The 134,049-nt window shown below is 37.3% G+C and overlaps 7 protein-coding genes and 1 pseudogene across 26 annotated transcripts in view; 5 read left to right on the top strand and 3 right to left on the bottom strand.

The window, feature by feature from the left end:
* The window catches only part of LOC103714865 (superoxide dismutase [Cu-Zn]-like), a 14,281-nt gene extending 2,630 nt beyond the window's left edge, over positions 1-11,651 (top strand). For 2 of the 5 annotated variants that reach the window (XM_008802300.4, XM_008802301.5), the window contains exons 7-8: positions 11,138-11,191; positions 11,346-11,651. In XM_008802300.4, coding sequence (XP_008800522.2) covers positions 11,138-11,191; positions 11,346-11,374 — 83 coding nt within the window. In that variant the 3' untranslated portion in view covers positions 11,375-11,651. Of the gene's footprint in view, positions 3,245-5,579; positions 10,935-11,137; positions 11,192-11,345 lie in introns of all 5 variants that reach the window. The other 3 variants (XR_016398322.1, XR_016398320.1, XR_016398321.1) reach the window with 3 other exon arrangements.
* A 728-nt stretch (positions 11,652-12,379) lies between these two features.
* Positions 12,380-46,634, bottom strand: DEG2 (DEGP protease 2). Of its 8 annotated transcripts, none has more exons than XR_015973171.2 (22): positions 46,464-46,634; positions 46,160-46,330; positions 44,382-44,435; positions 44,207-44,280; positions 41,428-41,491; positions 39,226-39,270; positions 25,666-25,773; positions 25,297-25,374; positions 24,146-24,212; positions 23,943-24,001; positions 22,131-22,230; positions 20,997-21,076; positions 19,142-19,198; positions 15,211-15,314; positions 14,746-14,833; positions 14,552-14,637; positions 14,410-14,434; positions 14,216-14,287; positions 14,061-14,128; positions 13,218-13,268; positions 13,065-13,125; positions 12,380-12,973 (listed from the first exon to the last, which is right to left on the bottom strand). XR_015973171.2 is itself a non-coding variant. In XM_008802303.6 (21 exons), the coding sequence occupies exons 1-21, from the start codon at positions 46,632-46,634 to the stop codon at positions 12,729-12,731; spliced, it is 1,860 nt and encodes a 619-aa protein (XP_008800525.3). In that variant the 3' UTR covers positions 12,380-12,728. The 8 variants fall into 8 exon arrangements, 4 of the variants coding, with proteins under 4 accessions (XP_008800525.3, XP_088566916.1, XP_026663407.3 ...); XR_015973169.2 differs by having other exon boundaries at positions 14,061-14,122; XR_015973170.2 differs by having other exon boundaries at positions 12,900-12,966; positions 14,061-14,122.
* Positions 46,635-46,675: 41 nt separating this feature from the next.
* Positions 46,676-49,240, top strand: LOC120112768 (polyubiquitin pseudogene; annotated as a pseudogene). Its single transcript, XR_005514429.3, has 2 exons — positions 46,676-47,096; positions 48,667-49,240. The product of XR_005514429.3 is annotated as a polyubiquitin pseudogene (transcript).
* A 1,586-nt stretch (positions 49,241-50,826) lies between these two features.
* LOC103714869 (plant/protein) lies at positions 50,827-55,464 on the top strand. The gene is made up of 2 exons (XM_008802304.6): positions 50,827-51,141; positions 54,887-55,464. Exons 1-2 carry the CDS (start codon positions 50,857-50,859, stop codon positions 55,154-55,156), a joined length of 555 nt encoding a protein of 184 aa, XP_008800526.3. The 5' UTR covers positions 50,827-50,856; the 3' UTR covers positions 55,157-55,464.
* A 17,765-nt stretch (positions 55,465-73,229) lies between these two features.
* LOC103696336 (uncharacterized) lies at positions 73,230-89,059 on the top strand. 8 transcript variants are annotated; one of them, XM_088710228.2, is made up of 5 exons: positions 73,239-73,713; positions 74,369-74,438; positions 74,527-74,588; positions 84,197-84,329; positions 85,087-89,059. In XM_088710228.2, exon 5 carries the CDS (start codon positions 85,369-85,371, stop codon positions 88,603-88,605), a length of 3,237 nt encoding a protein of 1,078 aa, XP_088566354.1. In that variant the 5' UTR covers positions 73,239-73,713; positions 74,369-74,438; positions 74,527-74,588; positions 84,197-84,329; positions 85,087-85,368; the 3' UTR covers positions 88,606-89,059. The 8 variants fall into 8 exon arrangements, 7 of the variants coding, with proteins under 7 accessions (XP_088566354.1, XP_026656651.1, XP_008776154.1 ...); XR_015972874.2 differs by lacking the exons at positions 84,197-84,329; positions 85,087-89,059 and adding an exon at positions 74,767-80,600 and having other exon boundaries at positions 73,230-73,713; XM_026800850.4 differs by lacking the exon at positions 84,197-84,329 and having other exon boundaries at positions 85,135-89,059.
* A 3,598-nt stretch (positions 89,060-92,657) lies between these two features.
* Positions 92,658-97,592, bottom strand: LOC103719702 (uncharacterized). Its single transcript, XM_088710230.2, is given in 3 exon segments — positions 92,658-92,935; positions 92,937-93,030; positions 97,127-97,592. Coding segments are annotated over 3 exon segments (297 nt in total). The 5' UTR covers positions 97,218-97,592; the 3' UTR covers positions 92,658-92,823.
* A 2,213-nt stretch (positions 97,593-99,805) lies between these two features.
* Positions 99,806-113,493, top strand: LOC103719701 (Pentatricopeptide repeat (PPR) superfamily protein). Its single transcript, XM_008809069.6, has 13 exons — positions 99,806-100,019; positions 100,119-100,260; positions 100,345-100,507; positions 100,668-100,733; positions 100,912-101,009; positions 101,524-101,641; positions 101,737-101,943; positions 105,296-105,372; positions 109,643-109,733; positions 112,144-112,209; positions 112,296-112,373; positions 112,746-112,847; positions 113,131-113,493. Exons 1-13 carry the CDS (start codon positions 99,995-99,997, stop codon positions 113,224-113,226), a joined length of 1,329 nt encoding a protein of 442 aa, XP_008807291.2. The 5' UTR covers positions 99,806-99,994; the 3' UTR covers positions 113,227-113,493.
* A 9,535-nt stretch (positions 113,494-123,028) lies between these two features.
* Positions 123,029-134,049, bottom strand: part of LOC103719700 (syntaxin-132-like) — a 13,859-nt gene continuing 2,838 nt past the window's right edge. Inside the window, exons 2-13 of the mRNA XM_008809067.6 lie at positions 131,928-132,038; positions 131,736-131,792; positions 130,135-130,183; positions 129,913-130,001; positions 129,056-129,129; positions 128,905-128,947; positions 125,621-125,681; positions 125,465-125,490; positions 125,295-125,372; positions 125,055-125,135; positions 123,508-123,573; positions 123,029-123,302 (exon numbers count right to left, since the gene is read on the bottom strand). Of these exons, the coding sequence (XP_008807289.2) occupies positions 123,138-123,302; positions 123,508-123,573; positions 125,055-125,135; positions 125,295-125,372; positions 125,465-125,490; positions 125,621-125,681; positions 128,905-128,947; positions 129,056-129,129; positions 129,913-130,001; positions 130,135-130,183; positions 131,736-131,792; positions 131,928-132,038 (900 nt within the window). The 3' untranslated portion in view covers positions 123,029-123,137. The remainder of the gene's footprint in view (positions 123,303-123,507; positions 123,574-125,054; positions 125,136-125,294; positions 125,373-125,464; positions 125,491-125,620; positions 125,682-128,904; positions 128,948-129,055; positions 129,130-129,912; positions 130,002-130,134; positions 130,184-131,735; positions 131,793-131,927; positions 132,039-134,049) is intronic.

The following is a 134,049-nucleotide window of genomic DNA, read 5'->3' as shown; positions in this document are numbered from 1 at the left end:
CAAGTTGAGAAGATACCTTAGATATCATTGTAAAGAATATTGATGTATGCATGAATAGTTTAGGTTGTTATGATGATGAAACTAATAAATTATAAACGTGAACAACTAAGAAAATGTTAAAATGCATATGATATCATTGATATCATTTAAGAGTTTATATATTGTTCAATTCTTTTAGGAAACTATAGCACATGACAATCTATATACATTGTTGTAAGTATGATTGTGTTGGATATGAATTGCAAATAATGTTACAAATGACGTGAAAATTAATTAATTTATATTTTTATGGAAACTAAGAAGACTTTTGTTTTATTTATAGTTCTACAGGTTCTGCAGCTAAAGATGATTGATCTCTAAAGTCTACGAAAGAGGATTGTAAAGCGTCTTAGAACCCTATTGGGCTTTGGCAATTGACACTTTTGCAGGGGAAACAAATCTTACAAATTTGAGCTTAAATCTTGAAATCCACTATTCAAGATGTCCAATCTTTTTTCTTTTTTGTGGGGGGTGGGTTGCAGAATATATGCATGCACGCTAACAAAAAAAAGTTCTTACAAGTTTCGAAAAAGATTACTTATTCCTGATTGCGGCCAAACACATAAATGCTTCTTGTTTTCTTAAAACTTGTAGAATCAAAGTCTAATAGTTATAAATTATTTTCCAGAAATCAAATATATTATTAAGTTGTTAGAAAAGAACACCTTGCACGTATATTCATAAGAAATGACTCTGCAGACCGGTGTCAGCTGAAACTCCATAACCAATGTTGGTTACGGATCATTTTGGGGAGAATCTGAAAAGCTTTGGTTTTGTTTTTAGGGTTTCAGCTGAAAGCTGCATTAGAAAGCATCTAATGGATTAGAAGCTGATTTTGGTTGAACTCTGTTACATTAAATATTGACAAGATATTTTAAAAAAGGGTTTTCTTACATACCATAGTTGAGAAAAAATAACTCATAATTCTTTAATAGTTATTATGGACTGGTTTCAGAATAAAGTAGGAATGCTACTTATGGTGCCGCCATCTATTGGGTGTGGCTTCACACCACAATCTATGGCATTTTCAATTATGGGTAGTATATTTTTTATATCTTTTTCCACATGCTTGTATTCCTGCTGTAAAAGAAACTAGTATTCTAGCATTCGTATGTGATCTCCTTTTCAAAGAGTTTGAAAACATGGCTTCGACCATTTGGGTCAAGGCTGAAAACCATAACTAACAGAATCAAAGTTGAGAGATGTTAAAAAACACTGACCTCCCTTTCTAACTCCGGAAGTGATAAGCATGGTAAATTAAAGTAGAGGATGTCATATTAAATATTCTCCATACTGTAGGCAACCTACCCTCATCCAACTGCCGAACCCCATCTGTCCAAGCCCCAAATAAGTAATCTCCAATCCTCCATAACTTTAAGTGGTTACCTATGTTTAAAGTCATGTAAGTAATTGTAAATAGTGGTGTTAAGATCCATATGCTTCTCGCCTCTTGTCGAGTTTGTATTGGATAAGTATCAGGTCCAGGTACCAAGTGGATACCATTATTTATTGAGCCAAACTCCCTTGAGTCCTTAAGATAATTCACTAATGACATAGCTTCAAAGTGCAATTAGTATAATGTATAAGAAATGCAAAATTTATAAAAGTATACATTATATATCTGGTAAGCTATCAGCTCCAGATTGAGTCAGGTTCTTAAGAATTAGCTCCATGCCCTAAATAATTGTATTATTGGGTCCAGTCTGGTCTGGTTCACATGGACATTTGCTAGACCTATACTCAGTTCAAAAAAGTTTTATGCATTAACTTTGGACCCATACTCGACCATAAATTTTTGAGTTTGGCTTGGATATTCTGGTTAGGTCTGTGTTCACGGGTCCAAGTGACTGCCTAACTGTAGAGCATTTATATTATTTCTTGGCGATTAAAAAGAGAGAGTTTACTCGCAGGATATTACCCTGACATGAAGAATTCTAGGCACTCTTCTACTTGTATTTCTATATCGCATGTATTTCTATATTGCATATATTGCTTGGGAATGCCATCTTCTAAGCGTTTCTAGATACTATATTTGGGAGATATATCACATTCTGAGAGGAGATAAACTTGGAGTGTTATGTTGGTTGGTACATTTTAATGTTTATTGACGTGAAATATCAGACTCCTACATATATACACTTAGGGCATGCCTGCTTGCTTGTAAGTGATAGAAGCATCTGAACTTGGGTTTTTAAATGAGTTCTGATCATGTTTGTTTCACAGTGCTGAACTCAAGTTCTGGCTAAGTCTGCTGTTTGGTTTGCAGGAAGTTGCTGCATAGGAAATGTAATTTGGAGACATCAAGATCATCACTAAAATATTATATAAGAATTATCACTTAAATATTGCTTAAATGACTAATTTGTAAGGAGTGAAAGTAGCATTAAGTGCTTTGCTCTGAGAAGTTGCTTTGCTTACCCCCACTCCACTCCCTCATTCTCCTCCCCAGTGCAAAGCCTATTTTAAGGTGAACTGGGAACTTTTCCAGAGTTCGGTTACAGGGAAGCAAACAGTTAGTGCCCACCTCCAACTGAACTCAAGTTAAGGCCCTGCTGTTTCTAGGAAACAAACATGTTCTTACTTGAATTACCTACATAGAGGAAGTAGAGAAAGGAAGATGCTGAAGACATTGGCAAGGCTATTCATATGAAATCCCTAGATTTAACACATCTTGAAAATCTTGGGATTGTAGGATCAATGATTTCATTGTTCCTCATATTATCTCTTCTCCTTGGCTGGTTCCCAACCTTTGTGGAGAGATTGCGTATGGTAACTAGCTTCTCATCCATACAGCTTCTTAAAAGGTTGTGAGCAGTGTCCATTAATTGAGGTTTTGAGATCAACTGAAAACTGAGTTACATATGTTGCTGATAGGTAGGATATTGTATGGACTATGGATTGTAGATAAGGGAATTCAAAGGTCTCCTTTCAAAGTACAGCAGGTGTGACACCCATAAAGGTTTTATTGAGAATGTTGTGAGCCCAATTTCCAAGGAAGTATTGATTTCTAAGAAGATTATGAGTGAAGAATTTTAGTTTGAAATTATAGGTGTTGATTCATGTAGGCGAATTTGTACTATTCATTAGTCTCATGCAAACTAGATGCCTATTAGCTGATTGGGGCAAGTTAAACCCAAGTTGCATTTATTAGCTGTGAATTCTTAGAAATTTTAAACTATTATCTTAATGCTCCATTGAGGATGATGTAATGTCCGGGCCCACAACCTACTAGGCCCAATAGAAAAATAGGCCCAGTTAAGGGTTGGGCCCAAATTTTACTGTAGCCAGTATAATGATTATTATAAAAAAAAAAAAAAATCATACTGTAGCCAGTACGAAGGGATAAGACCGACAGGGAAGGGTGACCCCCACCCCTGCTGGCAGCCGATGCCGGCGCACCGGAGACAGGGGGGACGGCGGCCATTCCCGGAGAGGGGAGGCATGGAACGGATGGGACCTCTCAGAGGGGGGGTCTCATCTTCTAAACCACTATTTAAGTCCCTGCCGGCAACCCTAAGTCGGAGGCCCCCAAGAACACTGAAAGAGAGAGAGTCGAAGCCCTGGAGCCTAAGGCGGAAGAGCCCTGAAGCTCCAAGAGGAAGGAGGGACTACGAGGGGGAGGAACGGCCCAACGGTAACCAGCAAAAATCCAGGTAAGTGGCCCTTAGGTTAAATAATAAAATTTTAGGAGTGGAGATACCCCTCTGTAGGGTATTCTCCCCTCTGTTTCACTGATGAAACAGAGGGGAGGAGACTGGCACAGAGAGAGAGAAGGAGACCGGCACGGGAGAGAAGAACAGGAGGAGGGCCGTGGGCCGGACCCACAGGCTGCGGGCCGGACCAACAGGCCGCGGGCCGGCCTGAGAACGGCCCAAGCCGAGCCCACGCCACCCGGGCCGAGCCCAGCCGGACTCGGCCTGCGGGTGACAGGCCCCGGCCGTGGCTGCCCTAGGGCTGAGGGGCAGCCAAGGGCCGCCGGGTCTGCCGTGCCGGCGACCAACGGGAAAAGAAACTGCTCCGAAGAAAGATATTGGGGTTCCCAATGCTTCTCCACGCCCAACGAGATGCGCCAACTGAATGGAAAAAGGAAAGGGACAAGGGCGGTCATTTTGGAAACCTTCTTTGTATGCTTCGCAAACCCGCTACACTCCGGGCTGGTAGATCTGGCCGGGGAGGGTTCGGTGAAGGTCGGAAGGAGGAGGAGGCGGCAGATCCGGCCGGAGGAGAAGAAGAAGGCCACAGATCTGGCCGGAAGAGAAGAAGGGGAGCCGGAGAAGAGGGCCGGAAGCATGGGCTTCGGTAGAGACAAAGAAGAGAAGAGGGAAAGAGAGGGAGTGACCGAGAGGGGGAAGGCCACAGATCTGGCCGGAGGAGAAGAAGGGGAGCCGGAGGGCCGGCCGGAGGTATGGTTTCGGTGGAGACGACGGAGAGAAAAGAGAGAGAGAGAGAGAGAGAGCGGCCGGATGAGGGAGAGGGGGTCGGAAAGGTGAAGAGGCGGAAGCCTCTGGAAGGGGGGAGAAAGAACCCAATAACGGGTTCGCGGGTCGGATCCGAATCCGAACCCGCAACCCGTTAAGCCCAAAGAAAAAAAAAAAGAAAAAAAAAAGAAAAAGAAAAAGAAAAAAAAAAGAGGGAAAGGGTTTAGCCAAATTTGACTAAACCCGAGCCCAAGCAAATTGGGCTAAGTCTGGACAAGCCAGACTATAAATTAAACCAAAATTAAACCCAATTAAGCTGGGAATTAAGCTTAGTGGCCAATCGGAAGGCCAATTAAGACTTATGAGCCCAGCCAAGACCCCAATACAGAGGAATTAGTCTTGGGCTAAATTTCAGGTAGAAAAGAAAATAATATATTGTTATTATGACAAAAATCCAGGTGACTTAGGACTCGTCACCAGGACGCAGGAGACCTAGGAGAAAGGCGAATCACTGTAAGTAACCTGTCCTAATCCTGTTATGGATCATATTATGTTATTAATGTTTCCTAAGCATTTATTTTAAGTATATATGTTTCATGCCTGATATGTTACAATGCATAAGTAACTTGCATGATCCCAGAAGCTATGGCTATGTATGCGACATGATGATACTGATATTTTAATCATGCATGTAAGTTTATAAAGTCTTAGTTAGCCAAGAGGCACTGTAACGGGCTCAAAGATGCTACTGATCGAATGCAACTGAGCTGGCCTTGCTAGTGGCCGAGAATAACTTCGCTGGCCTTGCTAGTGGCCGAGAATGACTAGCTGGCCCCGCCAGTGGCCGAATGGACTTCGTAGTAGCATCCGAGAGAAAAAGGACCACGGCATGCTGGGGGCACGGTTTCATATGCATATATTATGAAAATTGTTGTGATTTGCACTACTGCTTTGTTTAAATCGCATACTTATTATGCCATGATGATTATTAGATAAACATGCATGTCAGCTTCTCAAAACCCTGATTTACATGTTTAGTCTACTGGTTGATCCGGTAGGATTATGCAGGATTACTTACTGAGCCGTGTAGCTCATATCCGTTTATTTACTTTTTTCTTTCAGATCCTCACCACTGATAGCTGCCAGAGACACGTTAATTTGGTATTAGCGCTTCTTTCTTTTGGGGTAAAGCAAGTATATACTTTTGTGTATATAAACTACGTAGAAGCTCTGTATTTGGGTACTGACCAGCATGTTGTACTAGATGAATACACATGAAAAGATTTGGTTGGTTTGACTACCCTATTTCCCAGGTATGAGGCTGCGTGCTATTGTGGGCGGTAGTCGGCAATAGCACGGCCGTGTCACGGATCTGGATCCGGGGCGTGACATCTAGTGGTATCAGAGCAATAGGTTAACCATGAGTAAAAATTTTAAGCTTTAATAAGGAAATGGGTAGTTAAGTCTCATTTAGTGAGATTCCGCATAACCGGAAAGGAAAGAAAAGATTTTATTGGTCGCATCATCGGTCTGTCACAAAAATTGCTTGACACAAATATTTTGATAGGTGACAAGGAGCAACAAAAAGAAAGATGTTAGGGCTAATACAAAACCATTCTAGGGGCATGATTGTGACAGGTATGGTATCAGAATTTAAGATTTAAGACTACTAAGGATTTTGGTGTTTTGAATCAGAATGCTAGCAAGCCATGCCAAAATAAGAATAAATTATTTTGGAGATTTCTCGATGGAGTAATTTGTATTTTGGATTATGATTAAAGTATATTTTGACTGATATTAAGTGGAGTACTAGCCATGGAATATTAAAGTACATTGTGATTATTTATGTATCAGTATATAGGTGATATTGGAAGTTTAACTTGGTACTGGGTACTGTGGATGATACTTCTAGTTTGAAGTTAATTATTTTGATGGCAGGATAGGGTTTATTCATAAGTTGTTTCAGGCTTGGACAAGGAAAGATATTTTTAATATTCTTCGAGGATAAAATCTGTATGACAAATTATGCAGGCAACTATTATATAGAAAGAAAGTATATTTGAGAAATGAGATCTAAGAGTTTCCCCTTTGTTTACTTGGAATGTGAAATATTAGATCTTTGCAAATTATAATGCAAGATTAATATTTCGATTGGAAGTCATTTAGTAAATTCTGAGAATAATTTTCAATGTTGAAGAATATTTTAGGCTCAAATATTCTACATTGGATAAAGTGCAGTAGTTTGTGATCCTGTGATAAATCAATTAAACAAATATTAGTTGATGTTTTGATAAAAAAAAAAGAGAGAGAATGATGATGACATGGGGTCATTAGGAAATGCGAGTGGAATCAGCAATAGAATTGATACGGGAACATGCCCAATAGCACATGATGTTGCAGGAGTTTGTATTTAGTGATCATGTTTGTAAGATTTGAAATAAATTATTTTATCTCTAATAGAGGGGCAATTATTAAATGCTTTCATTTATCACTAAGAAGCAAGTCTAAATTGTTTTATGAGGAAGGTGAAAAAAAAAAATTATGGATGATAATTCCACATATCATCGTCTAGTGGAAAGAGTACAATAGAAGAAGATTTTTAAATAGAGATCTTACAATAAAAGTATACATCCTTTTCTTTTAACGGGGATGTGAGATCCAGAATCACCTTCTAGCAATGCTAAAGTAGGGCAGATTATTGTTCATGCAATTTAAAGATACCTAATATAAGATTGGGATAGTCACATACCACTGGTGGAATTTGCTTATAACAATAGCTACCATTCCAGTATCCAGATGGCCCCATACGAAGCTCTCTATGGGAGAAGATGCCGATCCCCCTTACACTGGGATGATGTCGGGGAGCGGAAAATGCTAGGACCTGAACTGGTCCAGCACACCAGAGACAAGGTACTACTAATTAAGCAAAGGCTTCAGGCTGCCCAGGATAGACAGAAAAGATGGGCTGACAGAGGAAGAAGGGCCTTGGAATTTTTGGAGGGGAACTTTGTCTTCCTAAAAATTTCACCATCAAAGGGTATTACCCGATTCGGAAGACACGGCAAATTAAGTCCTCGCTACATTGGCCCATTTGAGGTTCTTGCTAGAATAGGCAAAGTTGCCTACAAATTGGCCCTACCTTCAGAGCTATCAGGCGTACACAACGTCTTTCACGTCTCCTTGTTACGGAGGTACGTTCCGGATCCCAGCCATGTGGTGCCACCTGAGCCTCTGCAATTAAATAAAGATTTAACCTATGAGGAGGCTCCCCTGTGCATCATAGACAGAAAAGAGCAAATCCTCCGAAGGCGCACCATTCCCTACGTTAAAGTCCAGTGGACCAACCACACTGAAAGGGAAGCTACCTGGGAATTGGAGGAAGAGATGCGACAACGCTACCCTCAGCTCTTCGAGAACCAAGGTATGTTTAATTTCGAGGACGAAATTTATTTAAGGGGGGAAGAATGTAATGTCCGGGCCCACAACCTACTAGGCCCAATAGAAAAATAGGCCCAGTTAAGGGTTGGGCCCAAATTTTACTGTAGCCAGTATAATGATTATTATAAAAAAAAAAAAAATCATACTGTAGCCAGTACGAAGGGATAAGACCGACAGGGAAGGGTGACCCCCACCCCTGCTGGCAGCCGATGCCGGCGCACCGGAGACGGGGGACGGCGGCCATTCCCGGAGAGGGGAGGCATGGAACGGATGGGACCTCTCAGAGGGGGGGGGGGGTCTCATCTTCTAAACCACTATTTAAGTCCCTGCCGGCAACCCTAAGTCGGAGGCCCCCAAGAACACTGAAAGAGAGAGAGTCGAAGCCCTGGAGCCTAAGGCGGAAGAGCCCTGAAGCTCCAAGAGGAAGGAGGGACTACGAGGGGGAGGAACGGCCCAACGGTAACCAGCAAAAATCCAGGTAAGTGGCCCTTAGGTTAAATAATAAAATTTTAGGAGTGGAGATACCCCTCTGTAGGGTATTCTCCCCTCTGTTTCACTGATGAAACAGAGGGGAGGAGACTGGCACAGAGAGAGAGAAGGAGACCGGCACGGGAGAGAAGAACAGGAGGAGGGCCGTGGGCCGGACCCACAGGCTGCGGGCCGGACCAACAGGCCGCGGGCCGGCCTGAGAACGGCCCAAGCCGAGCCCACGCCACCCGGGCCGAGCCCAGCCGGACTCGGCCTGCGGGTGACAGGCCCCGGCCGTGGCTGCCCTAGGGCTGAGGGGCAGCCAAGGGCCGCCGGGTCTGCCGTGCCGGCGACCAACGCGGCCTCAAGGCCGCCAGCCTCAGCCGAGCCCCAGCCGAGCCCCACCTCTCCGCCGGCCGAGAGGTGGTGGCGAGACTCCCACAAAAAAAAAAAAAAAAAAAAAGAAGAAAACGGAAGAGGAAGAAGAACAAAGTAAAGAAAAAAAAAAGAGGGGGCACTTACCGCGGACCACGGCCTTACCTCGCCGTGGTCGGAGCCGGAGAAGTTCTCCCGGAGGAGATCGGCCTCGATCCCACCTCCCGGCTCTTCTCCTCTCCTCCGGCATCACTTCGAAGGAGAGGGAAAGGGCCGGCCTCCCACCGTCGCCGCCCCGAAGGGGAAGCACCACTCCGGGCTGGTAGATCTGGCCGGGGAGGGTTCGGTGAAGGTCGGAAGGAGGAGGAGGCGGCAGATCCGGCCGGAGGAGAAGAAGAAGGCCACAGATCTGGCCGGAGGAGAAGAAGGGGAGCCGGAGAAGAGGGCCGGAAGCATGGGCTTCGGTAGAGACAAAGAAGAGAAGAGGGAAAGAGAGGGAGTGACCGAGAGGGGGAAGGCCACAGATCTGGCCGGAGGAGAAGAAGGGGAGCCGGAGGGCCGGCCGGAGGTATGGTTTCGGTGGAGACGACGGAGAGAAAAGAGAGAGAGAGAGAGAGAGAGAGAGCGGCCGGATGAGGGAGAGGGGGTCGGGAAGGTGAAGAGGCGGAAGCCTCTGGAAGGGGGGAGAAAGAACCCAATAACGGGTTCGCGGGTCGGATCCGAATCCGAACCCGCAACCCGTTAAGCCCAAAGAAAAAAAAAAGAAAAAAAAAAAAGAAAAAGAAAAAGAAAAAAAAAAAAAAAAAGAGGGAAAGGGTTTAGCCAAATTTGACTAAACCCGAGCCCAAGCAAATTGGGCTAAGTCTGGACAAGCCAGACTATAAATTAAACCAAAATTAAACCCAATTAAGCTGGGAATTAAGCTTAGTGGCCAATCGGAAGGCCAATTAAGACTTATGAGCCCAGCCAAGACCCCAATACAGAGGAATTAGTCTTGGGCTAAATTTCAGGTAGAAAAGAAAATAATATATTGTTATTATGACAAAAATCCAGGTGACTTAGGACTCGTCACCAGGACGCAGGAGACCTAGGAGAAAGGCGAATCACTGTAAGTAACCTGTCCTAATCCTGTTATGGATCATATTATGTTATTAATGTTTCCTAAGCATTTATTTTAAGTATATATGTTTCATGCCTGATATGTTACAATGCATAAGTAACTTGCATGATCCCAGAAGCTATGGCTATGTATGCGACATGATGATACTGATATTTTAATCATGCATGTAAGTTTATAAAGTCTTAGTTAGCCAAGAGGCACTGTAACGGGCTCAAAGATGCTACTGATCGAATGCAACTGAGCTGGCCTTGCTAGTGGCCGAGAATAACTTCGCTGGCCTTGCTAGTGGCCGAGAATGACTAGCTGGCCCCGCCAGTGGCCGAATGGACTTCGTAGTAGCATCCGAGAGAAAAAGGACCACGGCATGCTGGGGGCACGGTTTCATATGCATATATTATGAAAATTGTTGTGATTTGCACTACTGCTTTGTTTAAATCGCATACTTATTATGCCATGATGATTATTAGATAAACATGCATGTCAGCTTCTCAAAACCCTGATTTACATGTTTAGTCTACTGGTTGATCCGGTAGGATTATGCAGGATTACTTACTGAGCCGTGTAGCTCATATCCGTTTATTTACTTTTTTCTTTCAGATCCTCACCACTGATAGCTGCCAGAGACACGTTAATTTGGTATTAGCGCTTCTTTCTTTTGGGGTAAAGCAAGTATATACTTTTGTGTATATAAACTACGTAGAAGCTCTGTATTTGGGTACTGACCAGCATGTTGTACTAGATGAATACACATGAAAAGATTTGGTTGGTTTGACTACCCTATTTCCCAGGTATGAGGCTGCGTGCTATTGTGGGCGGTAGTCGGCAATAGCACGGCCGTGTCACGGATCCGGATCCGGGGCGTGACAGATGAGCCTTGGTGCAATCGTAAGGTTACTCCATGATGACTTGAAGGTCACTAGTCGAAATGTGGAAACTGCCTCTCTATACTCAGGGATAAGGCTGCGTAGGTTTGACTCTTTCTAGATGCCCGCAATGGTGGGGGCCTCAAGCACTTGTCTTCCTCCGTTATTTTAATGCTCCACGGCCACAATCAGATATTGCAAGTATAATATCAAGTATGCCTTCATGTTTTTTATATTCATAGTTTAGTGTTCTTCATGTGCAAGTTGCATTCATTCTGCGCTCTCTCTCACACACGCACACGCGCACACATGCACACACACACTCATGCGTGCACTTATGCATTTATGCATCTTTCCCCCTTCCAAAAGCTCATGTGGGCAGATAAGGCTGAAACAATTTTCTTTTTCTACTTTAGGTGGACATGAGCTTAGCAAAAGCACTGGAAATGCTGGTGCAAGAGTTGCCTGTGGTGGGTTTTCTGGAACTATACATCTCACGCAATGAACTATTTCTCCTTGTTCTGTTCTCCTCAAATGGGAACATTGCTGCTATTCTGGGTTTATATATTGAATTGACCACCTTGCCTGTTTTAACTTACGGAGCCAGTTTCTGTTATTTTCCAGGCATCATTGGACTGCGAGGCCATTTGTGAAGATTACAGGGCCCGTGCACTGCAAACCAACGGCATGTTTCCTTTTCCATGTTCCTTGATGGGAAAACAATAGCGTAAGTCAAATAAGAAAACTTGTGGTTTTTCGGCCTGCATGCCGCAGCATTTATATGAGAAGAACATATATTTGTATGCCACATCTAAGGTTTAATCGTCAAATATATAAACAAAGAACTAAGTAAATATCAGTAGCAAATTATTTCCATTATTACAATACAAACTTCCTGAACTTCATCTAATACTCTCCAATTTGTTATAAGACATGGCCCTAACTGAAGTGAGAGTGCATTATCATGTGGATATTATCATATTACTGCCTTTCGTGTTTTCTTCAATGAGACCGCACCTGTTCATGCTTTCTCTCTTCCAGAATTTGAGTGCATTCATCATATGAGAATCCACCGTTGTGTTCGCACCCATCCATGCTCTCTCATGCAATATTTAGAGTGTGGGAATTGCTGTAATTGGTGCATCCAATGCAAATTCTGCCATCTATTCATCTTGTTGCAACAATCCATGTTTTGCACCGCCTTTGTGCCAGACATGGTAGTTGGCAACCAGGGAAGCACCATGCTTTCACCAAACCTTGTATGGTCTCACTTCAGTCCTTTCAGGAATTGTGTTCTGCAATTGAATGCGGAGGGCTTCTCCCCGTTTAGCATGTAGCTCAGCATCCATGCACAACAATTATCGACTGCCGATTGTAACCAAATTGTGTCTTATAAATGCAGGTAGAGGTTAAAAAACACACATACTCGAGGAAGAACATCAAACTGTTCAACTCTTGAATTAAATCGAAGCTATTTGGAGAGCATGTTATTGGTTATGATCTTAACACCAACCACAATTTTATCTCAAATTATAAAAAAATATTAAATTTCTAGATTGAATCACTAGTTCAGCCAGCAGCACTATAGACCTTTATTCCCTAATGCAACCCATATCTTGGCAGCCGTCTTTCCCACTAAAAAGTTGTGAAAACATACATTGGACAAACTATTTGCATTAATCACAAAATTCCTCAATGCATCATTGGAGTTTTTGTAATTACACAAATGCTAGTCATTGAAAAAGAAAAAGGAGAGATATCTCCACTTATGGGAGAGAAAAAGAAAAAGAATTTATCATTATGTTAATTTCAGCAACCAAAAATACAAAAGCTTAATGGAGTTAGCAGCAACCAATTCAGCATGTGCTTATGCGCTCAAAACTTTAGAAACAATGGAGGACGTCACAGAAAACATGAACAAGACACCTTTGATCAAATTGGTTCACCCTGTCAATGCAGGATGATGCTCGGGAGAACATCGTCATTAGCTTTGTAGGATCATTGAGTTCATGCCCATAAAAGACCATCAAATCCAATTTCCAAATTTGACACAGGGCTGTCCCCAATATCTTGAATTGGGACTTGGTTATCTTCTGAGAAGTCTATGTATGGCTCCAGCAAATCAGCTGATCGTTCACATGGAATTCCATAGTCCTTGAGAATACAGGGTGAGGCAGCAGCTGCAGCTTCTCTTTCCAAAACAGCAAGAAAATTGTCTTCAAATTCAAATACCAAGTACTTGTCTCTGCAAGCTACACAAGTGTCAAACAATGAGGATTAAGAATGTGAAAGGTGCAAAGATTAAAAGGAAACCTGTTACACATATCAGGTGTAGCCACTTACAGTCAACAAGATGAGCGAGATGCCGAATGTTCTTTATTGGTGTTCCATTGAACTTCAAAACCTGTGGCCATCATTAGTTCATTCATATCAGCATTGAATACACGATAATTCATCCATCGTAAAGCAATTAATGAAATTTGGGAAGAGCTGTACTTGTTGATTGCCCATATCTTCATATCCAATATTCACTTCATTTGCCAAGACCTAGAATATAGGAGGAAAGAAGAATATCTAAAAAACATGTAGTGGCCACTGGAATCAGAGAAATTTTTTTAAGCAAGTATAGAAAGAAGTATCATCTCTGCAAAAGAAGGCAGAATATTTCAGACTCTACTATCCTAGGTGATTATAAACACATCCACTTAGGTAAGGATGTTTAGATATAAGATACAGCATATTGCCAAAAAGAACATAATAAATGAATACATGCATACTGTGGCATGTCTAGATCCTATAGCCAGCACCAAGTGGCCTTTAAGCACATGATATGAATGGCCCACACATAGGAACATGGTAGTAACCTATCTTAGCCCTGCAAGATCCCACCTGTACATTTTGGCCCCACCCCACAGGTCAGTTATCACAGGGGCACAAGGGAGGGCACATAGTGGGGACCACAGAGGATCCACACACTACCAAGAAGGGACTCCCTAGTCTTCACTGTTCAATCAAAGCATCGTCTCATATACAAGGTAATCTGATTCAGATATTGGTTGAATAGGAATAATCCAGTACTCCTCAGGCCTCTTTGTGATCATGCTATGTAAGCAATTGAAGCTGGAGGCTGGAAGTGACAGTCATGTCCTCTCATTGCAGAAAATTAGGTTGGCTTAAGGTGCAGACCTGTTAGCAGGATGAGATACTATATTTTCCGTTTGTCGACTTTAACAGTCAAAAGACTTACCATTAAAAAAACAACAACAAAGAAACCTAACAATAAGATGCATTCTTTATTAAAATATACACATTAAGGTACCTTTGTTCTTGGGAAAATACCTGTAAACGAAAAAAAGCTGAGGCATCCTCCATGAATAATAACTTTTCTTGGTGGAGTAACTCTACAGCTTCCGTTCAGGTTTTCTTAGTTACTCTAATATCAACATATTACGCAATGACAGACTTTCATGAGAGAAAAAAAAGCATGAGCTAACCTGGGACAAAATTACAATCTCTTCTCCTTTGAACCTTGCTAAAGAGTAGCGTGCCTTAGCCAGTAATTTCAGCTGACCATGCGAAAACATCTCTAGTCATGTGACAGGTAGTAACAAAGGTGCTCAACCAAAATCTGAAGACACCAGAAGCATAAGAACATAAAATGAGAAACCAAATTTGCATTCTAACTTACCCCAATTGAATCTTCACACTCCTCACTGCAATATAAAGCAGAAATGCTAAGTAACTGATTCTTTGTTTTCCACGGTTTACAAACAGATCACCACATAAAAACAATTATAATAACTAAGGATTTTGGGAAATCTACGACTTACTCTATCAGTGGTTCAGAGAGTGGAGTGAACACGAGACCTGCAATTATCAGATAAGAAGGCTGCCCCCCTTCAATGTGATAAGGCACCTTACAAGAAGAAATTGTCAATTACGAGAATTCAAAAGGATTGCAAAACAACGAGAAAATGTCAATTAAAGTTAGTAGCTACAACAAAGTAAGGCTCTAGGTGCTTACCAGATGCACCCGTGGCCGCAAAACAGTCTTGACTTTCATGGAGGACCCTTCTCGGATGATTCCAAGCTCCGAGACATCACCAGAAAACCTGATGATCCAAAATATTATTATGTTCAAGAGCTTGAGCCACTGCCCGAACACATGATACAATGCTTACAATTTTTTAAATTAAAAAGCTCAGAAATACACATTATGGGAGACAGACATACAGAGCCTGACTGAAGTGTTTAAATCCCTCTAGAATATATTCTCAAAAATATTTATCTGTATTATAAATCAGTTAGCATTTTTTTCCCTGGCAAATCTAGTCATTCTGCTGCACCAGTTAGGAGAAACCATGAAGACTAATGGTACTTTGGACATGAAGGTGAAATGTATCAGAACAGCTAAACTGTATGTGCAAGTCTTGGGCTAATAGTTCTTACAAATTCCGAAATGACAGAGAAAAGTAGGTTGTGACTTTACTTTTGACTTATAAGGTAGCGAAAAGCAATACGTTCTGTGGATCGAAAAGGGACGGTTCCTTCACACCCTACGGAAACACCATCAAAGCTCACAATCACGTCACCCTGGAAATGCATAAAAATTTTAAAAGCGTTAAAAATTGAGATAACCATTACATCAAAAAAAATAAAAGAAAAACAAATATAAAAATTGAATTGAAGTGAAACATGAACAAGTACAGATTCTTGTCCTTTAATGCAGAAAAGAACAAAGACAACACCTTCATAAGGCTTATGATTTCAGTAGAGGCACTAATTACTTGAAACTTGATATGTGCTGTCCTACAATTATGTAGACATTTGCAGTGCAATGTAGAAAATAGAGCCAAAGAAAACATTTGATGGAGCCCAATGAAATTTAAACATTAGACCAAGGGCCTTTTGTTTTCTGTGGCACAAATTGTATTGGCTTTTATCAACTTTATAAGTGATAAAGAATCTACCAAGATTTGGTGCTATGATGTAAGAGGCAGAAAGGTCAATTATATTCTTTTATGGAGCTAGAGTATGGCAAGTCAGTAGCACAGTAGCAAGACATTCTCAGTTTCTATGCTGGTATCGTGATTTAAGAGCCTTCAGTCCAGTGCAAGAGTATCACCAGTGGCTGCCGAGTACATCTTCATTATCAGCAGATCAAACATCTGTTTTACTATAGTAGTCATGCAGAATAATAATCCTTATATCAGAACTGTAGCCTCGACGTTGCTAGGTCTTCTGTGGAGTTTCCAAAGACATTCAGAACTCTATCAAGGAAAATTTCTGTTAGATGGAAATGTATTTCCACAATTGTGTTGATCCTGAAGACGGAAGACCCTAATATCAGGATTCAGACATTGGTCACTATAATTACCCATGGATGGAGTAAATCCATCAACTAGTAGTCTATCAGCAAGTAAAGATCTACTTTTTCAGCAGTGATAAATGTATTTTTTGCTCAATAAATCATGCAAGAATATATACACAATAAAAAAGAAAAATTTGACGATTTGACAAATATAGGAAGCAAAAACAAGAGACTGATGGAAAGTGGTGCTTCCTCAAGGGTGTTCATTATCATAAAGCTTTCTTCTAACTAAATGAGTCTAGACAAGCTCCCAATTGTCGCAATCATTGTACCGCGTGTCGCGCTCAAAAGAAAAGGGAAGGCCAGAAGGTGAAGCAGGAGTCAGAAACACTGAAAATATTTCAGGTACAATGGCAATCCAACTCAACCAATTATGATCATTGAAACCACCATCTGGGAAAGTCATGGTATGCTGCACCATGCAACACGTCAACATTGCTTGTGGACCAAGTCAAATCGGAAGTTGCTGCTATGACCATCAAATGAGTCCTAGAACTGGTTGATATGATGCCATCAGCTTTTACACTGCAGGAGGTTGACCATGGAATCAGGATACGATTACATAAATCTAAAGAGTCAAGTGGGCTAACAAACTGGTTGGTTAACAGATAGAAGTACTATAGGAAGTTCGCAGTGTAAGCTTACTTTCCTCCTGACCTTACGATTCTACTTTAAGATAGAGATATGAGCATTTTATTGATGAAGAAGCTACCACCATCAAGGGAAAAACATAAAGGATTACATAAAATTTATAACAAATAGTCAGAGAGAGCTGATTGATTATAATATACAACATCTATAGTTCTATAATATTGTCAACAAGAATGATTTCTAGATGACTAATTTATGTTAGTCATTGCCTCTTGCAGGATCCAGCCAATGCAGAATGTTGGTTACCTGGACACTCATGTCCAGCTCCCAGAATCCATATTGGATATGTATCTGAATTAGATACAAATGTGTTTGGATACGTAACAATTACTTCAAGATCTAGCTTATAAAAATTGGTAGAAAGGTTTGCAAGCTCGGTACTGAAACCTATATCGGTACCATAGTAGTATGGTATCAGTATTGCCTGATATAGAAATTGATTGAGCTTACCAACACTCAGTATGGCTCCCATATCGAGTACTGGTACGATACTATATGCTCTGTACAGCGTGCTATGCACTGATACTTTGAACCTTGATTGATAGGCTTGGATAGTGTCCAGCTCCCATAATCCATATTGGATATGTATCTGAATTAGATACAAATGTGTTTGGATACTTAACAATTACTTCAAGATCTAGCTTATAAAAATTGGTAGAAAGGTTTGCAAGCTCGGTACTGAAACCTATATCGGTACCATAGTAGTATGGTATCAGTATTGCCTGATATAGAAATCGATTGAGCTTACCAACAGTCAGTATGGCTCCCATATCGAGTACTGGTACGATACTATATGCTCTGTACAGCGTGCTATGCACTGATACTTTGAACTTTGATTGATAGACTTGGATACTTGAAAGAGTTCAACGGTTATAATAATCTTACAACTGAACTTCTATTCTATTTAGAGACTGATAAATAATGTAGGTATTAAAATAACTTTGCAAAATGTCATTTATCTGAAATCCTTAAGCTAATTGATAGGTTTGGATGAGAAACACACATAACAAAGACCTTAACAAATACATTTGAATGTTTTGTTTTGTCCAATTTTCATATAAAAATATATAATATCATAATTTAGTTGAACTAATTATTTCTATATATCCCTGTATCTCTTTTTTTTTTCCGCTTACTATCTCGAATACTCGGACATGTCTCTGAATCTAATTCTTGTGTTTGTGTCTATGCAACACTAAAAGAGTTTTGACAATATTTGTAAAAATTTGAATGTCAATCAAGCATGACATAGTTTACGTTACAAATTCAAATTTGACAAGATTTAAATAAACTCATTACATTGTAACTATTTCAACAGACTGTATACTTCAAAATTAATGTAAAATCAATACCATATAGGTTAGCATCTCTTAACAAATTCTATTTGCATTATAGTTCAGAAATACTGTTTGAGTTATCTAAATTCCAAGCAGTAAAATTTCAAGTCATGTCATGTATTACTATTTCAACATTTAAGTGTGGCAAATAATTTGTCACCAATACAAGGTGGACACTACTTCATTAACGTTGACCAGAATTTCAAGTCATACTGCATTGAAATAAGGCAAAATAACATTATGTACAAATCATGTCTGGGACTCCAAAATGAAGGAAAAAACCTTAGCCTTAAACCAATAGCTTGGTTTCAATTAGGTTTAGCTAGAAGGGTTTTGCATATTTTTAAACTAGTTTAGATTTCCAGAATGAGTCAACAAAATAAACTGAGGCATTTCTTTGAAAATAAAAATAAAAAAATAACTTTTTCTTTAACTGCTTGCTTTGGAATAAGAGATCTTGACCGTGGACCTTCATGATAATTGTGGCCCATATAGAGCTCTTCTATATTCAGATAATTAAGAAAATAAGTAACTCTTTCATAGAATGTACCCCAGAACAACAAGAAGTAGATTCAATAATGAGGTGCACAGCTAACTGCCAAACCATGATATTATGTATCATGAGCTTTGAATGTTTGCTAATAAATTTAATCTTATGTTCATGGAAAAAAGTAGATACTAGAGTAATTCAGAATATATGGCCCTTGGTTTCTCATGCTTCCCACGCAAATATGGGATTTCCTCTCCAGTACTGAACATGGAGACATCTCTCCAGTTTTCCCATATATTTTTGCCATTTTAGGGTATTTACTAACTATTCAGACTCTCTTCATCTTCTCCTGCATTAAGGTATCAGTAGGAGCACTGCAATGATGCTGAAATAAAAAGCTCATGGTGTACCACGGAAAACGATAGCAGCAAATCCTAGTCATAAAGTAAAACAGAATTTGATTGCTTCCAGGCAACTGGAACTTTCCTCAATATAAGCACTCAAAAAACTTAGATACCACAGAGGAACCATAATAATCAAGATAACTTTTGCAGTAACAAGCTCCGGTTACCTCTTTTAGAACATTACCAGCTGCAGAAGTGGGTTCGACCCTCCGGACCAGTACACCCTACATGATGCAAGAACAAAAAAGAAATTAGAAAGCCAAACTAAGTTACAGCTTGGATGTAAAACAAGCAAAGGAAAAGACTGTCTACATATTTACATCAAATTCTGCAAGCTAATAATAAAATATCAAGATGAAAAGTACCATATTGCAAACACAAACACAACTTAGAAAATATTAATAATACAATAACAGCATTCATCTGGGAATTTGTATTTCTGTTACTTATCCCTTACATAGTCATTAAAGCTCACATTTTGAATAAGGCTTTCCATTACACAGGGTATGATGACTTCATCACATACAGATTTCATGAGAATCCAAGGAAAAACCTGAACAATACATATCTTGAAGTGACATAAAAGATGATGGCACATGTTTCTCTTAGGCCAAATAGTTTAACAATCAGAGCAAGCATGCATTATTTTTCCCCATCACAGTTGCTCTTCAAAATTGGAATTTAGCCCTTTCTTTTTGTGAAGGATCTAGACGAATTGAAGACTTGGTCAGACTTGCTAGATATTACTCTTTCTAGTTAAGACAACCCTAAATCTACTGGATATGGTCATCCCTGAGCTGTTTTATTCATGCTTCAGAACTTTCATCATTAAGGCAAGTTTCATGCTGGTCCCAAAGAATGTGATCAAACAAGTTTCAGACAAACATCTAACATATATGCACTTCATAGACATTTTTGAAATTTCCTGACCACCCAAGAATTTAGCAAAAATAAAAGAAGAAGAAAATTAAAAAAACTGTGAAATTCAGAATTGAAAAATGAAGTACTGAATGATATAATGTTTGCACAGTTGATACATAAAAATATCAGCATGACACATTTGCTGTAATGTGTCTTAATTTGCCTATGTACCTTGCAGTTTGTTCTTAAAGATTGATCTCGACCTAGCTTTTCCTCTTCCCATTTTGTCAGAACCTCTTTCACTCCATAGAGCAACCTTGGAGGGTAGATCCACTGCATAAGCTAAAATGCTTAACCAATTATGATTAAGTTATCCATTCTCACCACTGGTCAGCTAGGTTTTGCGGCATGCCCTTTTCATATCAAGAAACGCCTAAATGCTAGGATCGCAATATATTTAGTGTCTATATATGGCATATGTAGAAGCATCTTACAGATTGATTTGGACAAGTTTGCACTCTGGCCGCATTTGAATGAAAGGTGGGAACAGGTATCAGCTTTCCACTCTAGCCCATTCCCATGTTTGGTAACTTATTTGGACATCAGAATGCTAATCCCATTGGATGGCAGATTCCCATGAAAAGGGGCAAGACCAATGTATTAACCTGGACAGATCAACTGAATCAACCCGCCAGACCTGCAACCACACCAGATCAAACTCAAACCTGTAAATCCCACAAATCCATGCGACCCATTGAACAGGGTGGGTCAACCCCTTCCTGCCCTGGTAGCCCCCATTTTGACCCGTCTAGGCTGACCACTTTAAGGGTTCTAAAACAAAATATAATAATCTAATATTGTTTTACTATTTTACTCTTTAGGATTAAGATTTTTGATGTCATCCAAACTTGCCCTAAAGTTAATGCAATTGCAGCCTTTGCTGACCAACAACAGGACTGATCTAACAGCAGCTAAATCTTACTTCTGGGGCTTGTTTAGATATTAATATCTACTAAATTAGATGTCTCAAGACAAGAATATCAGAATATACTAAAATCATGTAAACAACGTTTACTAAACAAGTACGTCATAATACAAATATAAAGCGAGTTAAAAGTGTTTTGATATGCAAAATCTATGGTGGATGAGTTCCAAGCGCACCTCATTGGATGGTACTCTTAAGCATGCACGCAATGCAGGGTTCTCCAACTTCTGAAGTAAGACCCCAAGGCAAGGAAATCCTATATGTTATTGCACAAAATAGCACAGAAAGATCAGTTTACGTAAAATCTCATAACGAGGTAACATTTATCTTTCACGCTTACCACCCTTTCTGTTCTCTGTGCATGTGTGTATCTTATATAGAATAAGAGCAGTACATGGGTTTGCATATATCTAAAAGAGAGTTGGTCATTTGACGACATCACTACAATATCAGATATTAACTTACAAGACAGACATATATAGTTGCTTCAGAGCCTATTTCGGTCCTATGTAATTTCTTGATAAGATTCAATCTGTACTAAATAAAATTGATACAGATGAAACAAATATACCAATAGTAAGCACAAGCCAAGAATTCATATATATCACAGCAAAATTTAAACCAACCAATCCAGTTCGGTACACCCCGAACCATCCGGTTTTGCATGAACATATCCCAAGATATATATTAATAATTATGTTTATATTATATATATATATTTGTTTAGAAGATATAATCGGAGGACATGGATTGTTAGGTTCCATTCATATACCTGGTGGAATGTCGCATCTATGAACTAAGAAAATCATTCACTCATTAAAAAAAAAGGATTCCATATGAAATGAGGCATGGAAGGGAGCCACTACAATGAAGTTTCAGGAGTATGAGGTTGACAACCAGCAAAGCTAATGTTGGTTGGCATAACATTACAAGTTAAAGGTAGATTAAAATTTCCACAATAGTAAGTCAAAGTCATGATTTCAAGTCAAAAGCAATGTTATATTACGACAAGTCATAACTATTAAGCCATATGAGCAAGTATTGCCACCGTTTCGATTATTGGAATGATAAAATTCGCAAGTACTTCGAAGTGTTTGCCATACCTGGATTCAATTCCATCCATCTATTCTTTAAAGAGATGTCAAGATTTCAAATTCCTCAGATCTAAATATTAGAATAAAACTTATCTATAACTTCACATAGTTACCATACAAGGATCTTTTCCAGACATTCAAGTAGTTGCTATACAAGAAAACCGTTCAGACTATCTAGGCTTCGTAGAAATATGAAATTTCATGAGTTCAACTTACCAGTATACTTTCCATTTCTTTCATAGTCATTTAGAAAATGAGATACAACAGTAGTTGGAATCACATATCCAATATTTTCAGCTTCTTCAGATCTGAATACCTAAATGAAGTATCTTGTAAGAGACCAAAAAAACATGATGACAACAAAGCCAAAATGAATCATTTACAAACTATAAATTCCATCTCCAGCAATGAACATTTAGATTTCATATATAAAGTGGATTTATACAGAGAAAAGATGAAACTAAGTACAAGCATGAAAGAAGAAAAGATGAACAAAACTAGAAATAATAACGAAAAAAGGAGAAAAGAGCAATGCAGAAGAAACATAAATAAAAAGGGTATCCTAGTGTACAAGGCTCCCGCTATTGCAGGATCTAGGAGGGTCATATGTACACAGCCTTACCCCAATGTGTGGAGAGGTTGTTTCTGTATTTCTACCCCGTGACTCAGGTAATAATGAAGCAACCTTACCATTGCACCAAGGCATGCACTCAAAAATAAAGTACTTCATAGAAATACGAAAGTCCAAGATAGTAGAGCAGTGGAATGAAACACTCGGGCTGCATTTTGGATGTCAGATGCATTTAACCATGGAATGCTGTACCGGCCCGTACCGGCCGGTACGTACCGGTCCAGTCCTAGACCGGTACCGGAACCACAAAAAACCGGTATTTTCCGATTTTTTAGCCGTACCGGCCGGTACGTACCGGACCTTGCATTTAACCATTGGTAAACACTCCCAAATCAACTATCTATTGGATAGAATGATCCGTTGTTTGTTGACCCAACATGAATGCTTGAGTGGAGAAAATATGCTGTTTGGTTGAAAAGGTGGTGGTTAACAAGTTAAGTGACTTTTCTTACTTCCATGGACCAGAAGGTGAGGTAAAAAGGTTGTTGAGGGGTAAAACTAGGTGAGAATTGAGAGTGGAGGGAGCTTTCCCTTGGTTAGCTTTATTTAACCCTCCCCCATAAAAATAAGTTATCCAGGTTAGTCTTCTTTTATGGAGCATTGATCGATTAAAGATAACATGCCATTTTTGCCACTTGTTTGGCTGGCTAAACTGATAACTAGGTCGTAACCAGTCACTCAATTTAGCTCATTCTTCCATATGATCTACTGAGTAGGTGAGATTGTGGTTAAGTTGAACAACTATGTTACAAATCATTATGATGCCACATGATATGTGCAGTCACACAATTTAGCCCATTCTTCCATATGATCTACTGACACTGTTATGTAGAGGCACTGGCATGTAATGTACAAAATCACATTGCATCATATCATATATCAGAACTGTCATAGCGTACTTATAATATGTTTTCACACTTAAAAGCTGTCTGAAATAGATAAAATCATTTGAAATTAATGTTCATTTGCAAATTAAAAGATACAATATCGCAATGTCACTACTGAAAACTCAATCGAGACATTTTAGTAAAAGATATAACCCATGAGTTCTGGATGCAAGTACTTCCACCTCTTCAAGATCAAATGGAAATGTTCAGTTTGTAAAACTCGAACTCATTCTAACTGCAATTTCATAAAGGACCATCCCTGTTTATCTCACTCCATCTGAATTTTCATTCGTGAAGGCTTCTTGATCATTGATTGACCAACTTTTCCCCATCCTAAAATAACGATGGAACTAGCAAAAGATTCTACTTTCAGACATTGTTAATTAACAATTTAAAGTCCCTTCTTGTAGTTCATTTATCTGATAATTGCATACAGTTCAGGAACATAAAAAGTTTGATTATCACATAATCAGTCAATAGTGTAACATGATATAGTAGAAGATAATGTACCTGAAATGCTACACCAATACACTCCCCTCGGTCATTAAAAGCAGGACCACCACTATTACCTGCAACAATACAAACATTAATACTCCTCCCACACTACAAACAACAGAAATGACAAAAACAAAAATCACAAGTTGAACGGAGACCAACGATAGTGCTCCATAAACTATTAACTAACAACATATATTTCCGGATCTGACATTTACCAGGATTTATTGCTGCATCAATTTGAATGCCAAGCAGATCAGATGCTCCGTGAGCATATGAAGTAACCTGAGGTATTCAGAAGGAAAATGACCATAATTATTGTTATCAAGAATTTTAGATTTAGTAATGTACTCTAAAGTAATTGTTATTTGACCAAGATTTGCGTCCAAGTTGATTCTTAAAAAGTTGCATATCTAGCACCATGTTAATTTGCTCATGTAGCTAAACACAACAATATTAATAATCTATGTTAAATCACAAATGATCTCTCAGTACACCTGGTGGAGCTCACTGGAAAAAATTATTAGGATAATTACATTGTTATGCGATAATAATCCTTGGACTACCTGGTGTTTTGTTGCTTATGATAATCCATGGTGCAACATTTGGATACTTGTCATATATCTCCTTTCCTTTTTTCTGCTTTAAGTGTTATGGAATAGGTATCAAAGTTTCTGTCATGACACTCCAGACATGCTTATGAACGCAAGGACTGGAATTGGCATGGCAACTGACAAGCGTCATGACGAGGTGGCCCAATGACAAAGATTGATATGAAGTCTATAACTCATTGCACATGTTATGGATGAAATATGCACGACAAAACCTTTGTCGTGCCAGACCTTGGCCAAATGATAAAGGTCTAGTTGCTTGTAGCTTCATTTAAGGGTACTCCACATGCACTACCAGACATCAGCAGATATGAAAATGCACATGATCAGCAGTTTAAATGTTTCCATAGTTGTTCGTGGTTACCTTACTTCTTCCACCTGATCTTTCAAAAGAGATTTATAAACAACATCAGGACCTTCATGCCCTACCCAAAGTGTTTCTCACATCCATCACGCTATTTATGGACTTAAAGAGGCTCCTCATGATTGCTTTAGCAAATTTTGTACATTGTCGTAAGAATTACATAAATTTTAAAAAATAGGTTCTTTCATTACAATTATCCACAGATCAGCTACTGAACAATGATAAACAGGTCGATATAACATATGTATATGAAAATGAGGTTATGAGGGTATAAATCATTGAACAATATAATGGAAACTGAAATTCAGAAATCATGATATTCTATATGAAAGTACTGATGCACTCAATTAGGAAAAGAACAGGTCTTAAAAAGTCATGATGAATAAGATCAAACCTCAATTCGCGATACCACACCCTTTGTTACAGATATAGTATCTCCACCGAGAGGATAACCTACAACAGTTACTGAATCCTGCAAATTGCCAATTGTTACCTTAAAAAGTTAAAGACAAATCAACTTAATTAGCAGCTTATGGAAAAGAACATATAAAAACATTAATAATAATTGTATTGACATGTAACAGGATGCACCATGGTACTGACGATTCAACCCAGCAAATAACATTGTACAGACTAACAAAAGAAAAGGACATAAATCTTACTACATTTCACACCCAAAAAACATGCATCAGAGAGGTTTGAATTTCTGGCACACATTATCACATGCAGAAAGGGTCACTGGATATATTTTATTGCCTATTACCTGAAGGCATGGCAGACGTCCAAAACAAAGTGGTTCAGCTCCTCTCCAGAATTCCTCACTCTCCACTGAGAGTAATGCAATGTCGCATTCTATGCCTCTAGCTAAAACCTGTGAATCAGATCACTGAGGAGTTTTATTAGCCAATGTAACAGCCAGTTCTAAAAGCTTCGATATCCTTGAAATGACTTTTAAACATCACTAAAAAAGGTTGCACATGAAAAAATTACATAGCAATCTGCTATTAGCAACTGTAATTCTTTATATAGTGGTGCCACAAGGGCCTGAGAAAACGGAGTATGAGAACAAATACTTGTGCAAAGTTGCCATTAAACAAAAGTAAACCATCTTGTTTCACAAAAACGAATGAAACAATAAGCATATCATCAGTGAAATTCCAGTTGGTGAAGTCAATAAAAAATTGAACAAGCATACAGACATTAAGAGGAAAAAAAGACTCAGAATAGAACATAACATGTTTGGCTGCCTACAGTAAAACAGGGTTGGAAAATTATAAACAATGTAGAAATATAGCTGGAGAACAATGGTAAGATAACACCCAAAGAAGCTTTGGAAATATTCAACTTCATTTTAGTATGGGTCAACTTGAATCAGAAGTCTCTCAAGGTTAACAGACTGTCCTGCTGCACCTCCTTTAGAAACTAATAACAACTGTTTCCCAGGATAAAGCCAACTCTAGATTTTCCGATCAGTTTCTATTTTTCCTCATTTATCCTTCTCCTTCACAGTCTCCACCTCCCTCAAAAGGAACTAGTTGCTATATCAGTTCAATCACCAAGCATAAATTACTATTATGCTGATACTCATTTTTCTGCTCAAAGATTGTTGCCCAGATAGACAACCCAAGAGGGGGGGGTGAATTGGGTTTTAAAATAATTTTGCAATTAAAACGTTGTGGATGACTAATTAATGCTTTACCAAGATGATTAATTAATTGCTATGTGCTGTGAATGAAATGAGAGTAAAAGAAAGAGACACACAATCACAAACACAAGGCTTTTATAGTGGTTCGGAGCTAACCCTTGCTCCTACGTCCACTCCCCAAGTCTCACTTGGGAATTCACTATAACCCCTCGGATTACAGCTGGTTGTTTTACAAGCTCACAACCAAACTTGTTGTTTTACGAGCTCACAACGAACTCGGTCGGTTTTCCCTGGCTCACCGACTAGAACCACCCCGATTGTTTTTCCGGGATCACAATCGAACCCTTACACGTTGGTTTTACACTCGGCTCACCAACCAACCTCTACACCCTTGATTCAATCCCCCGATTGAACCAAGCAAAGATAATATGGAAAGAATAAGAAACAAACAGAAAAACTGAGCTTCTTAAAAAGCAGATTTGCTACAATATAAACTAGAGAGAAGTTAAGAGCCCTCAAACACTTTTGAGTTGGAGTAGAGTAGGGCTTCTTGAACTTTGAGTCTCCTCTGGAATGTCTGGTCGACTTGAATGCAGGAGGAGGCTTCTTTAAAAATGCTGGGAAGAGGAAGTTGGATGGAGTTAATGGCGCTCTTCCTTCTTTTCGTTGAAGACAAGTATGCAGAGAATGAATGCTTGATTTCTTTGAATGGAATGGTGCCTCTCTGCCTTGCTACAGTCCTCTGTGGCTATTTAAGCCATCCCCCACGGAAACTAGCCGTTAGACACCTTTTTCTGCCCGTTCTGCACACTCTGCACAACCTGACAATATGTCCGTTGGGGGTCGGAGTCGACTCGCGCGATCAGGAGTCGACTCGGCTGTAGCGGGAGTCGACTCATGCTTTTCTGGAGTCGACTCGGCAACTGTTCTGGATTTGAATTAAAGTGGCCTCTTGACTGGGAGTCGACTCGACTTGACCCGGAGTCGACTCGCCAACTTCTGGAGCTGACTTGGCATTTTCGGAGTCGGCTCATCCCATGAAGTCCACGAAACCAATTTTCAACCTGGCCCACTCGAGTCGACTCGACAATCCTGGGAGTCGACTCGGCGCTCAGAGCCCGAACTTCCGATCTTCTGTCTTTTGGCTCGTCCAGTCTTGGAGTCGACTCGGACTGTTCTGGAGTCGACTCGGCTCTCAGTTTCCGAAATATGGCCTTCTGCCTTTTTGGTGTAGCGCTGCCTTGGGGTCGACTCGAGCTGTCTGGGAGTCGACTCGGCTCTCAGAGACAATAATTCGGTCTTCTGTCTTTTTGGGGTCGCGCTGTCTCGGAGTCGACTCGCGCATTGCGGGAGTCGACTCGAATCTCAGAGTCCGAAAACTGCTCTCTGACTTTTGCCTTGTGAACCACTGAGAGTCGACTCTCGCTTTCTTTGGAGTCGACCTACCAACCATCGGAGTCGACTCGCGTTCCACAGGAGTCGACTCGAATCTCAGGGTCGAAATTCGCTCTCTGACTTTTCTGTCTGTAACTCTTTGGAGTCGACTCATACTACTCCGGAGTCGACTCGGTAAACATCGGAGTCGACTCGCGCACTTCAGGAGTCGACTCGTTGACAGGTTTTGAGTTGATGCTTTCTGCTCGTCTGTCTGTTCTCAGTCGGAGTCGACTCGTAATGATCCGGAGTCGACTCGAGCCCGTGCCAGTGATTCTGATACGCTTGGAGTCGACTCGTAATACTCCGGAGTCGACTCGAGTCTCAGACTTTGGTTCAAACTGACTTCTTAACTTATCCAAAATATTATGAACCAAGTCTAGAAACACTTTAGACAAGATTTTCACTGAAACACTCAATTGAATTCATTAGTAAACAAGAGATATACTCAGATGCTTTGAGCTCATCAAAATCAAATAGGGTTATGATCAATCACTCCACAATCTCCCCCTTTTTGATGATGACAAAACATTGAGTATATATAAAGTGAATTGCTCAATAAACAAGAAAATAAAATCCATAAATGAATTCAAGTGTCTGATTATTTAATTTATCCAAGCTTGAAAGGTGTGAAACAATAAATTTTGGAATTAAAGCTCCCCCTTTCATTTGGAATTATATAAGCCTTCATATCATGCAATCAATTGTTTGGCTTATATATATTTAATAATTTAGCTTTCTTAAAAATTCAGATTCTCCCCCTCAACATATGCATTCAACTTTGTTTTGATTCTCTGAATTTCCTTTTAATGCATTGAAGTTTTTGAACTGAAATTTTTGGTTTTTAGAGGGAAAATCTGTCAATTTGTTCTTGAGTAGGATTCAGCTAATCTCCGAATATCCCTTGAATAGATTCTGGAGATTACTCCATTAGGAGCCCCAACAGAGAGATAATGAGCCTCGAGGTACCAAATCCACTAAGAACAAATTATGTTTTAATTCTCATTTTGATTCCTTTTATGTTGATTCCTATCTATTAAGTATTTCTCCCCCTTTTTGTCATCATATCAAAAAGGAGGTAAGCAGAACAAACAATCACTTAGAGATCAAATTGCACACAATTGAAGAGAATATGTCTACTCATTGTATTGATATGTATGTAAATACATTTGAGAATACAATAAGTAAAGCAAAAAAAAAAAGGAATACATGTCAAAATAAAGCAAAAAGCAGCTAAGGTCTCCTCGAGGATGTGGCTCCTCCTCTCGAGGATGTGGCTCCTCCTCTCAATCTGTTCTGCTCCATGAGGAGGGTGACCGCATCTGTAACATGCCCGAGCTGAGAGATAATGGACGAAGTGGCCCTGCTATGTGTAGTGGAGAGCTCGGTCACCGACTTCTGAAGTGCGTCCAGCTTGTCGATGAGCACGTTCGACAAGCGCTCGGCCCCCTGAGTAGTGGTGCTCATGTCCTTCCGGATGTCATCGCGCATCTTCCGAGTGATGCCCGTGACCTCACTCATACTGGAGAATTGAGCCTGGATCAGGCTCCGGACGTTGTAAATCTCTTCCCGCACATGGGCCGTCATCTCAGTCACGGCTGTCAAGGAAGGGACCAACGCTGACGAAGGTGCAGGAGTGGGAGCAGGCACTGAACCCCGGAGCTCCCGAAGTAGATCATCTCGCAGATCTCGGACAATCTCCTGCCGCAACTCCCGGAGCTGCTCAGGAGCGATCCGGACCTCCATGACCTGAGGAGCTGAGGAGGAGGGTCCGGCTGAGGTGGTAGGAGCAGAAGTGGAGGGAAAGTCAGGATAATCTGAGTCTGGCTCAGGACTAGGGGAATGTCTGGTGGTATGTGTGGAGGTGGAAGACTTCCTAACCCAGGTCCCCTCTACCTTCCGAAATCCCATCCTGTGTAGGGTCCCCGGACGCATGCGATCTGTCCATCGCAATGCGCGAGAGGGTTCCCCCTCATGAATGGAAATCTCGGCCTCCCTAAACAAAAGGGTGAACATCATGCCGTAGGGGAGGGTGAGCCTAGGTTTATCTAGTGGCTCACATAGATATCTATAAATAAGTTTTGGAAAGTTGACTGGGGTGTCCTGGAGAATATAGAACATAAGGGCGAGGTCCCTCTCAGAAACAAAGTCGAAGCGCCCAGTCTTCGGGAAGAGGGACCTAGACAGGATGCTCAGGAGGATCCGCACCTCAACTGGAAGTGAGCTAGCGGATACCTCATCCAAGGGGGACTGGGGTGGATGCCCTAGAATGGCCGTAAGGGCCTCAGTCCTATCCTCAGGGTGTGCGGGTGCCACCCCAACTTGGAGAAGATGGAGGACCTGAGCAATGATATCCTCCGAAATGAATAATGGGACACCGGCTACCGTGCCCTCTATACCCCCATCGCCCCTGTGGACGGTACCGTAGAACTCCCTAACTAGTCCAGGGTATGTGGGGAGATCTAAGGTGAGGAAATACTCTAAGCCCTGGGCCCTAAGTCTCTCTCCTATCGTAAAGCCCTCCCGGGAGAGATAGTCGAAATCGACGTATCTCCCGGTGGAAACCGCCTTCCCGGCGCACGGCCTCGAGGGAACCGCCCTCGGCGGGGAACGAGCCGGAGGTTGTGGCCTCGCGGGATCGTTTCGAGCCTTGGAACGTCGCTCGGTGCCGGTTGCGGGTTGGGGCCTCTTCCGGCTTGGGACAACGGTTTTACGAGGCATGGTCGACCTAGAATGGAGTAAAACGCTAATGGACGGTGAAAGGTCGACGGGAAAAAGCTTAGGGACGGCCGGAGACGATCTAGGAGTCGGCTCTAGGGTTTTGAACAGTGGCGGCGGTGAAAATAAGTGTTTTCTAAACGATGGAGTTAGGGTTAAAAAGTCGGATCCCGACTGCGAGTCGACTCCTCTGAGTCGCGAGTCGACTCGACCTCGAGTCGACTCCAAAATAGGCGCGAGTCGACTCTCCTTATGTGCCTGTTAACCTCGAGTCGACTCCCGTCTGTATGCGAGTCGACTCCCCCTCTGCTGCCATCGATCTCGAGTCGACTCCCGCAAATGCGCGAGTCGACTCCCCCTTACGAGCCGACTCTGAAACTTGCTCGAGTCGTCTCGAACTCTGGCACGCACCTAAAAATCATGCTATGTTCGTGCCGAATGAGGGAAAATCACTAAATTATGATCTGATTTGATGATCATTGAAACGAAACTCTATATTAATCACAATCTAATCATCAAAATCAAATGAATCTAGTGGAAAATACCACTAGGATGGATCAATCACTCCTAATCCCCTCCTAAGCACACTAAATCTCTCTTCACTTAGGGGTTTTGTAAAAATGTCAGCTAATTGATCATCAGTACAAACAAATTGTAGTGTCATATCACCATTCAGTACATGATCTCTTATGAAGTGATGTCTTATCTCAATATGTTTAGTTCTTGAATGCTGAATTGGATTCTTAGTTAGATTAATGGCACTTGTATTATCACAATTAATGGGTATTTTATCTTGTTTAATGCCATAATCTTCTAATTGTTGTTTGATCCATAAGATTTGAGCACAACAACTCCCGGCTGCAACATATTCAGCTTCAGCAGTAGATAATGCAACCGAGTTTTGTTTCTTGCTAAACCATGAGATTAAGTTTTCTCCTAGAAATTGACAAGACCCGCTGGTACTTTTTCTATCAAGTTTACATCCAGCAAAGTCTGAATCTGTGTATCCTATTAATTTTAGGCTAGATTCTTTAGAATACCATAAACCTATATTCTTAGTTCCTATTAGGTATTTAAAGATTCTCTTAACTGCAATTAGATGTGATTCCTTAGGATTAGACTGATATCTAGCACACATGCAAACACTAAACATGATATCAGGTCTACTTGCAGTAAGATACAATAAAGATCCTATCATACCTCTATATAGTTTCTGATCTACAGATTTACCTGATTCATCTTGGTCTAATTTGCATGATGAGCTCATGGGGGTGCTGATTGACTTGTTCCCCTCCATATCAAGCTTTTTAAGCATCTCCTTGATATATTTGGCTTGATTGATGAAGATGCCTCCTTCAGACTGTTTGATTTGAAGCCCGAGGAAGTAGTTCAGCTCTCCCATCATGCTCATCTCAAATTCACTCTGCATCAAATCAGCAAATTCTTCGCAGAGGCGATTGTTAGTAGCACCGAAAATAATATCATCAACGTAAATCTGCACTAATAACATATCTTTGTTTTGCTTTTTCAGAAATAGTGTTGTATCTACATTATCCCTAGAGAACTCATGTTCTAATAGGAATTTGCTAAGCCTCTCATACCATGCTCTAGGTGCTTGTTTCAAACCATAAAGTGCTTTGTTCAATTTATATACATGATTAGGGTATTGATGATTTTCAAAACCAGGAGGTTGTTCTACATATACCTCCTCATTAATATACCCATTTAAAAATGCACTTTTTACATCCATTTGAAATAGTTTGAAGTCCTTAGAGCATGCATATGCTAATAATAATCTAATAGCCTCAAGTCTAGCTACAGGAGCAAAGGTTTCATCAAAATCTATACCTTCTTCTTGATTATAGCCCTTTGCTACTAGTCTAGCCTTATTCCTTATGACAATTCCATTTTCATCAAGTTTATTTTTATAAATCCATTTGGTACCTATACTTGGATATTCAGAAGGTCTTTCAACTAGATTCCATACTTTGTTTCTAGTAAATTGGTTTAATTCTTCTTGCATTGCATTTATCCAATTTACATCTTTTTCAGCTTCTTCTATGCGTTTAGGCTCAAAATGTGAAACGAAAGCTAGATGATTGTTTAAGTTCCTAAGGGATGCTCTAGTCCTAATAGGTTGAGACGGATCATCTACAATTAATTCCTTAGGATGCCCGTGAGCATACCTCCAAGCTTTAGTTAGCCCATGATCTACTATAGTCTCTTGGCTTGATGATGCATCTTCAATTAATTTTTGACTGTTATCTTGTAATGTCATCTCGTCAATCTTTTCTTCAAAAATTTTCGTATCATCATCAAAATTAACTCTCTTACTAGAAGAGATATCACTAGAATCATCGAAGACAACATGTATGGATTCTTCTATAACTAGGGTTCTTTTATTAAAGACTCTATATGCTTTACTAGTTGTAGAGTACCCTAAGAATATGCCCTCATCAGATTTAGAATCAAATTTTCCTAGATTATCTTTCCCATTATTATGAACAAAACACCTACATCCAAAGATATGAAAATAGTTTACCTTTGGTTTTCTGTTTTTCCAAAGTTCATAAGGTGTTTTCTTTATAATAGGTCTCAATAAAACTCTATTTAATATATGACAAGAAGTATTAATGGCTTCTCCCCAAAAGTACTTAGGGAGGTTACTTTCACATAACATAGTTCTAGCCATTTCCTCTAGAGTTCTGTTTTTCCTCTCCACAACTCCATTTTGTTGTGGTGTCCTAGGTGCAGAAAAATTGTGTGTTATCCCCTTTTTACTACAAAACTCATCAAATAAATGATTTTCGAATTCGGTACCATGGTCACTTCTAATAGCTATTACTGAAGTATCTCTAGCATTGGTTACTTCTTTATAAAATTTCTTGAAAACTGAAAAAGCTTGATCTTTATGAGCTAAGAACATGACCCAAGTGTATCTAGAATAATCATAGACCATATTTATTTCCACCTAGGCTTGTGGTTCTAGTTGGTCCGAATAGGTCCATGTGTAGTAGTTCTAGAGGTCTAGAGGTTGAGACACAATTTATAGATTTAAAGGAGTTCTTTGATTGTTTACCAAATTGACATGCTTCACATATTTTATTCTTTTCAAACTTTAATTTTGGCAAACCTATCACCGAATCTCTTTTAACTAGTTTAGATATTGTGTCCATGCTTGCATGACCTAACTTACGGTGCCATAACCAACTAGCATCATTGTCCTTAGTTTCATTAACAACTAAGCATGGGTTGTGTTTGGCAAGATCCTCAAGGTCTACAACATACACATTTCCACGTCTTATTCCTTTAAAAACTAAACTATTGTCATTTGGATTTGTTACGATGCATAGTGATGGTTTAAACATAACATCATAACCTTTATCACATAATTGACTAATGCTTAATAAATTATGCTTAAGACCGTCAACATATCTAACATTATCAATAAAAGTAGAAGGGATAATTTGTACTTTACCTATACCAATGATGTGACCTTGGTTGTTGTCTCCAAAAGTCACAGCACCTCCCTTCTTAGCTTCAAGGGTGAAGAATTGATCCTTGTCACCCGTCATGTGTCTTGAACAGCCACTATCCAAGTACCAGCAATTTTTGTTGACCTTGGCTGCAAGACACTCCTACACAAGCAGATCATATAATTTTAGGTACCCAAGTTTTCTTGGGTCCTTCATGGTTAGTCATGTTGGTTCCTTTTGGAACCCATACCCTTTTGATTTTTCTTTTAGTTTTCCCTTTCCTATAGTCACATACATTTGCTTTATGTCCTACAGTTCCACAACAAAAATAGGTTATTTTCTTAATTTTACTTTCTCCTGCTTTAACAAAGAAGTTACTAAGAAGTTTTTGCTTGTTTTTAGGTTTGTATCCTAGACCTGCTCTATTGAATACAGCTCGTTGACTATTAAGTATCATATTTAATTTTTCATAACTATATGTAAATTTTTCAACCAAGAGTTTGTATTTCTCAAGTTCTTTAGTTAGTGTCTGTTTTTCTGCTTTTAGATCATTTAGTTCTTTTGTGATACTCTCATTTATATATTTATAGTTTTTGGGTTCTAATGTTTCTTTGTTCAGCCTTTCATTTTCTTTAGTTAAGGTATTATTCTTTTGTATCAAGATTTGGTTGCTTGTTTTAAGTTCTGCATTTTCTTTGGTGATACAATCCTTATCCTTAACTAACTTATCGTATTTATGTAGGTAAGATTGATTAGCTATTTTTAGTTCTTTATTCTTAAGATTTATGGCCTTATATTCAATCATTAATTCATTAAATGCATCATACAATTCATCAAAGGTAAAATCGAGATGCGTGTTGGATGTTACCTCATTTTCATTGGCCATGAAACAGAAATTGGCCTTTTCTTCTTGTTCCTCATCCGATGATGAAGATGATGCGTCGGAGTCCGATAAGGTGGTGACAAGGGCTTTCTTCTTCTTGTACTTGCTGCCCTTCTTTAGTAAGGGACACTCAGCTCTGATGTGCCCCGGCTTCTTGCACTCATAACACCCAATCCCCTCATTTTCCCTTTCCTTATCTTTATCCTTGCGATAGGAATTTGAGGGGCCTCTCCTTTGATGATAGGACTTCTTGTGGTTGATGAATTTTCTGAACTTGCGCACAAGAAGAGCCTCATCATCATCTCCCTCATGATCTTCTTCTTCACTGCTGCTACTGCAAGACAAATCTTTGTTAGATGATGTAGATTTGAGAACTATTATCTTTTTCTTATGGGAGGACTCTTCTTCGCTGTGCTGCTTCATTGTTAGCTCGTGAGTCATTAGGGATCCAAGGAGCTCTTCAAGTGGAAGCTTGTTCAAGTCCTTAGCTTCTTGGATTGCCGTCACCTTGGCTTCCCATGACCTTGGTAGACAGCGAAGAATTTTCCTGACAAGATCACTGTTAGTATAGTTTTTGCCAAGGCTTTTTAGGCCATTGACAATGTCAGTAAACCTAGTAAACATGCTAGTGATTGTCTCATTAGAATCCATCTTAAATAGTTCATACTTATGAACTAATATATTTATTTTGGATTCTTTGACTTGATTCGTGCCCTCATGGGTCACTTCAAGTCTGTCCCAAATCTCCTTTGCAGAATTGCAAGTAGAGACTCCATTGAATTTATTCCTATCTAATGCACAGTAAAGCACATTCATTGCTTTAGAATTGAGTTGTGCCTTTCTCATGTCATGTTCATCCCAATCTTTTTCTAGTTTAGGTACAGTGACACCCTCTACATAGATGGATGGGATGTATGGTCCATTTACTACAATGGTCCACATCTCATAGTCTTGGGCTTGGATGAATATTCTCATCCTAGCCTTCCAATATGAGTAGTCGGATCCATTAAAGAATGGAGGTCTTTGGGTGGACTGACCCTCAATGTGGGAAGATCCAAATGGGGTTGTCATTTTGATCTTTTACTCTTAGGGTAGAAGAGTTTAGGCTCTGATACCACTTGTTGCCCAGATAGACAACCCAAGAGGGGGGGTGAATTGGGTTTTAAAATAATTTTGCAATTAAAACGTTGTGGATGACTAATTAATGCTTTACCAAGATGATTAATTAATTGCTATGTGCTGTGAATGAAATGAGAGTAAAAGAAAGAGACACACAATCACAAACACAAGGCTTTTATAGTGGTTCGGAGCTAACCCTTGCTCCCACGTCCACTCCCCAAGTCTCACTTGGGAATTCACTATAACCCCTCGGATTACAGCCGGTTGTTTTACAAGCTCACAACCAAACTTGTTGTTTTACGAGCTCACAACGAACTCGGTCGGTTTTCCCTGGCTCACCGACTAGAACCACCCCGATTGTTTTTCCGGGATCACAATCGAACCCTTACACGTTGGTTTTACACTCGGCTCACCAACCAACCTCTACACCCTTGATTCAATCCCCCGATTGAACCAAGCAAAGATAATATGGAAAGAATAAGAAACAAACAGAAAAACTGAGCTTCTTAAAAAGCAGATTTGCTACAATATAAACTAGAGAGAAGTTAAGAGCCCTCAAACACTTTTGAGTTGGAGTAGAGTAGGGCTTCTTGAACTTTGAGTCTCCTCTAGAATGTCTGGTCGACTTGAATGCAGGAGGAGGCTTCTTTAAAAATGCTGGGAAGAGGAAGTTGGATGGAGTTAATGGCGCTCTTCCTTCTTTTCGTTGAAGACAAGTATGCAGAGAATGAATGCTTGATTTCTTTGAATGGAATGGTGCCTCTCTGCCTTGCTACAGTCCTCTGTGGCTATTTAAGCCATCCCCCACGGAAACTAGCCGTTAGACACCTTTTTCTGCCCGTTCTGCACACTCTACACAACCTGACAATATGTCCGTTGGGGGTCGGAGTCGACTCGCGCGATCAGGAGTCGACTCGGCTGTAGTGGGAGTCGACTCATGCTTTTCTGGAGTCGACTCGGCAACTGTTCTGGATTTGAATTAAAGTGGCCTCTTCGACTGGGAGTCGACTCGACTTGACCCGGAGTCGACTCGCCAACTTCTGGAGCTGACTTGGCATTTTCGGAGTCGGCTCATCCCATGAAGTCCACGGAACCAATTTTCAACCTGGCCCACTCGAGTCGACTCGACAATCCTGGGAGTCGACTCGGCGCTCAGAGCCCGAACTCCCGATCTTCTGTCTTTTGGCTCGTCCAGTCTTGGAGTCGACTCGGACTGTTCTGGAGTCGACTCGGCTCTCAGTTTCCGAAACATGGCCTTCTGCCTTTTTGGTGTAGCGCTGCCTTGGGGTCGACTCGAGCTGTCTGGGAGTCGACTCGGCTCTCAGAGACAATAATTCGGTCTTCTGTCTTTTTGGGGTCGCGCTGTCTCGGAGTCGACTCGCGCATTGCGGGAGTCGACTCGAATCTCAGAGTCCGAAAACTGCTCTCTGACTTTTGCCTTGTGAACCACTGAAAGTCGACTCTCGCTTTCTTTGGAGTCGACCTACCAACCATCGGAGTCGACTCGCATTCCACAGGAGTCGACTCGAATCTCAGGGTCGAAATTCGCTCTGACTTTTCTGTCTGTAACTCCTTGGAGTCGACTCATACTACTCCGGAGTCGACTCGGTAAACATCGGAGTCGACTCGCGCACTTCAGGAGTCGACTCGCTGACAGGTTTTGAGTTGATGCTTTCTGCTCGTCTGTCTGTTCTCAGTCGGAGTCGACTCGTAATGATCCGGAGTCGACTCGAGCCCGTGCCAGTGATTCTGATACGCTTGGAGTCGACTCGTAATACTTCGGAGTCGACTCGAGTCTCAGACTTTGGTTCAAACTGACTTCTTAACTTATCCAAAATATTATGAACCAAGTCTAGAAACACTTTAGACAAGATTTTCACTGAAACACTCAATTGAATTCATTAGTAAACAAGAGATATACTCAGATGCTTTGAGCTCATCAAAATCAAATAGGGTTATGATCAATCACTCCACAAAGATATATGACAACTAATAGCATTTTTAAAAGAAAAATCAACATAAACACGTTCAACCTGTTTGCCAAGTTAATTGCTTGATCGAAGGTCCACCAATTTTACAAACCACTGTCATTTTATATTTTGCTGCATATTTGTTATAAATGTTTATAAATTATTGAGAACAGAATGAAATTAAAACCAAGTGAAATCCTGCTATTTTCTTCAGTTTAATGAAGGCACTTGACCATCTAATAAGCTGAATGTTCAAGTAATTTGTGGCTTATGTTCTGGATCAAAGTGTACCTTTGGTAACTTACTCAAGGAAAAGGTAGAGGATCAGAAACCAGCCTGAGTGTAAGTTTTGATACCCTTATTTAGAACCTACACCCCAGCATATCTGCGAGTACCTTGGGGTCAAGGCCTAGTGTTTGGAGTCCTTCCAAGTGCTAATGTTAGGTTTGACAACCTCTGGCCTATTGAGGAGATCTTAGTCCAGAAATGTTGCACAAAGGATAAGCTGATTCTCTGTACAGGAAGTTTATTACCTGTGAAAGCTTTTTCTTGGTTCTTTTGGGTTAGAAATAACTACCAGGCCTTTAAAGTTTAATGTTTAGCTACAAAGACCTTCAAGTGAGCATAAGATGACTTGCTCAATTTGTCAGGCTTCATGTTTTATTGACTTGATTATTCTTATGCTTTCTTCTTGTCTCTTCTTTCTTCCTTGGTACTACCTACACCAGACCTTCTCTCTTTTAAAGAGATTCTATGCTTTTCACCTGGCAATGAGTTTCATTAGAGTTCTTCAACAACACATAAGGGTTAAAAAAAAAGACCTTAATTTCCAATACCTTCATCATTGTTTTCTTGTAAGTTGGACTGGTAAAGAAGCAATGAACAGATAAATGGAAAGAGACATGAAATCCATCAAGATACCATATATTAATTGAGGAGAGCCACAAAGTAAGAATTGGAAAACCCATGGAGAAAAGTGTACAGGAGAACAAAAGGACACAATAAAATCACTATGAGCAACTAGTGAGGAAAACAGCAGAGATGTATAATATAAAAGTTTGCAAATACAAGAAAATACCTTAGCCACAAACTTGGTGTTATCTCCCCTTCTCTTCAATTTGACCTATTGCCATTAAACCAAAAAATTGAAAGGCAAATATAACTAACCACACATAATAACAATAGGAAAAAAAGAACATAATTTTTAAACAAAGAAAAAACACAAAAAAATGAAAAGACTCGACCTCTGAACAGAGTGATCATTTCCACAGCAAAAAATGGATAATTCAAATGGTGAAAAGATTAGTACAGAAAAGATGATGATTAAAAGGGAAATATTATTTAAGGGCTACCCTATAGAAAATTAGACCACACCACAACAAATATTGATTATTATAGCCAGGTTTGAAGTTTAAACTGGGAGCAATTATTTGTCAAACAAAAAGATTTCGCTTGGAACTAGTTGAAAACCAGGGTCGGTGGAATCATCCCGAACCGGACAGTTCCGACCGTCCCGAGCCGTACCGGTGTCTCACCGATACGGTTCCGGCAACGAAAACGGAACCCGTTGCCGGAGCCGAAGAAGGGAAGAGAGAGCTAGCGAGGGAGGGAGGGAGAGAGAGCGCGGGATGTCGGCGAAGGCCGGCCTCAGCCGCAGAAAGCGAAGTTGCGGCTGCTGCTCCTGTTTCGAACGAAACAGAGTCCAGCCGTGGCCTCGACTTCACTTAAAAATCGCAAAATTAAAACATGCCGACTTTACTTAAAAAACGCAATTTTTTTAAGGCCGCGGCCGGACCCTGTTTGTTCGAAACTAGGGCCGCGGCCACGGCTTCACTTCCCACGGCCGAGGCCGGCCTCCGCCGACCTCTGTTGGCCTTCGCCAACACCCTGTCTTCCACTACCCTCTTCCGACCCTTCCTTCCCCGCTCGCTTTCTCTCTTTTTCTCTCTACACGGTCCCTCTCTCGGTACAGGCCCAACACGGCCCATACCGAGTCGTCCCGCCGGAGAACCGGTATGGTGCCCAGTACTGATTCCTTAAACCTTGTTGAAAACTGACTCCCCTTTTAGGAGTTTGCCAATTTTAAATAAAATTTAATTATAAATAAATGAGAGATGGGATTTGTTTGCTCTTTCTTACTTCATTCTATGTATTTTTGAGTGGTTTTGACAGGTAAATTTGGTTTCAAACGCTTGGGTGTTGGCTTGGGAAAACTTAAGCTCAAAAATAGCTGAGATTATAGTATTGGCCTCAAATTTTGTCGGGCATCTCAATCCCATTTTTTTTTACCTTAGCATTCAAGAGTACCCAACAAACTACGTAGATCTCTCTCAGCCTGTTTTAAAAAAATCTTCAAACTTTAGGACAAATTGATATAAGATATTCATGAGAAGAAGGGCTTTACTTTCATGGAAACAACTTAGAGAATATGGGTCATGTGAATAGACATGCTCTCAAGGAACACTATTTAATTCCAAAATCCATCGTAAAAATCTACTAGCAAACTTTTCTGCGATATACTCTCATACCAAATTAAAAAAAAAAGGTCAAAAAAATGTATTTTTAATCTGACCATGCATAAACATGAACGATCATAGGGTATTTCATGAAATTTGTCTACCAAAATCTACAAAACTGGTACCAAGAATCATACCAACACGTTACAGGTTCAGTACGATACCTCTTTTTGTTAGCTGAATTCAAGAGGAACCTTTTTTTTGCCTTCTCTCTTGCTTGCATGTTATTTAGTTTATGCGTAGATCAGTGTAATTAGCCCATTTAGGTGGTTTGAGTCAGAACGATATGTATACATCTTGTACTAGACAGGCTTCCAACACTTTATTCTCACTCCTAAACATGCATTGCCCAAAATCGGCCAGTACAGGTCGATGTCATACGGTACACCCCCCCCCCCTCCCCCCAGTTTTTTAGCAGTATGGGAGGCTTCCACTTGGTTCAGACTAGTATGAATCGGTTTGACTTATAACACAAACTGAACCTTGATAATATACCAGTACCTTACTAGTACAATACGGTTGGTACAGGTCAGTATGGCAGACCTTGCATTATCCTTGCAACATCATCAAAACAAAAAAAAAAATTTATGTCATATTTATGTATATTTGTAAAAAGATGTATTTGAAAGCAAGAACCTTGCCTCATTTTTTTTTTGGTGGTGAGTTACAATTTTAGATGAACGATGTTAACCAAAGTTGTAATACTATAACAATCCTCATAAAATTTAATGTGTTTTCATTCATCAAACCATGTTAAGCTGTACCTGGGTATCATGTTCAACACAATGTGCATTTGTCAAAAGCTTCCCATCACCAATCATAAAAGCACTGCAAAATAAAGAAAGCATTAGATATGCATTTGCTTAAGTCAATAACATGTAAAGATTGATGATAGAGTATCGAAAAAGATGAAGAATATGTGCACATGTGAGAATGAGACAGTTCTTCCATGAATTGTACTCAATTTGTCAATCTCGACTAATTCTCTACTGTTACAGATACAAACTTCTCTACAAATTGTGATATATCACATAGGCAATGTTTGGTTGGCCTTTATATGGTTAAACCAAATTTATTGCAAGAGACGATGAGTTTCCAAGAACTAATTTTTAGTATAGCTTGTACAGTACAATGCACAAATTAGTTTTTGCATCCCTAGAAGATACCTTTCAATAAACTAGCACTGAGAACTCATTTACTCACCATATTAATTCTAGTCCATTTAAATGTTGTGCATGTCACAGCCATCATCTACTTCATCTTTAATGAAAGGCAACACCAAACAGTTGGCCAAACATCATTGGTAATCAAATACCCCATTAGAAAATGTCATGCACCACATCATCCAAAACATTTAATCATATCTAGTGTCACTCCAACTAGAAACTTGACTAAAAGAATAGAGTTGTAACTTCATAAAGATATGAGAAGAGAAGATATTGGGGAAACAAGGACATGGGTCTAATCACGATCTGTTGTGCCGGTACCAAGCACCGTACCAGTTGTCCGGCGGCACGAGTCGGTATGAGCCCGCGCCGTGTTGTGCCGGGCTTGTACCGACACAGCAAAGAAAGTAGGAGAGAGAGCGAACGGGAGAGAGGAAAGAGAGAGAGAGAGAGAGAGAGAAGGGGGAGAGAAGGAGGTCAGCGGATGGTGGCGAAGGCCGGCACCTAGGCAGAAGACGGAGGGCGCTGCTAGATCCCTATTTCGTTCGAAACAGAGGTCTGACTACTAAAACAATTTACCATTTTTAAGTGAAGTTGGCAAATTGTTTGCCGACTTTACTTAAATATCACCAAATTAAAAAAATAAAAAAAATAAAGTGAAGTCGACAATGGATTTGCCGACTTTAACTTAAAATCTACAAAAATAAAAGAGGCCCCCTCCGGGTCCCTGTTTCGAACGAATTAAGGGACCAGGGGCGGAGCCTCGCCTCCGCCTCCCGGGCCGGCCTCTCTTCCTTCCTCTCCCTCTCCCTCTCCCTCCCTCCCCTGCTCTCCCTCTCTCTCTCTCTCTTTTCCTCTTTTTTCTTCTTCTTCTCGCCCTTCGGCGATGGCGTCTCGGTTTGGTTGCCGGAACCATCCCGATCCCGCCGGTACAGCTCAGAACGCCCCGAACCGAGTAGTTCGGGATGGTTCCGTCAACCATGGGTCTAATAAGAAAAGGAGGGGATTGGGGAGATTAAGGAAGCAGCAAAACATGTGTTGACTTTCTTGATGGGATGGGAAGAGAAGAATGGGGAAGTTTAGAACCACGGCCACAAATAAGTTTATGTAGTAGTGGACTTGTATCTGATGGTCTCTTGGCTTCTCATCAAGCTCAATTTTTGATGAAAGCATGAGAATGAAAAGTTATGTAAATTTAAATTTATAGGGCCAAGGTTTCTCTTCGAGGCCGTAGAAAGAAGTGTTTTTTAAAAAATATAGAGTTCTCACATAAAGAATTTCATCACCATGCATCATTTCAGCCCATACTAAAGGCCTGCTTTGAGTTATTTGTGCAACTTCAGAGACTATCCAAAAAAGTTTGTCATGTTTAAGATGATTATTGTGATGATCAAATAAATAGAAAATGGCTGGGCTAGAAGCATTACTCAAATTATAAACTTAAGCTTCTTGGCAACTAGTAAACTCAGATTCTAGAAACATGAATTGATTCTCTAATCTAAATCTAGTATATAGCCTCCAAACCAGCCTAGGCTAATTATAATACAATACGAACTTAGCTTGTATGGCTCTACCAGAAGCACTATAGAGTTTAGACTTAATCATTGCATTCTCAGATCAAGTCGATCCAAGCCTACGAAAAAACAATCCGTTTATTTTCTAACCATTATATCTAACTAGCCCAACAAGCTTACTGACTCACTAATTTCAGGATATCTTGTCCAAAAGTTGCTTCAAGTTGCTCCATCTCCAAAATAAAAAGACCCAATTCTCCAGTCCCTTGCAACCTTAGCCAAAAAATACACCCAAAAATTCAAGCTGACATCAGTAATGACCATGATATTCACTTAGTTACTGTAATCAAGCAAATGGTGGAGTTTCCTACACCTCATATAAGGTACTTGATTTCTCTACCAATACGTAAAACAATCAAAAGAAAAGAAAGGAGGTAGGTTAAGCCTACAAAATCTGAGTTTTCTAACTCCAAGGAATGCAACTCAGACACCAACCCATGGAACATAACACTTAGGCCTATGCAGTCACCCAGCCTATGTCCAGCCAAAAATATTTTAAAAAATGAGAAGTTTTAACAGCAAATATTGACAATAAAGTGACCATCTTAAGTAAACCCCAAAGTTACGGGTATAGAAGCACGCTTTCAGTACCTAAGTTTTATCCATCGACCATAGTCGATTCCCAGTTTTTCTTTAGTCAGTTCTACAGTGGACTTCTGACATACGGCACAAGTAATAACCAAAGAATGAAACACTACTGAATAAAAAGAAAAAAAATGTCATGACAGGGATGGTAATTTATCTCTTTTGTATTAATCTTGTTGACCTTAAGTAATGCATCACATATAGTAATCGAAACTTGCCTTGCAGTACTTGTATATTGCCTTTGTTTTTGCCAAGGAAGTGAATAATCAGGTGCAGTATGCGTGCAGTAAACCTGGACAAAATGGATAATGTGTTTGGTGACTAAATTATATGCAACACATTTTATATTACCAATTAATCGCCTGGATCATTAGAATCCAGTCATGATCATACCTTCACAACAGCATTAAGAAAAGCTGCATCTTGAAGATTCCCAGTGTCGTCAAACTGATAAAAAAAATTATTTTTTAGTATCCATCCATCAAACCATCATCAAAAGCATGCTAAATATATGAGAGGGATATAGCAAGTAAAAAATCGAGGTTTTTATGAAATTTCTAATATTGATGAATCCAAATAATTCACCAAAAAGGATAAATCCTTGTACAACTACAAATGACCAGTCCACAAACTTATAACCATGGTTTGCCATACCGACCTGTGCCACTCGATATTAGATGTATCCATACTGTAGCGATAAGGTATCAATACAGTATCAAGGTTTGATATGGTGCAGGGGTAGAACCAATCAGGTGGAACCAACTTGTATCAGGTGGAACAAACTTGTACAGGTGGAACCAATCAGTTCCATCCAACCTGTACGGCCCAATTTCAGGCGATACATGGTTGGGCATCAGAAATAAGTCTCTCAATCCTATATCCATATAGGGAACGTACCAGGCATACCGTACCATCTGGTAAGGTACTTGTACAGCTTCCGGTACCGGTACAGCGAAGCTTAATTATGAAAATCCCAAAATATGATAAATCTTATTATTTTGGCATCATAAAAATCATCGTCACTATCCTAAGTTTATTTTTTGCTTTGGGTAGCCAAACTTGGTTAGAGATAGGCAGATTTAGCACATAAAAAATTAAACATGAAGTGAATAAAAATGAGTCATGAATAAATACCCTCTAGTTGGTAAACATGCTTGCATTTCCACTATTTTCTCCACAAGAAACATGCCAACATGGAAACTAGCAATGTCTAAAAAGTTTTGAGGACTATCATGTTGGTAGTTCAGTTATGTCCGACCCCATAAAACAGAAATCCAGTAGCCAAATCTTACATTAGAATGATGTGACCCTCAATTTAACCTATTTTCTAACCCAAAACACCCAATCAGACTCAGCTTACTGTACATGGTAATGTTTGACCTGGACACAACTCCAATTCTTTAGGCATTTAAAAATGCTCCAGAAGCCGGATGTCAACGACATTTTTTAACTATATGGAAAAATATTGACTCGAATTGTACTCTTTGTTGAATATTAGACATTTGTCTTACTATTTATTTTGAATCATCCTCTTTTAACTAGATGAAAAATGTAACTCTACAAAAGAAAGCCAGGCCTCTTCTATATGAAAAAAAGGGTCATTCCAAACCTTGTGACAGCTGTTACAAGTTTTGAATAAGTAAAAAAGGGACAATCCTGCTTTTAGTTTTCCATACAGACAAATAGTTCCATTTCTTTTTTATTGTTGAATATTTGGACAGAGTATATTAAAGGGAGGAATTTCTTCTCTCCAATTGGCAAAAAACCTAACTTGCCAGTCTCCGAGCTTAAGCTGATGCAACAAAAAGCAACCCTCTACAAGTGCCCTCAACATGGGACGAGTCTAGCCGTGATGGAAGAAGAATAGGTATTAATACATGTAATACATCCATCACCAATGCACAAAGAATAAACCAAAGAGCCTTATGGAAACATAGTCCTACGAAACTATAAAATATAAGTGATCATTTTCATCATAGAAGATGTTAATCAAGAAAAAAGAAACAAAATGTAGCCGTCCTTCCCTATGTCATAAATGTCTGGGAGAGTCTGATGCCCAAGACCCAGTTGAGTACATCAAATATTCAAAGCAAACACCACAAATTCATAAATGCGTGCTCGAAAAGCAATTGCAATTGCAGTTAGGGTTTGTTAGAGAGTGTAAATCATGCCTGCTGTTCCCTGAGATCAGACACCAGATCTTTGTCCTTCTTCTGCAATCCAGCGGACCCGAACACCATCGACTGGGACCAACCCGCCTCCCCTCTACTCCCATCCGGCGGAAGATACGCCCTCTCATCCTTTCCTCTTCCTGGAAACCTCTTCTGAGAAACCCCTTTAAACTACCCTCAAAAACAAGCACAATACCATCAAAAATCTAAAGAAAAATCAAACTTTCCGATAAAATATCGATCGTAAGACAACTAAAAATGACATGCAATCAAGAAAAAATTTATTTCGTCTTGTTTTGATTACCTCGTCTCCGTTTTTTCGCGCAGGAGGGCCTTTTCTGAGGGATTGCTTTCGGGAGCGCGGAGGTCGATGGGAGCAGGCGAAGATTGACCTCCGAGAGGAGCAAGAGGATTGGCAGGACAGAGAGGGAGAGGAGCAAGAAGGCGAGGCTAGAACTGCGGCCATGGCCGCCATTAGAGGAGGAGGAGGAGAGCGAGGGAATGAGGGAGGTTTAAGAAGAAGGGAATGTACCATCCTTTAGCTCACTCCTTATCCTCTCTGGCCCTAGTGAGAGGTCACGTGCAACGCACGTGATGCTCTAAGCTCCGAACCGGAACGGTCTATTACCGGCCCGGTCTAACCGGCTTCGACTCGGAAACTCCGTGCGGACCGTGCCGTGCTCGGACCGGGAAAGCTCGAAAACGGACATGTGGCACATGGTTGTCGATTAGATCCGACGGTCAGCAATTGAGAACGGACCTAAAAATGGACGCTGGTAGGAGGCCGTTCCCAATTTCTCGTCGCAGTTTCGAGTCCTCGGCTCTTTCGCTGTGGTTTTCTTCGAGAAGGCAAACGCGAAGCGATTCCAAGTCTTGCTTATTGTGTACATTTGAAGTTGTTCTATGCCCTAGCATGTCCAGATTGCTTATTCAATAGGTTTTTCCTTTGATTTTGTTAAAATTTTCTATAATTATGCTTTATTGTCCAAATTTAGCCCAAGTTTTTGCTTTTGGAATTTCCAAGTAATTAGCAATAGGATTGACATGAGATTCTTATTAATTTGTCAAATTTACTAAAATCTTTGTAGTTTTCTTTATTGTGGAGAAAGCTGTTCAACATTAGTAAACCTCTCAGATAAGGTTCTTGAAATGCCCAGGAAGTAGCAATAGGATTGAGCTCACGTCTTCAAATTTGTCCAATGAATTGACTTCCATAGACTTTTGTTGTCATACAGAAATCTGTTTAACATCAGTAGAGCTCACAGATGTGTGTAAATCATTAAATTTTACTGATTCCAGTGCATCTATATTTGAGTTCGGCAAATTTCAAAAGCATATATTTAAGAGATTGTCATAACTCTTTTAAGATGCATTTATGAGTACCCATTTTGAACGCATATGTGTAGAATGTAATAGAAACTACATAGAAATGGGAGCCAGTTGGTAAGTATTGGTCGTGCATATTCATGGAATTGGTAAGTACTCTATAGATTGCAATTGGTAAAAAGCTGTTATATTTGATGATTATAGAATGAATTTATGGAATCTTGGATCAATATGTAGGATGGAATGAAAGTGCTCTAGGTAATGATAACAGATCAATTTATTGGTTTATAAGGAATCACAGCAAAAACCTGCGCACATTGACATTTCCCCCTTCTGAGGGATAATATTTTACTATATCACAATTTTCATAAGTTAGATAATACAAGGATCCTTCCCCATCTTTTACTTCTCAAGATCCCTTCATCTTATCAACATTTGGCATTAATAATGTTGCAAATACTTTTGATTTGCCTCTAATACTTAAGCCCTCACATCCAAGCATTCTCCCATCCTCATGCGTCCACTAATTCTTTATCTAACTTCATTTTCTCATCAGGTTAGGCACTCCTTATCTCCAGTTTACTATGTACTGTTTAATACATCATTCATTTGGAGTGCTTATTGTTCATGTCATTATTTTGTATGCAATACCCCTTTAACATAGAAGGAAATGAGTACAAATTTTTGGAATTAGATTATATTCTCTTACCACCTAAATACAGCAAATAGCTCGAATATGGTTAGGTGATGTGAGTTTCAAAATAGTGTTTTTATTAAATTTAATGTCATTATTAGAAAAGATATAAGAAAGAAGTGGTTGGTAGTCGGCATGACCATGGTACTTCCAGATTTATTTTGTTGAAGGCACTCTGGAGACCATTAAATTTTTAGGTTAATCTCTCCATCTTTCACAAAGGAACCTTTGAGCACATGTCTATAAGAAATTAACATTATTTCCTGAATTGAGGTTTATTATAGATTTTTAGGAAAAATTAATAAGAAATTCCTGTGTATTTAAACATGTTCATATTGGTTTTTGGATATGATCATGTTAATGTTGGGTTTTCTAAAGTCCTTTAGCTTTATGTTAAAAATTTGTACCACTTGCCATGCTGGCTTCGAGGTCAGTTTTTTCTTTACTGTGGCACATTGATGGTAATCTTCATGTTTGCTGATTTCAGATGCAGATTTTTGTCAAGACCCTCACCAGCAAAACCATAACCCTCGAAGTTGAAAGTTCCGACACAGTTGATAATGTCAAGGCTAATATCCAAGACAAGGAGGGCATCCCTCCTGACCAGCTGCATCTCATCTTTGCTGGGAAGTAGCTGGAAGATGGTCGCACCCTTGCTGACTATATAACATCGAGTCCACTGGAAAGTCAATCACTCTTGAGGTTGAGAGCTTGGACACGATCGACAATGTGAAAGCAGGACAAGGAGGGGATCCCACCTGATCAGCAACATCTCATATTTTCTGGGAAGCAGCTCGAGGATAGGCATACACTAGCAGATTACAACATTCAAAAGGAATCGACCCTTCACCTTGTCTTGCATCTCCGTGGTGGTGATCTATGAATCACTATCTGATAGTCGTAGTGGTACTAGTCTGTTTTTGTGGACAACCCTGCTTTGATAGATGGGAACCTCATAGAGTCCTTGGTCATGAATATGGATATTCTTCAGTATGACGATTTGCATTATGCTTTGAAACTGTTCAAAGAAGACTTCAATAAAGAGGATTGATTTTGTGAACTGATGCAGCAGTTGAATGAAGTAGTATGCAAGTCATTCTATTATAATTTTGGTTTATCACTGATGCAATGCTTGGTTATGATGTGAATGCTCTCTATGTTTAGTTATATATTTACAAATTTATCTTAATTCTTTTTATGGCAGGTTCTCTTCTCAGTTTACTGTTCAAAGTGAGCTAAAGTAATGAATATCATAGTGCAAAAAAAAGAAAACTGTGGTTCAACTGTTGATTGTTTGGAATTAGCTCTAAGCATTCCCCAAGCAGCCCTAGTGTCTGGAATGAATATCAAAGTTTCTGGTTGTGAGAGTGGTACAAGTTTGAAACTGTAAGGGCCACAAATTCTGTTGGCAGGTAACTTCTATCTTCTAAGTTGGATATAGATGCATGCATGGAAATTACGATGGAGAGATTATATTATACTTGAAAGTGAAAGCTATGCCTCAAGTAATTAGATCCTTGAAAAGCTGAGCCATCAAACCGGACCGGGATTTAGGTACGTGCTACTCTCTGGTTCTTCATGGTACCTTGTGTTGGAAAAATTTAAAACAATGCAGAATTTCGTTAGAAGGACTGTCTGGCACACTATTTTTTCCCTTTTTTTTCCTCTACTTAAAACTCAATTTGCAAGTCCTGGAACACGGCTAGATTCCCTTTTTTTTTTCTTTTCTTTTGGTGCAATTAACTTGATTTTAATGGAAAAAAAATGATGGCTGGGACAAAGGCATGCGTATGTGCTCTGCATGGTTACTTGGGCTACTCATTGCTCAGCCCTCAGCCGGCTAAATTCTCTCCTGGAACACAGTGATGCTATGGGAGCTCAGTATGAGGGCAAAGCTCTGGTTTCTCTGCTTAAATTTTGGATTAAGCCCAGCGAGCCATCGGGATGGGTCTGATGGGAAATTACAGAAGCATGCAATGTTACACAGTCAAAAATATGAAGAGCGTACGATAACAAATCTTAAAATTCTATCCGCATTATATCAATCATCAGTTTTCATCACAGGTGAAGTTATATACCCAGTAGAAAGGATGGCTTCAATCATTAGAAATTCATCTGGTGTTGGGGAATGAATATTGACTTGAAAACTTAACCTATTAAATTGATATTGATGTTAAGGAGAAAAAATAAATTTAAGAAATATTTTTGTTAATAAATAGCAAGATAATTATATAATTTTATATTAAACCCAATGAATCGAAATTAAATTATTTTTTTTGCCCTACAGCAAAAGCTATCCAATCCGGATCATTTCCAATCCTCCAGCTGAAACTTAGGATGTCTATGATCACTCTTTTGAGACATCAAAACCAACTAAAAATATATTTTTTTTCCAACGAAGTAAGTAGTTGAAATTGTTTTTTTTTTATATTTCTTTTTTTAACATAAGGTTTCAAAAATGACTTCTAATTATTATTTAATATTTTTACTACTCATTTAAGCAAAATGATAGTCTTAGATTCAATTTTTTTTAATGCTAGCTAGAAAATTTTATTTAATTTTATATTCCCTTGGAATCATTATAATAATTTTTTATTTTTTTTATTTATTTTTTTTTGGTGGGACGACCGGTAGCAAATACAACTAGCGGCAGTCAGCTCTGGCGAATCCAAAGCAGATGGCGTCTTTGCTCCATTTTGTGACCCTCGCGACCGCAAGCAAGCCTTTCCCGTTCTCTTCTTCTCATCCCCAATTGGCCTCCGTTTCTATAGCTCCGAGGCGGCCCGCCTCTCATGGCCGCTTCGTTGTCCTTCGATTTCTCTACCACGCTTCCAGACGCCGAGCCTGCCGCCCCCGTCTCTCCTCATCGGACTCTGGAGTGCCAGGAGAGGAGGACCCGGAACCCCTAGTCCAGGAGCTCAGGGTTCCTGACGCTTGGTTGATCCCTTCGAACGCCATAAAGGTCTACTCTCGTATCCTTTTCCTTTTCGTTATTCTGCTAATTTTTGTTGTTCTGTTGGCGACTTTTTGTTTTGTATGATCATGGTGTGATTGCATTTCTGTTCAATTCGGTTTCATGCGAATTACTTTCTTGGATTTATTTCATCCGATTTTAAGATTAGAAGCTAGTTTTCCGATGCCACTTATTATTTCAACCGGCTATGTGTATCAAAGTGGCAATAGAAAGATTAAATTCTAATGTTATGCGAATTTTTATGCTTAGAAGTTAGTCTGTAGCACCTTTTATTGCAACCAGTTATGTGATTCTGAGAGACTATGTGGAAAAAACTAACCTTTAAACAATTACTTTAGCCTTACTGATGTTTCCATGGGCACTGATCCTATAGAACCTTGAATCTTGTTGCACTATTACTTTATCTTGCATCTAGTAAGTTTGATTAGTATGAATCTGGATCTTGGGATCAGGAACGGAGCTAGGATTTTCCTGCCGGAAGGGCACAGTTGATGGAAGATTTTATTATAATCACAATCTTATTCATCATAATTGAGTATAGAAACCTTAGAAATTCAGCAAGAAATATAAGGAACTGATCATTTTCCTTCTAGTATAAGGGCTTCAAAAATGTGGCATGGGCGGTACACCATGTACCTGGCTATGGGCGCATACCTGCTTAGGGTTCAGCCATGACAGGACAGTACCTGCATCGATACAGTTCAATACAGGTCAGTATGGACTGAAACAGACAATACATAGCAGCGGTTGCCATGACTTTTTAATCCTTAATACTGACAAACCATTTCTACAAAGTGGTTGCTAATATTTAAGTATTTCAACTGCAAAATAGGCTATAGGATATAGTTATAACTGACAGTATCATGGTTGCATATTTAGAAATTTGAGTCCTCAGATTAGGCTAGTGTATCTTATGAGTCAGCATGAATTTCATAAGTTCAAACTATAATCTACTGCTGTACACTTAGACTACAAAAGCATGCGTCATAAGTAAAAGGCACATACATCAAAAGCCACAAATAACAACACAGCAGTGGATGAGAACAGGAAGAAAATTAAGAGAAAAGGCATACCATGGCAGACTAATCACTAACTCAATTTGAAAAGGCTCAACCTGACACCTTGTAAACAATTTTTATACCTCTGTTACCTAGACTTTAATATCCACCTCAACTAATTTGTTCAGATATTCATCCATGAGTCGGGTACATGTCGGCCACTTAGATACCTATAAAATTCTCTAGTAGTGGCTTTTAGAGAGCTGGAGAGTTGGCCTTTCTAACAATGATTTTGACTTATCATAAGGTTTTTCGAAGTAAACTTTGCTGCTCTTGGAGATTGGTTGAAGGTGTACATATCAAAATAACTTGGTGAAAAGTCATGTTTCTTGTATGTTTGAGCTAATTTTGGAGCTACAGTGAGGAATATATAAATTGTATCACTTAAACAAATAATAACTTGTGGTAATTTCGATATAATATTTATATACATGATACATAATTTAGTTATATTACTGATTTCCTAGGTGTCCCTTGATTAGGGGGCTGCAGGTGGATTGGGTTACCCCACTAACAGTCTGAGACCGGCCCAAAAAGAAAACAACCAGTCCAGTCGTAGCTTGAATGAGATGTATCAGGCTTGGGTTTGAAATCTGGCCCATTTCTAATTTGGACTGGGTCTTTGATCAAGAATCAATATATCTAATCCGCAAGGCAAACAAATCAGGTTCGGGTAGACTTTTTTTCCTAACTTGACTTGACCTGACCCGTTTCAACCTGCTCCAACTGGCTCATAGAAGAGATATTTCTCTACTCTCCTTCAACGTGATTGTTCTATTATCATAGTCACAAGCTCAGTGTTCGGGAACCATTTGGTTCGATGGAATAATTCAGAATTCTTGAAATATCCAGAAAATGCATCAAAAATTCGAAAATGCTTTGGATAACAAAGAATTAGAAAAAAAGAAAAATTAAAAAATGGATTTCTGAAACATTTGTAAGTTTATTTACTTCAAAATAAGTATAGGAGAGTAAAAATAACAATTGGTCGAAAAGACATTGTTGCTAGTAATGATATATGGTGTGATGGACAAATGGACCGTCCAGCCATTTCCATCCATTTCTCCTTCTCTTCTTTCCCTTCTTTTTCATTTCCCTCCACTTCTCCAGCTCTTGTTCTCCTTCTCTTTTGTACCACGTTCCATCTTCTCTGATTTTTACCCTTCTCTTTTGTTCTTTTCACTGTCTTCCACCTTATTCTATTTCTCTTGATTTTTCCCTTCCTTGATGGTCCCACAGTCTCATTTCTCCCCTTTTCTTCATTCTTTCTATGTTTTTGTTCTTTCCCTTACCCCATCTCTTCTCTTTCTCTGATCCTTTTCCCTCAAAGCCTCACTCACAGCCTCACCCCTTCTCCTCCTTCCATTCCTTTCCCAGAATCCTCCAGACTGCCACATCATCTCCTTATATTCCAGGATGCATCCAGATTTCAACATGAGGATTTTGATAGGGCCAAGAACTTCTACTTGTGAAAGGAAATAGTGACCAGATATCTTGAAGGCCCGGGGGTAGTTCTCCTTGCACTATTTTTTGTTGAGCTTTCTGGGACTTCCTTTCGATGGTGTTATGATGTTCTTGGACCTGGCCATTCGTTATACTTTGAACATGTGTTTTTTAACACCATGTTGATGACTTTATGTTAGTAGATAATCACTTGCATGGTTGAGTTGTCAATTATGTATGATATTAGATTGGAAACAAGTTTAAGTTTTGTACAGCTTCAGTAGAATTAAGGTTATCGTGCGACTTGCAATTGTGAGCTTCATGGCTATGTTTTGCATTCACTATGGAGCTATTTTTCTAAGTATAAACAGTTCGCTTGTATGCTTGTTTGTATTTGTTTGACTTTATTGTTAAACATTGCTATAACTTTTCATATTATGTAAAAAGTTGCAACTTCTTTTTCAGGGTATTGGTTTTTGTTCTTCAAGACCTGAAACGATCTGAAAAACCAATGGACAACCCTAACCAATCTGAAAATCCAATGGACTGAAAAAAAGTACTTTAACCTTGGCCAGCCCGATCCAAATTCAAAAGGACTAGGCTTGGATTGAATTTCTTGACTCGATAATGATATGGATCAGGTTTGAATCATCCTTCCCCTGATCCAACTTAACCTGATTGCTGCGCTACCCCAGATCTCTTTTTTTTTTCCTCCTTTTGCAGAGTCAAACACTTGGCTGCTCTGTGAATCCAATTCTCATGTATCAATGCAAAGCAGTAACAATAATTCATCAGCCTTTTTATGCTCAATTTTGATTGTAAATAATTTAATCAGTGGGCAACAGTGAAACTCCAAATAAGATCCTATGCATGTATATTATTGCCCTTCTTGTGATTACTCTACATCGATGAAGTATGCTTGTTTGTTTCTGGTGGTCAAAATTCCTGTCAAAATTCAAATCTCAAGGAATAATGAAAGGTGCATCAATCTTAATGTATGGAAGTACAAATTTGTTTTTGGAAACATTTACAGAGACTTCAAAGTTACAAATCTAATGTCTTTCTGTCGTACATCCATGTAATGCATAGTATGAGAAATGCTCTGGTGTTCATGTTCTATAGTTAGCACTAGGATATGTTCTTTATGAACTTTAAGAATAGTGCAGTGACTATTTATTTTTATGTGCTGGTGTCTTCCATGATAAATCTCAGTTTCTGCAGCACTTCTATAGGAATCAGAGTGGCTCAGAGTAACTTTGCACAAATGGCTGGACGAGGAGTACTGCCCGGAGACTACCAATATAGAGATCAGTAAACTTGCTGCGCGCTCATTCTATGAATCTTTGATGGCAAAGCAGACTGACTTGGGTGAAATATTGCTGAAGATGGTGAGAGATTTGGAAACTCTTTCATACCAGGAAAGCTTTCATGGACCATTCTCAGCAGCCAATGCAGCCATGCATTTGATAACTTCAAGAATGGAATTAATGGCGGATCGGTAGAATCATAGACATCACTAGATAGAATCATGCAAGCGGTTGTGTTCAAATTATGTACTTCTGTGCCTTCTAAGAAAAGCCCAATCGGAAACATTTTCTAAGATATTGTAGCTTCCCAGGTTTAATCAGACCAAAAAAGGGTTATGATTTAATAATGCATTTTATGACAAAAATATGCCCAAAAGAAGTTTTTGTTTCAGATGGTGAGTGATGTAAATTCTAGCCATTTCAAGCCAGGCAGCAGCTTGTCACGGATTTATGGTTTCATTGCATTATATTATTGTATAAGATATCACTGTTAAATAGCTTGATGACTTATATTATTGTATCTTATCTGTTAATTCATTGCATTTCTGAAAGTACAATATAACCCATCATATTATGTATCATATGACTGATTGCAAACCCTTCGACTTTGAAAAGGGAAGAAAAGGGCAAAAGAAAAGCATTTGCAAAACTGAACGCTATTCTTGTTAACTATTCTTATTATTGGTACATGAGAAAGACAAATCAACACCAAAATAGAAGACTTTTTTGACAACTTATTTTCTAAATTATTTTTCTGTTACATTTTTCTTTTCACACAAAATAGTATACTGTTGGTAATTTGGTATTATTCCAAAACTTTTTTTATGTGATAAAATACTGTCTTTATACAACAAAACATATAGAATACATGATATTAACAAACAGCAGCGACATCCACTTGCTACAAGAATTGCATAGAATATTCAATAGTTCTTTTGCATGCTTTAAAAGGTCAGGACTGCAGCAAGAAATAGAAGATCTTTTCCATTTGAGAGAAAGATCATATGGTGCAGCAGGATAGAAATCTTGAAGGAGAGAACCCAAAAATAACAGAAACTTTCAACACTTGCAATATTGGCCGAGCAACATAGCACAAAATGATAGCTCTTTTAACAAATAACTTTTCTCCCTTAAGCAAACTTTGGCAAATAAAGTATCTATTTTATTATCCCAACCACCAAGGATAAGACTTAATTTTACTACGGGAAAAAGTAAGATAACAAAAATAAAAATTGTGGACAGGGCCCTTCTTCATGCGGCGGAGGTCATCGGCATCACTACGTCGTCGTCCCTTGGGTTGGCTAGGAAAATTTGGAGCTCTCATTCCGCTCTTATAACGTCAAGCAACTTTGGCTGTCAATTTTTTTGATGACATTGAATTCTATCTCCTGTCCAAAAAGCGCATGCAAATATGTATTCGTTGGAACCAAGTGACATTTTCAGCATTAGCTTCAAACTCGTAATTTTGTCTCAAATTCTCAATCACCATTGGAGAAAGTTGATGGTGAAGGTAAGTGATACCTAACACGACACAATTATTTAAGTCAATGGTTTCACTAGCATTGTGATTTTGATCTCTAGTAGTGTCTCTTCAGTGATATTCTACTTCAAGTACAGAGATTCAAACAACATAAAATCGGACGAGCATATGTTAGAGTGAATAATACACTCTTCTCATCAGGGCATGAAGCAGAAATTTTACCAAACAAACACGATGCCACACCAAATTGTTGTATAGGTTTTAGACTCAATTTATGTAAAATTCATTTGCAAACTAAAGTGTGGTTATGTCAACAATACATTTAAGTTGTATGTGGTGTACGTAAAATAGAATACACTCTAGAAGTGTACATTGCATACCATTTATTTGGAACCACTATCGAAGAAAAAACAATCTCCTAGTTTTAAGACAAGTGACAAATGCGATTCATTACGAAAAACTCTATAGTTGCTAGAAGTGATGCTTACCAATTGAATCATTAAAATCAACTAGTTTAGTCTCAAATTATGCATAGATTAGTTTTTCTAGATTTTTTTTTTTATATTTAAGCCATCAATTGGTTTGCTTTGCTTGACATAAGTTCTTAATTGCAAGTTGCTCAGGAATTTACGAGACTCGTATCTATTAAAAAAAAAAGGAAGAACTTCTAAGCTTATCGTATCTTCTCATAACTATCAGAGCACTCCATTCTACGAGAAGCTTGGTAGCCTTATGGCAACAATACAAAACCGTTGGAGCTAACATAGTGAAGATCACAATAACTACCATGGACATTGTTGATGTAATGTATATAATTTGGTAAGGAAAAGATCTTTAAATAAATGCTTTGATTAGAATAAAGATAGAATAGGCGACCGTTAATGATATCTATGGCTAACTATTTTCAATTTTTTTAAAAAATAATGATGAATCTCCAAATAGAGAAAATGATTCATCCTTTCATGTTTTAAAACCCTCAATTTTGGTCATAACATTAAATAGTTTATTATTGGTCAGTTGGTTTCAAAATTTATCTTTGGACATTGAAGTTATCATTAGGGAGTCGTAACTTAGAATGACTCATGTTTGGTGGATTTAGACTAGATGTTTACAAGTTTGTATGAATTGGGGAGAAAGAGAGATGTGCAAGTAGGTAAGATTTTCGATTTTCTAAAATAGAAAGAAATGAGACTTGAGATTCTTTGAATTTTAAATATGACAATATGAGAATTATCAATAGATTTCTATTTTTGCCAAGGAAATTTTGAGAAAAAGTAAATAATTTCTACTAATGTAGCATATAATGTAGTGAATCTAATGGATCCCTCTGAGTCAAACTTGCCAAAATTGTTGTAATTTTAATATATCTCAATCATTTGTGATCCACTATTGGCGATGTGGTTTAAAATCTTTGCATTTGTGACAAGAATAAAAGATATCAATGATAAGTTATGTGAAAAAATAAAAAAAATGAAGAAAAAATTCATTATATATATAATTTTTTTTGATAGAAGCAAGTAAAAGTTTTTAAGATGCCAAAAAATATGTATTAAATAAATTAAAACAAACTTCTAATTTGGTTAACTCTATTTGATAAGTATAAAATAGTGATTACAAAATATTTGAATAATTTATAATATATTAACATGCAGGAGTTTAGGTATATAGTCTTGCTGAACTTGTCTACAAAATATGTATATATAAAAAGTTTGCCTGTGGACAAAATTCAAATATTACATAGTTATGTTGATTAATAAGAATCTTGTTTAAATTCAAAGATGGAAAATCATCACTCGTTCTAAGCCTCCCTCTTTGATGACAGTCAAATAGTCCCCACTTTCTCCAAATATCTTTTCTTTTGTCTATAATTTTTATCTGATATTTTTATAATTTTTGATAATTTTTATTTCCCAAAATTACTAAATATTGCATGCCCCTAAGGACTAATAAAATTAGAAAATTTATTCTGCATACTTATTTTTTTTGTTGTTGAGTAAATCTATGCTACATTATCAAAACAACGATTTTGAATTTTCAAGAATATTTCATTCAGATTTTTTGTCACTTTCTTTACATAATTTTTTTATACTTTTTTGTAACAAATAAGTACGTTTTAGCATTTTAATTCAGGGAGAAAAAAAGGAAATCCCTACTCTTAAAATAAGAAAGAGAAAAAAATTGGATTATAATCCCTATTTGGCAAGTTCCATGCACCATCGATCCCTCTCTAATCCAATCCATATCAATTCTAATCTCTCTTTTCAAAGGTGACAAATAAGTAAAAAATGTAAGAGATATCATGCTATTCTTTTTAGAATTTTATTCATATTGTAATTTATAATCTACATTTTGGGTGTTTGATTAGTAGTATAAATAATTTTAATTCAATAATTAAATTTACTTATTTCTCTCACTATTCGATTCTCATCTTTCTATGACTAGTACTCTTTTACATCATACTAGGTGAAAAAGAGACTTAAGAGACTTAAATAGACAAGATAACCAGAAAGAAATAATAAAATCTAAACCAATTAACTTTTTTATAGCCCTTTCACATGGAAAATGTGATATTAAAGCTTAAGAAGACAAGTAGCACAGCTAGGATTTTATATGAGGGGATGGGCTGATAACCATATCTATGATTTATTTTTCTTTATTATTAGAGATGATATCTATATAGTATTATTTAAGGTGCTAGATGAGTACTGGCTCTAGAATAATAGAATTACATGTGAAATAATTATTTTAGCTTTTCATACTTCAAATTTGAGCATCTTGTACAAATCCTAAGTATAATTAAAAAATAACCATCATAAATTAAATATATTTATAATAAAAAAATTTCATTGCTAATATAAAAAAGGAAGAAATGTATCTATTTTAAATAGAATAATACAAAAAAATTCTGCACGATGCTATGCTACTAAGGAGATCAATAAACCTCCTTTTTTTATGAATAGGTTCATAACCAATAAAAAAAAAAAAATCTTCACATAAGTTATCCTCTTCTTCATCTCTTTACTCTCTCTTCTTTTTTTATTCTTATATCTAACTCAAAAGGTTTATTTCAGATTTAAATTCTATTCAACAAAAAAATCATTCAAAAGTACATGAGGCACAGGGTGTAGAAGGAATATGAGGGATATGCATGCATCATAAGATCAAAAATTCAATGGCCTAATTGGTACTTATAATGAAAACATGATAACAACCAAAAAGAAAGAAAGCAATGATGAATCACAACTATCTCTATGATTATTGAATAAATAACTTCCTATAATCTGTAAATCCATCATTTTGGCCTCTATATAAAATGATTATTGATATATAGTATTTTTTAGATTCAAAGCTAATTCTATTCATCGAGACCAAAATTTTAGAAAGTGAGACTTTCACCAAAAATTTAGATAGTAGAGAGACAAAGGATCATAGGTGTCACGGCCCCCGCCCCGTTTCGGCGGGCCGCGGCGACGATCCTAGGATGCGGGTAGGCATAAGGCCACCAGCCACCACGTAGAACCCTACTACCTATCAATCATCAATAAATCTTGAAAATTTTGTGCATATATCATGCCAAAATAATCACTCTTTTTCTATATTGACCTGTCAGGATTATCTCAATACATACAACAACACTGCATGTCAGAACAACAATCACATAATCTGTCACATAATAAACCTGGACAATATATAACAATACATTATCACATGCACACAATTAATCTGCACATATACATATATATATACCTGCTTCCCAATCCATCCATGGTCAACCCATATCCACAACAGGATCTATGACTGTAACTATACACTATATACAACAGAAGGTTTATATTACACCAAAATGTATAAACCTCTATCTACATTATACTATAGAGCGGTACAACCAGCAGGCAATCTCTAACCCTGCTCCTCTCTAAACGACATCTGTCCTGCAACAAAAATATCAAACTGGGGAGTGAGTATATGAATACTCAGTAAGTGGAGTAGAGAGTACTATGCACATGAGACAAGATATAATCATGGCTCGAGGTGAAATCTCAAGAACATATGAGCAGTCATCAATAACAGGATACACATAACTCAACATAAGAAATATGGAGTAAATCATCACAGTATCACCACAATCATAATCAACTCATCTGGAGCATATATAGAATAATCAAATAAACATGAATGATACATCATGAATATGCTCAACAGATCATAACACTGAAATGTGTAAATCAGGGTGTCAATATGCGAAGTCATCATTAGACAGCTGTCGGGAGGTGGGTCTTACGCCCCAGGCGAACCACAACAACTCCCTACTATCACTGTAAATCTAAATGGCACATCACGGGAATTCTACATCCGCAGAGAGAGTCGACCCCCAACCTCGTGAGTCGACCCCTCTGAGGCATGAGTCGACCCCAATCTGCCCCGAGTCGACTTCAGTTGACCTCGAGTCGACTCCGGCGCGTTTTTTTTCTCATCTTCATCTCGGATGAACAGTAACCTGGACTGATAGCGGATTACTTCATCCCGGTTTTGATCCACTTTCCAAACATCAAATTTAATGAAATTTTTACCTAACATTCTACACTTACAGGAGTTTCCAGAATGGTAACATGCATCACCATCGAAGGCCGATTGACCCTAGAAATAATTCACTGAAGTTGAGACTTCGACACAGTTTTTCCGCAGTGCCGGAAAAACTTGTCGAAATCCAATTTCCTCTCCTTTAACCACTTCTTTAGACCACATCCACCCTTTGTATAGCCTAATTTCATTAGAAGACTAGGTAGGGATGGGTATTTACCTTTTTCTATTCTGAAACTTGGGTCATTGTGTAGAGGGAAAGGAGACCTACGCTTTTTTCTTTAGTTGGCAGCGCAATCAGGGCTCCTCTCCACCTCAAATCCCCTTCCTCTTTCTTCTTTCTTTTTCTTCTTCTCCTCTCTTTTTTTTCTTTTCTTTCTCTCTGTTTGATTCCACCGCCTGAGACTCAGCCCCCTCCTTCTCTGTTTCATTCCACCGACACAGCACAAACCCCCCCCCCAATTAAATCACATCAAGCATTGTTCACCCTTTGTTTAATATTATTAAATTTTCATTTTGCCCCTAACACTTCAACATATCTACTGTTATGCCATTAACTTTTGATTCCTTCCAATTTTACCCCTTATATCAATTTTAAAGGACTATTCTATCCTTTTTTATATAAAAAAAAAATTGGGGTTATTACATCCTCCCCCCTTATATAAAATTCGTCATCGAATTTAAAAAAAGTAAATTACCTGATTACTCAAAGAGGTGAGGGTATCTGCTCTTCATATTCTGCTCGGTGTATCTACCATAACATTAGCTTTCTCCGGAGGTGAGTAGAGCAGCAATACTATCAGAAGCTTTTCTGCTCGGTGTGGTATTGGGAATCAAATCAATTGGAAGTGTTTTACCTCCTATCTCTATCACACAGGTAGGATACACATACTTTGCTTCTATACTATCCCCTACAGGTGTACTAATAGCTAAGGGAATATGCATTAATATCTTATCCTTAGCTAACTTCTTAGCAAAATAAGGGGATATAAAGGAATGGGTAGCTCTAGAATCAAACAGTACTCTAGCTTGAATCTTATCAATGAGGAGCATACCTGTCACAGTTGCGTTCGACGCCCGTACCTCTTGTGGGTTTACTGTGAACACCCTTCCTTGTCCTCTGCCTACGGGAGCTGACGGTTGTGATGGTCCAGCACTCTGCTGTGATGTTTGTGCCTGACCTCTGTCTTTGCCTACAGGCCCTCTACTACTGGGTCTATCCATCTACACAGAAGGGTAGGATGCCGAAGGTATAAACTGCTGGGTGGCACCCTGAGGGCATTCTCTAGCAAAATGACCCGGCTGTCCACATCTGTAGCACACTTCCTGGCCCATTCTGCATCTGCCAGGGTGCTGCTTCCCACATATGCCACACACTGGCCATGATTGGAACCCAGATTCAGTTCTGATCATAGTGACTGGAGGATGAGGTACTGATGGTAGAAAAGTATCTTGTGATCGACCTCGTTTCCTCCATTTTCTCTTACGTGGGGCAAGTGGAGCTGAGCGTACAGACTGCTCCGTCGGGCCCTCCGGAAGATCTGCTCCCTCAGATTTACCTCTGCTGCTTTGCCCCTTTTCCACACTCATTTTCCTCTGTTCTCTTTCAGCTCTTTCCTCTTTGTTTCTGATCTCCCACTATTTTGCTTTATCTATAAGCTTGGACAAAGTGGAGACCTCTACTGCCAACACCGCATTATAAAGCGGGAAAATCAGACCTCGTCTGAACCTTTCTATTTTGGCAGCTTCAGTGGGGATGATGTAAGGAGCATAACCTTCCTAATCTTGTAAACTCACAAGCGTACTCAGCTACGCTCATTCCGGACGTCTGCTTCAGTCTCTCAAACTGAAGAGCCCGATTCTGCCTCTTCGCCGGAGATAAGAATTCATCCATTACTGCTTGCCTGAACTCTTCCCAGGTTGGAGGATTCCTACTGTACAATCTGTCCTCCATGTGCCTCTAGTACCAGTCTCAGGCATCTTCTTTCATAGTGAGCCCTACAAGCTCTATGGCCCTTGCATCAAAATAAGGCAATCTCCGAATCATCTTCTCCGTTTCCTCCAGGAATCTCTGAGGATCCTCACCTTCTTCTCCCTTAAACTCCGGGGTTCTGAGCCTCAAAAAGTTCTGTACAGAAATCCCCTCATCATCCAGAGCCCGCCTGGCCAAACTTCTCGGCACAGGTACCGTAGGTGGGATGGATACTACTGACGGGGCAGGAGGTTTCCCCCGAGCAATCTGCTCCCTCAGAGCCTGATTCTCCGTCAGTAACTGTTCTATCAATACATCTCTACTTCCTATCTCTCCTTGATCATCAACTCTCCATTTGTCTGCAGGAGGAGATTTTTCTCTTTGGGGCTCGACATGTGCGGAACCCGCATCCAATGCTATATCTGGCTCCATCCTCCTTCCAGGATGAGCAGATCCTCTCCTTGGAGGTATTCTTTATATATCTCTAAAAGAGTCAAAAAAAGAACTCTTAAGTCTCATCCACAAATATATTTTACTGAATTGTAAATGACTCATAAAATAACATACAGAAAAATCCTATGCTCCATAGTATAATCTTATATTTAATCCTGACTCACCCTATTGCTCTGACAAGACTCTTCTTTAACCTTTGCTCTGATACCAAGCTTTGTTACGACCCCCGCCCAGTTCCGGCGGGCCGCTGCGATGGTCCTAGGGTGCGGGTAGGCATAAGGCCACCAGCCACCACATAGAACCCTACTACCTATCAATCATCAATAAATCTTGAAAATTTTGTGTATATATCATGCCGAAATAATCACACTTTTTCTATATTGATCTGTCAGGATTATCTCAATACATACAACAATACTACATGTCAGAGCAACAATCACATAATCTATCACATAATAAACCTGGACAATATATAACAATACATTATCACAGGCACACAATTAATCTGTACATATACATATATATACCTGCTTCCCAATCCATCCATAACTGTAACTATACACTATATACAATAGAAGGTTTATATTACACCAAAATGTATAAACCTCTATCTACATTATACTATGGAGCGGTACAACCAGCAGGCAATCTCTAACCCTGCTCCTCTTTAAACGACATCTGTCCTGCAACAAAAATATCAAACTGGGGAGTGAGTATATGAATACTCAGTGAGTGGAGTAGAGAGTACTATGCACATGAGACAAGATATAATCATGGCTCGAGGTGAAATCTCAAGAACATATGAGCAGTCATCAATAACAGGATACACATAACTCAACATAAGAAATATGGAGTAAATCATCACAGTATCACCACAATCACAATCAACTCATCTGGAGCATATATAGAATAATCAAATAAACATGAATGATACATCATGAATATGCTCAACAGATCATAACACTGAAATGTGTAAATCAGGGTGTCAATATGCGAAGTCATCATTAGACAGCTGTCGGGAGGTGGGTCTTACATCCCAGGCGAACCACAACAACTCCCTACTATCACATGTATATACAAAATAAGACACCACACTGATCATGTAAATGCTGGCCAGTATCCAGAACAGAAATCCATAGAAAACCGTGAGACTCATCTCACATCTGAATGCTAAATGGCACCTCGCGGAAATTCTACATCCGCGGAAAGCCATACTGCACCTCGTGGGGTCTTACTATGCCCAGCGGCAAGCAGAATATAAGTCGTAGGACCGGCCGATCCTACGCCTAAGGCTGTGTCCCCCTTTGGAAGGGATTAGGCTCCACCCACTCAGAAGGCTACTATGTGCACACAGGCTGATGTCTAACCCCATCGACTATAGGTGTCCTGTAGATACTGCCAAGCCATGCATAAATGCCATAATGCACCCTCCCAATACTCTACTAAAAAGGAGTATAATCAAGACTACCACTCACTCGACCACAACTCAATCATAAACTAACATCAAGGTTGGGAGTGAGGGGTCAAGGAAATGCGATGCAACTCAATATACCACTGAAAAAGCTCTACAAGTCTTTGAAATAGAGGAAATGAAATCAATTTACAAAAAAGTCATTTCATAATTTGGAACCAATTTAACTACTTATCTACCCCTTGTAATTCCTCTCAATGTTCCCTCAAATGCATGTACAAAATAATCAAGCATGGAGAAACAAGATTATAGAGGAATCCACTGTAATATCAATCAATATGCACAAGTGGAATCAATTCACACTTGGCGACATTCATGAAAATGACTTAAGAATGCTCATGGTGCAAAGTACATGACTCCCACTCATCTGTCAATCCGGCACAACCCTGATACACCTCTAAAAATCTACAGTAGGCAGTGGGGGACTTCTTCCTCTTGTTTCCTAACTTCTTGCCCAACTGTGACACACATTAATTATACATTCAGTCTGGTATCAAGGACTTATAATGTATGTATCAATCATAAATATAGGCAACTTTAATTGATTCAACTCCTCCCTTTTCTAAATCCTTCTCTTTTTCCCTATTTTCTATCAATTAATTTTCTCCTTATATGTATTATGATGCAAAAGCATCACACACACCTTAGGCCACTGCTATAGGATCAAGGTACGAGAAAATCAAATTCCTCCTTTATCTAAAAATTTTACTGAAGCGTGAGTCGACCCCAACCTCATGAGTCGACCCCAACCTCACGAGTCGACCCCGACCACAGAGCTGCAAAACTTCATTTTCTGGACTCTCAGAGAGAGTCGACCCCCAACCTCGTGAGTCGACCCCTCTGAGGCATGAGTCGACCCCAATCTGCCCCGAGTTGACTCTAGTTGACCTCGAGTCGACTCCGGCGCATTTTGAGGCGACTCCCATCATTTTTCTCACTTTCTTCATCTCGGATGAACAGTAACCCGGACTGACAGCGGGTTACTTTATCCCGATTTTGATCCACTTTTCAAACTCCAAATTTAATGAAATTTTTATCTAACATTCTACACTCATAGAAATTTTCAGAATGGTAACATGCATCATCATCGGAGGCTGATTGGCCCCCAAAATAATTCATCTAATTTGGGACTTCGACACAGTTTTTCCGCAGTGCCGGAAAAACTTGTCGAAATCCGATTTCCTCTCCTTTAACCACTTATTTAGACCACATCCACCCTTTGTATAGCCTAATTTCATTAGAAAACTAGGTAGGGATGGGTATTTACCTTTTTCTCTTCTGAAACTTGGGTCCTTGCGTAGAGAGGAAGGAGACCTATGCTTTTTCCTTCAACTGGCAGCGCAACCGGGGCTCCCCTCCACCTCAAATCCTCTTCCTCTTTTTTCTTTCTTCTTTCTTCTTCTTCTTCTCCTCTCTTTTTTTTTCTTTTCTTTCTCTCTGTTTGATTCCACCGCCTGAGACTCAGCCCCCTCCTCTGTTTCATTCCACCGACACAGCACAAACCCCCCCCAATTAAATCACATCAAGCACTGTTCACCCTTTGTTTAATATTATTAAATTTTCATTTTGCCCCTAACACTTCAACATATCTACTGTTATGCCATTAACTTTTGATTCCTTCCAATTTTACCCCTTATATCAATTTTAAAGGACTATTCTATCCTTTTTTATATAAAATTTTTTTTTTGGGTTATTACAATCGGAGTCTTAATTAATATGTTGCAAGCCCATATTTTGGGGAGGTAATTATCCCCTTTTGATCCCCCCCCCCCCTTCTCTCAAATTTAGTCTATTAGTGGATTAAATCTTTGCTTTCATCCAATTATAATCAATTATACTAAAGTCATATCAAATTAAAATTATTTTTTATTATGGTAAACTAATATAGCCTGACCCAGTAATGTAGCATTAATTGAATTAAAGCCAATCTAGAGACAACTTGATCTACTAATAACCAACCCAACACCACTAATATGTAGTATAATTTAACATAAATTATAATATATAATACTAGTTTAAATACAGTATTTAGTCTATATAATATACAAAGCAAACAACTTAGAACTTATCAACTATTATCCAGGCTAGATATTCAATTATATCTTACATGATCATAAACGAAACATTGAATTAGAATCAATCTAGAGACAACCTGATCCACTAATAACCAACCCAACACCACTAATATGTAGAATAAAAAATAATCTAAAATAATCTCTAAACTTACCCTATTTGCTTTTTTATTTTAGTAATCCAACCATACCTCCTCCTTCCCTTTCTTCTCTTTTGCCTCTTCATGCCTCGACTCAAGCAAGTATATTATCAATCACCTTTTCCTAAATCGTTTTTTTTTTTGCTTTTCATTTATTCCCTACTTTTGATCTTTATTATTGTTATTTTCCATCATGAGCTTTCTCATCCTTCCTTGTCCCCATCTTAGTTCTTATATATTGTTATATTTATATCATAGTTGTTCTCTATTTCTTCACTTCCACTCTCATTGTAACTCTTCATATCATCTTCATCCTACCGCTTTCACTATCTGCTCTCCTTTACCATCTTTGGCACTAGTCTTTATCCACAACTTCATCAACACAATACTTTTATAGTTTCTTCCGTAGCTTCTCTACTATCAACTCTTCTTTTCCTAATGTCTAAAATTTTATTTTGACTATAATTTAAATCTATGGCGTATCAAATAAATTTTTAGTCCTTAACAACTGCTTTGTATCACTATTTTCCCTGTCATTGATTATTTTATTAGGTTATATTAGATCAAGTTTTCTAGGTTATGAGTTAGTCTCGAAGTGAATCTAATTTAAACATAATACATTTATATGCTTATTTAAATTCATGTATGCATATATATATATATATATGTGTGTGTGTGTGTGTGTGTGTGTGTGTGTGTGTGTGTGTGTGTGTGTGTATGTACGTATGTGTGTGTGTGTGTGTATGTTTATATAATATATGCATGTGTAATTATAAATAATAATAATGATTCTCTATCCTTTTTTTTAAAGGTTAGCTCAAAAGAGAATGACTTATACAAAATATCAAAGATAAGTTTGAAAGGAACCAAGAAAGCTACAAAGATTTAGTAGTTTTTCTATGGGTGTGTGAGTGTGTATGTACGTATGTGTGTGTGTGTATGTATGTTTATATAATATATGCATGTGTAATTATAAATAATAATAATGATTCTCTATCCTTTTTTTTAAAGGTTAGCTCAAAAGAGAATGACTTATACAAAATATCAAAGATAAGTTTGAAAGGAACCAAGAAAGCTACAAAGATTTAGTAGTTTTTCTATATCAGTTTACATCCAATTATCTATAATCATTACATTTTTATTGTTTTACCTATCAAAGTTTAAGATTAACTACATATTACATATAAATATTTTAATTTTTTAATAAAAATATGAGAATTTAGCTAGACTAGATAAAAGAAATTTTAGATAACAAAATAGAATTAGATGTATCAAGCATGCAATTAAGCACAAATTTACCAAAATTTTCTCAACAATGATTCGTAAATAATAAGCAATAAACAAAGAGGATAGATAAAACTTTCATATTCAAATCAATTTAGTAAATCACAAACAGAAAAAAATAGATACATGCAAATAGAAAAATTAGATTTAATACAATTAAAAAAAATTAGTATAGGTTTAGTCACAAGACATCAATAATATATTTATTATAGTTCATGTTGAACTACTTATTTTCGGATACACAAGATAAATTAAATATTAAAAATTAATAAAATAAATGATGGGATGTAGATAATGAGATAATTTCATGTGTATATAAATTTTTATACATATGTAAGATGTTTATGGGGACATCTTATACTAGTTTCACATATTAATATGTGTGTGTGCGCGCAGTAGAAGTGAAGAGATTGGAGTTTTCATAAATTGAGGTAAATGAATTAAATGGAAAGTTTAAACTTATAATTGTTAGGTACTCGTAAATATTGAAAGAAAAATATAGATCTAATAAAAAAGTAAGGTGGATGGTTAATTAAGATGCTTTCATACTCCCTCAAAATGTGCAAATAATATTAAAAATCTAGTGAGATAATTATTTCTCTTACAAAATATTATTTCAAGTTAGTTGAATGAAGAGCAAGTTATCTAGAACTATATGCCTTGTTGTGAAAAATAACAAAAATCAATATTACTATTATTCTAGGATAAAAATATGTTGAATTTATTTAAAAAATATAAAATAAGATACTACAAAATGATATCTAAGTAATAAAGAATAAAAGTTTATTGATTTTTTATGTAGGTCTTAAAGTTAAGAGATCTATGGTTTTATATAGATCCAAAAAGAATAAAAAATGGAGAAAAGATGTTAAATTTTCAAAAAGAAAGGTAGAAAAATATCGGTAATGTTTATAATTTCAAGGAAAGAGAGGAATGGATGGAAAACAAAGGAGAAAAAATTACAAGGAATTCAAAGAAAAAATCTTAATGACATGGAGTTGAATACTTGTAAGATAAAATAAGTAGGCTTTTCCTAGTTTATAATTATTATTATTTTATAAAAAAGATGTTTATACTCTCGATGCATAGTTTTTTTTAGTACCACCTAGAAATGGCAATGCTTAAACCATTAACTTGCTTAACTTGATTCGGTTAATTATAGGTTAGGTTGGATTGCCTATTTAATAAAATGTTCGGGTCTAAATTTTTGACCTATTTAATAAGTAGGTCAAGTTCAAGTTAATAAATTTTTGGCCAAACTTGTAGCCAACCTATATATGGTCCAACTTGACCTAATTGCCACCAATAATATTGCTAAAAGTTATCTCTATTATTAGAATTTTTATTCCAAGCTTGCAAGTTGTAATTTAGCATGCCACTATTTTTTAAATATCTCTAAATTTTCTCATACATGTCATAACTAAGAAATGCTAGAGAAAATGAAGAAATAAGATATAAGAAAAAGATGGTAGGTAATGAGAAACTAAATGAATCTTTCTTCTTCCATTTAATCATATCATTAGATACAAAATAAATTAGCAAATGCAGCAATAGGATAAAAAGTGGGGGTCTCTTAGTTTTTGTTATGGAGAGAGGGTGAGAAATATCATATTATGCTCAATTTTCTCTTTTACCTTCAATATTACTTTAAAATAATATATAGAAAGAATATATATTAAGAATTAACAATCTTAGTTTATTTTGGCAATAATAATTTGCTTGTCCATATTTTATTGTATAAGAAGTATTCGTGTGGACATCATTACAAGTAAATGTATTCCTTATACCACTATTTTTTTATTTAACTCAACCATCGTTCCAGCTATTTTCAGCCGTATTGCTTTGATTATGAATATATATGATGTAGGCTGGAATCCCAACCTTAAGTCAAGGTGCGATGACAATTGGAAGTCTGATGCAAATTAGTTTAAAGATGATTTTAGAATGATCGATACAGATTGAGTTTAAGTACTTTTGTCATGTCCAACATCGAGTTAACTTTTCAAAGCTTCTTGAATCAACTTAAGAAAGCTTGGATAAGAAGTTTCTGGTAGAATTATGGAAGTAGTATCATTGTAGTTTGGCTAGAATTTAGAAAGCAGAAGCTCCACTGTCCGATTAAAAGTTAGACCATAGTAGCCATATTCTCTGACCTATTTAGATGACAAAAATCTTGCCATCATACCGAGTTTGAGTTTTAGAGCCCTGATACCATCCTAGTTCAACTCCAAATCAAATAGAAATTCATCTAACATTATTTAATGTGCTGTCCAACTATTTGGATGGCATAAAGTCTATTGTTACTCATTTTTGTATCTAAAATGTCTCTAGGATGAAGGATTTGTTCTAAATTGCTTAGGTTTGAAGTTATCTAAGTCTTAATTGAACTTTACAAGCATCCCATTTATCTATCAATGTAAGAGACCCAAAGCCTATAAATATATATGTATGTATGCAGAAATCAATTAATGAAAGCTTTGTTTACGAATGCATATTATATTTGTGTTCTTGCTTTGCATATTGGATTCTCTAGGGGCTTTGATGGATTCTAAAGCAAATCTTGGTGGATTCTAAGAATTGTTGATGATGTGTTGATAGATTTTTGCAAATTTAAGCCTTCTTCAAATATCCTTCATGGATTCCAAACATCAATGTGGACTTCAATAGCAAGGTAATGCTCTTGTTTATCCTTCTTACATTAGGTTCTAGTTCTTATTTGATTTTAGATTAATATATTCTACTTCTTCTTTTCTAATTAATTTTTAGTTTAAATTATTAGTGTAGTTTGCTTTACTTTCACTGTGTTGCTTCGAAACTTGCATCAGTATCTCCTAGCCTACATCAAATATCTCTAATTTTAATATTTTTATCCCTTAAATCCCCTCTAAATATTATTTTTAGTACTATAAATCACACTGACTTACACCTTTCATAGTTAGACAAGATAAAGTAAGTGATGATAACATCTAAAAAAGTAATCAACACTCTATTGTAAGACACTCCATAAATATGGCCTTCACATCTTAATGAAATTTTGGGTTGAAAGTTTGGAATTAGCTAGTCCAAAAGAGATTACTGATGATAATGGTTTTGTTTAGTGATAAGGCATATAAAGGTTGGCTATCAAAAACAAGATGTTGCCAAATTTTTCAAACCTTAACATATATAGCAGTAGGCTCTTTGCATCTCTTTTCAAAGAGCTTTTTTATTTTTTTCATTGTTTTTCAAATTCTATTAACCATCTAAAATTAAAAATTCCAAAAGAGGTAGAAAGATACATGAGATTCTAGAAGTAAGAAATATGAGAGAAGGCAAGGAGGGATGGAAGAAGATCTTATGGATCCAATTGGTATATTACTAAAGAGGGTATTTCAATTCATCGAAGAAAGCCAAACTAGCTACTAATATAAAAGAAATAATGGGACATTTGATGCTATCTGACTAATAGCTGATTGTTTGAAGACTTTATTTTACTAATATATATATATTGCCTAGAATACTTTATCTTTTCACCGCAATATGAATGTGGTTTTAACGGTGGTGTTGCTTCTTACCTATACTTGTCCTCTTTTTTTTTAAATAAACTATTCTTGTCCTTCTTCAAAACTTAATAATACATCAATAATACTCATTCTAATAAAAATGATTATATTGGATAGCTTTGCATCCATTTTTTCGTGTAACTAATTATATGATTTTACTTTTTATGAAGATTCACCAAATTGGATCATTTCTAGATAATGTCATTGTGTGAGAATATTTGCACCTATATAATTGTAGATACTTATTTTCAACTCTTATTCAATTTTTGGTCTTATTTAACATTTTCCTCCACTCTTATAGGATTTCACTGATATCCTTTAATTAATTTAATAAGATTTACACTTCCACCTTTTTATTTTTTTCAAGGTTCATATGAAAGATACGTTAGTAAATGTATAGATTTCTGGCGACATCTTTTAACAATATCTCTATTATATTACTATTTCAATGATTTTTGTTGGTTTGGTATAAGCATATATTTCTACTATCATCTAATTTAATTGTGATCGATAAGTTTCTCTATTAGCTTATTATAAATAGCGACATGCCATAGCTATAGTTTACACTATAGATGACTATTTATCATTATCTTAAATTGAGTTTTACATGGGTAATACACTTGATATAGGAAAACTCTAACTTTTAGAGTTGAGGCGGTTGAGAAAAATATGGCACTCTGCACTTCTCTTGGTGAACGTAAATTGAGATAAAAAATATAGTATTTTTTTTGCATATTAGTCCAGAGAAAAAAAATAAAAAATAAAATCGCTTTCTATACATAGCTTAACTTATTGGAGGTCGATTATATGAGACTATCTCCAAACCTTTCTCATGGAAGATTGAAAATTGGCGATCAGAGCTCTCTACTTCAATCTTAAACCAAACGGAATTTGAGTACGAACAAAATTTATTTCTTACTATAATAATAATATTATTGTAATAATATATATATTTTTTATCATTGTAACATAGGTAAATCTCTCCAGCTTTCTTTATATAAAAAAAAAATCTCTCCAGCCTTCTAGACTCTTCCATTTTGGCCAGGTAAATATGTTGGATATATTTTATTTTTTTCTCTCCTCCTCTCTCCCTAGCTGTACAAGGTGTTTTCAAAAATTACAAATATATTTTCCAAAAAATATAAATATAAAATACTTGTACACTTCTTCTAGTATTTGGATCCAAACGCACCCGTCCATGAAACATCACATGCAGCTGCACGTGCCAAATATTTGTCAAATACTCCCCATTCATTTCTCATATAACCTCGCCCCCCCAACCCCCTCCTCTTCTCTCTCTCAGTCACCCCCTCGGTATTGTTCTCTATTATTTTTTTTTGTTAAGGTTCCGCGGCCGCGGGTAAGCGGAGTCCCCGAATTTCCCCCATTCCGCTCCCCTCCATTTTTTTTTTTCCCGTCTCCCCACCCTTCTTTCTCTCTCTCTCGATTCTCGAACTTTCTCCAGTTTTGGGTTTTCTCGAAGCCCTGCTCCTCCTCATCTCCTCGGCCACCCGCTTAGGGTTCCGGGAGGGGGCGCCGCCACTGTGAGGCGGAGCTCCGCCTCTGGCCTCTCGAAGTTTCCGACCTGCTCCCTGGTTGCTGTCTCGTCACTCTGCTTTTCTCTCTTGTCGGGTTTGCTCGGATGCTACGGGAGGGTACGCGGTTCCGTTGCTCTGTTCTCGCCCTCGATTCGTTACCTTAAGCATTTCTCGTTGCTGAGCTGGTTGTTTCGTTCTGGGCTCGCCATTTCTGTTCTGGTAAGAGTTTAGGGTTTTAAGCTTTGTCTGGTTGGTCGGTGGAATGTAGGGTTTTGGTTGCAATGTTCTCGTTTTGTGGCAAGTGATGAATCATTTTTGAGATTAGATGGTATGCGCGATTTTGAGGTGGAATTTGCTTACCAAGTTGTTTTTCGGGTCATGTCATTTTTCTCTGCATATTTTGTTGAATTTTAAATTCTAAACTTTTTAATGGAGAGGTGGTCTTCTTCTGAATCATTTTTTTTTCCTTTAATAAATGTTAAGATGGTTTCGAAGGTGATGGTTTTTCTTTTTCTGGAATCTTAAAACACTATGGATGGTTCGAGTCATTCAAAAGTTTGACGGTTTACTGTGACTAGCTACTGAGATCGCTTTTTGGCCTATAAACGGGTTTTTTTGGCATTTGATACATTTCTGTTCATGCATGGAATTCATTTGGGGGGAGTCAAGCATGCCGTAAGTGTAAAATGACTGCCGAGTGTTTTTGTCATTTTGTTTGCGGAATCATTGGAAGGGTTTGCATTTTGGTTAGATAAGATGTGGGGCATTGCTGCTAACCCGATTGGAAACTTTTTAATCCTTTTATGAAAAGCTTAAACCTGAAAGAATAATCGTATCTCTAAAGATTTTGAAGCTAGTGATATTTGTTTTGCAGATTTTGAGATCATGGGCTTTTATCTAGATCACCTTTGTATTGCAATATCTACTTTTATGAATTGACTAAGGTGAGAAAACATTATTTTTATGAAGTTGATGACTCCAAAAAATATCGCATGTCTAAGAATTTGAAACTAAAGATTTTTCATTTTGCAGGTTTTGAGATTGTGTTCTTCTTTCTGGATCTTTGTAGAGCTGCAATATATGATCTCGCTAAGGTGAGTAAGGTGTTATTCATGAAATTTATGGATTTTTGTCGATATATGTTATGGACCCCTCCGTACATGCTGACCTGAGTTTTTATACACTTTATTTTTTGCTCAAATTTTCCATTTATATAATTGTGGAAGTTGTGGATAGTACATATTTATTTTCATAAGGACTTTGTTTTCTTAGGACAAAAATTTGTGCTATGAACTTTGCATCACAAGATCTGCGCAAGTTCTGCTAGTAAATTTCAAAGAATCGAGAGCGGGAATTTATCTGGTTATATTTTCATTTATTAAAAGGTTTGATGCTTGCACATTTTCTGGGAGGTTCTATTCTGATGCTGAATTCATCTGCGGAGCCTTCTTCGCTTGGAGTTGTGCTTCATAAATGATCCTGTTTTGATGGACATTTTATTGTCATTACTTTAGTCTTCTGCTGTGTAGGTTACAGTTGTGACCCACCTTTCTGCGATTGGCTTTCGGATTTTCTTTTTGACATGATTTTCATTTTTATCCCTGTTCTTCCTCTTTACATAGTGGTTCTGGTTCATATTGTAGGTTGAGTAGTTTTTTTTTTCACATGTAACTTACCATAAGATTCATGACAGTAATTAAAAATACAATTACTTTTATGATCAGTAAAATTTCCAACTAAAAAAAAGCATGAAATTTCCCCATTTATCCTTCTTGGAGTAAGGACATCCTTTCAATCCTTCAGTAAGGTAAAATAACCAAAATCAACAAGCCTTGTTCCAGCAATTTTAGGTTGGCTTTACAAATTCATCCAACTTATAAAGAGCATGATAATTCCGCTATTTATCCTTTTATAGTGTGCTGCATGTGCAAGGCACATGAGAGGATAAGTGAATGTCAATGATTTTTCGAATGGAGAAATGTTCATGGAAGTCGGAAACTGGAATGGCTGTATTCACTTGCTAGATAGCTAGGATGGAAGTGGGCCCATGGACTGTCACTTCTTCAATTTCCTAGTCATGGAAATGGAAGATGTATCAGGGGACTTTTATTTATTTCCTCTTTCACTCGATTATATTAACATCATTATTAATTATGTTCACTTAGTTTTTTAAAAAAATCTGGCTACAGAAGGGCAGTTCTTCAGAAACAAATGAGGTATGGCCACCGAAAGCTTCTGCCACTAAAATAGTAGAGATAGAGATGGAAGGTCCAGTCATAGAAAGATTCTGCTATTAAAATAGTAGAGAAATGGGCATGATGAGAACCTTTCAGTCCTCAACTTGGGATGACCTTAACCATAATAAGAAACCCTTGTTTCAACTTCTTGGGATTGGCCTTACAACTCCTTTGCCTTTCATTCCTATTGAGGGATATAATCTTTGACATTTGTCCATTTCAAACTCATCATTAGGCCTTCCTCTTTCCATCTTTGTTGGTGTTTTAGTATTTTACTTTTGATTAATGCAACTCGTCTGCCCTATAATCTACTTGCCTTTGACCCCATTCTATCTTGTTTTGTTAAAAATCCACTCTATATTTTCTTATCTACTATGCTCAACTTATGTGCTCGGGCACTTTCTATTGTTTAATATTTGACTTTGTGGCTTTATTAACTCTTAGTAGCATGTATACGATTTGAAAAATGATTCAGAATTTCAAAATGAAATTATCAGAAACAGTGTCATTTTGGACTTTTCATCAAAAAAAAATTTGTAAGGCATTTTCATTTTGTCATTTTATTAAATGTCAATAAGCATTCTGTCAAGATTAAACTTTGATTTTGCAAGGTTGCAATGAATTGTAAACATTGGACTTTAAATTCCAAAGAGATTTTTGGGAAAAGTAAGTCTTTTGATATAATTTTGGCTATCCACTAATGCTTCTGTAGGAATTTAACTCTTACAGATAACCATTTCTTATTTCATCAACAAATGATTTGCAAATAATTATAAATTCCCATGCCTCTTGAATTCCACTGGTTTTTCATGTTTGTAGATGCGATGAGATATGAGCATAGCGCTATTTTTAGTGGCCTAACACGTTGAAACTCTTCCCACCCGTTGCAACATCTATTACCGCAACTTTGTACTTCATTTCCACTTATATCAAATTCAATAATACCCTTTAAGACTTGTAAAGTGCTTCCTTCATGGTACCAATTGCATCCAAGCTGTCATCGCATAAAATTTGTTGAAAGATCAAAAATAGTTAAATATGTGGCAGAAAAGCTAGTCAATTTAGCACCCCCATTGTGATTCACATGTTATTAGGGGACCATCGATAAGTGAATGAATATGCGTTTTTTGCTTTAACCAAGGTTCGATCTATGTATGAGGTGTGTCGACTAGCGGTAGGCATGGTAGTGTTGCCATTATTGAGGATCATGTTACCAAGGGTATTGATTGATACACAAGATAAATTAAATATTAAAAATTAATAAAAGAAATGATGGGATGTAGATAATGAGATAATTTCATGTGTATATAAATTTATATATATATGTAAGATGTTTATGGGGACATCTTATACTAGTTTCACAAATTAATGTGTGTGGTCATGTGTGTGCAATAGAAGTGAAGAGATTGAAGTTTCCTTAAATTGAGATAAATGAAATAAATGGAAAGTTTAAACTTATAATTGTTAGGTATTCGTAAATATTGGAAGAAAATTATAGATATAATAAAAAACCAAGCTGGATGATTAATTAAAATGCTTTCGTACTCCCTCAAAATGTGCAAATAATATTAAAAATCTAGTGAGATAATTATTTCTCTTACAAAATATTATTTCAACTTAGTTGAGTAAAGAGCAAGTTATCTAGAACTATATGCCTTGTTGTGAAAAATAAGAAAAATCAATACTACTATTATTCTAGAATAAAAAGATGTTGAATTTATTTTAAAAAATAAAATAAGATACTACAAAATGATAACTAAGCAATAAAGAATAAAAGTTTATTGATTTTTTATGTAGGTCTTAAAGTTAAGAGATCCATGGGTTTACATAGATCCAAAAAGAACAAAAAATGGAGAAAAGATGTTAAATTTTCAAAAAGAAAGGTAGAGAAATATCGATAATGTTTATAATTTTAAGGAAAGAGAGGAATGGATGGAAAACAAAGGAAAAGAAATAACAAGGAACTTGAAGAAAAAAACTTAATGACATGGAGTTGAATACTTGTAAGATAAAATATGTAGGCTTTTCTTAGTTTATAATTATTATTATTCTATAAAAAAGATGTTTATACTTTTGATGACTTTCATACTCTTTTTTAGTATCACCTAGAACTAGAAGTGGCAATAATTAAACCACGAACTTGCTTAACTTGATTCGGCCAATTATAGGTTAGGTTGGATTGCCTATTTAATAAAATGTCCGGGTCTAAATTTTTGACCTATTTAATAAGCTGGTCGGGTTCGGGTTGATTAATTTTTTGACCAAACTTATAGCCAACCTATATATGGTCCAACCCGGCCTAATTGCCACCCCTAATATTGCTAAAATTTATCTCTATTATTATAATTTCCATTCAAAGTTTGCGAGTTGCAATTTAGCATGCCACTATTTCTCAAATGTCACTAAATTTTCTCATACATGTCATAACTAAGAAATGCTAGAGAAAATGAAGAAATAAAACATGAGAAAAAGATGGTAGGCAATGAGAAACTAAATGGATCTTTCTTCTTCCATTTAATAATATCATTAGATACAAAATAATGAAGAAATAAGTCATATGGAAATCTTGGAGTCAAATGCTTAAGCAAAATTCCCCTAACCAACCCTTCATGATAATAGGTCAGTACTTCCATCTCTAGGAACGCCAACCATAATTGGACGGGGGGAGGATTAATACCAATCAACAACTACTCTCTTAGAAGGCATCGGTTAACCCTTCCTCCTCTTACTAATACTACACTTATAAATTATAGCGAATGTCAGGTATATAAGCAGTGATTTCAAATCCAAAGGTTAATCGTATGATTTCAAAGCCAAAGGTTAATCGTACTCTGGTAACTTTACATAAAGAAGTTTTTGACCTAAATTGACATAGACCTCTCTTTCCTTTACACTAATTTTTGAAAGCTATCAAACCCCACTTGTCCCATTTTTTTAATCCCTCTCACGTTGGTTCTGCATCAAATGATAAGCCCATGCGACAATTTGATATTTTCTTTGTTGCAATAGATAAGATTGGAGTTCCAATTTAAGTGCTCTAGTCATGATTTTCTGTGTATGCTGAAGTCAATGACTCAAAAAGACTTGATTAGATATTTACATTTGTTTCCTTTTATTTAATGCATGTATAGACTCTGGAATAAATATTTTTTAGTAAATGGTTGCTAGTATGGGTGGGTAGAGACAATTGTGAACTTCAAGTACTCTACTAAAGTAGAAATCCTATTATCACACTTCAAAATTCCTTTTTTGAAAAATAGTAAACCACTATGGTCAAGCAACATCACAAATATCATGATCTGATTTGTACTATATGCAGCAAGAGATGTTCTACCTTAATCTTTACTTCAACATGTCTACATTTGAATGGCCATTTTATTTTTGTTCACCTCTTAGTGCACATGAAACTTCTAATTGTTTGTCTAAAACAATCAATGCCTGACAATGTAATTACATGATTACCCCTTTGTTGCAAAAAGAGAGGTGATACAATATGTGAATAGTTGCATTTGGAAATAGACAAACTAAGATTTCTCTACTGCAAAATATCAAGCTTGATTAGGTTTTTGGGGAATGAATCCCACCAAATTAGCATCTTGCTAGATTCAAGTCGAATATAAGTCCATAATCATGTCCAACAAATCCTAATTTGCATAGCTGTAACTGAAAAATACATGATATACAATATCTACATATGGGCTGTGTGTGTGTGTGTGCACGTAACCAGACTATATCAACAATATAAGGCTCTTGATTCTAGTCGAATTCAAAATTATGTGCCAATACTTTATATGTAGGTTCAAACTTAACTATGGTTATTAGAGCTGGGTCTAAATCTGTTTAAGATGAACTAGTATTAGACTTGATACAACTCCATTTAAGATAAAGCCTAAGTCTGGCCACTATTTGGAAAGTATTTTCTAGATTGATAACTCACTCTGTTCGAAGGTGTTGAAGTTTACTTAGTCTAAGTGAGATTTGGTGAGAAATTTTGGTATCAAAAGCTTTCTTATTTTGAAGAAGTTCTATTTATAATTCTTATTGTGTCATTTTTTTGTTAAGATTGTAAGTAAACAAGATTTGATCTTAGTTATATTTAGAGTTCTCTTATGGTTCTTCTACAAACTTGTAAAGAGGATGAGAAATTGGCATTAGATAAGATGTACTAATGCAAGGTGAATCCTGTGAGTATCGGCGCTTGAAGTGAACTCTTTATTATCTAAAGTTGTTATTTAAACACCTAGGACAATTTTTGGTGAAACCACGTAGGTTTTATAGTTAAATGGTGGAAAATGAGCCGCCAAATCAAATAGACGTCGTCTTGAGCTGTATTAGTGTCGGATTGTCTGGATCTTGATTTGGGCTTGGTTCAAGCTGGTTTGAATGCAGTATGACCTAAACTACTTGATTAGGGTTGGTTTGGATGTGGTTATGCTAGATACCACCTGCACCAATGCTCCTTTTTACTGGTCCTAAGCCAGCATGGTACATGTGGGCTGGTACATTCTGTACCAACCAATAGTTCAAAGCTTTTTTGAGGTGTTAAGTATTAAAACTGGATGAGTAAAGTTTACTTTTTTGAAGGGAACATGCATAGTTCAAAAAAGCTAACATGAGATATTTTCAAAGGCCACACAAAGTTAGGTGATGTTTGATCTTCTTTTGGTCTAAACATTGATCAACGAGTTTTTTAAATAATTCATAGATTCATAATTAAATTATATTCAGGTTGCATCTGGATGCTTTTAATCTCAAGTATCATGATTTTTCTCTCGCTGATGATTCAGAATTCAAAATTTTGAAAGTTGAGATATTTTAAAAGGTGTTTCATTGTTAAAGGATAAATTTAAAAATGGAAAAAATATAAAATGATTGAAAAAATATGCGATGATAGGGAATCATGAACTCGGAAATTTCTCCCTTTAAATTTCCACCCTTTCAAGAATTTTATGAATTTTCATTTCAAGGCAAAAACTATTAGTTGCATAGAAGAATAACATGCAATTTCAAGACCATGTAAATGCCCATAATATAATGATTTTTCTAGTAACTTAACTAATCTAAACTGTCATCCATAACTGTAATTCTGAGTCCAGTCATTAGCTAAACCCTCAATTGATCTATTTTGGGTTAATTTGAATGTGCTCGATTCAATTCTAGAATGGAGGTGGAAGATTTTTTGTGCTGTGAAGGGAAGGTTCTTTTGTCCTTGACCCAAGAAAATACAATTTGGCATAAATTTTTCAAGAATAAGTACTTTTGATGTTATTTTGTAATAAATAATGATTTTATTTAGTGTGCAGCCTATTCGTTAAACATGTGCTAATAGAGTCCAAGAAACATTGCTACAAATATTATTGATAGGGTCAAATTATAGTACCATGGATCGATATGACATGGCATGAGGCGATGCTATTTATGTGCTTGAACTTCAATATTAACTACAAACATCATCAACCATTAAAAACTGATCCAGTAATGAGTTAAGATCATTTTTGATTATGTTCTTCCAGGACACCAACTCTTGAAAAGTGTGAACAAAGTTAGGTCCACTTCGAAGTTACCTTATATGCCTGATGAACTAATACTAGCATAGTATTCCATACATCCATTGAGGGTCTTGCTTAAGTTTGGGTTGTCCCCCACTCACTATCTTAAAACTTGGGTTATTAGGTTAATGCATACTTTGCTTGGGCCTGTAAAGACATTTCCTTCAATGACAACGAGAGAGAAGGGCGAAGAGTAGTAGAAGAAAGGGGAAAAGTGTTTAATTGTACTTGATTTAACTTTAAATTATCTACGGTTAATGCTTGATTAAGGGCTGACCTTGTATCTATGAGAGCCAATCCTACTTGCCTGCAAATTTAAATTCTATTTTTTGATCATTTATATTTTTTCAATTCTTTGCTTACATTTATTTTATTTTTTTCATTAGTATATATGCATAGTGCATGATGCTTGTGTATATATGCCGGCGTCCGCCAACCTCCGTCGGGCTCCCTCTCCCTCCCTTTCTTCCCCTTCTCTCTCTCCCTCTCTCCCACGGTTTGTGTGCCCTCTCCTCCGTCGGTACAGGCCCAGCACGGCCTGTACTGACTCGTGCCGCCGGAGAACCGGTGCGGTGCTCTATATCAGTTCTGCCGTCCTTGCTACCTAGGGAGTTTGGCTTATAGGGTTGAAGGTTGGCTTTTGATTTTTAGGGCTAGAAAAGCATTCGAGCTAGATAAATCTCCAACCCTGTCCTTTTTTCCTTATTCCTCCAAAAATTTGAGTGGAATTTTGTGTTTAATTGAAAATCAAAATGAGGGTTAATTTTATTTCATCAATCATGAGCGTAGATCTAGATGAAAATAAATGATTTGTGGTTTTGGTTGGACCATAAAACCTACACCTAAAAATTATATGAATCCAAAATTAACCCCAAAAAGCCAACCAAGACCATATTGGCCATATATCTGTCCACCCATTGCCATACCCATCCCTGATTAATACTCCCCACCTCGATACTTCGAATCTGTTTAGAAGTAAATCTGGTATACAGATGGCAACTTCTAATTTACGAAATATGAGAAATTGTTGCTTGTTCCTCAAACCTTCGAGCTATATGATTTTAAGGGCCTATTTGGCATCAATTTTATTTCTTTTTTTTATTCTAAAAACAAAAACATGGAACCTGAAACAAAAAACATATTTGGTGCTATTGTTTCTATTTTTTTTAAAAAAAGTTATTTTCATTATTTCTGGAAAAAAATGAAAGTAAGAGATCCTTATGCTCGGTATTTTTAAAAATAAGAAATTCATGTTTTTACTACCACAACCGACATAGCCACCATCATTGATGTCATCACCTCACCCACTGCTGCTGCCACCATTGCAATTGCCACATGCTGCTATTGCTATCATTGCTTCCGTCACACCTTTGCTGCCACCGTCGCCACCACCATGACTGCCATCACCTTGTCTCCACCATGCTGCCATCTTTTTTGCTGCCTCTGCCACTGCTATCATTGTTTTTTTTTTTTAAAACAACTGCCATTGCCACACCACCGCAGCCCCTCACCACCAACACCACCATTGCTGTTGCTGCCTCCAATGCCAATACTGTCACCGCTGCCACCACTACCATATTTATGTTTTTAAAAAGTATTAACTATAGCAGGCATGTTTATGTTTTTAAAAATTAGAAACGTAGAAGTAGAATTTTTATTTTTCTATTTCTAAAAATAGGAAATTAAAGTCATGTCAAATGGCACCTAAGAATCTGCCCTTTGTTTATTGTTTTATCTAAAATATCAGATCTATGCTTCTTAAGAAAGTTCCACCATTGATAACTAAATTTTCTCTCTCTATATATATAGTAATACTAGTTATAAAATTATTGCAAGATTTTTGAATTCTAGTCTAGCTTAATCTGTATCTTTCTACCATGTCAAGTTTCTTTGCTCATCTCTGCAACATAGTTTGATGGTCGTATAATGCTGAAATGTTAGGAGAGCATTGATAGCTATAGGAAGTAGATAGCTATCGGAAGTTGTTATGTTAATGGCAAAGGGAAGTCATGGGTGATGCATTATTTCATTGATACATAAAAAATGATATTAAATCGTCACAAAAGACAAGTATGATGCATCATGGCTAAGTAGCTCACTTTTTTATCTAGTTTTCTAGAATAAGCCCCATTCTATCTCTTACGCATTGTCTATAGGTAAGCATTCCAAGCCAGAATACATTTGGCAGGTTTGCATGTGCTCTCTCCCCATTGGAAATATGTAGATCATTGTTTGGTTTTTTATTTGGGGCTTGAATTACATTTGACAATACCTCTCCTTTACCTGATGAGAGACTGTTGCTACATACATGATTTGTTAATTATGCTAAAGACTTATAAGAATGGAATAAATGGAAAAGAACTTGGTTGAGATATGAAAAAAAGAAACTAATCATTTACTTAAGTATTCTAGGGCCTACTCTTACAATTCTGGAGGGCTATATTTCCACCAACAATTAGACCTAAAACCTACTTTGACGTAAATAATGTTCTGGAACTCCAATTTTTTAATTATTACAAAGTAAACTGAAACTAAACCAACTTGACTTCAATTTTTCTTCTTATTTTCATTACTAACTTCGAATACCTTTTGGATTAAAATCCTTATTGTAAGGGATACCATTAACACACATCCTGGTGTAAATTATCACCCACTAAGACTTGTAACAGGACACTATCTTTTCCTTGATAATTTTGTTGTCATTATCAGTTGATATCAATAGGATGGTCCAGACATGCCACGCTTTATTTTCTATTTTCCACAAGTCATTGAATTTTTGAGCTTTTGCTGCACTATCTTGTCTTCTGACTAGCAGTCCTCTAGTCTATGAATTGTGTCACTTGTTATAAGATTACAAAATGGTGGTCTCTATCAAGTTACGAAGACAATATCTTTAATTTCCTCTCTTTCATTTAGGTGAATGCTCCTCTTGGAGTCCTTTATGAGATCTGGAACATGCAGTCCATTTTCTGAAATCTGAAGTTTTATATTTTTGGCCTTCCATGCTTGATTTGAAGTTTGAGTTACGTAGGATTATACTTATAATAAGGTGAATCCTTTGTCAATATTTAAATTTATCTTATTATAATGTATTGCTGATAAAAGGTTCAGATTTATGTGTATGACGAGTTTTTTTTTTTCCCTTTAAAGTTAGAATATATGGAGTCTGTGTGATTGAAAGTGCTTTTAAAGATCAAGATATAGGGGTGATTGAAATTTAAATGTAACTGTAAAATATGATGTAGATTTATTCTATGGTGATGGTAGTTTTAGCCTCCATGTTAATCAACAGAGATTAATTCAGATCAATATAGCCTTCATGTTAATTTTTGAATTTCCTTCATACACTGTAGCTATAAATCCAAAACTGTTAGATAGATGGTCAGGTATAGTCATCTCTTTCTGGAAAGGAAGCCCCTCACTAGGCTCTCTGCTTATTGCAATAGAATGAGACTGATCTCCCATGGTTGCTAATCTTTTTCTTCGTGTATTAGATTTGCAGGCTTATCAGTTTTCCTTTTTTATGTAAATAAAATCAGTAAATTTTGCTTATCCGATAGCACTATTTTCAACAAAGAAAATCAGGATTGGATTATTTCATTCTGCAAATAAGACTTGAGGTCATTGCATCTTCCTCTTGATGAGGGTAGGCATCTGAGAAAAGTTTTGGATTCAAACAATATAGCCAGCTTTTGGTGGTTTTATCTGTCATTATTGGACTTGGATTTAGTTCAGATATGTGAAATATGGAAACTGCATATGTGAATCTGCAATCCCGTGTCAAATTTTCTTTTTTTATGCTTTAGGACTGAAGTTCAAGTAACCCTCTGTCTGCTACATGTTGGTGGCTGAAGTCCCAGGACTGCAGAATTGTTGTTGGAGACAGTTGGTCCTACTTGCAATATCAGATCCTGGTATTGTTCAACAGCTATAATTCTATATCAGAGAAGCAAGCTTGTTTTGAAGATATATATTTCTCTTTTGCACATGCTTCATGAGGATTAATAAGCATGAAGAGGAAACATAGCCTGTTTTGGTTGAAACATCTTACATGAAGGAATTTAAGGGCATTCTTATATCATTTTATCATGATGGAGTGCAACAAGGAAGAGGCTATCAGAGCCAAGGACATTGCCGAAAAAAGAATGCAAAACAAAGATTTTATTGGGGCACGGAAGATTGCTCTCAGGGCCCAACAGCTCTTTCCTGACCTTGATAACATCTCTCAGATTTTAACTGTTTGTGATGTGCATTGCTCTGCTGCAGTTAAAGTCAATGGGGAAATAGACTGGTATGGAATTCTTCAAGTAGAGCCATCAGCAGATGATTCATCTATCAAGAAGCAGTATCGCAAACTTGCTCTTTTACTTCATCCTGATAAAAACAAGTTTGCAGGTGCTGAAGCTGCGTTCAAGTTAATTGGAGAAGCACATATGACATTATCTGATCGTGCGAAGCGGTCCCTCCATGACATCAAAAGCAATGCTAACACAAAAATTGCCCCATCAAGGCAGCCTTCTCAGCAGGCCAAGAAGACTCCTTATGCTAGAAGCAATGTTCATACCATGAATTTTAATGGTTTGAATCAGCAGCAGCAACAGCCATCAGCTTTCACTGGTTCCCAGACTTTTTGGACCATTTGCCCTTTTTGTTGCATGAGATACCAGTATTACAAGACAATATTAAACAGAGCTCTCCGCTGTCAGAATTGCTCAAAACCTTTTATTGCATATGATTTAAATGCACAAGCTGTGCCTCCTGGGACAAATTCGGGCTATTCATATAATAGTTCTGGAATTCCACCACAGCAGTTTCCCAGTCAGCAAGCTCATAATACCAGCCAGCAAACTCAATTTGGTAATGCTTCTTCGAGCACCGCATTTCAGGGTAGTGTGGGTGGGACACCAGCAGTCAACTCTGAACATGGATGTGGACCTGTGAACAAGGCAAAAGAAGATGGTAAGGTTGATGTTGAAGGTGGGGCAGGCAATGAGGTGAAGTTTGAAAAAGTAAAGCTTAAAGAGGTGAATAAGAAAGAGCAGGTAGCTAAGCCTTCTGTAAAGACAAGCCAGAAGAGGGGCAGAAAAGCGGTTGTTGAATCTAGTGATTCAGATGCCACTGATATTGAAGATGTAGTTATTGATGATGGTCCTCCTGCAGAGCAGGGTGCTGGGGCAGATGCCAGCCATTATCTGCGAAGATCAACCAGGCAGAAGCAAAATGTCACTTATAATGAAGATGGAAGCGATGCTGATGACGATGATGACTTCATGAATCCTTCTAGTTGTAAAAGGCTGAGAAAGGGTGGATCATCAAGTAATGTTGATCGGAGAGAGAAAGACTTGTCAGATGGTGATGCGTATGGGGTTGATGTGGGAACTAGTGAGAACAATATTTTTGACGAACAAATGGATAGCAAACAGAATGAAGGCACAGCACATGCTGAAAAATTACCAAATGAAAATGAAGTGACTATGGATAAATTGCGGGAAAGCAAACAAGGGACCATTGAGAAAGACGAAACATCTCGAGCTGGGACTGATTCTAGTGTTGATTCGAGCTCAAAGGCTTCACCTAATCATGGGTCTTTTTCCTATCCTGATCCAGAATTTTGCGACTTTGAGAAGTTCAGGAATCCAGATCAATTTGCAGTTGATCAGATCTGGGCAGTCTATGATAATCTGGATGGGATGCCCAGATTCTACGCTCGGATTAGGCATGTTGATGAGCCAGACTTCAAGCTGCGCTTTACTTGGCTAGAGCATGACCCCAGAAATGAAGATGAAATGGCATGGTCTGATGAGGAATTGCCTGTTGCTTGCGGGAACTTCAGACTGGGGAAATCAGAAGTCACCGAAGACCGGCTGATGTTCTCTCATGTTATTTCTTGGAAAAAAGGAAGAAAAAGAAACTCGTATGACATATGTCCTAGGAAGGGCGAGGTTTGGGCTCTTTTCAAGGACTGGGATGTTGGGTGGAGCTCTGATCCAGACAGTCACAGGTTGTATGAATATGAAATTGTAGAAGTTGTTTCAGATTTTGCAGCAGGCACCGGCATAAGGGTTATTCCATTAGTGAAGTTAAGGGATTTTGTGAGCTTGTTCATCCGAGCAGAAGGCGAAATAACAGCCCCATATGTCATACCACCCAGTGAAATACTTAGATTTTCTCACAACATTCCTTCTTATAGGATGACTGGAGCTGAAAGAGAAGGCATTCCAAAAGGTTGTTTTGAACTTGATTCAGCATCCCTTCCTGATAACTTTCAAGAGGTTTTTCATTCCATCAGTCTTGACAGCATCACAGACAGAGTTAAAAAGTTGGATGATCAATGTAGTGTTTTGCATTCTAAGACTGCAGTTGATGAAGAGAAGCTTGGAACTATTACAATTGAGGAAATTGAAAATATGAAATTTCAGGACTTTTCTCCTCATGGGGCAAATGGAGTTTATGAGGAGAAACATCAGGCAAGTACAAGTCAGCATATGACAACAACTGCTTCAAAACTTGTCAATGAAATGAAGGCATCCAGAGTAGAGATTGACAAAAATAGTGTAGATTCTCGGAATGCCGATGCTAACAGTGATGCGGAGTGTCACGATCCATCTACGTCATCATCTCAAATTCCGATTACCTATGAATATCCTGAATCAGAGTTCCATAACTTTGAAGAAGGCAAGTCTATTGAAAAGTTTCAACAGGGTCAGATTTGGGCACTCTATAGTGATATTGACAAATATCCCAAGTATTATGGCTGGATAAGGAAGGTTGAATTGGGGGATTTTAGAGTGCATGTGATATGGCTTGAGGCTTGTCCTTCAAGAGAGGAGGAGAAACAGTGGTTGGGAAAGGAGCTTCCAATTGGATGTGGAACATTTAAAGTTGCTACCGGGAGCATTGCATTTGATACTACTGATACCTTTTCTCATCTTGTACAAGCCAGACCAGCTGGTAGAAAAAACCAATATGTTATCCTCCCCAGCATTGGTGAGATTTGGGCTGTATACAAGAATTGGCATGCAGGATGGACACTTTCAGATTTTGAAAATTGTGAGTATGATGTGGTGGAGATTTGTGAGCGCACTGGTTCTGGCATGAAAGTTTTGCTTTTAACTAAGTTGACTGGCTACAGAGCTGTATTCAGGCCTGAAAGAAAAGGAAACAGCATTACCATGATGGAGATACCGGAAGATGAATTTTTGAGATTCTCTCATCAAATACCTGTATTCCGGCTGACTGATGAAAGAGGCGGCAAGCTACGTGGATATTATGAGCTTGATCCTGCATCTGTGCCAGAGATTTTTCTGTTTCCAAGTGTTGACTGAAACATTAGGCTAATGGGGGTTGGGAATCTTTGACAAGTATGACTGTGGTTTGTAACCTTTCGGTGGATACCTAGATTATCAGATCAGGTTCTCACTGAAAAGGCAACAGGAATGCTTCCCAGTTTGCTTCAGAAGTTGCAGAATTCATGTACTTCTGCTGGATCCAATTTGAATGATAGCTTAAATCTGGATCCACATTTTGCTAGTTGGAAGTGAGTCTTCTCCATTGGCCACACTCATATATGTAGATCTCTAGTCATGCAACCAGGACTAGCTTGGTAAGATTCTAATATTTAATGCTTGCAGTTAGTTTCATTTTAGCCATCCCATGTGTTCAGGCTTTTGGTGTAGCTGCAATCTGCCATTTTGATATAATGAAGGCCCAAGAAGGCCGGCTACTAAGATGTCAACAAGGTGTTGTGCCCCCCACAAATTATATCTCATTTGTCTTCAATCTTGAGTTCTAATTTTGCTAATAGCTTCCATAGTTCAGATAGAATCGACCAAGGGATTCAACTAATTTTACTGTGGTGGTCATATTTATATCCGTGGTGCTTGTTTTTATCGTTTTTGGCAGGGTATGAATATTACCATGACATCAATATCTTGTTGGATTCAAAAGCCACTTGTTTTGCTGCATTTGAAACACTTGGATGGCTATTGTTTCACTCTTGGCTTGAGCTTGGTGCATCTTAGATGGCTCTCACTACTTTTGGCACTCGACATATGGGGCCTTTGGGGGATCGAACATGAGCAACCTCCTCCTTCCCAGGAGGACTTGCTTTTAATTACCTCACTGGAAGACTTAATCAGAGAAAGAACAGAGAATTGACTTTCAGAAGGAGTCTCTCTCTCTCCAAATGAGAGGGATAACCTTATCCGAGAGTACTTCACATTTTCCTCAAGAGAGACCTATCTGGTTTGTAGGTCATGCCGGATGGCCGAAATCCAGGTGTTAGCATCATTAGATCTCATAGAAGCCATGGAAGCGTCGTCAGCGTATCCATTGCCCGTATAGGAAATTTTACTTGTGTATCTTAGGGATTTTCTTGACTCGATAGCGGTGTCAAAATTTCATTCAATTATCAACAATCCATTAAAACCACTACCATAAAAATATGAAGAAATAGTATCGGAAATAAGCTCAATATCAAGGTAATGTGATGTAGCAGCTGCAGTGGCTAATTTTTTTTAAAAATTTCAAGTCATGGGTTGTGCGATGTCAGTCTAATCAAGTTTGTTTTCATCAAGATTAAAATAGAACCAAGATGCCCAAATGATGCACCCGTTTTCTCCTTCCTCCACGGTGCTGAGGTACTTCTATTTCAGAAAATGGAGGGTATGCTGTTATGGAAAATAAATAGAAAAATAAAAGAAAAAAAGATATTAAAAGGTAAGCTGGGCGTTGGCCTCATCCGGCTCGGAACTTTGTTGGTGGTCTTTTGTGGTCACCTTCTCACCTGGTCAAATAGTGCTTCCAGGAGGAGGAGTTTTTTTTTTTCTTGGCTTTGAAAAAGGGGGAAGAAATGACCGTGTGTTGGGCACCCCAGCCGGTTTTACTCATACTCTCTCCATCTGTGGGCCCGGCTCGGTTACCCCTCTAAGCTCCGGCTCGAATTCTCTATGTGAGTACGTCACATCCGGCACCACCGAGGTTACCAGCAGACCAATATACTCTTCCAGACTCCGTGTCCGAGCAGGGAACATCCGGTCTTCACAATTTAATCGATGCCGGTGCATTTTGAACTCAGAACTACTTGGTTGGAAGTAAGGCCATGATATCACTGAGCTACCATCCCAGTGGCTTCCAAGAGTTTTATGCTTGTATTTTACTCCTACAAAAGCAGTTCATTGCAAGGGCTTCTGATACCATGTCTGCACCATGTATATGAATGCTAGACTTTGGTGTACATAATCGAATCCTTGGCATAGCCAAACTTGCTCCATGCTGCCTCTGGTATATTGTTCTTCTACCGGTTCTATAAAATTGGGGTGTCACTCGGTTGTTTTTGTTTTCTTTCTTTCTTTCTAGAGAGAGAAAGGGAGGGAGAATTGCTTGCACTACACTCGTCCATGCGTAATTATTTGGTGATGCATAACTGAAGGCTAGAACACGAATCTCTGATTGCTAAGTCGAGGAAGTTTTTTTTATAATGATGGCATAAATTGATCTAACTTGAAAACTTGGCTTTGAGTTAAGGGTTTTTTAGTTATGGCTGGATATGGTTAAACTTTGTGCATGAATTTAAATAGATCGGGTATATCAAAGCTTTGACTCAAGTTGTGCTATGGCAGTAGGGTTCTATTTGGATTGGAACAATTTAAATTGAGTTATACCATGATTTTGGATAAATTTTTTTTAAGGGATTACTATTTTTTAATATTAGTTATTTAAATTATTTTGAAAACTAGCCAGTAAGAATTACGAAAATTGGATTTGCTAAGTTAGTTTAAAAATATGAGGTTTTGTCTTCAATTAGTGACTCGAAATACCTGTGAATGGATTATGGGTTGATAAGTCTGGTAGGATATGAGTCAAGACTTTGTTATGTCATTATCTTTACTTACTTGGATGTGATTTGACCTGATCCATTGCAACTCGGAATATAAGTTACATAAAAAAATGTTATTAGAGTAGAGGAAACCAAAGGAGAGGAAGGGAAAAACAAAATAGCCTTGCGGACTTCATATATCACAGACGGCATTCTTGAATCATTCTTTTAGACATATTAGCTTTTGTGCCATCTAATAGCATAGTTAAATATTTAGTAAAAGCAAATTTAGTTTATAAGGTTCCACATCTAGAGAGCGTTGATTTATCATAGATGGATGGCCAGTCCCTGGCCCTTTTCTCGTAAATAAGAGCTTTTTTTAACTAAGAATCTATTTGAGCAATAACTAACATTTGGTCTGCCGTTATGATTCTCATTATGGTTGCAAGACTTCCCAAGTTAGATTCTTGAAATTCCTTACTATTTTTTTTGCATTAATATTTAAAAAAATAAAAAAAATAAAAAGAAATAGTAGAAAGAGTTGGGACACTAGGAACTTACCATCCACCCATACAATGCTTGTTAATTTCACGAAAGCCGTAGATGTCTTCCCTCCAAACTCTCACTCTTGCTGCTCTCCCCAGTTCTTCATCTCAAAACCTGCCTCCTCTTCTTCCCCCAACATCCTCCCACTCTCTTCTGTAATACCAAACCCCCATCTCTCGATCTCCAAAAGCCCCTCTATTTTTCTCTTCCTTTTTAGTTATACATATCTCTGTCTCTGTGAGGACCCATGCGGACGTGTGTTTAGTCCCACATCGGTTATTCGCTGGGTAGATCTTGGGTACTTATACAGGATAAAGGAACCCAAATAATACCTTCCGGTTAGCCATTTTGGATGAGGTCCTTGGTTGTTACAAATGGTATCAGAGCGGACCCGACCCATAACCTATGTGGACTAGGGGACACTGCAGCACGGATCTATTAGAGCTGACCACAGGCTGATCATGGTGTTTGTGATTAGATTCGAATAGACTTGAACCCTTAGCCTGACGAGGACGTCAGGGCTTGAACGGGGGGAGTATGTGAGGACCCGTGCGGGCGTATGTTTAGTCCCACATCGGTTATTCGCTGGGTAGATCTTGGGTACTTATACAGGATAAAGGAACCCAAATAATACCTTCCGGTTAGCCATTTTGGGTGAGGTCCTGGGTTGTTACAGTCTCCATCCAGAACGCTCTCTTTTTCTCTTCCTTCTATTTATGTATCTCTGTCCACCATTTCTGATCTCCTCTCAATTAGATTGCCCTCTTATCAGAAAGGTATACCAATTCCCTTTTTTTTGTGTGTTTTCTTGAAATAATTCTCTACTTTATCACTGATCCCTATTGCTTTTCCTTTTTTCCCCTCTGTTGATTTTTCTCCAAACTATCGCTCATTTCTTCTTTCTTTTGATTGGCTAGCTTTTCAGTTGAATCCGATCCAAATCGATCCCCATGGTTTTCAGCAGAGATCATAAAGATGCAAGAGCATGAAAGATTGGAACCCGATTCTACAATATGTCTTCAACATGCAAGAAGTTCTCAATATATATTTGGGTTGTGGATCAGTATATGATAGACACATCTATGTTTTGATTATTCTTTAACATTATTTTCGCATAAAGTAGTTCTTGAGAAATACAAACCAAGTCAGTGGATATGAAATCTAAATTCCAGACAAACCTCTATTTCCTTTCAACCCAAGGAAACGGCGCAACCAAAGGCATGAGATCAATTGATGGAGGCACACCATTGACATTTATTTCATTATGAGGGTCTTTTTGCTTCTTCATCAAGCTTTCTCCATGGATTAAGAGCATCTTTGATGGCTTGAGCTTCTGGAGAGCTCTCCCATGCTCGCTTTTCTGACTCCAGAACAGTTACCTTATCATCTGTAAAAAATGGGAGCACATCATAAGAAATCCATGTGCATACCGTGGAAGCATGACTGTCAGGATTCAGAATCAATGGAGAAGCACAAAGCAGGCACAAGAAAATGGACACATAAGCATGCTGATTCATCTCTAGACTATCATTCTCCAACCTATAATGGCATTCTATTTGATTCCTAGTATGAACATAGATGGAAACATCAAAATTCAAGTGCTTTCGTGTGGAAATTAAACTTAGTGTTACCTTAATTGTTATAAGTATAATAACAATCATGCTGCTTTTATCTAATGCATGATCATTATTGTACTTTTCCTTCATTAGACAGATGGAAGGAACGACTTCCAGATTTGGTAAACATGTCTTCCTACAGATTAAACTTCCAATTGGAGTTAGGACATAATGACAGTAGGTTTAAGTATCAAAGATTAAGTGATTTGAAGTGATTTGGTGGGAATTTTACACATCATTGGACCTTGTTCTATGACTAGTTGGATCTAATCTGTGATGAGATCAGGCCAGTCTGTTTACTGTGGCCCTAGAGATTAGCGTGACTAAAGCAAAATGGAGGTTTGCTGCTAATCAGGAGCAGTAGACCAGGGAGAAGGGGCTTAACAACAAAGAGAAACTGAAAAGAACGATCATTAAGACACAGAAAAAAGAAGAAACAAATGTAGAAGACTAGAGAATTACAGGGACAAAATGCAGAAAATTAAGAGTAAAGAAAGAAAAAGAAAAAACACAAGGAACTCACACTGTTACGTAGGAATCACGCTTAGGGTTTCAAGGCCTCAAACCACACTGAGATCATATCCACAAGAGAACAAGAAGACCTTATGTAAATCATCATTCTTCATTAATTAATCAATCAACTTTATCACATAATACTCTAAGACCCCCATTTATAACCCCAAAAAACAATTCTCTTAATCCCAAAACTAATCCCATAAGGTGTGGTCATTTTGCATGGTTATCATAGCATGATTGCATGAAAACTGAATATCACCAATACAGAAATTATGCCGATGATAAGATCTAAGATCTTCTGATCTCAGCATTTGATTGAACATAATCCACTATGAACATAATCCACTAAAAAAATAGCCAGAAATAAAAAAAAAACAGCAAATTGACAACCAAAACTAAATTTAAGAGAAATCCCTAGTTCCACAGCCCTCTGATGCATCATGAAACAATCTTGAATCTCCATCACTATAAACACAATATATATACATATTTGTGTTTATGAGGTTTTTTTTCCTAGCAAATTAAGACCATTGATTACAATAAATTCCCATTGCTAGTCTGTATGCATGACGTGAATGTTTATGAGATTGTTGATATTCTTTTTCTTTGCTCACAGAAAGATTTCTTCACGAAGCACAAGTAGAAAGACTTGTCTGTATGCACGACATGAATGTTTATGAGATTGTTGATATTCATTTTTCTCTGCTCACAGAAAGATTTCTTCATGAAGCACAAGTAGAAAGATTATGTTTACAAAATATAGGTGACTCGATCTCCATGTTATCTGTAAGACTAGAATCACTAATGATGGGATGTGTATCATGGGAGCACATCAATGTGGTTAATATGTGCAGCTACCGGAGGGCACAAGCAGTCTCAACCATGGTTGCATTCCAAACAAAAGACAAATATGCACCGACTAGATCCATTGAGGAAAGTGGCATTCAACAAATTATATGCCCATTACACCGATATTATGAATATCAAAGAACTTATTCAGGCTTTATTTAACTGTTTTGGTCCACTTTTGCCAGGCATTCAACTATCCAGGTTATATTTTTGATTGTTTCTTTTATTTGTATTACATTGTTTCCATGAGGAAGGGCAAGATTTGCAATGTGAATTGCAGTATGGTTTATGATTTGCTTTTCACAGATTTGAAAGTTGACGGACTTCTAGTATATGCAGCTTGCTGCCTTTTCTTTGGTCTTTGCCCCTCTTTAATTTTTTGTTAGGTTTTCTTTGAGCACATCTATGATGCAACACATTGATGTACCAAGTGTGAACTGGGGCTTGGCCCAATGGTCACACCTCTCTGCTTAGCAATCAAAGGTTCTGGGTTCGACTCTTGGGTGATGCAAATCCAAAAAATCTGGACTTGGATATTTATAAGATGGCTGGGTCTCCCTCTCTTTCTATCAAAAAAAAAAAAGAGATACACTGAGTAACTATGAATCTATATGGGATCATCGGTATGTTCTTTCATATTATGACCATGTTAATGAGAGGAATCATGCACATGTAACTTCAAAAAAGCCTAACTATTTTGTGTGTTGCTCTATAGACTTGTGATGGTAACATTGCATATGATTCATGCTTGATCAAATAGATGTTGTAATGAGATAACTGAGATAACACACTCTTGTAATCAATGTGAAAATGCATCGCTATTGTATTGACTAGAGGTGTGATGGGTGATACATTTTTGAAATGCATTCTTGTTCTTTATCATTTCCAAAATGACATTGTTTGAGACACTTAATATGGTTTCACTATTCTGTTTTTTCAGAATTTGGCTTGAAGGAAGAAAGTTTATTTTATGCTTTGTGCATGGTGTTTTCTTTTAACATTAGTGTTATGTTTATTCAATCTTAGCATAATTAGTGGTTCCTTCAATTAGTGGGAATATGGTCGTGCTTAATGCTTCCTTCAAACCTAGCATAATTACTGTGCCTTTTCAGTTGAAAATAAGTAAGTTCTATAGTAGATCGCATTCCATAGACCATAGTTCGGATCATCGATGTGAGACCTCCATTATCAAATCTAGATCTGAGTGGAGATCCACTCGAGTATGCCAAGTCTACTGTTCTACTGTCTACCTCTATAAAGCAGTAGACTTGACTACATTTGAGTGGATCTTTACTTAGATCTGATCAGGTCTAGATTGGATAAAAGAGGTCTCATCAATGATTCGAGCCTTTAGATGTCATGCTTGTACACCAATAATCATGTGATTTGGAGATCCCTAATCTATATACTAAGTGGTCAAAAAATTGGATAGTTCAAATAACACAAAATGATACATGTTTTTTGACCACCTGATACATAGGCTAGGGATCTTCAAATTATATAATTTTTGGTATGTGAGCAACTACTAAATGTAGTCATCTGAAATTGCATATTTTGCAGCCTGTTAGAGTTGTCTTAGATTGATGTTTAGCCATGATATTGAAAAGCTTTTGATAGGGTTTTTCCCAAGCTTGAAGTGGACTAGTGTCAGATACTACCCTCTACCCCTGGTTAAACTTAAAGGTATTATCTTTGAATCTTAACCCAGATGGATAATCAGTTTGAAAAAATCTCTAACAATTGTTTGATAATTTTGTGTTTAATCTTATTCAAGATATGTTATCAGTTTGTCTTTGAGATTAAAAGCATATCTTCTATAAGTCTTTTACTAATTTTGTGTTTAGTCAGTAACCAGATTAGTCTTAGGGATACTAACTTTTCTAAGCTCTCCTATAATTTGTCATTTTCTCCTCCAAAAGACCTACATTAACCTCTCAAAATTCAAGAAAGATCCTGGACTCTCGAGCCCTAGACTATGAACTAATTCCTCGCTTTCCCCTCATCTTCTACTTGCATTACAACCCAAGCAATGCCTGCTTAGCCCCCTCATAAATACTTCTCCACACACAAAGTTTTCCTAATCCCTGCCCACAACCCTACTCAATCCACAAATTTCACCAAAATTTCTATCTTCCTAGCTCATTTTCACCCAAATTTCAGATCCGATTTCAGCTTTTCCTAAACCAAACCCATGAAGAACTTCAGCATCATGTCCCAATTTTAAGTAGTGGAACACATAATGTTTAATAGCTTTAGAAGAATCGCCTAAGACAGGTTGCTCATCACAGGTATTCTCTCGGAGAGTTGGAGTAGATAAAGACCAACAGCTTCATCACAGGTATGCTCCAGAAATTTAAATGGAATGAATTCGGGCTTCTCTAAAGCTTAGACATAGCTGCAAACATACGAACCACTCTTTCTTTCTCTATCCCTGAATCAGAAGACATAAGAAAGCGAGAGGGAGAAAAGAAGAAGAGAGGGAAGGGTCTCATACAGTGATACAGAAGCCGGTGTGGATCATGAAGAGCTCCATCGCGGCTCCACACAGCGCCGATACCGCCGCGATCTTCAGGTACCAATCTGCAAATTTCATCTCAAATGGGTGCTCGCAACGCTGTTAGGCAGGCTGGTTTCGAAGTGGAAGAACGCCCTCCGTCGCTGCCTCTTCTTTCCCACAGAATTCTTCTATTTTAACGTCTCCCCACCCTCCACAACCGCTCCCCGCCGAGCAGTTCCGGCGACCCGGCGGTGAAGATTCTTACAGCGCTGCCGCTCGTGGCGGAGGCCGGCAGAGTGGAGGGCCGGGAGGGGATAAAAAGGCGCCGACGATGTTCTACGACGGGGTTCGGTTGGCGGAGGAGGCACAGAATGGCCCGGACGCCGATCTTTTTAGTCCCATGCGAATTTATTTATTTATTTATTTATTTTTTCTAAAGCGGGCGTTTCATATAACACAGATACGAATACATTCAATCAAATCGGAAAACAAAATGTCCCGAAAAACTCCGGACATCCTTTTTCCTGAGTGGCTCGCTACATATGCCGCCACCCAGTCGATCGTCTCATGCGAATTTATTGCAAAATTGGAACTTACTAAAAGTAGATTTTGTTGTCTATCTTGCACCGACCTTACAAATGTAATGTTTCGAAACTATGTTAGACTTTACCATGCATCCACATCATACCATCTTAGGGAAAGCTGCAATATTGTTATATTCTTAAATTATACATATTATGATACGCAGAGATTAAATTGCTTATCACACTATTAGAGGGAGATACTTTAGTTGATGGCTTTATGTTGATGCTAGAATCCACTCATTTTTACATGGTTGCTGGCGGATTATACGCGCACTGCTTTATATTAAGATTTTATAAATTTACAGACAAGTTAATAGTGCAGTAGATTGGACCACGAACAAAATGGCTAATTATACTAAATCTACAATATAAATTTTTTTAGTGCATGTACCGCATCAATTTTTACATATTTTATTTTTTAATTTACAAATATATATATGCTTATATTAATTAATTAATTCATCCTTTTAGAAAAATTTCAATATGGTTTCCCCACTCATCATTTCATTGTATCTTGTCCCTCCATCCGGTCCCCGATGACAGTGTTGATAGCTATTTACAAGTAATCAAAATGCCTCCACTGCTGTCATCTTTTTCTCTTTGTCTTTCTTATTTTCTTTTTTCTATTATTCTTTTTTCAGTGGGTGGGAAGAGAGGAAAGAGAAGATTGGGCTTAATAGAGTGGGGGAAGAGAAAAAAAGTTATGATTAAAAATCCCAGAGAATAATGTGAAGGAGGAACATTGGATATGTGGGATACTTAATATAAAGGGAAAGCTTGCATCAAGAAAGGACTGAGTTTGGTGGAGTGGGATGAGATTAAAAAGTTAGAATTTTAAATTTTAAAGAATTAATATTAAAGAAGCCTACTAGATTTTGAGGTAATTGAGGAGAATGACAAGATGGTCTAAGAACTATTTTTATTTTTTGTTTGGAATAAATTCTATTCCTTTGAATGTTTCAAAGCTTCCATACCATTTTTTTTTCTTATATAATCCAATTTTAATGTTGGATCAAAATAAAATTTTCCTTCAGTTTTTCAAACATATTTTTCTCTATAAATAATATTGCTTCTAAATATATTCTAGAAATATTTTCTATAAGCATGAGATTTGTTATCACCCAGTCTTCTCAATTCAACTTTGATATCGTAATTAAAAGAATCAAAGTTAGTCATATGATATCGTAATTAAAAGCACTTATTTATTTGAACAATAAATCATTATTTCATAAGTTGTCTCCACTTAGATTATTGAATTAAAAATCCATTTTTATACAGCTATTAGAAAACTAAAATTTTAAAATTAAATAGTTTTGAAAGACAAAATAGATGATAAATTTGGCTTGTGTGAAAACTTTAATTTTTGGATATGAAGTATTTGGATTTAAAATTAGATTTTGTTTTAGTCCATGAACCATTAGTTCTCAAATTATTTTAATGCAAGTGTGTTAATTTAGAAAGTAGACATCCATGAGGAAATTAAAGGCTTCATGTTTAGAAAATATAATACTTCCTATTTTCTTATTCATCTACTTCCTCATCATTATGGTATTTAGCCATATTTGTTCTTTTTATTTTATGCTTGTCTACATATATGTCTATATTTAATATTTCAATCATAAAAGAGCGTCTATGAGATGCTTAAGATCTATACATTACTTGCTTTATGATTTAAGTTTTTGTTTTCTTAACAGCTGCAAGTTATTTTCGGTTTCATGCTGTTCTCTCAGAGGAATTACTATAAGGAGAGATTTGAAAATAGAAAAAATTTATTATGAAATTATGTTAGATAGCATTCAAGAAGAAAATATACACAATTTTATAAATTATGATATTTTAATCATTTAATTTTTTTATATTAATTATTTTATTTTGGATATAAAAATACAATTTTTTTCATGCAATAGAAATCTTGATTTTTTTTTTATAAACAGTTTCTTGAGAATGCTGATCGATCAAGTTGGTAAAGTCACTGGATACAAGCAACTTGATTTTGATTTTTTTCTCTCTCTAAAAAGATCTATTTGATGACTAGTTAATAAATCAAAATAATTCTTTGTCCTTATAATTTTCTTAATCTAAATTATTTGATGTCTTTGGGGAGACTCATGTGGGTCTCTTCCTGGGCCAGAGTTTGAACCCAACCCATCTCCTATAATAGTGCAGTCAAACCCTCAAAAACCCTCGGCTTTTTCTCTTTTCCTCGGAGGCGGCCTCCACCGCCCGCCCTCTCAAGCGAAACCAGTTGAGAGGAGGAAGGCAAACACCTCTCTCTCTCTCTCTTCCGCCATGAATCTCCTGCGGAACTTCTCCGGTAAATTCTTTCCCCAATCCGAAATCCAAAACCCCAATACCCTCCCATCTCCTTCTCCTCAATCCGCTCATGAAAATCTTTTTTTTGATAAAAAAACAGCCCAAAATCGCCGCTCCCTGGCTATCTTCAAGCACACCTCCCGGACCTTCTCGGTGGAAACGGCGGAGTACGCAAAGAGGAACTACGCCAGCAATATCTCCGAGTACAACACCGTCATCGGCTCCCTCATCGCTCAGCGAAGGCAAAGCTCCCACCTTTCTTGCCGCTTTCCTCTTATTGGCCTTCTGATCTCATTTGTAATGGGTTTTGGGAATGTGGGCTTCAGGAATTTCTTGCTGAGGGATGTGTATGATGACATGATGCTTGATGGCGTCCAGCCAGTGCGCGACACCTTCCACTCCCTCATTGTGGGCTCCATGAAGGGAAGCCGGCTCCAGGATGCCTTCTTCTTCCGTGATGAGATGAAAGCCATGGGCTTGCCCCCCGACGTCGGTTCTTCTGTCCTTGTTGCTCTTTTCATCTTTTATTGTACTATGTATTCCGTTTATAGTTGTGGCATTGGTTGCAATTGATCTTAAAGCTTGTAACTTTGGAAGTTTTTAGAGTCAGTCTTGGATGGAATGGAGTTGAAGCCTTTTAGTGTTGCAGGTTAATCTGTACAACTTCTTGATATCGACCTGTGGGAAATGCAAGAATTCCGATGCGGCAATAAAAGTAGGTTTTTGTTTCTTGATATCTTTTTGATTTTGTTTGCTTAGCAATATTTGAATTTGATCTGGAAATATTTGGTGGGCGCAGTGATCTTAATGCTCTTTTATCACCTTATACATCTTTATTGGATGGTTGAATTTTTGTTTTGTTTTGTTTTCTTTTTCCTCCTCTTAATACAAAGCTTTTGGAAGAAATGAAGAGGCACGGTGTGAAGTTGAAAGGAGAGACCTACATTTGTCTCCTCAATGCTTGTGCAGCGACTGGCCGTACAGATCAAGTGTATGTTGTATTGGTGATAGGATACCACTTAGTCTTATATTTAATTCTGTGAATATTATTGTCTGTTTGAAATTTGTTTGTCTGTTTTATGGATGGGAATTCTTAGAACCTTGCATGCAGAGTTTCTCGCTACCTGGTTCTTATGTGAATGTGGATTTTATGGTTGTCAATATAAGCAAGCAATGAAATTGAAGAATACACTTGCTAAAGCATAATATCTCTACAGTAGTGACTGTATAGTTCAGTGTTTAAGTGTTATTATAGAACTTTGCAGTTTTTGCATTTAGTCTCTGCCAAGCTGCAGGTTGCTTCAAAATAATAGTTTCCACCAATGATTTTTGAGGGAACAATTATGTGGTAGTTTTCTATGGGTTGGAACAATGGGCAACTCTACCTTTTTTTTCCTTGTTTACATAGAATGATATACGTGATGATTTGTGGAAACTGCTCAATCTATTCATCTAAATATATTTAAGATTGATTGATCATTAAGATGTATCAATTTACGTAACAGCTATGCAATTGTTCGTGATATGACTGCTGCTGGTCTTGGATTAAACAAATTTTGCTATGCTGGACTTGTAGCTGCATTTAAAAACAAGTTGCCAATCACTGAGGAGACTACTACAAAAGTATGTGATGCATGCTATTTTCCTCTTCTTCTTCGTCTTCTTCTTTAATGATATTTACTTCTACATTTTTTCTAAATATGTGCTATGATGAAAAGATTATCGAGCTTGTTAAGCAATCCAAGGGTTGGTCCTCGATTGAAGCTTCAAGTGACAGTGGACAGAATGTGATGATGAATGTCTCTGAGGAGGAATTGTATAATATCCCAACTGCAGAATATGTGCACAGACGGGGATTTATCAACAGGCAGTTAACAGTTTATCATGTAGCTTTACATGCCTGCGCAGATTTAAAGAGTAAAGAGGTATTATTTTTTTTTCTTCTCTTCTAACTGGAGTCCTGTTGTTGATTGATATTATGGATATGCGATCTAGCACGATAATGTTATTCTGCTGTATCTGAGCACAGTGCTGGGTTGTAAAAGGAAATGTTGTAGCAGTAACTAGTTTTTGTAAGTGTTGCCTCTTAAATGCTTTTCAGTGGCTTGTTTTTATATGTGTATAATGCACATGTATTTGAATGCGTATAGAAAAATGCATTTATTTCAAAAATAATTAACTCATTTTGATTAACCATTGATGCGTGAACGAGCTATTATGCTGTCCTCCAACTAAGAGTTCTATAATTTGGATCTGGGGGTCTGTAGCTGAAGCATGTAAGAATGATACTTATGGTAATCAGAAAAGAACATGCTACATTAGATCCTAAGTAGAGGATGAATGCAATGTTCAAATTTTATTGGGGTGCTTTCTTGTCTCAAAGTGGTTGGTCCCAAATGCATGAATGAATTCAATAAAGTCAAATATGTGACTTTTAATATACTTAAGATTTAGTTTGTCCTTTATTTTTATGAACAATATTTTAGTAATGCAAATGTATCCTATGCTGGCCCAAGTAGTTGGGAAATGGTTTGATGATTATGGTTATTTATCTGATATTGGAATGCAAATGCCATTTTTCCCCTTTTGAAAGTCATGTCCATCATGAACTTGTTTCTAAGGAAGTATGATTGGCTGCTTTTTGTATTCTTTGCATTCTTGATCAGAAGAGTTCTGTTCAATGTCGAGATCTTACTTCGTACTCTCCATTCAGATAATTACACAAACATGTTGAAGCTTAAAAATTGGATTTAGAAACATTTATATTTAGCTTGAGGTGTAAGGTATGGTGCTGCATGCTTTAACTTCATCCTAATGCAAGATTTAGTTGTACTATGCTGGATGTTTGAACATAATTCTGGATCTGTAGCAGAAGCATTTGCAAAAGATGCTTGTGCCTAACAAAGAATGTGCATTCTGTGTTCATGATCTTTGTATTTTTCAGTCCTTTTGGAAATTTCAATGGATTAGCCTTCTTATTGGGCCAAAAAACTCATTTGTATGGGGTCAAATTTGCATTAACCCATAGGTTTATAAAATGTTGAACCATTGATGCAGGGCCTTCAAGCTTTGACACCAACTTTGATGTAGAGAGAAAAGAGAGGGAGCAAGAAAAAGACGGGAAAGAGGAGATGTGGAACTCCTGGAATGCTAAAATAAGTGGAAATCCACCAATAATATAGGATTTGTTTAAATTCAAATTCGATGTTCAACTCTCCCTTCATTAAATAAAAGATGATTCTAGATGAGACTCACTAAAAGTCTAATAAACCTAAGACTATTCTTGGCCATTGATTTGAAGGCTTAAGGAAGTTGCTTGGCTTTCCACTAATAACCTTATGGGTATTCCATGACCTAAAAAAATTGGTTCAAACTCCAAAACTCAAAAAAGTCCAATAAAAAATCAGGTTAATTTCTTCTCGCACTCAAATTTGCAAGAGTGAATGTCTAACCATCCAGTGTTCTACATAAGTAAGCTGGGGAATCAGCCTGAGACCAAACCCCTGACTCTTGGTGTTTTGACTATCAGCCTTGAGAATTGTTTAGTGTTCATATCTTATTTTCCATCTAGACTCAAATTTGCATAATTCTTGATGTGCTTGAAATCTTATTCAATTACTACCTAAGGAAGCCGATCTTTATCCTTACTCATCATGAGGTTTATTTCATAACATAATCTTTGGGCTGATACTTATGAGAACAAGATACAATTCACTGCTACTTGTTTTTGACCATGATTGCTACTCTTGAATCAAAATTACAGCCAATGTATTGCATCCACATGCTCACTGAACTCTAGGTAGACATCCTTTCCCTGACCTTGGGTGAGAGAGCTCTCAAAAGATCATTCTAGAAGCATGATGCAAAATTACCTTCTGTCCACATGTTAATAAGTGACATGGATAACGAGTATCAGATAGCCTTGTCATGTTGGTTTATTTTTTATGCTCCAAGTCTTGCAGATGCTTGTGCATGGAGAAACTATCTATGTCTGATATTTAGTTCTAGGCTTGCTGCAAGAGCCATGCAGAAAGAAAATTCCTCGTTTGAGAAATAGCTGATTTTCTTTTTTTTGCATTATGGTGTAGTTCTTCCATTAATTTCTTTGCTAAATTTAAATATTTTACTGATTTTGAGGATTTGAACATCTTATTTTTCATAAGGAAAAACAAATTGTTAGTCATTTGCAACTCTCATATATGACTTTCAGGCTATTTGACTCCATCATGCTCACACACTAAAATGTATTCCCTTTGACATTCTAAACTATATCATCAATGTTATTCATTATGATTGTAAAGTTGGGGGTTTGACTTTCCTTAAAATTAGTTAAAGTAAAAAGAATAATTTTGAACTTATAATCATATTTTGATCAATGTACTTTTTTAATGTCCCAAGACTTACCCAAAGGTGGTTGGCTAGAAAGTTGGGCCCTTGACCTTAGTTAACTACCTAACCTCCCCAAAGCACATATTCTATGGGACTAAGCATGCCTGTGGGGGTCATTACATACTCTTCCTGTTTAAGCCTCGACGTTGTCGCTAAGGGAAGAACAAACACCATGACTGGCTCGTGGTTAGCCCCCAAAGAGCCCACAATGCAGTGTTCTCTGGCCACTCATAGGTTGTGGGCTGGGTTCGCTTGTTACCGTTTATAACGACATAGGACCTTTGGGAGTTAGAAGGTTCTTAGATGGGGCCCTTGGCCTTGCTTAAATACCCAGGACCTCCCCAACGCATACCCTATGTGGGACTCAATACATGCTAGTGTGGGTCCATGCACTTTGTTGATCATTTATTTGACTTCTTTTCTGGGTAACTTATTGTCATGTGTATACCTTTAAATGTTGATATATTTGTTAAGTAAACCCTCATCTTTGAAACATAGATTTTGATTGTAGCCAGTTGGATCTTGTTAACACAACTGACCAACATATGATAACATCCAGCTCGGATGTTGCCTTTTATTTTACTTTATTGTTAGGCTATAAATTAATACTTCCCTGATTTAAGAGGATTAACTATTTGATCAGCAAAGACTTCTCTTAGCTTTTAATTCTTGTTTTTTTAGAATTGGTATTCATGAAACCATAGAATATGGCTGATCATTGAACTTTTGGTTCTTAAGTTGAACTATACCTTGATATTACAAAAGAAAATAATTGTGAGAGCATGGATTCAGTGATTAGTGGACTCTAAAACTGTAGCTCATAAATTATCAATTCATGTATTGCAGCAAGAGTTGCTAACTAATTTCTGCTTTCTATTACTTTTGTAGACAATGGAGACACTTCTTGAAATGCTTAAAAGGGATGGCTATTCTTATGATGTATTCATTGTGATGCAAGCAATGCGGTATTTTTCGTCAATATGCCTTATTTGGAAGAGTTAATTCTGGCTTGTAGATTTATATATTCTTATCAAGTATCCTGCAATGCACTTAATGGTTAAACTTATACTCATGCTGCACTTTGTTGTGGTGTATTAGATGTAATTCATTCAGAAATACATTCAGTTGATGCGATGTTTCATTTCCTCATATAGTGTTCTTTTAGCAACTTCCTTAGATATGATGGAGTGTTAATGGTTTTTTGTTATATAGAAAGTTAGTTCCTGGTATGTAACCTTTTAAAATAGTCAGTGTTTTGACTTAAGGAGCAATAGAGACATGAGAACTATGTACTCAAATTTACTTGTAGCAACATGGTTCATGTTTGTATATGTTGTGGCTATATTGAAGGTTTATAAAGTTGCTTGTTAGTATGCATGCAAAAAAATGGTGGGGTTTGGCCTTTGAATGAGAATGCCGTGATGGATTTATATTTTGTGTTCTTTATGCCTAATGATATTATTGGCTTGACGATGTTAATGTTAGCTTGGAGTAACATTTGGTCCATCGTAGGTGGTGTTTTTCTTTAGATGGTTGTGGTTAAAAAGATAAATACTGTCAATGTGCTCCAACAAGTCTGTCAAGGAAACATGGTCGAGTCTGACCATTTACATGATGTCAGTAGCAATGATGGGAAACCTCTTTTTCATTTATCCATTTATCTGGAAGGTGTGAGATTATTTTCTCGTACAGTTTTGTGTGATATAGGACTTTCACAAGAGGTATCTTTTTAACAATGCTTTAAAAGTTTTTCTTCAGATGCCCATAACCTTTCACAGAAATCTCACTCCAAGCAAAATTTGAGGAATTTATGGGAGCATAATCACTGAATTTTTTACAAGCATAGAAATTTTGGTCAGAAATCTGGTTGATCTTCCCTTCTAAAAAATTTAAGGGTTTTATTGTGGGCAAAAGGAAGTGAGATATGTAAATATTTGGTAGCAAAGTGATGGAAGAACTTGCTTTTGCATTTAATAGTGTTGGATATACTCACTTCATTAACTTTGAAAAGGGTGTACGATGATGGGATTGATCATTGCTTGACAATGTTAAAATTCAAATTTAAGATTTTCAAGTCTTATTTTTTAATATTTTATCCATATACGTTTTGTATTTTAACATGTATTAAAATAATAAAACTTTGATGGTTCCTTATCAGCATATAGAAAATAAAAATCATAAAATTCAATTTGAATATATGCCCCAACTAGGTTTTAAATTATTCAAAAGAGTTCACATGCATCAAAGAGGTAGAATCATACAGTACCTTAGTATTTAGATATCTTATTATAGATGGCACTTGCTCTAAAACGTGGTTTAAATTTTTGCCCAAAACTCCAAAATCAAAAGCGAAACATTTTGATTTTGCTTGCAACCGATTTGATCCTAGGATCAGGTTTGTAATTCCCTTCACTGCCAACTTATGGGGAGTCAAGTTCATTTATAAATGAGCTATTTGTGATAATCTTTTTGTCATTTCTTCTTTATTGCAATCTCAATAGCAATTTCTCTAGATTCAACTTAGACTTTCTTGGTGCCAAGAAATCTTAGTAGCACTATATTCAGAAAGAGTTTCAGAGCAAAAATAAAATTTTATGACATAGGCTGTCTATTTTTGAAACTGCATTTAGATTGTCTTGTTTTCAATTGTTATTAACAATAAAACGATACATTATACATATGATTTTTTAACATTATATTTCTTCTAATTTTTTCTAAAATAATATTTTGACTATCTTATTGGTGCCATCAGAATGATATTTCAGTGCTCCCAAACACCATACATACACCTTAAAATGATGTCTAACTTTTTTTGACAGTTTATTACTCTTTATTATTTCTGAAGTTCTTGCTTTCTGTTCTTCTAACTGAGACTACCATAACTGAAGCTGCAACTACTGAAATTGCCAAAAACGAAATTCATTTTCCTACTTGAGATCAAAACCAGGTTTCAAATCTTGCGCACTAAAATATGAACTAAGGATGTTGCCAATTGGGATAACACATTTTGAAAATAGAATAAAACAAAAAAATAGATTCCTATTCCATGTTGGACTTAAGAAAATAGGGCAAGTCATGGTTTCTCAAGAAAATAAAAAAATCCTCATGCCCAGTTGGAATTATACAATCCTGTTTCGACATGTATGTCTTTGGAATTTTCATTCATTTTACATATAATCTGTTTTCTATATTATATGCAATGGTTGAACATAAATTCTTCTACTGTTCAAATTTCAAAGCTTAAATTAATTCAGCATGAGTCATACAGAAAAGTGAACAAGTAGACACATGTATGAGTTATGAGCATATCACATGTCTTTTTTTACAGTTCCTTGGAAAAGGAAAACCATCATAAGTTATTATAAGAAAATTCAACCTTAGTTTATGCAGTTTATTTCAGCACTTAAAAACATAACAAATATAAAAAATTGATATGATTTGAAGGAGAACAACGAGATGGCGTTTATTTCAGCACTTTAGTTTATGCAGTTTATTTCAGCAGTTTATTCAATAGTGTGCCAGTTTGTAGAAAGACACAACAACGAGAAAATAAAAGCTTGGTATCCTAACAATTAGCAAGATTGTAAAATATTGCAAGTAAACATCTTCAAAATTGATTTTGAGCATAAGATATTAACAAATTATGGATTGCCTAGGAATTAAGTATTAAATCCAAGGTTTTAAATCTTGCTTATGGACCCAGTAATGGTCAGAGATGGCGTTGGGAAGTTTCCATGGTGGTACAGTCTTGACACTCGGAATGGATTGGCGTCTCAGTGATTACTGGGATGCCATTATTCTTTTTTTCTTTGCTTCTTTCTTTTATGTTGCTTTTAATGATTGTTGTTTAAAGGGTTTCTAGGGTTTCTCAAAATTTAGGATTAGGGTAGGTTTTCCTAGTTGATGGTTAGGTTTATGGTGCCATTGTCGGATCTGAACTCTTCCCCTCCTTTCCTCTTTTCCTTTCCTTTGCGTGCGAAAGCAGGCATACAAAAAGAAAAAGCCTTGGGCTCCTTCCTTTAACTAGGTCATAGGCCTGTACTGGTAGGTAACAACTGACCTGATCACCAACCTAGTTAGTCCTAACGGGGACTACCAGCATATACCTAGGTCCTAAATCCTTGAATATTAATTACATATTGGTAATCGCCAAATGATGATGCAAATAATTAAAAAAACATTAAGAATTCTCTGTGGGCATTATAATGAAAAGGGTAGTGAATTAAGTTGTTGATAGGATTAAGGATTTTGGACAAAGTATTACATTAATGATCACCAAATTCATTATACAAATCCCTGATCATAGAAATTGCTACTGCAATTCCTGATACTTTGCTATTAGCAAGGCAGCATTAGATGTTGAGTTCATACCATCAAATGCAGTGTGAGAGTTGAGTACTTCGGCAGTTCACAATGTTTGATAGGGTGAATATGCATGGTTCGCCATGATAGAGTGGAGCTAATGGACTACAAGTTTATAATTGACAAAATTTGTTGACTTTAGATAAGTGTAGATGGGCATAATGATAATTTTGCCATTTAAATTGGGGGACATATTGGATTAGCAACTGAGTGGAGGAACATGTTAGATGAAACCGTCTGTGTGCTAGCTGACCTGTCTGCCAGCACGATTTCAAAGAGAAGTGGATTTAAGGCTATCTTCATATTCAGTGATTAAGTTTCTTTTACTCTTATTGATCTCTGATGTAAGGGCTGTAATACTGTCATAATAATTAATTACTTTTTTAACCAGTAGGTACCACTATGCATGGTTGCATATTGACTGTGAATGCTGTATAACGACCTTTGTTAATGATATCATAATATGAATGTTATAACACACATACAAGCAAACAAGATATTGCCTTGTATGTTACTGAGATTATGTTTGTGTTTGTGAGACATTCTCCATGCTTGTCATTTCACATTTATCCAACAAGGCTATTTTCATCAAGAAGGCAGTTGGTGTGACCATGCCCTCTTCAGGTAGAATCTGTTTGGAGTCTTCAGTTATTTGACAAATCTTTGTAGAGTTTGTTTCTTGTTTTTCACATGCCAGCCATGCAGATGTAGAAATGTACTTGTTATGCAGCATTTCTGAAATAACACCTTTTGAGAGATTTTGCTTATCATGCGTTATCATTTGCTTTGAGTTATAATTATATATTAATCATTGTTACTTTATTCTAAACTTTCTGTGTTACTGATATTTACTAGTATTCTGCCTTAAAACAGGTGTTATTTCCATTGCGGTGATATGGATTCTGGTGTTAAGATTTTTGAGGAGTATACAAGTTCAAGACCCCCGACTGCTGAGTTGTATGTGGTGAGTCTGTTGATATGATTGGTCACCTGGCAAATTCTATCTTTCAGTAAAAAATGGTTTGTTTAACTAGCTGCTTCTTGGAACTTAGAATGTAAATGCTTGTGGTTTTCTGTCATCATTATAGCATTCATTTTGGACCTATGTGGGTTCCTGGCTGTGTATCCATGTGACATCTCCCACACAAATTGGGTTTGTCTCAGGAGAGGTGGCAGAAGAAAGGGAAGTGGAAAGAATTGGTAGCCTATTGATCCTGCTGGTATCCCAGAAAACATGGATTATATGATCAGCACCGTTACTTGGATACTTAGCATGGGTGCCAAGTATCCACATGTCCTCAATTGTCGGACACAATAACCTGCAAAAATCTCTTCACAAGGATACGGACATGGTATATTTGTGTGCGTGCATATCTATACATACATACATATGGCTGTGTATATATGTTTGTACGTATGCTACATACATATGCAAACACATATATGTTTATTCAAAATAAGAGAAAATTGAAATTACTGATACATTTACATTTAAAACATAACGACATTTTGCTTAAGTGTTCTTATAGTAGCAATAGCTTCATATTAAAAATATAATGACACTTTGCTTAAAGTGTCTGAATAATCTTGATAACATTATAAAGTGTGCAGCACTTAGAATTAAGAGTCCCCTGCATGACGCTCCAAAGAAAATGCCAAGTGTTGGACACTGTTTGTTAACATCAGCAGGACACTTCAAAGTGAATCATCTACCTGTGTTGTGTCGTGTCATGTTGTGTCATTGAAAATGGAGTGTCCGAGTGTCATAGGGGATCAATGATTTTTCTTTGAACGGCATGGCTAATTGTGATGATATAAAGACATTAAAATACTGAGATAGCTTTTGGAACATTGACCCATGATAATTATTTTGCCAATTCATCAAGTAGAACCACCACTAGTTGCATATAAACAAGGTTTGAAATATCCCTGCATGGAAACCAACGAAGAATGCAATTCTACAGCTAGTAGAGAATTTAATATTATGCTCTCTCATGGTACTCTTTTAGCATGGCTCAATACTTGTAAAAGATGTGGGTGCTCGATGTGGTTGCATTTTGACAATTAAGCTGCACTAAGTTGATCATCCACTACCATTTGCATTAATGCATGTCCTTTTCATAAATTCTATATATATTCAATTATCTATGTTATCTCCGGTACAAGGTTATTAAATTTACAATTATATGAATCGCTGTATCATAGGTGCATCTACTCTTCCCTCACGACAATAGTTATACTTGTTTATGGTAAATTTTCATGCATTTTTTTCTAAGTTATAACTTAGTAACTACTTACGTATATGTAATGTACGTTATGTAACACTTACTACTACTACTACCAATACTTGGTATCTACTGCCAATACTTGTGCAAAATGTTCATTTATGTAATATATCCTGAACTAATAATGGTGCATTAGTTTGGAGAATTTACATGCATTGATTATACTGAAAATTTTCAAGAAGCTATAGGTGAAGTGCTAGAGAAGTGATTGATAATGTGTTCCGATAAATTATCTGATATTTATAATCAATATCAATATTATATGTTCACTCAACATAGAAAGTACAAAAGGAAAATCTTTTGAGTATTCATGTGTGCGAGAGAATAATATGCCTTACATATGTTATCCCTTGAGGGAGACAATTTTGAGTGCTTGAAATAATTAGAAAAATCAAGGAAAATCCAAAGGTGACCAAATAAACTCGTAGAAAATCTAGAAACATGTAAAATATAAATAAGAAATGGGTCCAGATATCCTAAATTCTGATAAATAATGACATGTTACAGAAACAAGATATTCTGTGCTATACTATGCAGACTGACAACTTATGATGGAAGAATGCCATACATAAGTTTTTGTTGTTTGCACAGGTCATGAGCACATGTGAGTCTTTAATGCTTGCGACATGTAATGCTTATGCTGTTTTTGGATGATGGGTACAAGGATCCATAGGCCAAGACCTAAGAATTTGACCATATAGGTTAAATCAGAATTGACAAGTGAACCAGAAATCTTGTATGAATTGAGATGATATTTTGATATATTCCACAAGAGATGTGCAAGTTGGTCAATTAGAATTCAACCTTTTTTTTTCTACCAAAATCAATGAAGGAAAAAAAGCAAAAATTGAAAGAGGAAGCAGACAAAAAAGTTAATTTTAGCAAAAATAGGAGAGGAAGAAGGAAAAAGGTAGATGTTGCAATTCCCTCTTAAGCATTGATTTTATGATCTTATTGTGGCCTAGCTTTTTGTGTTGCTTTTCATGTTGCAAAGAAATATTGCACAAAGATGATTTTCTGCTTGAATAATCTACTTCATGATATGTTAAATTTTTATTGTGTTAATTTCTTGTACTTGTGATTTCATAGACGCTAGTTGAGGGAGCAATGGTTGGTTATACTCCTCAAGGGATGCAACTTGCTCAAGATACCCTGGTAATTGATTCCTCTGATTTTGAGTCTGATTGTCACTTTGATCAAAGTTTCTACACTTGCATAATAAATTTTACTATCTTTGTCAGGAAAAAATGAGTGCACGAGGATTTTTCTTGAATGCCAAGATGGGAAATGATCTCCTCTTGGCAGCTGCAGGTGAAAAGGTAAGCAGACGAATATAATTTTGATTGCTAAAATAGGCAGTTATTTCTCCATTTATGTTTCTTCCAATATATATATATATATATGTATGTATGTATATATGTATATATGTATATTTTAAAGTCAATGATCACATTGTCCTGAGAAGTTTAATGACTAATCTGACTATTGGCTGTCATGAGCTAGTGCTGAGTGCATTGAAGGTTTCTGTTAGGTCAACTGCATGTAATGCTGGACTTGTAGAAGGTTTTTGAAAGAATTATATTAAGTGCTTGATTTATTTGTCTTTAGATGCTCTGGAATGAAATTATAATGCTGAGAAACTTGTACTTCAATGAACTCTAGTAATACATTAATTTGATAATTGTATGCAGATGGGTGGATACACTACCGCCAATTATATATGGGATCTATTGCAAAGCCGCAGGATCAATCCTTCTCTTCCTGCGGTCGAGGCCTACCACGAGGGTTTAAAGGTTATATGTTTCCTTTTACTCTTGCATATGATGCTTTAACATAGTTAAGTCACTCAAGCTGGTTGTGTAAGAAGTAGACAAACAGTATATGGGGTTATTTTCTAATAAGTGCATGCATATAATTTTATGGCCTTATGTGTCTACCTGGCCTTAAAATGGTCAGCATTATGAGTGGACAAGGTCATACCATTGTTATGCGTCATTGTCTTAAGGTCATGGATTCCTATTAATGTACTGTCTATGGTGCCTTGAGAAAATACTTAATGGGTTCTCTTTATTCCAGAGACGGGAGATACCAGCAGATGATCCGCGGCTTCTAATGGTTTCACGCACGCTTGATAATCTTAGGCTTAGATTTGGAGGAAGAAGAAATGCTTAGTGGACCTCTATTTTGTTGTCTGCTTTCAGGCAACTCCTCTTCACAGTGCTTCTTAGCTTTCCAGATGCAGTCTTCTGTTATCTCCTACCAAAATAACATGTTAATATGACCAAGGTATACTTGTATAAGATTCAGAAGAGAGCATAATTTTAGTGTTGAATTACAGAGAAAAAATTAATTTATGTACTCTTCTACAGATCAACAACTTGATAGTTATTGTTTAATTGTGAGAAAGCTAAATTTAATATTATTTTTTTTAATGAGAAATACGGTGGGAATGACACCACCAGTGTTTGAACCATGGACCTGGTCCAAGTGGAGGGCTGCCAACCGGCAAAGCTAAGAGTGGTTAGCAACTTCACTAGCACCTAAGCTCCTGCATGTTTGCACATTCTTTCTCAAATTACATTAACCTGGTAATGGTAGAGCCAGCAGCTTCTGTTGCATACTGTTGCTGAATTATGTTCATTCTAGAATTCTTTGCTCATATCTAGTTGATTGATTCTTGGGTTCTATGCCTTTCTGCGATCTAATTACTGCACTTGGTTTCTGGAACTTTTGCTGATGGTCTTGGTCTCCAGCAGGTTAGTGATACGCAAGTCCTATGTGAATCTAGTGAAAGCTTTGCAAGTGGCATAGGCTCCATTGTATCTCCAGTATACTTGATTTTGTTTTCAAGTCTTGTATATGATTAGAAGCTTTGACGATCATTACTGATTTGTAAGAGCTTCCTGAAGATGGTCACAGTTAGATTTCATTCTGCCTTGAAAATTAAGTTACATATGACATGAGCTAGTGAATATCTTGGCTCTAGTAGTAGGATGGCAAGCATAAAGATGTCGCAACCTTGCACTCTCTTTTCCTCATTCAGCAGCAAGATCAAGCAGTGACCTGCTAGGTTTACTGTATTATTGGGAAGTGATGGGGTGAAGGGCTAGGAACATGTTATAGGCTAAAATCTGATCAAACTTACTCATAGAGTGATCAAAGGAAGTGTTTTGTGTCATGTCGTATTCAGCCTGTCCCTTGTTGAAACATGGGGTTGGTGACGGTCTTCTTGCAAGTATTCTATGGTTTCATTGGTTTCATAAGTAGGATTCAATCCCATGTCTAAATAAATTTTTTGTTGAATTCATGTTGAGTTTGGGTTGACGCTGAATTTAACTAGATGAATCGATATTTCAGTTATGTCTGGTCATGCTAATAGCTGTTAGTAATAGTCAGTTAAGTGCCCACTTTTCCTTGATTGATATTTAACTTAATCTAAGAACAAAGCTAAGAGCCATTTAGCATCACTTTTATTTCTTGATTGATACTTTTTTTTATATTTTTAAAATTATTTTTATTTTTTTTAAAAAAGATAAGATTTTTATTTTGAATATTTTTAAAATTAAAAAATTCATGTTTTTATTACTAATATCAATACCATTGCTATTGCTATCCCCTTTGCCATCCCCATCAGAAGTAAGAATCTCCACTACACTACTACCACTTCCACCGCATTGTGGAGGCGCTGCCATTGCTAATAATATTTTAAAAACCATCGATTATATCTAATATATTTATTCTTTATAAATAGAAAAAATAGAAATTGAATCTCTATTTTTATATTTCTGAAGACAAAAAAAATCTAAGTATTGAAATTTTAGCTGGATTATTACATCGCACCAAATATAAGGCATACACTACCATCAAGAACTACATTAGGTGATGACTTTAAAATTCTAAAATTTCATACTGTATACCATTTAACATATGTGAGGATAATTTAACAAGTAACAACTTTTAATTATAAACAATATCTTGTTTCTCCTATCACTTAGTTAAAAAATATATAGGACATAGTCAAATAACAAATACACAAGTGGTTAAACCCATAGAAAGAGTGATTCATATGCCAAATATAACATAAGAAAGGTGTCAAACCATCATGACTGTTATATGTTATAAAACATGCATCAACTTTCTCTCTCTTTTTTTTTTTTGGTACAATGGCTGCTCATCCCACTCTAGTGTAAGAGCAGCCAGCAAAATCAAGGGCTACAATCTGGCTCAGGTGCGAGGGGGAGCCTCTGGTGTGGCCAAAATTTCTCTCTGGAGTGCTGTGCAGCGTAAGAAGCAACCCAGTTTGCAGCTCTGCTCGTCTCTCGTTACACGTGCACTGCCTGGAAGGCGCTACATCAACTTTCTCTCTTTGCTTGAACTATATCACTACAAGGCCATATTAAAAACTTGCTCTAACTCTGAAGTTTCATATCAAACTTAAGTCACACGGAGTTCTTGTATTGTACCCATCAACCATTCATGTTATCCATCCATCTAAATCTCATTATTCTTGAAGGTCATGCTGGTTTTAAACAAAGTCCACCAATGTTTATGATCAAACAGTATGCTTCACTAAAACTCTAATCCATGATTCTCTTGACCTTCACCTTCGAAGGTAAATGAGATGTTAGCTTAGTGTGGCTGGCTGTCCTCTTCTTCTAGAAAAAGGCCAGGGGTGCTGCATGCGTGGGTCCATCTCACCTTTCCGCCACCTTTCCTTCCATAGGATCCTCCATTATTGCTTCCCTCGGTTGGCATCTATTCTCCTTCTTCCGGAAGGGTGGCTCCCATAGACCACAACGCTTGAACAACGTAGGGCAAGAGCCAATCTGTGTGCACTTAATTGCCATTCAGATGGGCAATACTAGCAGCACCCATCTCCACGGAGCCAGCATCCTCTCTGGTGCGTGTTTTGCTCCGCAGATGCCGGTGCATGTTTTGATCGACGATACATCGCCCATCTCAAAAATTGGACGGCCGTCACCCGTCTCTTAATCCATCATGTTTGGCACGCCAATACAATGGGCTTCAGGCATCCATCTTCGAGATGCAGGGCCGACCCAACCTTTAGACGATTGAGGTGGTCGCCTAAAGCTCTGGTCAATCTTTGATGCAGAAAAACCTCAAAGACAAAATAAAAAGAAAAAAAGGCTTCTCTATGAGTTTGCCTTAGGCCAGCGCACTATAGGAAAGGTCTCAAAGACATAACGCTCTTAGGCTCCAAATATATTGGGCCGCTTCTGTCGAGACGGATGATATGTCGCCCAACCAAACAAGCACTAGTTTTCGTGGTGCTAAACATGCATGCACGCAATTTTACTATTGATGCTAGCAATTTTTTTTAATAAAAATCTGAACGGGCTCCCCTTTCGTTTTGATATTAAGCTATAAAGTTTTACGAAGTAATTTTGAGCCAACGATCAGGTTACGATATGTCTGTTGATATTAGAAACTATGAAAAAAAAAGCTGCATTTTATTGGCCTGGGTGTCCTTATAGCTGAGTCTGAAAGAATCTCGCCTGTCAAATCCATACCAGCCAGTAATATGCTGTTGCTGTCTGGTGTACAAGAAGCTTGTCCACAGCTATAATAAAAGCACTAATTCTGTTGGTTGAATTTTCACTAATATATTTAGAGAATCCAATTAAGTAGTTAATTAATTAGCAGGATATTAGAGGGAAGGAATTTGATGGGATGTATGTTTGATTTTGGAACCATAAGGAATGCCTTCCTTTTGAGCTAAATACTCTGTTAAAATTTGATAGGGTTAATAACTGACAGAATTTAATAAAATAATTGTTTCAGCAGAAATATAGTTATAACTAGAGCTCAGTTATATCAGGTCATACAACTGCTCCACCAGAACTCAACTGTATTGATTTAAACAGCATCCATTTTTGTAAAGCTAATAGGTTGACATGGTAAGGCTTTCAAACCATATCAATTTCCAAACAAATTATATTTTATTAATTCTGAAAAAATTTTGCCCAGCACTCTCTCCTAACCTCCTCCATCCATTGTGGCAAGGGTATCATGTAAAGAATTCTGACTGAATACCTGTAGTTGGCCTGGCACTCTCTCTCTCTCCTAGCCTCCTCCATTCATTCTGGCAAGGGTATTTATATATAAATTGCAGGACTTGAACAGTCGAGCCACTATATTGGAATAAAGGATGCATGATGTCACTTGAGATAACCATGAAAGCTTCATGACATGTCTTGTGCCTCAAGAGAATGAATTCTCTACAATCCTAATTGCATGAATTTTTCATAAGAGACTACAAATATGATTCACAACAAATATTTGTTAGTTGTACAACTATGTTCCACAATTAACCAGAAAGGTTGTGTTAAATAGAATTGGTTAGTCTTTATTAATCTACCTTGTACTCGAGAACTGGGGTTGTCGAGTGCTCGTATTGCATCTTAGCAACGAGGTGTAAAACCTATGAATTAATTCTTATTGTTCCTTCTCAGTCTCTACTACATTAAGACAAGTTGAAAAAGAAAAAGGAGAAAATCTATTCTGAAAGAAAAAGAAAAAATTATTTCAAGGTTCGTTATCTCGGTACCGGATTTCGTATCAGTACCATACTAGTACTATGTCGGTACGGTATGGTATAAAATATTTTCGATATACTGAGTGTTGGTACGTAGTATCGAACCGATACAGTATACTCCTGCACTGCTCGGTTCAGGGCTTCAGGCCGGTATGACAAAACATGATACTTGTTGTATTATTCATTACATTAAATATATTTCTTTTATTATACATATTTATTATTTTTATTAATATATGGTTTTTTATGCTTTTATTTTGAAGATAGACTTGCACACTGTTGGTATTATACAGATTTGAACATATGAATCAAAAGTTCTACCTTTTCTCTGTAATGCACTAGTTGCTCAGAGTTTAAGTCTCCAAATTATGAAAAAATAATATAATAATAAATGAAACATACTGACATATTTTCACAATACAATATTATTAGCAAATGATTTTGAACTATTAAGTGTTATTGCATAATTGATATAAATAATTTATGTACCATATTTGACTGAAAGATTTAAGGAAAACAATGATGATATGAAAGTTGTTGTCTCCTATAAATAAATAATAAAAAAACGATTGCGAGGATTATGATTTAGCTTCAAAGGTTAATTACTAAGCAACATGATGATGCTCCCTGAATAAAATTTCTGGCTCTTTTCTTGATATTGTGTATCATATAAACTTGTGCTGATGGAGCCCTCAGTTGGTTACTCTATCACATATCATTATGCGACAATGCATGTGGAAACACCACGCTTACCAATATGTCAGATTAACAATCACATGGAGCATTTCTTCTGTTGGGCTCCATCTAGCATTGTAATAATATAGATAGGGAGCATGGCTACTGTAACTGTGAGATCTGTGCGGACGTGTATTTAGTTCCATATCGATTATTCGCTGGATAGATTTTAAGTACTTATACATGATCAAGGAACTCAAATAATACCTTCCGGCTAGCCTTTTTGGATGAAATCCTAGGTTATTAATGGTATTAGAACAGATCCGGCTCATAGCCTATGTGGACTAGAATATACTGCAGCACGGGTCCATTGAGGCTGACTACGGGCCGATCGTGGTGTTTGTGATTAGATTTGAATGGATTTGAACCCTTAGCCTGACAAGGACGTCAGGGCTTAAACGAGGGAAGTATGTGAGGATTTGTGCGGGCCTGTATTTAGTCTCACATCGGTTATTCGCTGGATAGATCTTGGGTACTTATATAGGATCAAGAAGCCCAAATAATACCTTCCAGCTAGCTTTTTTTGGTGAGATCCTGGGTTGTTATAGTAACCAACTCCATGAAAATCCTCTGCCACTAAAGCATGAGCTCATGGAACTCTTTTTGTACAAGATTGCTGTGCTACCGAAGCATGTCGCATGCTTTAGTAACAAAGAGATATCGGAGAAAAAAGTCACACAGCTCAGGTGTAACGTTCAAAAGGTGCTAGTAGAATCCAAGCAACAGGAAGTTACAATTCAACCATATGCAGGATTTTGTGGGGTTCTTTGGTAAGCTACAGTGCTAAGAATCCCAATCTTTCCTAAATAATTCTTTTCTTGCTTTAGACGCTCTGAATATTTGCAGTTATAGGTTATGCGACGCAAAATTATTTTTTCTTTTTTTTTCTTCTTCTAAACAAATACGGGTCTAGAACGAGGAAAAAGCAGATTATGCTTTCTATTTGATAGAGTTGTCAGTTTGTTTGAGCAGCTCGATCTTAGCTCAAAGTGCAAATCAAGCTTCATTTAAATGTAATTGAACCAAGCTTGAAAACTCTAACATAAGCTTGAATTTCATTTCAAGTCAAATTAAAATGAATAGGTTTGAAATAAATTTTGCATCTTATATATTGTAGCTAGTGTAAATCAACTATTAAGTTTAGTTCAATAGTTGAATTTCACCTTTAACTTTGAAATGGGGCTTGTCTCGGTGGTCATACCCCTCTGCTCAGCAACCAAACGTAGATTGTCATCATGCCTAACAGAGAGATTCACTTTGGTTCTGTCTATCGCTCTATAAGGAAAGTCAATGACGCCGTTCTGTCTCCATTAGCTAAGAAGGCTTGCATAGGAAGGAGAAAGAAGAGATCTTCTTGCTGCCGTTACTCAACAGTTTTCTATTGAGGTCTATCCCATAGAGGTACTCAAATTAGATCAGTGATCGATTTCTAGATTTTATCGTAAACCTAATTAGTTATTTCCAATTACGTAAATCAATAGTTCATTCTGATGGAGCAGGGAATGCGTACTATATTTTTTTTACTACTACTTACTAAATTTCTTCTCTCTTTTGTTGCTGAAAGCTTTTTCACAGTCACTTTATTAGTTCCTCGTTGGAAGTTTTCTGAGTTCATCCTTCTGAGTTAATCTCGTTGCGCGTAGACTTTCAGTTTCAGCGCAGATCTCTCATTCGTCATGTGGCGTGGAAAAAGACATTCTATTTTTTTTTCTGTAGAATCATCGTAGAAAGTAGTCAAATAGAAAGGTGGGTCAGATCTCTGGAGGGGCAGCAGATAAAGTACATTCATTTTAGGGATTGGTGACTTACCCATTCAGTGATTTGTCACTAGACATTCCCAAAATGGGTACTATCGGGTTGGGTGAATTAGAGAATAGACAGACGTTTGTTGGCATTCCAGCCTTCCTTCTCCTTTTAGGGCCTAAATCTAGTTTGATTCTTGAATGGTTCATCGCCAAAAATCTGGACCTGTTTATTTATAGTAAAGGTGGGTCTCTTCCTCATCCCTCTCTCTCACACACAAAAAATGTCATCTTAGTTTGATCAAGAAAAGATGGAAAGGAAGATTGAGATCGAGAAACTTGCTTTAAGCTCAAATAAGAGTTTGATACAAACTCAAATTTATTTTGGCTCCACATAAGATTATCCTCATGATTGAAATTACTCATTGTTGGCGCAGCTTAAGATTGTGGTAAAATTAGACTCCATTAAATAATAAACATATTGCAATTAAGCTCAAACTTCAGCTTTGATTTTAAGTTTGAGAATGATCAAACCAAAAACCAATCAAGATCAGGTCAACTACACCCTATATGTGGAATTGTAAAACAAGCCAGTTCGATCAGATTCACAGCCATCTACTATTTTAGCTCATAAGAAATCTAGTCTCGCAAAAATAATGGAGAGAAAATGAACTAAGTTATAGTAGCCTAGTGAATTCATCCATCCTCCACATAAGAGGAGGTCTGGATTTTAATTGTGGGGTATCATTTTTGATTTTAAGTGTATTTGACCTAGATAATTCTATAATATGATGCTTCCACAGTTATTCTTTTGAAAAAGTAATAGAAACTATTTCCTTGTTATCTTGCAACATTGTTTTCCATAAAGTTAACCATCAGTCATCGCAGCATATTTTGCATATAGATGTAGGCAAGTAGAAATACCACACAGGCATTGGCAGACTTCTCCATTCTTCTGGAGTCACTCTTCCCATCACATCAACCATGGCCTTCTCTGCCCCCTTAGAAAGCAATATGTGCTCTCCATCCACCAAGACCTCAACCATTAATTCCTAGAGACCAGCAATGGAAGCCAGCGGCGACTCAGAGGCCGACTTGGATGCCGTCGCCGGGCACACCATCCTAACCATGGAGGAAGAAGCAGTCGTTGATGAAGATGACAGAGAGTCATGCACCCATGACCCACATGACAACATCCACACAAACCACAACAGCTTCAACAATGATGATGGTGGTGTTGATGATGAAGCTGATGCTAGCATGGAGGAGAATGAAAGAGTGATGACATGGTCGCCGAGGGGGACGACGGGATTAGAGAAAGAAGGAGGAGTGGATTCTACCGAAGAGGACCGGGTATTCTGGGAGACTTGTTTGGCTTCTGGCTATCCATAGATATTTTTTATTTTTCAGCAGCATTTGAAGTGTTTGGTAGACTTCTGAATTGGTTTACTTCAATGCTTTTTCCCCTCCTCTATCCACTTAAATGAATGGAAGTAGGATGCTCTCATGGGTGCCTTGGTTTATACATCACTTTGTTTTAAGCTGGGAGTGGGAGATTTTATGGTAAGTGGGTTGCAGCTTTAAGTTCTAGGCAAAGAAAGCTGAAATCATGCATAAAGTTGGCGAAAAATCTCTCCCTAAACGAGCTTTCAAAATAAGCATCAGAGGAGAAAAAGGTGTCCTGCCTAATTGTATATTTTTTTGTAGCGTACTTAAAACTCTCATGTAGCTTTGCTGAGTTTGTTCATGATTTACCTCTGAATTTTATCTTTTAATCCCCTTCAGCTCTTTTAATATTTTGAAAGAAAGAAAGAAAAAGATGTTAGGGTTTTGTTTCTTTTGGGGTCTTGCACTTCCAAAGTTGTGACAAGCATGGCTGTAATTTCAAGTAAAATGTTGCCCTTCTTTCCCTCTGTTGTGAATTTTATTTCAAAGTTGAGAAATTTGATAGCTTGCCACATGATTACTTACCTGAAAAATGCCTTCTCACATTTTATAGCAGGTGAGTTTTTTCCCCAACCCCCACCCTCTCCTATAATTTTATAGTTTAGAACTAACCAAATATTAGTAGCTCATGGATTTGCCGGGCAAAGAAGATTAGGCTTGCCCTGTTTTAGAGGCATTTCTTAAAAAAAATAAAGAAAAAATGTAAAAGAGAAAGAAAGCCTTCACGATGGTTGCTAGTCATTCTGAATCCCATTTATATATAAATAACAATATATTGATAGCCGGTCCCTCCATTGATCAGACTATAACTTTTAGTCGTATTGATAATGTCTTTAATGTGTGACGTAATTCCGAATGTTTCCATAGATGAAGGTATCAGTTGGATGACTAAATTCATCACTCTGGTTGAAATTACCTGCTTCCATTAGCCACATGATGTGCAAGCATGCAAGGAAGCTTGTGAAGGACAAAAACAGATCAAGAGTCTGACACTATGAATGGGATCAGTTGACCAGTCATTTAAGCATATATTAATTAACAAAAAAAAAAATGTTAAAACAATCTACAACTCTCAAACACAACCTTGATTAAAATCCAAGCAAGCATCTGTTTAAGGGTAAAGGGCTACTTGCCCAGCCAGGGACCCTGTAACCCTAATTTTTTAAGGTCTCCTTCGTAGAGGCCGCAAATTGATGATTAATCCTTACTCGGTTATCCTCTGTATGTCTAGTCCCTTGCCCAAAGTTAAACCTAGATCTATCTATACACAACCATACCTCTTATATATGCACTTATGCATGGGCCAGGAATCACAACATATCCATCTAAACCAAGGAGCAGAAATAGAATGTTTGGCCAACAGGGACTAAACGTAATGCGGAAGCCGGTCCTGCTAATAATCTCCCTGCCCCATGCTCATTTCTTCTCAAGTCAAGTGAGGCCTTGATGCCGAACCAACAATATGAAATTATGAATAATGCACAAGACTGGGTCATTAAGCACGCAGAAGAAGTTACATTTAACAGACAACATGTACATATTAACTACAAAACGATACAATCCATAAGTTATCGTAATTCAGCATGTCTAGTTCTGAAACACTATCAGTTTTTTGACCAAGGTTTGATCACAGTTAAAACAATAATGACGCCGATTATGAGAAGGATAAGTATAGCTATGCACATACATTTTCGGGAGTTCTTCTGTAGCCTCCTTGCCTTTTGCAGAGCAGTCGATCCAGACTGAACATGGTCAACAGCACTTGAAACCTGCAGGAAAACATACCACAACCGTAAAAGCTCATAGAAGAGCATCCCCTTTGCAATTATGTGAATTTTAGATGTTCCTCATTCTACCACCAACAATGAACAGACACGGTGCACCAGGAATATAATAAATGACTCCATTCCAATTATGAAGAGTAATGATATCCATCGTAGATACCCAGTCCTTGTCAAGAAGATGACATCATACCTGGGTTTCGATGTTATCCAGCATGTCGCCTTGTGCCTCGACTAACACTGCCATGTCGAGGAAAATCTACAAAAAATTGGATTAGATGGTTTCTATAGGTGGCAAGAGAGAATGAATAACAGCATCAGCAGGAAGGAAAAAGGAAAGCATAACACAAGGTAAATTAAGGGATGAATCTTTCAAGTAGTCAACCTCCCTTTAGATTCTGAAAGGACAAGCATGCTGAAAGGACAGAACTCATAGACACACAAACAGACATATCAAGATTCTGCGTTCTTTAAAAATACATCTTAATTTGTTTTTCTCCACTCTTTAGCTAAATATCATCTCTTTTAGAAGGGTTTCCTCATCCGTGGTTTGAAGTTTGATCTAATACTGAATACTCTGAGACCGAACCTGAAAAGTTTCAGTTTCAGCCAAAAACTAATAAGGAAGTGGAGTTGGTGTGGGAGTTACTGGCTAGAACTAGTTTATGTTAATTTTTTGTCATTTCTGCATTCCTTTATTTCTCCAAATTAAAGTAAGATCTTGCAAGTTTGATATAAGTTGGAAGCATTGCTAAGTTGGAAGCATTGCAAAGTTAGATCCCAAAGAGATTCTACAGAAAAAGGTAATTTTTTCTGGTGTACACTTGGCTATTCTAAACCTCAAATCTCAAAACTATTACTATTGCTGTTTGTTAGATTGCAATCAAACAGCAAAACAATATATTATATTGAGCACTTAAAAGTTTTAAAGAACAGTATTTTTAATTATCTCAGCATGAAATCAAAGTAATCCAACGCTCCTACATAATATTTTAAAAATAAGGTATAACCTATTTTTCTCAACTCATATCAGTTTATTATCATTTTTATTTTCCCTATTCTAATTGACATTTGTTTATTTCTTGATGATATTTTTACCAAAATTGCTGAAACTAAAGTAGGAATGACAAAATTGCCATGTTCGAAACTAATATGGTCTGGTCAATTTTGTAATTTAGGATCACAATCAACGGTATCAAATTTCAGAGTTTAGAAAGCTTATGCTGCATCCTGGTTACTAAAATGTTGAGGATTGACCTTTTTTATTTTTCATAATGGTAGTGGTCAAGGTCCGCCGTACCGGTACCGGTCGGCGTACCGGTGGCCGGCCGGACCGGTACGGTACCGGTCCGGTCCGGTCCGTACCGGCCGGTACCGGTGGTTTCAAAAACCACAGCGCGCGGCGCTGTGGTTCTAAAAAAAAAAAAAAAAATCGTACCGGTGCGAACCGGCCGGTTCGCACCGGTACGGGCTCCGTACCGGCCGGTACGGGCCCGAACCGGCCGGTTCGGATAAAAAACCGAAAAATACCGGTTTTTTATCCGTTCCGGTACCGGTCTAGGACCGGACCGGTACGGCATTCCATGGTAGTGGTCTTAGTTAGGGCTGTTTACATGATAATATGATAAGTCAGCCAGCTCATCAAAAAACAATCATATCTGGCCCCCAAACTTAGACATAATAAAATTATTTGTCGGGTTAGGATAATGAAATATTTTGCATTTTCTAATGTAGAATTACCTGCTGTAAATCAAGAAGTTTCCTCTCTATTTCTTTAACAGTGTCATGACGCTCCTGGATTTCTGCAAGGGTGTCCAGTACCTGCAACCAGAAGGCAAATACACTAGCACTCAAGTCTGTCTATACTCATGTCAAGATTCACGAGGGATGCAGTCTAGAAATAAGCATATGTGAAATTTTTCCAAGTAATTATGACGTAAATTTGACTCAGAAACATGTATACTGATGTATCGGAAAAACCTGGCCACGTCCTTGCTCCTGAATTGCTCTCTGAAAAATTTGCTCACTGTTTCCAGTTTCTATCATTCGGTCAATTGTCTGTTAATTTAAAGCAACCATACAATAACATAAATATAAAATTAGCAGTAGGACCCGCCAAAAATTTAGGCCTTTACAAAGAATTACCTCACCTCTTCATCAGCACGATTGCCCGTTACTGTTTTTATGGAAGTCCAGAAGGAAAAATGAAAGCAGATAGTGAGCAAAGTAGCTAAAAATAAAAGCCTAAGAAGATAATCCATACATTCTACAAGAATATTTTAATTTTCGACACAACTGTGACAAACCTGTAAAAACCCTTCTCTCAACAACCTCCCGGTATTCTTGCTGAATTTTTTCCCTCAGAGCCTGCACCGAAAATTGTATATAAGAAACTGAGAATATCATTTAGTGATTTAAATTAAAGATTTCTTGGTAACTATGAAAAATTTATCATCTTGCATAATATAAATCAGGACAATAACTTTCACTATATTCTTAACCCTTATCATTCAATTTAGGAAACAAAGTGTAAACCTCCCCTTTTCTTTTAGGTTTGGTTGAAATGGGTCAGTTGCAATGGGCTAATTTTAGCTAAAAAACTGCCCCCAATAGAAAACCTCTAAAAAATGGTTTGTGTTTCATTTTTTTCCTCATTCACACCTTTTTCTTTAATTTCATTTTTGTGAGAAGCTAATGGAAATCAACCTCTAGAGCATAGATCATGGTCTAAATACAGATTTTTTTGGAAACTGCTGAGTAAACTATTCAGAAATTTTTCTTCAATTTTATCGAAAGTAAATACTATGGAGAAATTTTGCAATAATCATGTCAGCAAGAAAATATGAAGTCCAAAGTGATTAGAAAAGAGTATAGTTTCCTGATCTTGGCAACTAAATCTAAGTACCTAAGCATTGCTGGAGTTTCTTAGCATGTTTCAAGCAACAGAAGAACCTTAAAAATGATAGGTGGACAGACACCTGCAGTCCAACACACCTGAGCCCCAGCATGCACACATGCATGCAAATACACTCATATGTAATTGCTCATTCATGCATGTATATAGTTGTGCCATATGGTGCTTGTAAAATTATGGAAAGAGAGAGCTCAAAAAAAGAAGGGAAAATTCCTTAGTTACCTGAACTAGAAGCAGTTTTGGGTCTGGTAGTGGTGAACTATAGTTTTCAAAAAATATTCAAGGAATCATCTAGAAGGGGGGAAAATTCAGGCTACTAGGAGAAATTTCATTTGATTGGATTGCAAAAGACAGACTAATGTGGGCAACAAATCCACCATAACAAGCTCTGACCCAAGGGAAAGAAAGAGAAGTAGTCGTTCTTAATAGTGTTATTATGAAATCAAACAAGATTTATGGCATTAAAGAGATCCCACAGCTCAAAAAATCACTTCAAATGGTATAGCAAGCACAATTGCTGGTAGACCAAGATCAAATGAATTTCTTCTTGACTTCTGTGATAAAATCCTTCCAGGATTTCGCATGGTTGGCTTAACTCTTAACTGGGCCATTAAGATTAGAGGTAGATTGAATCCTTCTACAGATAATGTATCTTGAATATGTTCAGGACAATTTTATAATTAAAATTCAAAGAAAACATTTATTAGAATGGAACAAATTATATGCACTTGTTTGGTGGTTGTGGACGAACTAATACCAACAAGAGTTAGATATATTTGGTGAATGCGTTCCACGTTGCCCTTTCACTGCTGGAGCATTACTTCATTGCTTTGTTTGAAATTTTGAGTGCATCAATACTTGGGCCAGAGGTTCCTCTTAAAGGTAAAACCTTCCTATAACCAATGTTGCGTTGGAGATTTAATGCAATAAATAAAATTTTATTGAATTGGTGGCAAAAAAATATATGCAAAGTGTACACCCTTTTGTTTTCCTGAGCAAAATGACAGCAAACCCAACAGCATCATCTCATTGAGAATATGAACAAAGAGAGCAAAGGGGAGCAAACAAAATCTCCTGAAGAATAAACAGTGCACATCTTAGTCGATTACCAACCTAGCAGAATTGGACAATACATGGGTTTTTTGGGAGGGATATGAACAGTTAAAAGAGAAGACAAGATGGATCAATAACTTCACTTCTTTAGGAGTTAAAAAAGTCTATGTGATCGTTCATTTTGCATGCCAATGCAATGGGAAAAATGGATGTTACAAAGCAAAATACATTGTTGAATTGTTGACTGAATGAAGAGTAAGGCACGTCACTATCCTTAAAACTTCATTTACTTGATCTAGTGGTTTGTTCTTAGTTGAATCCTCACATGACCTACTATCTTATGTGCTTTAAGGTGATGACTCCTCTGTGTTGCTTTTATATGTTGATAAATAACTGAAGTATTCTTGTGCTATATCTAATGTCACATGCCATTGTTAGGGATAGGATTAGGACTTTTCATTGAATAGAAGCCAAAGGGATGTTCTATGGATATCATAGCACCTAACTTCCTATGCTCTTATTGATGATGTTTTGAATAGGGAAAAGTGGGAATTGTCCACTATCTTTCTTCTATTTGAGATTGGTTGGAGGTCCTGATGATAACTAGATGCTTAAAACCGTCAAAGAGGAGAAGGAAAGAAATACATCGCTCCATCCTCCTTTGTTTCTGTTACTGACTACAATAATAAATATAAAGGAGGTCATTCTCCTAATCGCCTCTCCTCTAACCAAGACTAGATGGATGCCTTAGCCTCAGGGAGAAAAAAGAGCAAGACACACTTGCATCACTATGATGGTTTTTTTTTTTAAAAAAAGAAAAGAATAGGCAAAGCCAAAACCCTTTAATTAAGGGCATGAACAAGGATACGGAGTGTAATGATTTTCAAGCAGGAGAACTCTAGAAATTCACGACAGGGCACTCTTCTTTGGTTTGAAAGTTAAGTTTATCATGGAGTCAACTTTAAGAAGATTCTCAATGATAATATGCTTACAATGTCGAAAGTTGGGCTATTGTGTACTGTGCGGTGATTTGCTGATGAGCTGGTAGGAGAGATCTTTGTTTTGTAGAGTGATTCCTTTGTTCTTTTCAACTTTTAAGTAGTCTTTTCTGCATACCTGGGAACATTTTAAGAAGAGTAATTTTCTGCAAGAAGTTCTGCTTAGGAGACCTTGTCTTGCATTGTCCTGCTTCTGATTATCACTTACCACTAAATTGATGGTGACACAGATCAAGTAAACAATCTATTCGAAAATGGAAAGTATAATGACATCGTAAGTTTGTAAAAGTTTCTCTCTCTTTTGAGAAAATTTGTAACCAACTTGTAGCATCAGTACCAGTATTCTGTCATGAAGGCTGATAGATTTAATGAAAATTACCAACTAATTTCCTCAACATAGTTGAGATATTGCACTATAATAATAAGAAACTTGTCTCATGAAATAAGTAAAGAAAGAAAAAAAGGCATTTTCTTTTATTTTGCCTTCAAAATCCTCTTCTGTCAGAACAAAATTCATGTAACTTTACCACAAAGTCACAAAAATGTAGAATAAAAAGATTGAGATATACAGGTGTCATCAGAAAATGATTGCTTTGTTGTGAATTATGGGGAATATATGCATTACCTGGAAGTCAGACATCATTTCTTTCAACTTCTTTTTCAATGCACTGCGCTCAAACTCAGTAAGTGAGACAGATGTAACTGTCAAAGACTCAAAGTACTTCTCATAATAAATATTTAAGAAAACGAACACTGATTTTGACATGAAAATTTACATGGTAGTTGCAGTCCTAGATCGATCGACGCCTGATCCCTTTCCACATCCAGGCTTCTGTCTGTTGGCTAGATTCTGAAGTAAGAAATAAATCCTGAAGTCAGTGAGATTTAAGGTTTAATATGGAGTCAAATTCTCATAGCTCTGATACAAGTGAAAAGTAGCAAAAAAAGTGTCCCAACTCCCAAGTGATTCAACAAAATGATTTACCTAAAACTTAATTATAAATGTTTAAATTAGTTAAGCCAGATAAGTATTTCTTCTTCAACAGTAACTAATGTGGTATAATCAAAACTTCTGTCAGAACTAATGTATGCTTAGCTAACTCAAAGTGAAGAACAGAGACAGCACTAATTGAAATTTTGAAAATGTTCCCAAAAGAATTAATAAAAGAAAAAATGTTCAAAAATGGTAATATTTTACAGTGTGATATAGAAAACAACAAAGATCTTCACTGGAAAAGAGATCAAGAAAATAATATTCACAATAGAAGCAACATAATACAAATAAATATTTTAAATATCAGCAGTGCTTCATATCTTCAATTTCCTTGGATTTTTGGAGAAATTTACCAATTAGATAGATGCAACAAAATGACTAAATGAAAGATTAATCTTCTAATAGTGCCAAATAGTAAAAAATTATTGGTCAAAATAGAACTACGAAAAACTCTTTGGTTAAAATGGAAGATAAAGCCATCCCAAACAAGTCAACAAACGTTCCTACGTGCCTCATAAATTGAATTTCGGCCGAGATATTTCCTGACTTTTATGTGAAAATATTAAAATTTTGAAACAGACTGCAAATTTCACTGCCTTCTCTTCTCATTATAACAAGCCAAAGATTGAAGCAGCATACCTCTCTGTCTAGTTCTTCAAGTTTTGATTTTGCTAGTCGTGCAATTTTCCCAACTTCATCAATATCTTTCTCCATCCGCTGCTTGATGGCTGCAACCAGTTATGTACTAAATTGTACTATGGATGTCAACTAGAAGACAAAATTGAACCTAAAGAAGCATGGAGGTTCCCTTTTGAAGATCTAGCTAACGAATTATATTTAACTATTGAATCTCCATAATACCTTTCATAGCAGCTGCCTTGGTAACAGCTTTTGACTCCTCATTAGCATCCTGCATATGCAACCAGAAACTTAGCAGCAGGGAGGCACAATAAGTCATCATTAAGGAACAGAAGCAGTCAGCAGATCTTCACCATCTGAGCCCTAGAAGTATTTGAAATAACACCACTATAGTTTTAGTCTTGTACTACAATTTCATAAAATAAAACATCTTGCTTTATAAAGAAGAATTAGAATATGGAGGAACAATATTTAAACAGCCGCACAATAACAGAGTGCGAATAATTATCACAAATTAAGCATAAAACAGCCATTTACTTGGTCATAACCAAAGTAAAACTTCAAACTTTAAAATCGAGCCCATTAAACACTTCCAAAGTCACCACAACCACTTGTGAAGACAAAGTAAAACCTTCAGGCTTTCAAGTTCAAGCCCATTAAGCACTTCAAAACTTATGCCGCATTGCAAGTAAACCTTAGTTACCTGAAGTGGGTTCGGTTGTGAATACAAGGAAGCAGATCTCTTTAAAAATGTTAAAGATGAAATGCTTAGGAAGTGTGCGCAGGAATGACTCTGTGGAAAGATTCAGAAGCGGGTATGCAAGCCGAAGTGGAGTTGAAGTGGAGTTTGCTGCTACTAAGAACTAAATAAAGGCTTTTCCTCAAAAAAATAACTAAACAACGGCTTTCACTCTCCTTAGTCTCCAAAAGGAAGACTTATGAAAACCTTCCAAAATAGTTTCACTTCTTTAACTAACAAACACCTAAAAGAAATGAACACAGAGCAAGACAAGCTTCAACCAAGACAAGCATGTCACTGTGAAAAGACTGTTATGCCTCTATATGATCAACTATTTCTCCACCAGTCCTGCGATAAGATTGCAATCATTGAAAGGCTTGTCCAACTCCAGGAAACTAAAATGCGGATCTATATAGTTTTTCCACACCACACACAATCGCCTGGGCCAAAAGGTAACTTCTACATTTGTTTTATCTTAGGAAAGAACTTTACTTTTCCACCAAAATAACCACAATAAGAACATCCACGTCCTAGCCTATACAAATTAGCATTTAGCACACATATGATTGCTAATGCTCAATGGAAAGCCTTACAAACCCATCACGTTAGGAGATTAACATAGTATTATCATGCTCAAACACCCTCCATAAAAAATAGTACATTAAATGCCAACACTATTACATTCTTAGAATTTATCATGATCCCTATTCTTTTATAAACCATATAACCTGTACGGGCAATATCTGGATTTTTAATTTAAAGACGTGGAATGGACTTGTAATTTAATTTCAAAAATTAAGATCCACAATCAGTAATAAGATGATTTCTTACAGATCAGGCAGGATTGGTCAGACTAGCCAGACAAAAAATAGCTACCTTAATCAAACCACCATTTCCAAAATGTAGGGATTCCACATTGAGAAACAATGTGTTTAATCTAGTTGCGATCACGAATAGGTATTCATGGTGCATTGGAAGATTATTGAAACCTTGTAAGTGAAAATGGATAAGATATTACACCTATATTGAACAAAAACATAATCTAATAAACTTTGTGAGCTGGAAATAACATAAGCATCAATACCTGAAGCTTCTTCAATAGTTTTGAGAGCTTCTCAATTTGCTTTTCAATATCTTGAACCTAAGTCAGAAACAGAAAGAAGGAAAGCATATTATACTGCTTAGTGGATGATATAGTCACAGCTGTACATATAGTTTGTCAAAAGAATAATAATAGCAAACATCTCTCATTTAAGCCAAATGAAGCCATAGTTACCTGTTTGAAGAAGCCTTCCAACCCCAGTTCTCCAGAATTCATTGGAACCTGGGTTCCTAATTCAATATCTCCATCTCTAGAAGCTTCGCCTCGAGGAAGCTCAAATGAGTCCTGTCAGACAAAACAGAGAAGAAAAGATAAATTTTCTTTAGCAGAACTAGGCAAAGAAAAGAACAAGATTAAAAACAATAGGCAAGATCGACTTGGCGCAAATATCAATCTCGGAACAATCTATAGTTCTATGTTATTTGTTCATTAGTTTTCAATTTCCCAAGAAAGGCAAATGATAGAAAGCACAAACACATAAATTATTTCCATATCATTTTACAAAATTACAAAAAAAAAAATTAATACCTGATCAAGTTCTAATTTTTTGTACAGTATTAAGATCATTTTTTTGTGCAAATAATTGCAGAGAAATAAATCTTAAAAAGAGTTCTTTAGAATGTCAAATGACATTAGAAGATGATGTTATGATGATGCATAATACTTGTTGTCATGCATGATATTAGCAAGAATCGACGTATCATTTAAAGACATGAGGGTGGAAATAAATAAATAAAAGAGTTCCATATTGCAAAATAGTATCCACTAGTTTTCGACTCAGTTCGACATGGAATTGGTAGATATCAAGACATGAGGGCTTTCCATTTAAAAAAGAATGTAATGGCTCATGTCTAACATTTTTTATGTTCACACGAGTTTCAAAAGCAGGAATGAAATTGGTGCAGGTTTTGTTCACTTCAGCTGAGTCTACAACAACAAAAGCAATAGAAACTGCATTACTCTGATACTTACAATCCCAAATGCAATTCCATCACAAGCATCAGACGAGAATTTTAAATTATGATGCATTTCAAATATGGATGCATCATCTTCTTCGACCCAAGGTAACTTCAGATATTAACTGCCATACCATTTGTGATGTCAAATAATAATTCCTAAAAGATGCAGTCCAGTGTAACCCTAAATAAATTTGGATTTTAACCAAACCACATTTTTTAATCTTTTTTGGTAAAACGGTTGCTCACGTTAATCTAGCGTGAGTGCAACCAACAGAGTCAAGATACAATATGTGGCATAAAGATAGGGGTACAATCTCAGATTCTGTCCATGAGACCTCTTCGGAATGATGGGCAGCAAAGGAAGCAACCCAATCAGCCACCCTATTCACCTTCCGGTACACATGAGCAACCTGAAATGAGTCACAATCTCTAACCATCCGTCATATATCGCTAAGAAGAGGATGGTCATCTACATGTCGCTCAGCGTACTGAATCCAATCGATTACCATAGCGAAATCTCCTTCCAGGATGATCTCACCAACCCCTATGATGCTCCTCGCATTTTTCAATCTTAGGTTGTAGGTACTGGAATGATAACAAGCATTCAAATTTTGTTGCTTTGTGGAAGGTCCTCACTAGTTGAATATTCAATCTCAACATACGAACATCCAATCTCAAACATCCAAATGTTAGGTTGTCTTCACATGCACATATGCAACCCTCATCATTTCATGCGCCGTAATTAGAAGGAAGGAAAAATGCTATAGGATAAAAGCATGAACCACATTTGGAACAAAATGAAAGGTTTTTTTTGATCTGGGCTTTAAGATGGAACTCAGCATGCTTTCATTCATGAAAGCTTGATAGGATAGAGGATTTTTTTTTTTTGGTAATCGGCGGCTCACACATGGCGAGTGTAAAAACAGCCAACAAAATCAAAAAACAAAATACTGCACAAAGGCATAGGCACAACCCCATGATCTAGCCAGAAAAAATCTCTCGAATGATGAGCCGCAAAGGAAGCAACCTAGTCTGCAGCACCGTTCGCCTTCCGATATACGTGCGTGGCCTGATAAGAGTCAGTCTCCCCCAGAGCTCTGCGAATATCGTGGAGCAGCGGCCGATCCTCGATTGAGCACCTCCATCCCCGGATCCACTCAATCACCATGGTCGAATCCCCCTCAAGGAGGATGCAACCCGCACCTAGTACCCGCCTCGCATAGGAGACACCCTCTCAGGCCGTCCGAAGCTCAGCGGTCACTACTGACGAGTCAAAAATCCTCCACCCACCTGCTGCCACATGTCTGGCGTCGTGATCTCTGATGACAAATCCCACA

Source organism: Phoenix dactylifera, chromosome 14 (genome assembly GCF_051530095.1).
Source record: "Phoenix dactylifera cultivar Ajwa chromosome 14, Ajwa_hap1_PhDact_Kaust_v1.1, whole genome shotgun sequence".
In the NCBI taxonomy this organism is placed as follows: Eukaryota; Viridiplantae; Streptophyta; class Magnoliopsida; order Arecales; family Arecaceae; genus Phoenix; species Phoenix dactylifera.
This window is presented reverse-complemented; position numbering and strand designations above follow the sequence as displayed.

Bases quoted from the DNA above. Each gene is read 5' to 3' on its own strand.
- DEG2 (XM_008802303.6), bottom strand. From the start codon at position 46,634: ATGGCGGCCATGGCCGCAGTTCTAGCCTCGCCTTCTTGCTCCTCTCCC. The intron at 39,271-41,427 runs GTACAGCTTAAC...TAATGGCAATAG, and splicing joins GTGTTGAACATGATACCCAG to GTCAAATTGAAGAGAAGGGG. The intron at 12,974-13,064 runs GTAAGTGGCTAC...ACACTTGTGTAG, and splicing joins TCTCGCTCATCTTGTTGACT to CTTGCAGAGACAAGTACTTG.
- LOC103696336 (XM_088710229.2), top strand. From the start codon at position 85,369: ATGATGGAGTGCAACAAGGAAGAGGCTATCAGAGCCAAGGACATTGCC.
- LOC103714869 (XM_008802304.6), top strand. From the start codon at position 50,857: ATGGCGTCTTTGCTCCATTTTGTGACCCTCGCGACCGCAAGCAAGCCT. The intron at 51,142-54,886 runs GTCTACTCTCGT...GCACTTCTATAG, and splicing joins TCCCTTCGAACGCCATAAAG to GAATCAGAGTGGCTCAGAGT.
- LOC103719701 (XM_008809069.6), top strand. From the start codon at position 99,995: ATGAATCTCCTGCGGAACTTCTCCG. The intron at 112,210-112,295 runs GTAATTGATTCC...TATCTTTGTCAG, and splicing joins AACTTGCTCAAGATACCCTG to GAAAAAATGAGTGCACGAGG. The intron at 112,374-112,745 runs GTAAGCAGACGA...AATTGTATGCAG, and splicing joins TGGCAGCTGCAGGTGAAAAG to ATGGGTGGATACACTACCGC.